Below are 144,179 nucleotides of genomic sequence, written 5' to 3' on the forward strand. Positions count from 1 at the left end.
TCTCTCTCTCCCTCCTTTTCACTCTATTTCACTCTGCCTCCCCGCTCTCTCTCGCTCTCTCTCCCATCTCTCACCTCCTCTTTCCCTCTCTTCCTTTCTTTCTCCCTCTCTCTCTGTTTCCCTCCCTCTCTCCCCCTTTCTCTCTCCCTCTCTCTCACACATTATCTCTCTCTCCCTATCTCCATCTCTCTCTTTCTTTCTCTCTCACTTGCTTTCTCTACCTCTTTCTCTCTCTCCCCCTCCCTCTCTCTCTTTCCTTCTTTCTCTCTCCCTTCTTCTCTCTCCCTCTTTCTCTCTCACTCTCCCTCTCTCACTTGCTTTCTCTCTCTCTCACCCCCTCCCTCTCTCTCACTTTCTTTCTCTCTCTCCCCCTCTCTCACTCTATTCAGCTCGCCCTCTCTCTCCTTTTTTTTCTCTCTCTCTCTCCCTCCCTCTCTCTCCCCCTCTCTCTCGCTCTTTCTCCCCCTCTCTCTCCCTCTCTCACTCTTTTTCTCTATCTCCCTCTTTCTCTCTCTCTCCACCTCACTCTCTCTTTATATATATTTCTATCCCCTCCCTCTTTCTCCTTCTGTCTCTCTCTATCCCTTTCCCTCTCTCTTTCTCTCGCTCTCTCTCTCCCTCTTTCTCACTCTAGTTCCCTCTCTCTCTCCCCATTTCCATCTCTCTTTCTCTTCCTCTCTCGCATTCTCTCTCTCCCCCTCTCTCTCTTCCTCTTTCTCTCTACCTCTCTCGCTCTTTTCTTTGTCTCACAATGGGAAAAGGTAGCATACTGAATACTCTCAATGGATTTCACAAATTGTGGTTAGAATTCTCTCAGAGAGGAGTAAGGAAACATGTATTAATATAATAGCATCACCAATGATCCTAGGGGGATTATTCCTCACGATTTTGAATGTATAACATGTCTTGCTCTGTCTTGTGGTACCTAGGAACAGACTCACAGGTGGAGCCTGGTCAGAGTCCATCATAAGACAATGCACCAAACTTGGAAACCAGACAGAGGGGAAATAAAAAGATACTGAATGGTACAGTCACAACAGGCTCTTTAACCAACGTCTCACACCCTACAATGGATGCCATACATACCCTACAGTGACTACTGACCCTTAAGACCACAGAAACATGTCCTAGATGCTTTGGAACACATAAAGATATTGGATATGAGAGAAGGTGAACACATTACTGTGCGCATTGAAGTACCAATATCACAACATGACACAGTCTGCAATACTGTGCCTGCCCTTCTGAATAGGCAATACTGTGCCTGCCTTAACCGGTCTGCTTGAGCATCTGGGCATCCAAATAGCTGAACCCGGAGCTCGATTATGTACATTACCTTGCAGTACTAATTTGAAATTAGTCTCAACCGATATGCTAGAGATACAGGAATGTACTATTAAAAAATAGTTTGTTCTATTGTTCTTTGAAACCACTCGCAGACCTTGGTTGCTTTTTGCTTTTTACCCTTCTCTTCCTCCCCCCGCCTTGGGTTTTCCTTAATTGTTTCTTAACTGTGTTACTTTATTCTCCCCTCCGAGTGTATGAATGTGATATGGTTGCTTGTGATATGCTTGAAATCTTGTATGAAAGATTGAGTGTTTGGTTAATGCCTAAATGTCCCAGTTGTTTGTCATATAAAGAAATGTTTGTATTATGTATTAAATGTTGAAATAAATTCTTTGTAAAATTTGAATAAAATGCTATTGAGTAGCAATCCCCATTCTTGAATTTGTTTTCTTGATTTGGATAGATATTTGTGTATTTGAATTATCTATATCAGTATTGGCATTGTTGTTTTGTTAGATAATTATCCGGCTCAGCCTTACTGATTAGAGCCAGCCCCCAGTTGTTTATTGCTTCTGAATAGGTGGCATGGATCACCTTTGTATCTTCTGCAGATAAATTACATGAAATACATGTTTGATCTTCAGGAGTAGAAGATCATATCTCTTGAATAGTAGTTAATGAGAAATTGTGGAGTAATGACACTAAAAAGGAGATATCAAGAGAATGATGTGATAGAAGTCTGATACTAAACTGTGGAAACATAACATGTATTCCTTCGAACAACCATGATACATGGAATCTGTGGCAGCAATGGGGGATTTGCATTTCTGCCTCATTGTGAAACATGGTTTACCTTCCAGGGCTTCACCTTCTGATGTTGGTGCCCACTAGTACTAACAGTTGCTGGTCTGGAATCAGAAAAGAGCATGTTATGTATTGAGTGTGCCAAGGCGTAGACAGCTGTGTACATGCTGTAGGAGATTCGAAAGTCTGAGACACCATACTTGGACGAGGTAAGACTTTTCAGGGTCTCATTCCCTGAACAAATTTGAAGATGAAGCATATAGCCACTGTTAAGAAGCTTCCATTTCTTTTTACCCATCAATCTGCAGTCAAAGATTTCCTGCCATAGGTCCGACAGATCTTCAATTTCTGAAAAACTGGAAAGTCTTAAACTGTGAAGAAAATCCAACAAACCAAATATTTCCCTTTTTTTAATTGAAAAAAATAGTGTCCCATTGAATATTCTCAATTCCATTCCATAACTAAAGTCTGCAAAAAAGGAGAAAGACACTGAAGCGATACACGTTTTGTGAGGGAATAATAACCACTCAGGGCGCATAAGATAATGTGTCAAGGATGTCCCTGTGCTGTAGACAATCATCACCTGGGCTGTGGTCTTCCCGAAGGCATACAAAATCCGGCTCAGTGCGATATGACCCATTTCAGTCATTTCAATGGGAAACATATATGAAAACTCAACAAAGCCTCCATGCTGGGTGATCGCCATCTTTAACCCTTGCACAGCTTTCACCCCATTTTCATCATCTGTGGCCAGGATCCCAACCCAGCTCCAGCCGAAATACTGTAACAACTGAGCGATTCCTTCATAATGGGAGAGCTCATTCGCGACAGTGCGATAAAAGGATGGAAATCTCACTTTGTCACTTAATGCAGGATCTAATGCTCCAAAACTGATCTGTAAGCAAGAGAAAATGGTGTGAAAAAGTAGTTTCAGTCAAACTTTTGGCATATTAAAATAAATCTACTTCCAAACTCGAAGGCCAGATTAAATTACATTATTATGTTCAGAGATTCACAGTCAGAGCAACAGGTAAAAACCAAGAAAGACCTGACTATCATGGCAATAGTGTATGTACAGCACTGGCCAATGGGGTGGGAGATTTTTATGTCGGTTTTTTAAAGTCAGCAGGCAAGGAACAGATGCCTCTTGGACCATTGATTCTACCAAATATTTACAACCACAGAGTATTATTTATCTGCAGGTGAAGTTTCTTAGTTTTCTTCATTTAGTACATTTGCATTGGCAGTACCACATATTAGAGCCCTTCTCATTGCAACCACTAAGTCTCATAGTGTGCATTTGGCAAAGTCGTTATTTTACTTGTTTTGGCTTTGATTTTGTTTTTTCCAGTTGTGACAAAATTATACAGTCTTAATGATGGTTTTTCTTAAGACAAAACAGTGTACTAATACATCTATACACATTACTACGGGAACAAAACATATAAAACATTGAATTCAATCATCTAATTCATTATCAATTAAACAGTCCTACTATAATCGTGAGGTATTGGGTCTCTAGAGTTACTAAGACCTCTATACAAACAAATTTGTGGGTCCAAAGTGGAGAGGTCAGGAAGAGCCTGTGGAAGATCAATGATATCTAAGCTGTCTCAAACCAGCTTATATGTCAGTCACTCTGATGTCTTCAACACTTCAAAAAGTGGAGCCCTTGGCCTCTGTGTGGGGGGTGCCAACGCGTTTCGACCTTCTTGTGGGGAGCAATAGGATTTTCAGAAGGTCTTCCTCAGGGCTGGGAGTTTCTATGTAGGACTCTGTGGTGAAGGGGGAGAAGGGCGTTTTAGTTTGGCAGTGAATAGGGAACATTAAAAATTACATGGTTAAGTCACATGGTCTTGAGTTAGTTACCAGGGTTACCCATACATTGGTGTGTGTCATCGGTTTATCTGGAACTCGATTCTTGTTCTTGGGTGTGTGAGACCTCTTTGTATATCAGTGGGCTTCTCTTCTTTTGCGTTGTTGGAGTTCTTCTAAAGTTATTAAGGGGGGAGGTCAGGTATGAAGGAATATTGAGTCGTTCATCATGGCTTTCATTTTTATGTGCAGTGTGGTGGTCAGTCTACACAATGGTGTTAGGTTCATGCGGGGAGAATTTTTCAAAAAGGGATGAGTACTTTTGGTGATTATTGTGATTTCCAGCATTCTTTGTAAGGATTTTTAAAGTCACAACAGTTGTGAAACAATATGAAATTGAGAGGCTTTGAAAGAAAAATAATGGTTTATTCATACAATTGTGTGTATTCCCTAGTAATACTGCTACCCTACCAATAAAATAAAGAAACTCGTTTTTAGGTTGAACGTAGAGCCTGCGCGCATGCTACGGGGCCTACTACGGCGAGACACCGATGCCAAGCTCACAAGATCCACCTCTTCCTCACCGTCTCACGCTGCGGGCCTTGCCTGCAGGCCCAGCACCCGCATACAGTCCCCGGCCTCACATAGTCGCGCCCGCCGGCCAGGCGGCGCGCCATGCGGCAGGGATATCTCAGAGGGGGCCGGAGCGGTTGGAATCGGCCAAACAGCGACCAAAAGGAGGATGCAGCTCTAGCGCTCCGCCTGCAATTTCAGCCGGCTACGGAGAACTGAGTCGGAGTATCGGCCTAGGGAAGGGGAGCTCAAACCGGAGCTCTACCCGTGTGCGTCTGCCGCCATTGCGTGCCTAGCCACGCCCCCTGGAAGGTGCCATCATAATCCCAATGGAAGAGCTGAGCCTGGCTCCGCCGTCATTAGGAAACTATGATGGGTTCCAATGCACTAACAGACGGTCCCTCCACCCGAGGCCTCTGCCCACCGCATCATAATGTGGCAGGCAGACTGCAATGTCAGATGTTGGTGGGTCTGACACTGACATGCCATCGGTGTCAGACCCACCAACATCGTATTCAGCCCCTTTTTCTCTATGTTTGAATATTTTGTGGCATATGTTGCGATTTCCCACATCTGATATAGGAATCTTGGAAGAGATAGCAAAATGGTCACTCCAGATCAATTCAATAGGATCATTTATAAACCTAACTTAGTAATTGTATCACCCACTCTGCTGCAGGTGCTGGTTTTAGGTCCATTAGTTTGAGATTAAAAATACCCATACCAGTTTCGAAATGATCAGCAACGTCTGCTCTTTACTCAAACCATAGATATATGTTGCTTGAGCTTACAGTTTTCTTTATATTCGTGTCCTTTTTTTAAAATGTTGTAATTAATCTTTATCGTAGAGTAAACCAGCATTACAGGGGAAATTTAATAGGGATAACAGCCAAAATTTTTTTATTTACTTTAAACTTAAGAACTATCGCTTCACAATTAATTTCCAGAAATTGAAGACACTAGTTCTTGAAAAATTGGGTTATAATGTTTTGAAAGCAATGCCCATGTCATATAAAGTATGTCAAGATTGTATTTTTCAAATAAATCCCCAATTGGGTGACAATATGGTTACACTGAGTAGATTCAATACTATTATCTTCAATTCTGGCTATGTCTAATGCATGATAATATGGGTTAGATTACTGTGGACTTTGGCATTAATGACAGCGCTTTATTACTTTAGGTATTACTTGTAATGTGAAAAGGGAAAGAAACATTGAAATTGAGTAAATTCTGTCAAATGTATTTACATTTATCTCCTCAGCTGAGTCTGACTCAAATGGGCTAGTATTTCAGGCCACTGGGCATGACCTAGCCTGGCTGTTAGCAGATGGGCACAGGGATGCTTGTCTTTGGCCCACTTCGGCCCACTGCACACACAGTCTGCCACGTGTACCTTATAGATAAAACCTATAGGGCTTGCCTAAATGACTGCTACACTAAAAATAGAGAAAAGTATGTGGTACTTCAAAGGAAAAGGTAATGAGCAGAATTTCAAACATTAAAATGACATATGTATTTAAAAACATTCCTTCAAAACTCCGCATAAAACATGCATAAGCATATTTATGTAGGTTTTGCATCAACCTTGTACTATGCAAGGGGGTGAAATGGTTACACAACACCCATAGCAGATTTATTAAGACACACAAGGCCACCATGGGTGTCCATGAGTGGCTTGATAAATTCAGAGTAATGCAACAGAGCACAAATCACTGTGTTGCTTTAATTTGAGGCAATGAGGCATTCCATGTGTGGAGTGTGGGTGTTCCCATGCATCACAGTTTGATTTTGGCATATTCCCAGATTTACCAATAGTGGTAGACTTGGGAAGGCGTCAAAAGCCTTTGCCTCCCCAGGTGAGGAGTAATGAGGAGAAAAATCTTTATTTCTCCTTGTTACTTCCTCTTTCTATGTGTACTGTATTCTGCACGAAAACAATCCTGCTTTTAACGAAGGCACCCTTGCACCATGGTGCAGGGGTACCTGCATTGGTGCTAGGCAGAACATTGTGAGCCAGCATAGGGAAAAGACAGGAATGCGCTGTATCTTGTGAGATACAGTGCATTCTTGCCCTTTTCCTATCAAGCAGGCAGCAAGGTAAATTGCTGTGCTATGTGATATCTTAATAAATATGCTCTTTGCAGTGCCCTTTCACCATACATGGGGATGCACAGGTGAAACAATTACTAAGTTAGATTTATAAAGCCATGCAAGGCTGCCTTGTGTGGCCCTGCATGGCTTGATAAAGCTAGAGTAACACAACAAAGTGCAAATCGCTGCCTTGCGTTACTCTGCCCAAGGGAGGCACTCCATTGGTGGAGCATGGATGTTCCCAGATATTCACCCATGGATTTTGATTCTTATCCAGATTTACCATTAATGGTAGACCTGGGAATGTGTCACAATGTTACCACTCCTCAGGTAAGGCGTAATGAGGAGAAGTATCTTTCTTTCTCATCGTCTTTTCCTCTTTCTGATTTCTGCAACACACAAAGAAAGAGGAAAATCACTCTAGGGATTGTTTTTGTTCAGTAAAGTGTCCTTTCATGCACATACAATATCCTACCTAATACAGAATGTAGATATGTCTATGCAGGCACCCTTGCATCATGGTGAAGGGAGCACTGCATGAACGTTTCATAAATATGGCCCTTAGATTGCTAGAAAGATCAGTAAAACCTATTAATCATTAAAATTCTCTAACTTTCAATAATAGCATTCAATTTCACCTTTGAATAAACATGGGCTGAAGCTTGAGGAATATTCTCTACTTTTCTACATTAATGTGTGAATTTAGATGAAAGATTCACTTGTTCCCTGGTCACTCCTTGATGAGCTTGTTGTTGATCCACTCCACTAAAAATTCTGGAAAAGTTTAAGGCAAGATAGAAAGGCCAGATGGAGTCCTTCTCAGTTTCAAGATGTGTGTGTGTGCATATCTGCGTATTTACGTGCATGCATGCGTGTGTGTGAGAGTTCTGCAGTGTCATACTCCAACATACTGGAGGGCTTGTCAAAGGACGTGAGTGTCTGAGACAGCATTAGTTCTTCTGCTCTTTGAATCTTCCATTTGTGTTTCCCAATTTATGCAACCTGCATCATTATTTAATGGAACTCATAGTAAAGTTTCCATATTTGGAGTACTCTGTGGAGGGCAGGAGAGGAGTGTAAAACTGAGTGATTTTAGGAGTACACCAGATAAAATAATGTATTTTAATCACATTTAATTGTTTAAAAATCTAAAGAAGTGCACATTTTTTTACATGGTTTACTTGATGCAAAAAAGCACTCAATATTCATCTAAAGGTTGGAATGCAATTATTATGCCTGACATTGTCTCCCTAATCATCTTTTAAATCTGAGATATCTATTCCTAACCTAATTTTGCTTTTGCAGGAATTTTATTTGCTGTCTATGGATTCTTTCACTTATCTTGATTTCTCTTATATAGGTCATCTTTCAGTTGGGTCTAAACTGGAATCTCTTTCCACCATATTAAAAGTTAGCCAGATGAATTGAATACTCTCCCATCCCCATCTCATTTTCATATCTACATCAAACTCTTACCATTTTCTTTAAAAAAACTCATCCATTAAAATACTCAAATACAGTAACCCTATTTGACACACCTCCACTCTGCAACTGGTTAAAAAAATGTAGACCATTCATTCTGGACCTAGGCAAAAAAGGTGAGGAAGGGATCGATGGCAACGAAGATGTTATGCTCGAAGAGGCAAAAACACATAGATGTGTATCATTGTTTGCTACAGTTGAAGGGCTTGAAGACATTTTCTGGACTCTACAATCAACAGTATAGATGAATATGAAATGCCTGAATTATCTTAATTGATAAACATTCTGCAAATATAACTTTCATAGTTCCATACCTGTGGATATTTATAAATACTTAAAAGTTGAGCCATATGGTATGATGTTACAGGAGTGAGGTCACCGATGACACCCAGCAAGTTTTCCTTCCCCTGACACCTGTAGTCTGGAACCAGTTCTGTGGTCTGTGACAATGCGTTCATAGTGGCCATCATAGCTTTCTGCACAGTTGAGCATGATGTATAGAGCCGGTAACCAAGAGTAAGGTTTGGCAAGAGTTCAGGATTGCTGTTGATCTCTTCTATGGCATAGATAACTGCCATGAAATTGGTAAAATAGGGTACATAAGCACTGAAAGTAAATAAGCTGAATTAATATTGTTAAAGTCACTGTTCGTTTAGATCAGCTATCATCCTTATGACTTTATCTTAGAAATTACCTAATGGTGACAGCTAGCAATGTTTAAGCATAAACGAGGAGGTAAACATTCAACAAATCAAGTCAATATGCCCAGTGTGGTATGAAGTAAGAAAAACAATCTGTATACACTTACTATAAAGATCTGATTAGCAGGACCACTTTTCCTAAGAGAACGTTGGGCCTCCACTCATACTATGTTCATGCTTTATCATTAGTCGTGGGCCTAACCCAAAGCACTTTGCTGGTATAGGGGACAGGATCCAAAAATGATAGAGCACTCATCTGGGAGGCGGGGGTTGTATTTTTACTATTACAGAGCCATTGTTGCAAATGGTAAGCTATAGCTATGTCTCGATGTTGCAACACTAAAAACAACAAGCATTGGCAATGCAATAGGTCTCACATTCACGGGAATTTGAGCAATTGGCATTGTAAATGACAATGCCTTTTATTTATGTTTTGGTTTTTAAAACATAAATAAAAGTCTTTGTCATTTATAATACTAATCGCTTAAACTGTCACAAATGCGAGACCTATTGCATTGCAATAAAGGGCCTTGTCGACCATTTGTTAGATTGCAAATATTAGAGGAAGAAACCGGCCTGCGACGTCTTCATAGTAGTGGTAAATAGTGTCGTGAAAAAGATGTGTAAGTGTTGTAAATTACACAGACACAAAGTGTGAAGTGAGAGTTACATATGTAACGAGCTATAAACACTAACAAAACGCTCCAACACCTTTCGCTCTGTGATGACACTGTCGTGGCTTAAGAGGAAGAATGGGAGGAAGGGACTATTTCCTGCCCTCTCTGTGATTTGCAGTGTGGCATTGCGTAATGTCATTGCTATCTTTGGCCTAATAAAAAACACTCCAGCTGTAGAAGGACCCTGGCTTCACCTCCTGGTGCAGGGTGGGCTGTGCTTTATGGCAGGCATGGAGGTAGTGAGGGATGGTTTTGGCTGCCGCTCCAGCCTCATACAGTGCCCCTGTTATTACTAGTGAGCGAGAGGTGCTGAGGTGGTGGTATTGGTTTTGGTGGTATTGGTATTGGTATTGGTGGTGGGGGTGGTATTGGTATTGCTGGTATTGGTGGTGCTGGTATTGGTGATATTGGTCATGGTAGTATTGGTGGTGATGGTGGTGGAATTAGTGGTGGTGGTATTGGTATTATTATTATTATTATTATTATTATGCGTTCTTATATAGCGCTCGATTACCCGTAGGCATCTCGGCGCTTGCCTTGGGAACCCATCCTGGCTTCCCCTAAGGTGAAAGCCAGGCATCCCGCCGCGGGGGGCCATAGTGGAGATTAAGCAGGCTAATGCCCAGAGCTGCAGAGTGTGAACCCATGATTTGAGTAGGCACCGAAACGAGAATTATCAAGTCCGTGGATATTTGGGCTCAAGACCCTGCCGCGTCGGGAATTGAACCCTGGTCCCGGGTCTGACCTCTGCTTCAGGGTCTGCCTCCTCTAACCAGTGAGCCACACTTCTCCACTGGTGGTATTGTTGATATTGGTGGTACTGTTAGTGGTGGTGGTATTTTTGGTGGTGGGGGTATTGGTGGCATTGGTGGTGATGGTGGTATTGGTGGATTGGTGGTGGTGGTATTTGTTTTGGTTGGTATTGGTAGAGGTGGTATTGGTGGTTATAATGGTGGTGGTATTATTGGTGGTATTGGTGGTGGTGATATTGGTGGTATTAGTGGTGGTATTGGTGGTGGTAGTGGTATTCTTGGTGGTAGTGGTATTGGTGGTGGTGGTGATATTGGTGGTGATATTGGTGGTGGTGCTGGTATTGGTGCTATTGGTGGTGGTGGTATTGGTATTGGTGGTGGTATTGTTGATATTGGTGGTACTGTTAGTGGTGGTGGTATTTTTGGTGGTGGGGGTATTGGTGGCATTGGTGGTGATGGTGGTATTGGTGGATTGGTGGTGGTGGTATTTGTTTGGGTTGGTATTGGTGGTGGTGGTATTGGTAGAGGTGGTATTGGTGGTGATATTGGTGGTGGTATTATTGGTGGTATTGGTGGTGGTATTGGTGGTGGTGATAGTGGTGGTATTAGTGGTGGTATTGGTGGTGGTAGTGGTATTGGTGGTGGTGGTGATATTGGTGGTGGTGCTGGTATTGGTGCTATTGGTGGTGGTGGTATTGGTGGTGGTATTGGTGGAGGTGGTATTGGTGCTGGTGGTGGTGGTGGTATTGGTGGTGTTATTGGTATTGGTGTTGGTATTGGTGGTAGTGATGGTATTGGTGGTGGAGGTGCTGGTATTGGGGGTGGTGGGTGGTGGTATTGGTGGTGGTGGTATTGGTGGTGGCATTGGTGGTGGTATTGGTGGTGGTGGAGGTATTAGTGGTGGTGGTATTGATGGTGGTGTTAATTAAACAGGCTTTTGAAAACAACCAATCATGTGGCTTTAGTACAGATGACATGTAACACATATGTGCTGTTGTCAGCTTCAACCCTGTACTGTCTATTACTCAACAAGCTTTTTGTCTTTCGTCGCTACCTCTGAATTTGCAGCATTTCATCATAAATGTAGAGTCCTTTTATTTCATCATCTATTTTTAAATTTATTTCTACACCGACTTTGACTAGTTTCTTTATTTCTGCATCTACTTCAACTAATCAGGTTATATTTATTTCTACACCTACTTTGAGTAGTTTCTCTATTTCTGCATCTACTTTGACTAGTCAGGTTACAGTGTCAAGGTACTGTAGAAATATATATGTGGGTGGGACACCCTTTTTATTATCTGGTTTGAATGCCTCCCTTTTCCCCATTGATGTATTCATCCTTGATACGCCTTGGTATAAAGATGCAGCAAAGGAGGGCAAGCCACTTTTTGGTACTGGACTATACCACACATAAATACATGAGTTTTCAAACCTGTCAGCTGTCCATTTCCATACCATTTTTTGTAGGTATCTGCCCATATTGCTTTGTCTGATTGTCATGTTTTGTATGATACGTTATAGACCCCTCAAAGCTGAGTATTAGACAACCTCAAACTAATTCTTCAAATTGCATTTCTTCCACATCATAAAAATGTTACCAATGAAATTCAAAGATTGCTCATGTATCAAGTTGAGATTTCTACCTTTAAGGACTAGACTAAATGTGCAATATGGGTAACATATCTATATTTCCCACTTCTATTCATTCTACCTATGAAATAAAATGAATGTTTTGCCGGTGTACATCTTGCATTACATGCTTATGTTAAGTTATTATGCTAAGAACATACATTTCGGACAGTTTGTATTTTTCATCTTCAAACACTTCTAGTTTCATCTAGTCCAATGGTGATGGGCATCGTATTTGGATAGGTCCAAAAGTAAACATTTAGAACTATTGAAGCTTGTATTTCTCTCCTTTGTAAGTAATGTCCATCATGCTCTGTGTAACCTTAATATTGATGACCTGGTTTTCAAAGTGTTTCACTAACGGGGCACAAATTCACCCTTTGCTCTAATTTCTATTTTTGGAGAAATCTTTGTGTACTGGTATGACAATAGACTCATGTTGATATCAGAATAACAATAGGCGATAGGAGAAACATTTCTGCATATCCTTTCTACTATTTTGATATTACCATTATGAGCTCTTCCCCCACAAATTTCATATCCTTAGCATTTTCAAAATGTACATTAATAGTTAGTAAACTGAGATGCAGAAGGTTTTACAGAAGGACTCCATTTGTCAATTGTCATCTATTGAATATGGATTACCTTAATATCGCTTTGCTTATCAGATTGGTAAGTCCTTCCTTCATCATGGAACCAAGCTTGTTAAAACTCATATTCTTCAAATGCTGTTCTAGTTCCATTTCACCTTCTACCGCATGGGGTGAGGTATAGATTTTGTGGATTTGTAACCAGATATGTATAAACAAAAAGGGAGGTAGGGAGAGGTAAGTAACACTCTTATTCCCCGGTTATATCCGATCAAACAACAAAAGAGTGTTGTATGGTTATATAGGACCATACGTAGGAGCAATAGGAGAGGGTAACCGGCCACAATTAGGTAGGTTAGGAAGGCCATCACTCATCACCTAGTGGTGACATGCTTCATCATTGGGCCCCACTAAAGAGGCAGAGTGCCTCTTTAGTGTGCTGCGATGCCAGAATTACTGCGGAGCAGGATTTGTGGGTTTTAGGGCGTGTAGTGAAGATAAATTAAATGGTGGTGAGGGGTATAAAAAGTTCTAAGTGTAACCAAAAAATGATTTATTATGTGGTCACTAGGAACATAGATTAAAATTATGTGTTGGGAAAATCGTCCACAATTAATTGTGTGGTTATTTCCAATAGATATCGTCAGTCAACATCTTTCTGCCTATAAAACGGTGTGAGGTTACCAGGCATTCTTCAGGACTTTAAAATGTGTACTAGACCCTGGTGGTATGGACGCGCTAAGGCCCACCCTTACCTAGGGACGTGAAAGTGAAAAATTGGTGTAAAAAAAGTGCAAAAAAGGAAGATAATTGGTGAATTTTATCTTCCTAAGTAACTCCTGGTTTAGGAGGCTTCTACACATTAGGTTTCTGTACTTATATGGTGTAACGAGGGGACACCATGGGTCACAGGAGGGGGTGGGAGCGTATTTGGCACACCGCCCTTGACGCTCGGCACCCACAGTGTACCTGCAAAAGCCCTCGGACCGGACCCCGACGATGTAACCAGATATACAAAGCCTTTTTGAGGTCACAAATGGCCCTATTCGGGATGTCTGCGACCACTAAAAATCTTTTTTTAATAGCTCTATTTGTGATTCAGTAACAAATTGGGTTTGCGATTCAATATTAGGTAGTAGCATGTTTAGGGCACCACTTCCTAATTTTAAATCGCAGTGGTATGTGTGAATGTTTTGCGACCGAAATGCAGTCACAAAACAATTGCATTTTACCACCTACTTTAAGTAGATTGTAACCCTTTCCCCATTAATTTTATCTCCAAAATCCAGGGCCTCTGGCAAGACTGACATAGACAGAGTACCAAGGGTGATGGGATAGATGGCAGCAAAGCCTGTTTCCCAAGTGGCACAGTCACCTATGACGGGAACCATCCCATGGGGTCAACACAGAGTCAATATTCTGTGTTTGTGGTCCTGTAAGGGGAAACACATCTTCAATTTTGGCCATAATAGAATGAACAATTACAGGATTTATGGTTGGCACTGCAGGAAACTGGGGTAACCCTGCCAGAAAGGCCCTTGTGGGACAACCAGCACGGTGCACGAAACAACCTGAGGTAAGCGTCTATTTAGTCTAAATAGACCAGTGTATAACTTTTGTAGCTCATTAGCATTGAGATTCTGTGCATTAGGGGATGGTGTATAGCCAGCTAATGCTGGTCATGTGGCGGCAAATTACTAAGAAGACCCATGCGTACAGGAGCAAGTACGTGTATTAGGGAGCCTTGGAACCAATTTTGTTGTCCCCAATGTGAAAAGAAACTTTCTAAGAGAAAATATGAGCTGTATGCTTGTGGTGGGTTAACATTAGTATTTTCATGAAATGAGCCTGTATTAGCATCCCCCGCTGAAAATTTGACCCAAGAATTAAAGACCTCTAAGCGTTAGCCATTGTGGGCTAAAGTCACTACCTGCAATATAATGCAAAGTTACATGAGCAAAGACTGCAGGTCTGCAATTGTCAACAACTGTATAGACTGTGGCTGCACCATTATTAAAACAGTATTGGAAACAAAGTGGAAAAACAAATGCGGGTAATCTTTTTAAATGTTCAAGCTTGAAAACCAACAAGAAACATTACGTGCTTCCTTAAATACTGTGGAGGATTAATCTCCAACACCACAGACGTTTATAGTTGTAGGTGTAAAGGTATGGGTATGCACAGTTACTACTCAGGAGACCCGCTGAATAAGTATCAGACTATCATTGGTGTATCTATGTTGCAGGGATTCTGCTTGGAAGGGACTGGGTCTCTCTACCATGTCAGTGCCTGCAGACCCAAATCTGACAAGCTCACAGTGCCTCTCCTGAATTTCCAAACCTTTACAGAGTTGCAAGTGATGTGGACATACCTAGAATATGAACCTCTAGTCCCCAATGGAGCTGTGGTAACAGATCATCACCTTTTGTTTCTCACTCATGGAAGTTCATAGTAAACAAAAGAAAGACACAAAGGAAGTTTACAATATATTTATTAAAACGGTCGTAGTATATTTGAAAGCAAGTGTGCAGCGATAAGTAAACATATACAACTGAGCAACGTCAGCAACATTACTAGCAGGCTGTGAACAATTAAACTGGACCAACCAACCATGGGAACGAATATATGATGTTATTAACCCTGGGCGAAGTTCGCGTAGTAGCGCTATGCATAGCTACGTGAAGTGCACTTCGCACTACGTGTAGCTACGCGAACTGCTTAGTGCACTGTGCAAAATGCTGTTTGCACTGATTGCTGAGTGCCGGATGCTTGTCCGCACTGTGCAATCAGTGCAAACCGCATCTTGCACAGTGCAAGCGGTCGTTTTCTGCCGTTCGAGTAGATTTCTACTCAAGCGGCAGCTTTCTCAACGCGGACTGGCAGTTTCTCATTGCGAGCGCTGGCAAGCATACGCGACCACTCGCAATCAGAAACATGACCTCCCCACGCTGAGAATCTCGCCGGGAAGTTTATTTTCCACGCTCGCGATCGGCAACTTGATGTTGCTGATCGCGAACGGGGAAAAAGTCTTGCCGTGATGTCATTTTGCTCGCTCGCAGTCGCCAACTTGACATTGAGGACTGCAAGCAAGCATAAAATGACCGCTACGCTATGCGTGTTTGCACTGTGCTACGTGCAATTCGTGTAGTGCGAAGTGGCGCAAACTTCGCAAACTACACAAGCGTAGCGTAGTTCTTTGCCCAGGGTTAGACGTTATCCCGCAGTCAATTACTCCGCATACCATCACTCCGCATTTTTACAACGTGGGTGCAATTACTCCGCGATATAATCTCCAAAATGGGGGAGATCGTCAAACCAATTACTGGCACCTAAGACCCCCCAAAAAATACACATTCACTAGTGTACTCCAGAGTAAGAAAACAAACGCTCACCAATTGTTTTCTTACTCTGGAATACACTAGTGAATGTGTATTTTTTTTGGGTCTTAGGTGCCAGTAATTGGTTTGTGGGCACTTGGCCTTATGCGTTTTGTCTTTAGGTGGCCAACCTTATTGTTGGGGTGCTGTCTTACTACAATCTAGGTAATGTACCCATCCCATTGACTGGGCTTTGGGGGCGCTGTCTTACTACAATCTAGGTAATGTACCCATCCCATTGACTGGGCTTTCTCAACGTATTTACTCCTTAGATATTGGTTGTTTGATTCTCTATATGGTTTCTCCCAGGTCCCCCCACCCCCTGTCCGTCCTGAGGAAGACCGGTAGCTGAGGTGTTGATCCTCCCTCCACAGCGCAAGGGTCAAACCGGCGACGATCGCCCGCATTTTGAAGCCTGCACCCCTGCTCCCCCTTAAAAACTATAAGCAAATCGTATGATTAAATGCGTGGGGCAGGCTCATACTAAGGGAATAGAACCTTAGCTCTTGTTTAAATCATTGGAATATCGTATATATTCATTTTCTCTCTTTCACTTGAGCACGCACTTTTGCACTTTCTACTGCATCTGGCAGCATTCCTCCAATCTCACGTTTTTTTAAATATATGTATATATAAATGTGAAATAAATTGCAAATCTATATTGCCCTATATAATTTTGTGTTCAAAATTATTTTTGGGTATCATTAATAAGACTAGATACGCATTTGACTTTTTGTATGTTTTTGCTTCCTTTGTATTTTTCAGGATCAAGTCCCGTGAAATAACTCAGATTTAAAATGAGTATTACATTTAAATGTGTTGAATGAATTGTGGTACTCCCGAAGCACAGGGATGCAACATATGTACATAAATATGTTGCAAGTCGATGCTTCCCTCTGCACTGCTGCTTAAACTGCAGCCATGCGGTGACACAGGCACCCTTGCACCATGGTGCAAGGATATCGTGTTGTGTGGAGTTTGTTTTTGGCCAGGAAGAAACACCTGCACAAAAACAATCAGTGAAGGCATTTTTCTTCTTCAATTTATGCTGTGCATTGTAGCATATATTGAAAGAAAAAAAAGGAGGAGAAAGGAAAACAATTCTCCTTATTGTGCCTTGCTACACCAATTGGAGGATGGTGTAGCATTCACGCACATGTCCAGATGTATGACTTTAGATAAATCTTAAGATTTGTCTTGTTCTATGAGTGTTCTGTGCAAACACGCACAGCAACACCTATAGAACGCCCTTTCAACGCAAAGTGGTGTGTGTGATAAGGTTGTATTTACATGGAGAAGAAAAGGTAAACAGAGTACCTTTTCCTCTCTTTGCAAATATGAAAGAGTGTATTGCGCTATAACTATGTTACAAAAAGTGACATATTGTTGGCACAGGTTGCTTCTAAATTTGCCCTGTAAGTGCTTAGGTATTAGCAGACTGTTACAATAAGAACATATTGCTAATTAATTGTATAATGGCATGAGAGTGACATGAGGTAAGCACAGAGTTATGTCTCCGAAAATGCTCAAACAAGAATGATTGAAATGATTGCAGTACTTAAATAGGTACAATGGGAAATATTATGAACCAATCAAATCTTTTTTTTTCAGGTCACACAATATCCTATGACAGGGAGATTCCAAACCTACATAGGTATAAACTGGGAGTATTGAAAACTGTATTAATACTTGCAGATCTGCTTGCATAGTATAAAAAGAAATTAATTCGTACTAGGGTTAATGGCTCGGCCCAATCCTTAACTATATGAGTAATATGTATAGTAATTTCAGTACTGCAAAGAGAGAACAAGATAAATGTATAAGTACTTAGGTTTTTGCAAAGTGATAGGACATGTTTATAGAGTGGTGACGGGAAAGGATGGGGCCTCATGTAACATGTACAAACACACTCTGTGACATGTTTTAAGTTAAGGAATTTAGTCTCTTTTAATCCTGAAAGTCCCTGGGTCCTACTAGCCCACCATGTCTCTCTAATGAACACCATACAGCTGCATTGCAGAGAGGTGGTCCGAAGTTATGTCCCATTTTTACACCTCTCTGCAATGCAACTCTCTGGCACTTTCTGCACATATCTGGTGGGTTAGTTGGCCCCCAGCGACACTCAGGAATCAAGGCAACTTTGTCCCGTAACTTAAAACGCCCACAGAGCATCTTTCCACACCTATCTACTCCGTCCATCCCCCCTTTCTTCAACAGTGTGCAAACACAGCCCATTGTGCATAAATATACTTAGTTAATCTTACCTTCACAATAAGAGAAATAAAAAATGCTACACATTTTTTTCAGTTGTTTTGTATAATTTAAATTTCTGAAAATGTCATATTTTAGAATTAGGATATGTGAAGAAAAAAAATTGTTATATTATATAATATATTTTTTTTACCACTCAGCATTATTTTAACATTTTATAAATTATTTTCTTTGCCTTTTTTGCTGTTCTCAGAATATAATGAATTTCACTAGAAACAGTGATTTCAATCGTACTCATCACATAACAGTGGGCAAAAAAAAACAATCAATAAGATTGTTTAAAAAAAAAGACTACATCTACCATATTTATCATGTACCCAACTATTTCTGAACATTCCACAAAAACAACATCCTCAATAACAAACCTTATAATACAAATCACACATATGTAAAATGCTTTCTTCTGAGAGAAATGTCTTACTTGAATATTAAAGAACTCAACTATTGATAGGATGAACAATTATTTTTAACTTTCATACACTGAAAATAATGTTCTTTAAAATTATATGCTGACAGAATGTGCAAGAAAAAGTCCTTAATTCAAATGTATACTTTTCCTCTAGGCCAAATAGTATTCTTGAAATCCTTTGTATTGAAATTGTCCAATAGTAATCGTATTAATACATCTTAATAAAATCCTCAGAGGCCAAATTATGGGGCATATTATCAAGGAGGTTTATCTCCGCTTTTTTGGCTTTAAAAGCCAAGAAAGCGGAGATAAAATGATCTCCCTATTACCTAGCGGTTGCTATTACCAGTTAGCGACAGCTAGTAGGAGATAGTGACAATCTTGGGCCCCGCTTTGCATGTCAGTGAAATTTATCACTAATGACATGCAAAGTGGGCGTGCCAAGATGTTAGCGACTGGAAACAGTCGCTAACATCGCTATCTCCTATTACCAACTTTTGGAGATATTCGCACTAAGCGCAAATATCTCCAAAAGCTAACACCTGAACAGTTCTTAGCCATGTTATCCAATGGTAGGTGGATAACATGGCTAAGAGTATTAGCTCGGTAATGCATGAATATCGCTGACTTTTTAGCGATATTCATGCATTTCGGCCGATTTTTATCGCTTAGAAGATAAACCTTGATAATAGCAAGGTTCCTAAGCGATAAAAATCGCCGCAGCTCGGCGATAAAAATGTTGTCGCTAAGCCAACATGGCGATAATTATCGCTAGTTGTTGGTAATATGCCCCTATGTTCCTAAAACTTTGGCTTTAAAAATGTTAGGTAGGAATTTGGTAATACTTTAGGCAAACGCTGTTTAAAAACCAATTGAGCATCATTACAATATGTCTATCCTTTATCACATTTTAAATAGGCAGTGTAGTGTCCAGATGTTGATAGAAAATAATTGCTACTGCTAAAAAAGCTCTTCCTGATATTGATACTCGAGTTGCTACAAAATGTTTATTTAAAGTTTCCAATTTTCTTCCATCAGCTGTACAACGTTGCATCATTAAAAATATATATTGTCCATTTCCTTCTATAAATAATGTTGATAACATTTCTGATTTGCATTGGCTACACTCCATGTTTTGATTTGGTGCTTTAACTAGTTTGTTGAAAGACACTGATTTACAGACTGGTAATGTCAAATATATAAATCTTTCAGTGTCTACATACATACAATTTTCACATTGATGTTCCCATTTTAACAAAGGCCAAAAAGATTTTCAATTTCTATGCCTTCATTTTCCAATACGGTAGGCATATTCATTAGAAATTCCTGAGCATCTTGTTGGATATTCTGCGTAAATTGTGTAGAACCAGAACATATATCCAGATTACGAATATCAGAAACACTTTGCATTTTACTTTTATCAGTTTTCAATTTTTCATAAGCAGAATGCAGCAAGGAACACACGGGCACATGCATTATTGTAGGATTTTGCACTTCCTAAATTGCGAAAATTAAGGAATCGCAATTTAGGAACTGCAAAATCCTATGCATCAAGAAATCCTAAAAGTTTTTAGGATTTCTTAATTTTCGGAAATTGCGATTCCTTAATTGCGAATGGCATTACATTGATTCCTATGGGCCTAGAGGCCCATAGGAATCAATGCCGTTTTGCATTTTTTTTGGGGGGAATTCACAATTTTTTGATGCATTGTAAGGGTGCAGGGGGGGTCCAAAGGACCCCCCTGCACCCCTGAAATGTATTTTAAAGTGCACGTTTCACACACACATGTCCTAAGGACATGTGTGTCTGTAACATGACATTTTACAAAATGCATTTTTGTGCTTTTTTGAAGATTTTCACAAATTAACACGAGGGTCAACCTCGTGTTAATTTGCCCTTCCTATTTCAAAATTCGCATTTTTTTTTAAATTGATGCATTGCATTTATGGAATCGCACAAATGCGATTCCTTAAATGCATTCGCATTTTTAGGAAATGCAAAAAAAAAACAAATTTTGAAAAATTGTTTGATGCATCCCAAAAACGTATTTAGGAAGCGCAAATGGCGGAATTTACCGATTCGCACCGTTTGCACTTCCTAAATTGGTTGATGCAGGTGCCCAACAATCTTTTTTAAAGATTCTCCATAATTTGCTGTTGCAAACTTACAAGAAAAAAACCCAACATTGACCACTACATTAGCATTTTTCCTTCTCTATACCTTCACTACAGATATTCTCATATATTCTTTTTCGACCTTCCACACGCTTTTCAAATACAGGATATTGACCTAAATTGGGAGCATACGCTCATCTTAACCTATTATACTCTTACACACAGTTCGCATCTGCAGTAACCTTTGTGTCATCAAAATCAATCAAAAACAAACCAGATAATGTTCTGGCTCGGGACAAAGCAACATATGCCATACCCTCTTTAACCACGGTACTTCCAATGTTCAACAGAGCACTGTCTACACTTAAACCTTGAGATTTATGAATAGTCACTGCATTTGCCAGTAAAAGTGGAAACTATTTTCTACGGACATATAAATCTTTAACAAGCAAAAAATTAACTGAACAACAACCAATTTGTTTTACTTCTTCAATCTGATCAAATTTAATGTTTAAAAATTCAATTCCATCTTTATTCTGATAATTAACAAAATCCACAACTTTGCCCATTGCTCCATTAACTAAACCTTTTTCTACATCCAAATGATGCCTTAAAATAACCCGACAGTTTATACATGCATATAGATTATTTTCTAAACCAGCAGTTTTATATATCGATTTTTCTAAAGAATCCAGTTTTGTTTTCAATTTTTCCGCCAAAATAATATTGATTCCTTCATGCTCTATTTTTTCAATGGCTTCCATTTTTATTATTTCTTCATTTTCCAGCTTCAAAAGTTGCTAATTGAATATAGAACACTTACGTAGTGTTGGCATTAAGCAGATTATGGATTTATTTTCTGCAATTTTCATATATATTTTCTCAGGAATTATATTTTCATTTGGAAACAAATTGAAAAGTAATCGACTCTGCAAAGCTTGTTTGCCATGTTCTGTCAGTACTCCAATTCTTATATCCTGAAGAATAGTTCCATAATCAACATCATTTGCCTGTCGCATATTTGTAATGAGTTATTTGTATTCAAAATATGACCAAATATTAACGTTTCCAACACTACCCAAAGACTTTCTGGTGTCTTCATGCGCAAGTCTTTTAAATACTGGTTGTCCTTTTATGAGAGTAAGTTGCAGTAGATCTCCAAAAACCATTACATGTTTTCCTCCAAATAAGACATCGTACTCTGTTTTAAAAATTAGCTGCATTCTTAAATGCACAAAAGCAAGCATTAAGTTTGAGACCATGCTTAACTCATCAATAATCAGAAGTTTCATTTTCGTTAGCTGTCTAGAAACTTCATAACAAGCTTCTGCAGACAGCTTGTGATATTCCAACTTGTTTTCATGCTCCACAGGTTGCATAAGTAGACGATGCAAAGTAATTCCTTTATTGTTGTGTGCTGCCAACCCAGTGGGAGCAGTTACAACACAAGACAAATGTGAGTCAGTTGTTTTCTGTAGATAACTGGTGATTACTTTAATTAAGAAACTTTTTCCTGTTCCAGCTTGTCCACTCACATACATTCGGATAGGTTGAAATGATGTGCATTTCATTCTTTCTTTTCATAAAGAAATCCATGGTCAATCTGTTGTCTCACTTGCTGATATATTTCTTCCTGTTCAATATTTAGTTGTTTTTCCAAGTTGGCTAAGTCCATAATATCTTCTTGAGCTTGATGCATTGCTGTTTCCATCTCATTCATGGCGATTGCTGCTTCATTTTCAGCAACTGGTTGTCCTAGTGGATCTTGACTCAGTGGAGCAGAACTTTGACTGTCTTGATAACTGTCTCTAGCAATCTCAGGTGCAGTAGTAGCTTCTTTATCAATTTCATCATTCAACATTTTCACATAATTTGCAAAAACAGTAGATTCTATAGTATATTTACAAGCATTGAAGGAATCTTCATAGCTATGAAAATCTCAAAGTAATTCCAATTCTGAACGCCACGGTTTGAACAGTTGCAAAAGTGCTAAATAGTAAACACACAACTCAGTTTCCTGTGATTAATTAAATTTCCTTTCACCAAACATCCTTCGGAACCAATCACTGCATATTTTCCATCATTGATGTTTTCTGTAGTATTCCGTTTAAAAATGTAGTTTTACAGCACTTCATAGAGACATGACTTCTATTTATATCTATAGATGATGACTTCTATTTGGATAATATGTGTCCAACATATTTGTTTTCACTTTCTGGATCTTTTCTGCTAAATATTCGATTTCTTGTACAGATTTAAGTATTAAGTATGTATTTTGATTCTTCGCTTCTTCTCAAATTGTAGGTATTTTTTGGAGACTTTCTTGTGATGGTATGTCGCATAGCTGACATAAAACTATTTACTCTTCATTTGGTTATTACAGGACGTGGAAATCCAAAACGACATTTGACATAAAACTATTTCTTACACTTGTACTTTCGTTGACAGTATTTTCCACATCGATGGCTTTGGAATCGTAAGACTTGTTGTCTTACGTTGTTCTCTTCTGTGCTTTTGGGTATAGCACATGTGCAAATTCTTCAATAAAAGACAAAACACTATCATCCGAATCTGTTCCGAACTTGGGGGCATCCTTGATCCACATCAGCAAATGTATATGAGGAGCACCTCTTGCTTGAAATCCACAACTTTTCCAAGAGGAGGATTTTTTTTATTGCAGATAAAAGACATCATAGCTTCAAATCTATGATTGAAATACCTGCATACATTAACAGGATCCAAGGAACACAATTCTCCAGGTGTCTTGTACTCAATATTTTTTATATTCGAATTTGCCTCTTGAAGAAATTCAAGTAAATCATCCCAAGCGTATTCAGCACAGCTTAGGGTAAGGAACCATGTAGGAGTTCCTAAGTTCCTTAGCATACATTTAAGTTCTCCATGACGACGGTACCAATACTCATTAGTGCCACGCTGACATGCCATCAGATTAATTAGCTGAGATTCTAAATGATCATCTCTCTGATGTACTTTATCCATAAATTAATTTGCAGAAACATTTTTCAGATGTACTCCTGTTTTCAATATGTGATTGACTGCATATGAAAGTCCAGACAGGTCACTGTCAAACAAAAGATGAAATGTATATGGGATACATTGTCGAAATCGTGGATCTTCTGCATACAATCTTGTTGTCCGATATTCAGATGCAGGAATCTGCACAAGTCGTTCATCATATCGTCTTCCTTTTCCTGTTGGGAACAACTGCGGAAAACAATGAGCTTCCAAGCTTTCTTCCCATACACTCATGGGACTTCCCTTAGCTTTTTTTCATTTGGAATAACTCAATAGTATACCCCATCACTTCTTTTGAATGAAGAGGATGTACACTGTAATGTTCATCGATTTCTTTACTTCTGGACATGTCCACTTTTCAATTTGTCCACTTGACGTTTCAGTATCTTCTGCTAAACGTATTTCTTCTTCTCCCACATACACATTTTTATAGTACTCATTGTTTTTTATCAGATACAATGTTGCCGTTTGCACTTTCCTAACATCCACTAATTCTTCCCAGATTTTCTTATTCAGAGGGGCCTATTCCGATGTCGGATGGACCTAAGTCCGTCCGACATCAGACAGGAGCTGTAACCGACCGACCTGCTGTCGTCGGTTACAGCTCTGCTAGTACGATGCGACCGAACAGGGTTCGGTTGTATTCGTATACCTTTCGGGTTGGAAAGCATGCTTGCAATGTAGAAAGCAGGGGTCAACGGGTGCCCCTAGGCTGCCATCCGGCAGCCTCACATCCATGGGGGGCCTGCTGAGGGACCAGAGAGACAGCTTCCAACTGCCTTTTTGTGTCAGACAGACCTGCACGAAAAGGCAGTGAAAATCTGCCATCGTACTCCTTCGTCGCACAAAGGCGACCGGGGGAGTACTGGAGGATTTCCGGACTGCGGACAGACTCTCTGAGCCTGTCGTCCACAATCCGTAAATCCGAGTCGAATTCCTTCCCGTCTGAAGTAATCCGGTTGGCACTGACCGATTCTGTCAGAAGGACTCCGAACATGGTTCGGAGCCCTTCGGGCCGAAATCGGAATCGGACCCAGAGTAGGAACGCCATTAACTAGAATAACTAGTGGTTCATTTTCTACACTCTCTACACCAATAGTTTGAATATTTTTCTTAACATCTAGAGGTAAATATACAACTGTTCCTTTTAGTCCTCTCTGTAAATCTGAAGAAGGCAATTTACCACTTTTAGGCTCCATACGAACAATAGCCTGAAATAGGTGCACACATTGAATGGGAATAGACTCATAGGTATTTAAATCTATTGGTTCTGGAGGAATAGTTATCAACTCTAGATTATTATGGACAGCTCTAGCAGGCATTTTATTCTCATCTAATTATTATAACAATATTTACAAATACGCTGATCAGAACCCAAATCAAAACAATTCTCTACCAACAAATAAGTTGCAAATTCCTTCCGCTTATCATTATTTTCTCTTTCACTTTTTAAATACAGATCAACAGTCCTAGTTTGATTTTTACAGTGAGTTCGCTGACAACAAATACAAGAATAATTTGGCCTTTCACCTGAAATCACCTCAAACTTTGTAATTTGTTCTTCAAATTTTTTTTGTACTACTATGTTTCATATTCTCTTCAACATTTTCTTCTATTAATTTATCAGTTTCTGCACTCTCTTGTTCAGGCCCAAAGTAATAAAACTCAATTTCATCACAAACCTCCTTCACATCTGATACTGATCCACGCAAAAGAGCACTGTTCAACTCATTTAACATTAGTGCTGGACTTTTTGTATAATAAAATCTTCTGACTTATTTCCGCGTTTGTGAATGATGCACTGCTAACATCCTGAAATGGTGAATAACACTTTGACATACTTTTCTGGAAAGACAAACCAGAGAATGACCTTGCAAACCAGTATTTTTTCTCACTCTGCAAGGGTCTAGTCCTTGCAATATCTTAATCTTTTGTTTAACACTTTTTTTACTATCTGCTTGAAAGAAATTGCGTAAAATATCAATAGATTCTTGTCGTACACTACAAATACTACTGCAATGCCAAGTGTACACTGGGGCTTTAGGACGTCTCCCTAGAACTTCATCAGCTAACACTTCTTCTGCATTTCTGGGAACCATCTTCTCTTTCTCATTTGGACAACCATTTCTAACCTTATAAGCTTGACCACTGGTATCAACTGCATGCAATAAATTATTGGTCTGAAAATAACTCTATTCATTAAAGAAAGGCTCTGTACTTGAACTGTGTTTCCATTCATCAAAAAAAAACACAAAAATTAGTTCTGTTAATAACGCTTTTCTTCTTACTTTTGGCCTTAATTAAATGGATTAGTTTATCTAGTGATCGAAATCTGTTTAAGACTAAAATTAATAGTTTCCTTTTCACTTCAAAAGCCTTTTGAACAACGGATTCAATATGCTTCTTCTTTTTATAAAATAGTGCTCTTTTTCTATATTTTTTCACATCTTTGAGCAAGTTAACAACCACTCTATTATAAAAAAACTTTTTTACGGATTTCTTTATACTGATTTTGCCTTCTTTTACCATACATCGAATATCTTGAATGTAATTTTTCTTTTTTCTCCTTTCCTGTTATTCATATTCTTTTTTCTGGTTGAACCATTCTCAGTAGTTTGCACATTCTGCACACTGTTTCTAGGCTTTAAAAGTTTTTTAATGAATTCCTTTGTTGTCCTACCAGAAGACTTCCTCTTTTTACCCGCATGATGTTGGTCATCCAATACTTGTTGTTGAATTTTCTTCAAATAATTGTCCTTTTGCTCTGCTTTCCTCTTTCTTGTCTTTTTTAGGCATGCTAACTTTATTTTAATGATGATAAACAATATCTGTAAAAAATAAACATAAATAAATGTATTTTAATACATTTATAAATTATACTATTCTATTACTATACAAACACATTCTATATAAAAACCATTTAACCACTTTCTTTTGTCATCACTAATTGAAATTGTAATTCATGGTGTATACATAACTGTATAGGAATGCAAGGGGAGTAACAGAGTGTTGGCAGCTGTGTATGGATACTGACTAGGAATTTGTAGGCCTGAAACCCAAGTGTGTAGGTGGTTAGATGACTATATGCATAGTGCATAGGAGTTTGAAGCAGTCCATGTGCTAAGGCCTGGCTTGCTGCATGAGTACTTCGATACTGACTGAATGATTAGAGTACTACAACGAGAGACACTGGGAGAATTTATAAATGGTTGTGTTTTACTGCAGTGAATAGATTAGTACATGGTACTGAATAGGTCACTATAGGATTGCAAGAGCAGTGACAGGGTGTTTGCTGGAGTGTATGGATACTGACTTGGGCATTGTAGGCCTGATACACAAGTGTGTAGGTGGTTAGAGGACTACATGCATAGTGCATAGGAGTTTCAAGCAGTCCATGTCCTAAGGCCTGGCTCGCTGCATGAGTACTTCGATACTGACTGAATGATTAGAGTACTACAAAGAGAGACACTGGGAGAATTTATAATTGGTTGTGTTTTACTGCAGTGAATAGATTAGTACATAGTGCTGAAAGGGTCACTAGAAGAGTGCAAGGGGAGTCACAGGGGCCCACATGCATCATTGTGACATTTTCCACTTCCTAATTTGCGAAAAATAAGGAATCGCAAATTAAGAAGTGCAAAATGCTATGCATCATTATTTTCGGTATTCATTTGTGATTCGGTAAAAATCGCAATTTTTACCGAATCCCAAATGAATACCGAATTCTTAAGTTAATTTTCGCAATTCCCATTGATTCCTATGGGCCAAAAGGCCCATAGGAGTCAATGGGAAGGCATTAGCAAATTGCGAGTGGCACTTTGAAAATTTCATGGGTGCAGGGGGGGGTCCAAAGGACCCCCCCCTGCACCCCTGAAATGTATTTTTCGCATCATGTTTCACACACACATGTCCTAAGGACATGTGTGTGTGAAACATGAATGTTGAAAAAAAAACATTTTCAGCATTTGAAACACTTTTTCCAAATTTACCGAGTGGTTCAACCACTCGGTAAATTTGGCACCCTAATTGCGAATTTACACTTTGAAAAGTAATGATGCATTGCTTTTAAGAAATCGCACATCTGCGACTTCTTAAAAGCACCCGCAATTTTAGAACTCGCAAAAATATTAAGAATTCTAAAATTGCTTGATGCATCCCAAAAAGCACTTTTGCATTCGCAAACGGCCGATTTTAAGGAATAGCACCGTTTGCGACTACAAAAATGCTTGATGCATGTGGGCCAGGGTGTTTGCAGCTGTGTATGGATAATGACTGGGGAATGGTAGGCCTGAAACACAAGTATGTAGGTGGTTAGAAGACTACATGCATTGTACATAATGGTTTGTAGCAGTCCATGTGCTGCATGAGTACTTGGATACTTACTGAATGATTAAAGTACTACATGGAGACATACAGTTACCAAATGCTTCTCTCACAATGGTTGCCCAAATGCACACAGACTCACAGTGTGATTCTAGACAAGCAAAACTATTCACTAGTCTGGAAGGGGTACGGTAACTGCATACATTCCACATATTTCAGTACTGCACTTTAGTGTGGAAGCCTGACTCATTTTGCAAATACATAAGCAATGACTGGTTTCTAATTCTACCAAAATGTGAGAACAGAATAGATTGTTAAGCAGTTATGTTTGTGCAAACATGTGAAGTACCCAAATGCTTTTCTCACAATGGTTCCCAAATGCACACAGACTCGCAGTGTGATTCTAGACAAGCAGCACTATCCCTTGGACTTTATCAAAACACATTTACTAGTCTGGATGAGGTAAAGTGACTGCACACATTCCACATATTTTAGTACTGCACTTTAGTGTGGAAGCCTGACTCATTTTACAAATACATAAGCAATGACTGGTTTCTAATTCTACCAAAACTTGAGAACAGGATAGGTTTTTAAGCAGTTATGTGTCTGCAACACATGAAGTACCCAAATGCTTCTCTGACAATGGTTCCCAAAGGCACACAGACTCACAGTGTGATTCTAGACAAGCAACACTATCCCTTGGACTTTACCAAAACACATTTACTAGTCTGGAAGAGATAAGGTGACTGCACACATTTCACATATTTTAGTACAGCACTTTAGTTTGGAAGCCTGACTCATGTTGCAAATATATAAGCAATGACTGGTTTCTACTTCTACCAAAACTTGAGAACAGGATAGGTTCTTAGGCAGTTATGTGTCTGCAAAGATATGAAGTACCCAACTGCTTCTGTCACAATGGTTCCCAAATGCACACAGACTCACAGCATGATTCTAGACAAGCAACACTATCCCTTGGACTTTACTAAAACACATTTCCTAGTCAGGAAGGGGTAAGGTGACTGCACACATTCCACATATTTCAGTACTGCACTTTAGTCTAAAAGTCTCACTAATTTTGCACTTGCATAAGCAATGACTGGCTGCTAATGCTACTAAAACTTGACAACATGACAGGTTTTAAAGCAGTTATCTGTTAGCAAACACATGAAGTTAAAAAATGCTTCCCTTACAATGGTTGCCCAAATGCAGATATACTCACAATGTGATTCTAGACAAGCAAGACTACTCCCTGCACTTTAGCAGGAGAAACACATTACTCTTATTAAAAACAAAGGCACCACATACAACTCCTCACAAATGAATAACTCACCTTTCAAATTGATTTGTAGATTAAGAAGTATGTCAGTCACACATCAGATTTTCTTATTCAGAATCTCTGTACGGCACTGCTCTTAGCAAAACCAAAAAATGGCAAACTTTCCCTCTCATTCTGCACACATATACATGTAAATATCAAATCTGATTGCTTCCCTCATTAATTCTAAAGCTAACACACATTTTTATTGGTTACACATTTCAACCCTTTCCAATTGACATAAATTTGAAGCCTACCCCCAATCTGCTTACTGCCTGTTACCATAGTAACAGTTCATGGAACACTCAACTGAGCACACAGTTCACAAGTTCAGCACACAATGTTCATAATCCAAACAGCAAGTGTGCTTGACTTTTTAAAATATAACCTTATCCTATGTAATGTTCCTTTCAAACAGTTTTTCTTAACTAATAAGAAACATGCTTTTAAAAAACAGAAACATGCACCCTACTTTTCAGTCTAGAATGTTCTCAAACAGCCAATCATGTATTTTCTTTTTTCAAAACTGCATCTTATCCACCATTTTCAAAAAATCTTAGTTCTCAAACTGCCATTTCACATACAGACACTGTCTGAGTGCAACAAGACCTCCTTTCAAGGTGCTTAGAGTGTGGATTGTGGGACACAGTCATATTTTCTGTAGCCAAAGGTATGCAGAAAACAGAGGCATTGACAAAGACCTAGCTTTGCCAACAGTATACATTAAATGGATTGGAAAAAGAGGGTTAAAGTGGCACCAATTGATGCCATTGGTTAAATCCTTTTTGCATCTCCAACACCCTGACCTCATGATTGTGCACTGTGTTGGCAATGACCTAGGCACTTTGATTGGGGTAGGTCTGGAAATGCTTATGAAGGACACCTTTGGAAAATGTATGTCACTTTTCCCCCAAACTGCCTTTGTCTATTCTAACATATGCCAAAGGCAGAAATGGAACTGGTCCAATCAATTTTGTCCACAGATTGAGAAAGCTAGAAAACATGTCAATGAAGCTGTTTCTGCTTTTCTCTGAGATTATAGGATGGGGTCCATTTACCACAACAATCTGTGTTTCAATATGAATGGCATCTATAGGAGAGATGGTGTTCATTTTACAGATGAGGGTAACAGAGTCTTCCTCATCAACTTTTGACTCTGCATAGGTACTTACTTATAGGTACCAAAATCTCTCAATAAACACAATGGCTCTTTTTAGAGCCACCCAACATCTAAACACATAAGCTTGATGTATATCTGAAAAATATTACTTTTTTTCCCCTTGGAGTCGTGCACCCAACGCGTCAGGAGTTGTGCACCCAACGTGTTAGGAATCATGCACCCAACATGTATTGCTATATGTTATGTTATGTTATGTTATGTTATATTTATTTTTATATAGCGCGCGGCTACTCAAAAAGAGTGTCCCGGCGCTTTAATATTGAGACCTACAGCAGAGTGTCCCGGCGCTTTAATAATGAGAACTACAGCAGAATAACACAACACAGTGATAAAAACAGAGTGGAAGGCAGAACAGAAAAGAAAAAGAAAAACAGCCTATAGGGCTATATAATATATATTACATATTTAAATAACTAACCAAACCACATTTACTGGATGTTGTCATCAGTGATGTAATTTGAGATGTCATCATTGATGTCATCGGTGATCTCACTGACCATGTCATAAATGATGTAATATGTGACATCATCACCAGTGGATTGCTGGCACAAGAGTTACAGTTAGTACAACCAACTATAACAGAGGAATTTCAATGGTTTTGTATGAGTGAAATGTCCAGCTAACTATAACACCCCTGAAACCTATGGTTTTGTCAGTGAATTTCTAAGGTTTTTTAAATGATAATTCCTAACTATAACATGTCGGAAACCTCTGATTTTTTTTAGTGAATTTCAAAGGTTTTTTAAATGATAATTCCTAACTATAACCTGCCTGAAACCTATGGATTTTTCAGTGAATTTCAAAGGTTTTTTAAATGACATTTCCTAATTATAATGTTCACCACTTCCCCATATTTTCAACAAGAAACCAAATCTACAATGCTACCTAAAAAAACAGGCAATAGTTCCACTTACCACTAACAAATTAAAATCAACATTTACCTAGTGTAAGTACGTTGACTATGTACTGCGTGAATTACATCCAACTCACACCCATATTTAAAGAGGAACATGTGATAGAGGTACTAATTATATACTTCCGACACCCAAAAAAATCACAATACCCAGCGCCACCACCACTACAACCATCCCTCCTGTCCCCTCTCCCTCTACGACCTCAGAGGCAGCGCAAAACAGGACAACGGACCTTCCCAAAATAATACATCCCCTCAACAGCACAGTAGCTCAATGTTCAGAGATGTGGCAACCAACTATGAATAAGGGAAGTAACTCGCACATCAACAATAATGTACACAATGCTAACACTACCGGTGATATGCTATACACAACTCACTATAGAAACTAAAAACTTTTCCGTGTGTAGATATACTATCAATACGTGTAGTGTACTGCATAGTGGACGCAACCATATTATCTCAGACACTGGGGAATATTTCTGTCATATCGCTGTGTTGTACCACCCCTTGAAGCAGAAGCGGAGTGGGCTGGTCCAACGTACGCAATGTCAGCATAAGACTATAAATAATTAGCCTACGCCTTGGGCGTGGTTCACTTCTGCAAAGAGAAGAGACTCCGCCACAGTGAAGGTCCTCACCCTGCCACGTGGCTGCTCGATATAGGCTCATTAGGAACTCAGTTCCACAGCACTGCGGACTTATGTCTGTATTGACTACTGCCTTCGAACTACACTGCGGACAGCAGGGTTCACAACTTGAATTGAGCTTTGGATCTACACTACGGACAGCATTGAAGTTAGCCTTGATTTATGTAAGGCAAAGACAATTGTACTCCATGTCCTCACACTTTGTTAAAATAAATGACAGAAATTCTTCGTTCATATCTGTGCTTACTACTGCCTTCAACCTACAGTGCGGTCAGTAGAGTTTACAACTTGATACCAGTTGGGCATAAGCACTACAGACAACATTGAATTCTGTCTCAATTCATTTAAGGAGCAGACAATTATACTATGTCCTCGGATTTTGTTCATCGGATCATCATCAGGACAAAGGAAGCATCCTGAAATATTGTTAATTTGTTTAGGAGGGGAGTGTGGGGACACTCGACCCAAGGTGAGTCTTCTTTCTTGTCAATTTGTAATGGACATTTGAGATTAAGGGAGTGATCCCACTTAAGAGTGCTGGCAACGATATGGGGAACAGTCCAACAATTCACTCCTGTTGCATTAGTTGTCGCTCTAATTAATGAAACTTGGATGCGCGACTGGTACCATTTGTGCGGGTCCGGCGTGAGTTAATCTCCGCAGTCCGCGGTCCTACTCAGTGGCGAGTGTCAATCCGCCGTGATTAATGGTCATCTTTTATATGTGGGACTATGGATGAATGTAGGATCAGTGATTTCCCATACATTCCATGTTGGCCACGGTATGGGACTTCACAGACATAATGACACAATTACGTGTAAGACCCGGGTGCCGGCAGCACTACAACAAGAACACCCAAATCAGTTGAGTTCTCATATAGCTCACGACAGAACCACGCCCATAGCTCCGGAGTCATCATTCACAGCCTCGCGCAGCACTGGCATATGTCAGGCCAGCCCACTCCGCTTACGCTTACAGGAAAACACAACAACGCTACATGGCTCAGATTTCCATTGTAGCGATTTCTTACTTCCAGGTTTAGTTGTCAAAACGGCACACACACACTCCCTCATGGCTGGTATACACCCACACCACACCCATCCAGCACATACGTCACTACACACGTGACCCTACCAATAAAAAAGACGGGGCGCACGTGCTCTATGCCATTTTAGAGTTGCTCCCATCCCAGGCGCTGAGATGGCCCTTCCTAGTGGTTCGGACGCCTCATGTAGGCCTGAACCATCGAGCAGTGGGGCCCACCACTTTGTGCATGGCCTCTTTGGTCACTGAGTTAGGGGTACCACAAGAACTGAGCGGGTGAGCAACCTGCGATTTTGATGGGAGCACGAGTATGTCTTTAACCATAGCGATATCAAGACTCAGCACCATATGTGAGACTTCTTGGTGGCACAGCGGAACTGCATGATGTAGAAGGTGCCCTGTCCATGAAAAGGTGAGCAGTGAGGCCTGGGTGCGCAGCAGAGGGAGTACATGGGTGCAGTAGACTGGATACGAAAAGGCGGGGCAGCGATTTAGGCGTACGCAGTCCTATATGCCGTATCTTATTGTATTTGTTTTTGTAGCAGGAAACTTTTTATAGTTGGTCAAATGTCCGTCGCTCGTGATGATTGAAACCACGTGTATCACTGCGCACCACTTGCTTTCACAATCGGATGGAAAACATTACTAGTTAACTAATTGTTCATAAATCGAAGCCTATTACACAAGTTGGAACTGTGGGAGGGAAGGTGTGTGAAAGGGCGATGTAATTCTACTCCACATTAAGATAGTGACAATTACCAATCATAACATCTTTCTTTTACTATCTTTTAGATGTACAACTTCAAGGTGCATTATGTCCCAGCACGTGGTGAAAGACACACCGGTGACAGAAAGGTGGGCTGTGAATATTTTTTCCAGTCACTCTCTCACTTGCTCTCTCCTTTGATAAAGAAATGATGCACAATGTTATCTTCCTTTTTATCTAACAGGTTGTGTTTGACAAATTGGGGTCCCCCTCAACACCTCCAAAGCGCAACGTTAGAGGATTCTGTGTTAATGCGTGGCCATCGTAACAACGTCTGAGAAGGCTGTTTCAACACGTGGTGCACCCTCTTTGAATCATGCCACAAGGTCAGCAAAGAAGCTTGTTTCCGAAGCAACCAGAAGTCACCTGTGTGCAGGGAGAGTGGGTACTGTGCAGCAGCTTGACTGCGTAGGAATGTACAATCACCTCCGGGCAGTGAGAGTGGATAGTTTACAACAGTCTGAGTGCGTAAGGAAAGGCACTCACTTCCGGACTCTGGGAGTCAATGGGGTGCAACAGTCTGGGTACGCAGTAATGAGAACTCACCGCTATGCAGTGAGAGTGCATGGGGTATAGTACTCTGGGAGAAAAAGAGCACACAGACACCACCTTGCAGTCAAAGTTGATGTAATACAGTATCCTGAATGTCCAAAGACATAATGCAGAAACATATTTGTGCAGTTGTATTTACTCTGCTATTACTAACTTTATACTATCTTTCAGATCACTAAACTTGAGGGTGCACTATGAACCGGCACGTGCTTGGACACAAAACGGAAGCAAAACGGGGAGTTACGAAGATTTTCTCCAGTATTAATACTACCTCTCCTGCTCCAACTATTACTTTCTCTCTCTCACACTTTTAATGTTGTTTTTTCTCTCTTTCTCTCTCTCCCTCTCTTTCACATTCTTTCTCTTTCTCTTTTCAAGTTATGGACACTGCTGTCCACTCTGCTGACAAATAAATCAAGGCTGAATTTAATACAGTCTGCAGTGTAGAACCAAAGCAAAAATCAAGTTGTGAGCTCAGTTCGCCACAGTGTTTACACAAGGTAAGCAGAGCGGCCTAGACAATGCCTTCAATTAAATGCGTTCAAAATAATTGATATTGTCCGGCATAATCACGTAATCTCTCACCTGATTCTGTCTCATCTCAGAATCATTTTAAAGACCTGTTGGTCCATACTGTAAATCTAACGCAGTAGGCACTTCCCTACAGACACCTCTTCAATGCGGGCCTATAAGAGAGGTGGAATGTATAAGGCACACTGCAGACGTGCAAATAACCAAATATTGCCAAGTATCACTTCAATTTGTGATCTTTGACCTCATTCAGTCACATCGATCACAAGACCTTTCTGGTGAATCGTGCGCTATACAAGAACCTATGGCTATGACTATGACTATGACTATTTTAAACACTTATTTTCATTTTTGTTTTGCAGGTTACCCACCCTCCTTCCATTGGAGTCCATCTCACATTTTGTTTATTATTTTGTTGTGTTAAAGTTATGTTTCTAGTTATTTATTATATTATTATTTTAAAGTTACGTTTCTAGTTATTTATTGTTGTTTTAATAAAAGTTTTAAAAAAGTATATACGTCTTCTTTTTCTGACATTTCACTATTATTTAGTGTGAGAATCATATGCTTAGAAAACATTAAACAATTAAAAATAGAAATTACGTTTATAACTAGAATTATAATACTGAGGCTAACTCTGTACCAGCTCTTTACCAGAGTCTGTAGCTGCCATTAACGGTTCCTATGGCACATTTTAAAAACTCCAGCACAGTAACTGTTTGGATTAGCAACATTGTGTGATGAACTTGTAACCTGTGTGCTCACTTAAGTGTTCCATGAACTGTTACTATGGTAACAGGCACTAAGCAGTTCGGGGTTAGGGTTGAAAGGTACTGGCTGCACAGATACCGTTATATTTACCCAGGATCCTCTACATGACAGAGAGGAAAGCAAACTAAGACAGAACACCAGTGTAGCAGATTTTTAAGCCCAATACGCCACTTTCACGTCACTTTTCCCATGTTAAAAGTGATGCAATAGTGGCGCAAGGGACTTGTAAATCTGCCCGTATGTACATTACGATACAAAAGGGGATGATGGATGGAGCGCTTGAGCAAATCAAACACTCACCCCCAGTCAACTAATAATGTAAATGTAAATGTGGGATACTTGTAAAGCGCACTGTTACTCTACCCGAGTGTCCTGGCGCTGTAGACCGCTGAGGAACCCGTCCTGGTTTTCCCTGTGAGATGCTCCCTTTCTGGGTATCTCCAGGGTGAAACCAGGCATCCCCGGCGTCTGTGGGGGGCTGTTGTAGAGATGAGGCAAGCCTAATGGCCAGAGTTACCGAGTGTGTTCCCTGGTTAGAGTAGGCACTGAGGCGAGAATTATCGAGTCCGTTGACCCTGGTCCAAGACCCTGCCGCGTCAGGAATTGAACCCTGGTCCCGGGCTGTTCTCTGCTTACAGGTCTGCCACCTCTAACCAGTGAGCCACACCTCTCCACAGGGTTTAATCCATCACCATTCTTTAGCTCACTCCGCCACCCCAGTTCAGACATGGCCATATGCAAATCAGTCTGACCCTGTGCCTCATGGGAACAGTCCAGCCCGAACTGCCAAAGCCATGTCTTCCCTGGACAAAGAAACAAGCACCCTGGGACCTGTTTCTGGCATTTCAGCCGTCATCAGCCAGGCTAGCTTGAATCCAGTGGCAAAGTGAGCAAGAGACTCACATCTGAGCATACCCTGCCAACTTAGGGCATACAAAGCGATACAAAAGGGGATGATGGACTGAGCACTTGAGCAAATCAAAAACTCACCCCAGTCAACTGATCTGGGTTTAATCCATCACCATTCTTTAGCTCACACTGCCACCCCAGTTCAGACATGGCCATATGCAAATCAGTCTGACCCTGTGCCTCATGGAAACATTCCAGCCCGAACTGCCAAAGCCATGTCTTCCCTGGACCGGAAACAAGCATCCTGGGACCGGTTTCAGGCATTTCAGCCGTCATCAGCCAGGCTAGCTTGAATCCAGTGGCGAAGTGAGCAAGGGACTCACGTCTGAGCATAACCTGCCAACTTAGGGCGAACAAAGCGATACAAAAGGGGATGATGGATGGAGCGCTTGAGCAAATCAAACACTCACCCCCAGTCAACTGATCTGGGTTTAATCCATCACCATTCTTTAGCTCACTCCGCCACCCCAGTTCAGACATGGCCATATGCAAATCAGTCTGACCCTGTGCCTCATGGGAACAGTCCAGCCCGAACTGCCAAAGCCATGTCTTCCCTGGACAGGAAACAAGCATCCTGGGACCGGTTTCTGGCATTCAGCCGTCATCAGCCAGGCTAGCTTGAATCCAGTGTCATAGTGAGCAAGGGACTCACGTCTGAGCATACCCTGCCAACTTAGGGCGAAAGAGGTACAAAACTCTTCGAATTCTTTATCGATCACAATTAGACAGTGCTTCTTCACGATTCACAATGCGCTTCAGTAAATACTTTGTGCCTATTTAAATGGGAGATGGGATTGTCGACATTACAAAACTTTTGGGCATATTTACAAGGACGACGTTAAAACTGTCACCACTTCAAAATCCTTTTTTATCTTACGGGTAGATTTTTTCAACATTGCTGTTTGCTATGCAAGAGTGAGAGCCGAGGCTCTCGCCCTGCCATAGCAAACTTGGGGGCATATTATCAAGGACAGCGCTAAAATGTTCTGATGTAAACCTCACCTTCTATTGGAATTCTCACAAATTCTCAAAATCCTATTATTAAGCCATTATGGCTGCTTTAACGACACTTTCCTAACCCTAAAGCGACGATAATTGTAACGCTATCCTTGTAAATATGCATTATCACGAGAAAAACAGCGATAATTTATGTTCACAAGTGAAAAGCTTGTTAACATAAAACTGTGGACTTAACATATTAATCCACCTCGCATATTAAACATGCTTAAGTCTACTTCAGAACAGATGTTAGGTTCCGACATAAACCGCAATTAGCAAGAGTTTTGCTATCGGTCCTCAAATCCAGGGCCGCCCCGTAAATACAACGCTGTTGTCATTCCTCCCTCTTCCTTTTTATATTCTCATAGAAACACCTACCTTGCCACTGAGAACACCTACATTGCAACTCATTAGAGATACGAGGCGAGCCCTTAGCAAACCGGTTGCTAACATGCATTAATGCATCTTAGCGTCACCTAGTAAATAGGTTGATATAATGTTCACTGCATTTTTGCCTTTTTAAAACAAATTGCGGCAAAATGGCAGTTGTTAACCCCTTCCATGCGGCCGCGATTCTGCACCTGGGCGGCCGAATCGCGAGTGTTCGGGTTTAAGACGGCCCCGAGCCGTCCTCAGCACACGAGCCCGGTAGTGCATGACGGCTGGGGGCCGTCATCAGCATGGAAGGGGTTAATATACCCTCAAGTTTGCTATGACACAGCAGGAAACTCGACTCCTGCCCTGCCATAGCAAACAGCAGTGTCCCGTGGGTAGGCAACCCAAGACACATCAGGAGCCGCTCGTGGGGGGAGGTGTTTCCCAAGGCCTTCAACTGCTCCAGAATGGAGATCACACGGACCCACTCCCAAAATATAAAAAGCCCAAGATGGTGGTACTCCCCGGGGCTTACACGGACCTTTGAGCTCCCTCACCCATTTATTTTGTAGGACCGAAGAATGGCAGTCTCTTTGCTACAGGGCCCCTCTGAACTACCATCAAATGTAATATTTTAGACCCCGGGTTTTGACCATCCCAGGTAGCTAATTTTTAAACAAGCACTGAAGCCCGCGCACATTTCTCAGTTTTTCAACAACAAAAAAATCATTTTTTGGGGGGCCCTAGCGGTCCTTGTGGGACCCCCCTGAGCAGGTCTAGAGGGTCAAAATATTTCTTACCTGCCCCCTTTATACATTTTGAACACTTGTTCCACTAATTTCTAGACCCTCGCTTCTACCGAGGCACAAAATGGCTGCCAACACTTCCTGGTTTCGAATGTTGACAACCACTTGACAGCCAATTAGCATTCAGCGCGTGATCGGGACGGTGCGCTTAGCGTGCGCGCAAGATACGCGCATCCACTGAGGCCATAGATATATATGTACTTTTACTTGTAATTTTCTCAGAAACTACTGAACGTATATACACCATTTAAGCAAAAGGCACGAGTCTGAAACAAGGACTACCTCTTTGCCAGATTTGGTATAATTCCGTTCAACCGTTCGGGCTGTAGCCGCAATGAACGGTTCCTATGGAAAATTGCATGGGGAAAACAAGTTTTGGGACCCCCCTTTTTTCTCAGCCCCCGCTTCACGAATCACCCCAAGACGTTCAGGATAGGAGCGGACCGGAGCGCCCCACCAGTTTTCAAAATGTTACGACGATTCATCAACCGGTACCAAAGTTATTTCAAATAGAATGTTGCGGATTTACTATGGAAAATAGGTCCTAACTATAACTACCTACTGGCGACCGACAGTAGGTAATATATATATTTATATATATATATATATATATATATATATATATATCTCACTCCTTTTCCATACGTTGTAGGCTTGCCTCCAGATGCGTACACGCACCCAGGTATGGAGCAAAAACGATTTTTTATTGCTCCTAACCAGTCGCCATTACGCGTTTCGGCTCGCTTCAGCCTTGATCACATGACAGTGGCAAGTTGTAACAGTGCAATATTTAAAGTGACAGGGCCCCATACAAACTTTATGACATGTTTTTTGTTCGAATAAAACTGGAAGACAGACTTAGAACTTTTTATTTCACATCATGCCTATGTTACAATTTTTAAACCATCTTAGTTATTGCATATTGTAAAATACACTTCAGTAAATGTCCTGATGATTTAAAAGAAAACCACAAGTTTATTTGTGTAAACAGTGGCTTCCTGTAAAATCGGTAAAATACCAAACATGGTCACACTTCACCCTATTAACGGGGGACATAGCAGCTAATAACATATAATATATATGTGTATATTATATATGCATATTTATGTATATATTTTGTTATATATATAATTTAAAAATATATCTTTTTATATATATATATATATATATATATATATATATATACACATACACATATATTATATTTTTTTAATTAACCCTTTACACCCTAAAAACTAAAACCACCCTGATCCCTTAAAATAGCCCTGCACCCCAAAATCCTAACCTACCCTTACCCCTAAAAAACCTCCTTTACCCTAATACCCCTTAAAATACACATGTGCCCCAAAACACAAATAAACCCTTAACCCTAAAAATACCCCTGCACCCCAAAGTCCCCCAATTAAAAAAAATTAAAAACCATTTCCTACCTACATCTAGCCCTTGGTCCCGTTTTCCTTTTAATTAAAATGTTATGGTATTCCTGTTTCGTGGTCTCAAGCCTAGGACATAACCTGTTGTATCACTTTTTTTATTTTAAAAAAATAATTAAATTGACATTCTTAATTGCCCTGACTATCATTCTACTGCTTTTTTGCTTCTTCGTGAATGCGATGGTTTTCATTATTTGTAGTACCTTTCCTTTTTTGTGATATTCTTTTCTTACTTTAACTTCACCAAATTTGCTTAAAATTATCAGACGGAATGTATGTTTGATGCTTGTAGCAGAAAAATGTGTAATATCAGGCACAAGAATGAACCCCTGTCCATGTATTTAGGGGTCTATATACAAGTTGGTTTGCATTACTTTTATACCACCCAACATAAAGCAGAGCGACACAAACCTTAAGTCCGATTTATGAAGCAATGCAAGGCCACTTTGCGTGACTCCATAAATCTGGAGTAAGGCAATGCAGCACAAATCCCTGTGTTGCCTTCCTCTGCCCTGAAAGGGATTCCATGGGTGTTGCATGGGTGTTCCCGAGCAACTCTCATGTTTTTTTACCCATTCCCAGATTTACCAGGACTGGTAAACCTAGGAATGTGCCGAAAAGATACACCTTCCCAGGAGAAGTGCAATTAGGAGAAATATATTTATTTCTCCTTGCCACCTCCTCTTTCTAAAGGGGAATACGCTTCTCAGGATTGTTTTTCTGCAGGACGTCTGCATGCAAACTGGCACCCTTGCACCAGGGTGCAAGGGTGCCTGCATTGGTGCTATGCTGCCAAAAGAGCACCTGTGAAGGGGAAACGGGACGAATGCCCATATTGCCTTGAGTGCGGTGCATTCCAGCCCTTTCCCTGTCACATAGAGCAGCACAGCAAGGTGACTTGTTGTGCTGCACTGCGTGGCGTTTTCATGAATAAGTCCCCATGTTTCATGAAGGCTTGAACCTATCTTTTTGCTTTTGATTGGTTTGCATTTGATTGTAGCCCATACCAGAGACATAATATCTATTGAGATGTCTAGTTTGGGCGATCATATCATATTAAAATATCCTGATTTAAAAATACCCTATTCTACAAATCCCTCCATTGCACTCACCAAAATGATAAACGCATTATTTCCCACCTCCTTTTTTCATTTTATTTCTAAAAGTATTTCTAATGGTGAACTGAATAATTCTGTTAAATTCCATTACAACTCCATTTGTCTCTCCAACTAATTCAAATAAGACCTGAAGATATTTCATATGTTGAAACCTCCTCCTGGAGTCACACAAAATATGAGGTTGTTTCTACTGTTAGTGTTTTTTCATCTGCGAGTTAAGTTCCATGGTGTGTAGTTTCTGAGCAGTGTGTACACAAAGAACTGTGTAGCCGTTCTATGCTCCTCCCTCTCCCAACCTCATTTGTCCTACTGTTCCTTGCTTTGTGCACAATCAAATGCTGACTACTTTACCTGTAATGGCAGATACTGAGCACTCTGGACATTTTACCCACAAAAAGCTCTGTGCATCATTGGAGACACTCATGTAAATGCTTCTATAAGAATGTTTTATTAGATACCTCAAATGAGAATGGCTTGCACATCTAAGGTCACAGTTGCAAGACAAATAAGTCCCTAATTGAAAAAGTGATGCACAGTATTATACGTCTCAGGAACAGCCACTCTATATTGATCATAATTACTTGCCAGGTTCCCCAGTAAATTAACAATTGCCACTGGGATACATTTGGGATAAATCTGGAAGCATTCCACTACTCTAAAGTTTTCTTTAATCATGAGTCCATCAATAATTTAAGCCTAAGCCACAAGCAACCCAGACCAAATGCCAAAATACCTATCTCCATTCCCACCAGCACCACATAGAAGAATGCATAACAAATCAACTAGACAGACATAAGGATGGAAACCCCATTGTGATCATGGAATCATCCTTTAAGTGTTTAGGAAATGCAATTTCCTGTGGCTCTCTAGCATATAATTTTCACTTGATAGTTTTTGTCTTCCACATGGTGAAATCTGCCCAGAGAGTATCTGTCTCAAATAGCCCTCTTTGCAGGGCAAACCTGTTAAATGGAGGAGACAATCAAAAGCCACCAAGGATACGTCCAAAGAGTGAGGGACAGACATTTTTTGTAGAACATTGAGGAATATCTCCTGAACACTGCAAAGTTACACATTGAACATCTCTGCATGTCAAGGGAGGAGGATACTATGGTAGATTTAGGAACAGAGGTGAAGGATAAACTGATTGACACCAAACACCATCAGGGAAGGGTTGATACAACGTACTAGTAGAAAAGACTACGGTCTAGGGGGCACGAAGCAGTATCACTCTCTGTGCTGCTCAACATGTTCACATCACAGTGCCTTCACCAGCCTTCACATTTGCCTCATTTATCTCTTACATGATCCAGAGAGTGACTGCTAGCAAGCAAGCAGTTGCTTCATGACCTCCTGGAACACAGCATTGTTCATATACACAGGATTGTAGATGAGGTCACTTTGTGAGGACTCAGGCTTGTGAGAGGAAAATCTCACGCTAATCCACTGAAGTTCCAGGTGAGAGTAAGCAGTAGGTTGAAGGATAACAGGGGGTTTAAATAGAGGCTTGAGTGTTGAGGGGTGCTCTTGGCTGGTTAAGGTGGTGGCCACTGGCCCCAAAAACAGAGGTACCTATTCCTAGGGCACAAGAAATGCAAGTTGTGTTGAAAACCAAGAAAAAATCAAGCGTGCATATGTTCACAATTTCACATGAATAAAAAAACTTGTTCAATGATAAATGTGACAAAGAATGACAATATATCTATGAATATAATATTTCTATATCAGGGTCCAATTAAAAAAGCAGCAGAGCACTGTGCATGATCAAAGAAATGCTTACATTAATAAAGTAAGGAGAGAGAGCTGAGCAGTGGACTGGTAATTCATTTTTATGCAACATTCTTTGAATAGGCGAGTCTTGAACTCTTTCTTAAATTTAAGCAGTGTTGGGTAGTCCTGATGGGTATAGGGATGCTGTTCCAGATATCAGGAGCATAGACAGAAAAGTTCTACTATCTTGTTTTTTCTTCTTTCCCTTCTTAGTCTATGGTGTCCTTTCTGCATGTGTGTTGAGATCCACCAGATATGGTGAGTTGTCTGCAAAATAGGCAGGGTGCTGATTGTGATAGCTTTGTAAATGATGCAGCTGATTTTGAAGACAGTGTGGGCTGAAGCCAATAGGTTTCCATAAGGATGGTAGTGATGTGATCATATTTTTTCTGACCTTGATTAAGATGTGCTGCAGCGGGTCTGGTGACCTTAAGGAGTGACAGTATTGAGTCTGGGAGGCCACGGAGCAGGGCATTAACACCATCCAAATGATATATGAGTATGGAGGCATGAACAACATTTCTGAAGTCACTTTAGAAGAGACCACTATTACCAGGCTGTTTTTGGGTTGTTAGTTGACTGGGGTGTGAGCTCTGGTTAAATAACAGCCACAGTCCCTTGTAGGGTGAACCACAAAAAGTCTATATATTAACGTGTGCTTAACCCTGGGTAACTTGCCACAAAAAGCAGTCATGCTTACTTTAGGGGCAATATGTAAAGTATTTATGCAGCACACAAACATTAATGAAGTGAAAACACAACACAAGAAACATTACAAACTAATGTATAGCAAGAGTGTAAATTGAAATAAGTAATTTGACTCCAAAATGACAACAATCCAATCAGTAGAACCGGAATTACTAATTCATAAAAAGTTTAGTAAAAATAGTGCCAAAAAGCACAAAGTGACAACTATTGATATCTAGTGGCTCTGGACCGGGTCAAAGTCACAAGTCAGGCTGACAGGGATGGAGCGCAGGTCAGCTACAGCCAACAGGTTAGGCCCGCTCAAGTTTTACCTTCTCAGGTTCAAGTCAAGAGCCCTAATCTCGAATGAGGGGGCCATGATCATTGCAGGAGGCTTCCAGCGTAGCACAAAGAGCAGGCCAGGTGTCATGGATGGGCATTGCTGGTGCTCTGCTTCGGTGGTGGATGGGATCGCTCCTTGCTTTATTGTGAAAAGGTCGCTGCCGTAGCTTCACTTTGAATCATGGTGAAGGGTGAGATCTTGGTGTGGATGGGTTGTGAAGAGCCCAAACTCTTGATTACAGCTCAGTGAGGAACATGAAGGATCCAGGAACTGAGTGGCACCTTTGGGGGTCAGGAACTCATTTCGGCTAGGTCCAGGGGCTGGTTTAGGACATTGGGGAGCCTTTTATGTCCCAGAGGCTCAGGTCAGGAGGCCATCAGGCTAGTCCTTGGAGTGCCCCTGGTAGCTAGGTTTAAGATGAGGTTGCAGGTTCAGTTCTTCTTCCCCAGGCAAGAGTGCAGCAATTCAGCAAGGCAGCATGAGGTCAGCAGTCTAGCAGAGTGGCAATCCTCACAGTAGCTCAGCAGTCCTTCTTCCTGGCAGAGTATCCACAGGTCCAGAAGTAAACTGAAGAGTTGGTGTCTGAGATTCTCTTTTTATACCCTGATGCCCGGGTTCTGGAAGGTGGGAGAAGCTTCTAGACAGGGCCTTTGAAGTGCATGGAATCTCCTGGCTCCCATGCCCTGGCTCCAAGCTGGCTGCAGTGGAAATGTTGGGTTGTTGGTCCTTTTGTACGAAAGCAGAGTATAGCCTTTTCAGTTGCAAGTGGGTCTATTCTCAGCTCTGTCCCCCATCCTGCCAGCAGATGCCTCATTCAGGCGCAACTAATCCCTCTAATTAGTGACTGTCTGGCAAGAAACTGTCAGTTACACCCAGTCATGTGACCAGGCCAAGCTACAGATATAAAAGGGCTAAGGAAAAAAAATCAACTTAAAATCGTAATACAAAAACAGATTGACCTTTAATTAGGGCTCTTTATTACAATTCCAAAACACAAAACATAATTTAGCTACTGGCTCCCAATTGGAAATTACAGCTTATTAAATATAATAGAAAGTAGAGAAAAACTGTTTTTCATAACCAGGACATGTAAATCTTCAAATCTTCAAAGTACATGTCTACCATTTTAATTACACAGCATCCTGCACTATGGGCTACCTGAAACCTACCCTAGGGTTTGACTTGTATGTCATATAAGGGGTGTTTAAGTCTTGCCAAAAAGGATTTAAATGCCAAGTTGACACTCAGGCACCAATGGCAGTCCTGTAACATAGTTTAGGGTGCTACTTAAGTGGGTTTAATTAAAGGACATGGGGACCCTAAAAGGTAACCAAGGGTCTAGGGTATCAGTTTTGAAGAAAAACAATGGTCCTTGTTAGAGAAAATCAGAACAAGCAATAATTATAAAACAAAATCGATTCTATATATTCTATCCAGCCGGATAGTGCAATTTAATCAGAATTATTAGATACTGTCAAGGGACAGGCGTAATACACAGTGGGATACAGTCCTGTATCCGAAAATCACAAAGATAAACAACAAGTGACAACAAGACAGTTTACATGAAAAACAAAAACAAAAACAGTCAGGCAAAACAGAGAAGGTTGCTTGTTCTCAATTGTACATGATAGGACAAGCATGATAAGTAACAACAACCGTAACACATATTAATAGAATTGTTTGTTTGCACGGTGTTTTAAAAGTCGACGGCGTTTCAATCTCATTCATAAAATCACTGGAATCATCATCAGGACAGTGATACTGTTGACCTGAAGAATCAAATACATATAACTAAAATAACCACATTGAAGTTTCGAAGGGAAAAGGGAAAAAAGAAAAAAATACAGAGTTGTTATGGACTACTTCCCAATTGGCAAAATGCTCGCAGAATTATTATAGCAAGAACTTGTTGAGGACATGGACAATTTGCATGCTAAATAGTTGTGATGATTGTGTGTGCTTTAAATTAATTTAAAAATGGGCCGAAAGTGGTTGTGGTTGAGCTTGGTCTAATTATAAGCTATGTGTGTGTGGAGAATAAGAAGAGCATACAGGAGGATGGTACTGGGCAGTGAAGACGACGTGCTGATATTCGCTTTTATAGTAAAGGGCTAAGTGAAAGATTTGAGGTGAAAAATGCAAGATAGAGGTAAAAATACCAGAGTGCAGCTGCGCTTAATAACAATTGTGTGTCTCTCGTAAACAAACAAGAAACCACATTCTATCATTATAGATGGAAATAATGACGATCGTGCTGAAGGGTTGTCAATAGAATGTTTTACCGGGCTGTGCAGGGATAATCATGCTGGAATAAGGCCACGGAGGTTTACCTTGAGGAGCCTTGGGTTTATTAAGGGTTACAGAGGCAGAAGGCAAAGACCGCATGGGTCTGAAATGAATTGTGCACTGCGGGGGGAAAAGATGATTAGGGGAGCGGATTACACAAGGATACTAAAAAGCTAGAGATGCCGTGAATGTATACCTCCGCGGTTTGTCCTGGTGAGGAGGCTGGGAACGCGGTGCTTCCTACAGGGAATAGAGCCAAGTTACAGCCAGTTGCTCGGACGCGATGCTCCCTGTGGGAGAAAACGGAGCTTCAGCCGGTTGCCAGGATGGCGTGTAGATAAGGGCAGTGGCTGATGGTGCGGGGCTTACCTTGAGGCAGGTCTGTGCCTGCGGTGCCGTGTGGCAGGGGGTCCAAGCGGATAGAAGGACGGATAGCAGGAGCGCGAAAGCTCGGTATGGAAACTCTGTGCTGCCCTGGTCGGGAGTGGTTCTATTTACGCGGGAGAGCGTGAAGGGGCTTAGAGACTAGAGTGCAGTGCTTGTGGCGGCCATCTTGGGTGTGGGTGCTCCAATGATATGAAACCAAACCTCGTGTGGCACAGTGAGTGAATAAAGGACATAGTGGGTGATTTGAAGACCCAATAAAAGGAACCAGGCAGGGGGGAATTAAGGCACCACTTCGTGACATACTGTTGAAAGGTTTTTACAATGAGGAAGACAACCTACTTTGTTGAAATTAAAGAATTACCTTATTACATTTTAGAAGCAGGAGAGCATTTAGTTCACAGCAGGGTGGTCCAATCCCTGGTCCTATTTAGACCATTTTTTATACTCTCAGTTCGCAAAATCCATTTGAGTTCCTCTTTATTCAGCAAAGTCCCAATGTCAGCACCTCTTGGAAGAGGTTTGATCTGAGTGATAATTGTCCATTTGATGTCCTTTTCGTTGTGTCCTGTGTTTGAGAAATGTTCAACTAATGGCGCATTTGGCATTTTGCAGCGGGTGCGGCTCCGGTGTTGGCAGATCCTGATGCGTGCTTTCTGGGTCGTTTGTCCTATGTAGATTTTTTTACAGGGACACATAAATTACATTACAAGAATTGCAATTGGTGAAACTTTTAGATGTGATCTTAACATTGTCAAAAGTAAATTATCTTCCTTCGATAGTGAACTCACATAAACTTTAATTCCCACATTTTGCGTGTCCTAGCATGGGGGTTAGTCCCCATAGTTCGGTTAGAGTAGCTGGTGGTTTAGGTGTAGGGAGGGCTTCCCTGACCAGGTGATCTTTTATTTTTCGGCTTTTGCGCAAAGCAAACAGTGGGCGGTCAATGTTCATGGTATCAGAATTAAGTATCGTCCAGTGTTTAAGATCAGATTTGCATTTGGCGTTGGATACAGGTGAAAAAGTGGTGACGCAAACCATTCGGGTTTAATCAGTCTTGGGATTGGCAGGTAAGAGCACTTCTCATGGACAATACCAAGCCCTTTTATGTGCATTATGCACCAGACGCCTGGGGTATCCACAGGCTCATAGTTTTAGTGAGAGTACAGATGCCTCACGAAAATAGTCTTCTTTGTGGTAACAATTCCTCCTGATGCGCAGAAATTGTGAGTAAGGAAGAGAGTCTCTCAATGCCCGAGGATGATTACTGTCATATCTGAGTAAAGTGTTTCTTTCTGCGGGCTTTCTGTATAAACTGGTAATCAGTTCGCCATTGAAGTGAGTGATAGATAGTGAGGAGACAGAAATGCTATGGAACATCTATTGTGCGTGGGGGTTAAAGTAAGGCCTTGACAGTTATGGATGAGCCAGTGCAGGAACTGGTTAAGACTGTTTTCAGTGGAATGTCAGATTAAAAAAAATTCGTCAATGTAGCTTTTCCACAGGGTGATACCTTCATGAAACGAATTATGTTGGGTAAGAATTCTTTTTTTTTCTTTTTTAAACATCTTTATTTACAATTTTTCAACCATTGGTTCCCACCTCTAACCCCCGCCCCGCCCCCTAGATCAGACAGTACAAGAACGAAAATACATTTCATGCAAAAATGCTATTTACAAAAACGGTAAACATATAAGACAGCATACGATTTAAATCTGTGTTACGGATTTTCCCTCTTCCTTTTACTCTTTATATATTTTCTCCCCATTCATTAATTTTGCTGCTGGCACCATTCTAGGAAGGGAGACCAGATCTTCAAACCAATTTTCCTATGCCTCCTACCCTTCCGTCTGTATATGGGATAGCCAGCTATTGGTTGTAGGAGGGGGCTACGGAGTCTAGCCATGCAGAGGCAATACATAGTCTGAACTCTGCCATTGCTATAAATATAAGTTTGTGGCCCACCTGGGTTTTATTGGGGTGAGCAGCTCCAAGTAGGAATATATCGCTAGTGAGGAATACCGGAGCTTTTACCACTGTTGTTAAGAATTTCTCATCTTCCTTTTTAAGGAGATTTAGACCTATACAGGTCGAGAAGATATGGACGGCGTCAGCACAATGCAAGCTACATCTAGGACGGTGTGTGCTCATTCTACTCATCCATTTAACCATTCTATCTGGTGTGTAATATAGTCCAAAACACGTTTTATAAAATTGCGCTTGAAATTTGGTGGACATGAGAATTGTGTGTGATAAAGAAAAGGTGTAGTTAAATTGAGCATCTGTAATCCCCACTTTCTCTTGCCATTTCAGTGATGCTTTAGTCATATCATCTGGAAGGTAATCTATTATTTGTGCATAGATCCCTCCAATCTTGTCTTTTTTTCCCCCTTTTCGTGAAGCAAGGTCTCTACTAGTGCATTGCTTCCGAGGACCCCCCTCCCAGATCCCCCCGCTTTATGTATCAGAAAATCTCTCATTTGCAAGTATTTAAAAAAATCTTGCCAGGCTAAACCAAATTAATTTTTTACCGCTTCGAAGGACAGGAACCCAGTAGGAGAAACAAGATAACCAATTTGAATAACCCCTGCCTCCAACCATCTATTCATGTAGTTATCCCTAAAGATTTCCGGAAGGCTTGGATTATTACTTAAGGGAGTGTAGAAGCACCATCTTCCTAGACCAATTAGTTTTTTAACCAATTTCCAAACTATAAAGCTGTTAAGGAGGGTTTTGAACTTTTCTTTCTTGTGGTAACTATCGGATTGATGCTTCCAAAGTTACCCTCTGTTTTCATACCCGGTGAGTAATTGAAAGATAGAAGGCATGCGGTGCCGTGTTTCCTCTGGTTCTCGAGTGTTCTGTAGCAATTCGCTGCTATATAGTAGCACTGTTTCCCAATAATATGTTTTCTGGTTTGGGAGGGAGAGTCCTCCTCTATCCTTAGGTAATGTAAGAAATTTCGCTGCCCGCCTGGTTGTGAATAGGCCCAAACAAAATTTTAAAAGATTTGTTCTAGAGTTTTAAGCCAAGCCGGTGAGAATTCTAAGCAAATTGTCCTAAACAAATATAAGATTTTAGGAAAGAAAATCATTTTAATAACATTAGATCTTCCAATAAGAGAAAGATGTAGGTTATCTAATCGTTGCAAATCCTTTTGCGTAATTGGTATCAGGGGTTTCAGATTTATATCAACCAGTTTGTCTAATTCTGCGGTAATATTAATTCCCAGATAGGTAGCTTGATCCATAACTCTGGGATCCCCCAGTGTGCATTTTTTGTTTAGGACAATCTGCATTTTCCCCTGGTTAAGGGCATACCCGGATACTAGACCAAACAGGCACGCCTCTTCCTCAATGGCTCTCATGGCATTTTTTGGTTCATTTGTTACAATTGCTATGTCATCTGCATAAGCCAATGCTTTTGTTACAAAATTTTGAGAGATTATGGGTTGAATTCTTCGATTCTAGCCTACGAATAAAAGGGCCAATATAAATGGCAAAAAGCAGCGGTGAACAAGGGCAACCTTGCCGGGTTCCCCGTGAGATGTTCAATTCCTTAGTTAGGTTACCGTTTACCATAACTGAAGCCCTAGGGTTCATATACAATGTTTGGGTTGCTTGAATAAAACCTTCCCGTATACCTAGCTTTGCCATAGTGGCCCAAAGGAAAGGCCAGGAGACCCTATCAAAAGCTTTCTCAGCATCAAGCAATACTAATGCCATAGGGTCTCCTGACACTTCCGTGGAGTCAAAAAGTGCTATCACGCGTTGAATATGATTAACGGTTGATCTACCGGGAATAAATCCGTGTTGACATGGTGTTACCACTTTGTGTATGATTGGTGCAAGTTTATTTGCCAGTATTTTAGAATACATTTTTGAGTCTGAGTTTATAAGTGTGATAGGACGGTAAGAGCCATGTTGTTCTGGAGGTTTCCCTTTTTTAGGGAAGATCACAATTTTTGCTCGGGCCCATGATTCAGTAGGTGTTCCTCCCTCGAAAATGTGAAGAATAAGATTAAATAGGGTATCTTTAATCTGATCACAAAAGACCAAATAGAATTCAGAAGGGATTCCATCTAGTCCCGTTGCTTTCCCCTTTGGAAGGTTTCTAATGGTAGATAAAAGATCATCTGGGGCCAGATGTAGGAGAGCAAATACCGGTCGGTAACGGCCGAATTCGGCCGTTACCGACCGGTATTTGGGTTTTCAGATGTAGGGGCCATTATTTTACAGAATCGATAAATTTACTGATTCGGTAAATTTACCGATTCTGTAAAATACCGAATTGGTAATTTTACCGTTTCGGTAAATCCAAATGTAGGTGACACTCCTGAGAGTGCCACAGGCCCTTAACAGTCGGTATTTTACCACACAATCCTATTGTGTGGTAAAATACCGAATCCAAGTGTGCATGCACATCTGTGCATGCACACTGTGCAATGTGACACACGGACATGCCCTTAGGGCATGTATGTGTGCCACATGTCGCACATGCCTTTACCAGGGGTGCTAGAGGGTGTCAAAGTGACACCCCCTGCACCCTTGCAGCATTCGGTATTTACCGAATCGGTAAATACCGATTCGGTATTGCCCATTGATTCCTATGGGCTTCAAGGCCCATAGGAATCAATGGGCAATACCGAATCGGTATTTACCGATTCGGTAAAACCGAATATTACCGATTCGTTAAATCTAAAATTAAATTTTCCTACATCTCCCACCTTCTAATTTACCGATTCATAAATACCGTATCGGTAAAATTCGGTATTTATGAATCGATAAATTAGAATAACCTACATCGGGCCCCTAATGTTGGGGCATGTTCTAAAGCATTTGCGTCTTCGACGTCAAATTTTCCAGGGGTGATGCTTTCCAGATATTCAGCAAGGTTTGCTAGACCGCCTTGAGTTTCTGAGTACAGAGCTTGATAAAAGTTCTGGAAAGCCTGTGATATCTGTGCTGGATCAATTAAGCGATTTCCCTAAGGACCGATAATTTCACGGATTATCTTGGAGTTGCCTGGTACGCAAAGCTAAATGGTGTCCTATTTGTTCGCTCACTTCATAGATTGCTTCTTTTTGGGAGTACATTTTTCTAACTGCCTTATCGGTAAAGAATCCTGTAATCTTTGCTTTCTCAGTTGCCACTTGGTTCTTCAACTTCTCTATATTACCAATCCTTCCTGGTGTATGTCCCATTGTCTCCCTCACCAGTCCCTCCTCTGCCTTCCTTAGACTATCTTGCATCCGATCCATTTTTAGTTTTGCCAATTTGTTGAACCTTATGGAGTATTGCAATGTCTCCCCACGTATCCCTGCTTTCATTGCATCCCATACCATTACCTCTGAGGCTGTCTCCAAGTTATCATTTAGGAAATTCGGGATCCATTCCTTCATATGATTGCAATACTCTTTATCAAGAAGTAAGGATTTTTCAAAAGTCCAAGCTGTTGGGGTGTCTCTCTCAGTGGCATATTTTAAAGTGCATATAAGGGGGTTGTGATCTGACAAGATTCGCGGACGTTTCTCTATTTTACATTTAGCTTTAATTAGGTTTGATGTAAAAAAGTAATCTAACCTTGTATAGGTTTGGTGTGGATTTGAGAAAAAAGTAATACCTGGATCGGAGGGGTTAGTTATCCGCCACCCATCCACGAGTCCATGTATATTACAGAGATCCTTTATTGAGTTAAATATTTTAGTTTTTCAGCCATTGTATTGCCGTACTTCATTCAGAGACCAATTGGCAGGGAGGTTGATATTAAAATCCCCGCACACCACCAGGGGTAAGGGCCAGTGCATGAGTTTGTTTTAAACTACCTCAACGGGTTCTGGGTCATCACTGTTGCTACCATAGATTGTACATAATGTCAATTTACTTCCACTTCCATATTGGCATTCTGTTATAGCCCAGCGGCCATATTTATCTGCCTTAGACCGATTAAAATTTAGCCCACTTCTTTTTGCAAGAATAGCCACTCCCCTAACTCTTGCCCCTTGAGTGGATGCGCAAATTAGTCTATACCCGTATTTTAAAATATGCAGTTGACCTCCTTCCACGTGTGTTTCTTGTAAGCAGACTATGTTTGCTCCCCAGGTTTGGCCCTGCTGCCACCATTTGTCTTTTTTTACTTTCGTTCAGATGGCAGATATTCATTGTTAGAATTTTTATCCTGCCCATTTTATCTTTTTATTTTTATTTAGGTTAAGTTTACCCTCCCTTTCTAGTATCTGTAGGCTGACAACATTCTCAAAGCTACTGCCCAAGTTTTGTTTACCAGCTACTATATAAGTCTGATGTATTCTGTCTGATCCCCTCCCCTTCCCCCTTCCCTTGCCCACCCTCTAAGCAACCCTAAGACTCCTCCCCTGACCCAACGCCCCCCATAACCACCCATTGAGGCTTTCTCGGTCTGGAGGACCCGGGTTTGGGTGTTAGTGTGATTGGTGCGCCTTGGCTCGCCCTGCGTCCCGAACCTTGTGTCCACCCAATAAGAGGAGGAGGGTGATCTTCTTAGGTAATAGTTTCTAAATACATTGTGAATAACCGTATATTATATCATATTCTGATACATTTTTCAGTCTTTTTCTTCCCCCTCCCCTTTTCTTCCAGACGTAACCCCATCTTTTTCCTGTCTTGTACTTCCGAAACTGTCCCTGGTGGTTTTTACAATAGTCAATATGTTTTTTTGTTGCTCTTAGTGATTGTCTTTTTTATGTTTTCCTGATTCTGAAATTACTTTTAAATATGCCTGTGCCTGTATTTCACTAGCAAAGCTTTGTGTTGCTCCATTGAAGATTATTTTTAGTCGAGCTGGGTTCTGTAGAAAGACTGTTGCTCTGATTTGCTCAAAGGGAGTAAATAGTTGTCTCATCCTCCACCTTCGTTCTACCGTGGCATGGGCATAGTCTGGTTGAGCAAAAAACATGAAGACTTTATGTTCCCTTTTACGAGTGGGTCGAGCTAGATCAAAGATAGCTTCACGCAAGTTTCCAAAATAAATCAGCATTGCCCTAGGATATTGTGGTGAGGTATGAGGTCGCTTCGGGAGGGTTAATGAGAAGCAATGGGCGCGTTGTACCTCTCTGTCCATTTCCCAAGATTGCAGTTCTGGAAATGAAGCTTTAAGGAGGGTGATCATGAAGCCCCTTGGGTCGTTTCCCTCTGTACCTTCGGGAATTCCAAGAAATCGTAGGTTATTGCGCCGAGCTCTATTTTCTTGGTCTTCGACCTTCAACATTAGATCTTTTATGATGCCCTCCTGTTCTTCTTCTTGAGTTTGAAGAGTAGCAACGTCATTCTCTGGTTTCTCCGTACGTAATTCCACCGAGGCCATTCGATCTGAGATTTCTAAGCAGGTGTTGACCACTTTTTTGATCCATCCTTGAAGTTTTTGGATGGCCACATGGTTCTTCCTGTTGTCCATTTTGACATCTTCATGAAAGTTCTTGATAGAGCTTAGTACATCACTTAGGGACGGCTCTGCTTGTTTCCCAGTGCAGCCGCCGTTGTCATGTTGCTTTTGACCGCTCCCTTTAATTTTTTCTAGAAGACATTGATTATGATCTGACTCTGTCGTGAGGTTTGTAGTTAGGTTCTTTCGAGTGTAGTCGACCTGTTCTGGGTTGCTCCCCTGATCGGTAGTGTCTTCATACATTAATTATTAAATTTTTTTTTTGTCTTTTTCTCCTTTTTTACCAGTTTTTTCCTTGGGGTGTTATCTTGCACTGGTTCGCTCGTTTTTATTACATTTAGATCTGGGGAGTCTGATGATTCAAGGCTTGATCGATCTAGTCTCTGCGCTTCGCTTGCCTCACTCGCCTCGCTTGAAATAGAAATTCCTGTTTCATATATTTCAGAGTCTGATTCATCAGAGGTTATTTGGGTTTGAAATTGTGGTCTTTCACCAAGAAGGAGAGCTTTTGTGGAGGTAGAAGAGGGGTTTGGTATTGACATTTGATTGCAGAACCTGTCTGTCTGCTCCACTGAACCTTGTGGTAGGTTCATGTCTGAAGTCATCTTTGAAATTATCGCTGTGGCTTCTGTTTTTGTGTTTTGATTGTATCCTAAGACCATGCCACGACCTGTCTCGGCTGCGCATGTTGGGTAAGAATTCTTGATGTTTCCAAATAGTCCATGAGCAGTATGGCTAAATTTGGTGCAAAAACGGCACCCATGGACGTACCCTTCACTTGCTGTACAAATTTGTTTTCAAAGAAGAAGAAATTCCTTGTGAGGCACAATTCCAGCAGATGTAATATGAAAATGGTGGGTATATTATGTGGATGGGGTCTTTCGTCAAGGGTATGCTCTATGATCAGCATTGCTTCTCGTTGTGATATATTAGTGTAGAGGGATTCTACGTCTAAGGTGCAGAGAATGTAGGTGCCAATGTTAAATGGATGGTGCTCAACCAAGTTTATCGTTTACATACTGTCTATGATGTAGCACTCGGTTTTGGAAACAAATTCCTATATGAAGTAATCCACATATTGGCACAATGGCTCTAAGATGGAGCCACAGCCGGACACTATGGGGCATCCTGGTGGTGTGGTTTCATTTTTGTGGATTTTAGATAGAGTGTAAATTACTGGAGTACATGGGGGTTTAATATTGAGAAACAAAAATTATTTTGGACTACGGAAACCTTGCGTTTTTCCCTCATTAGTGATTTGGAGGATCAATTTTTGAAGTTCAGTGGTTGGATTAGTGAGTAGCCTGCAATAATGGTCTGTGTTTGTGAGTTGGATTAGAGTGTCTTCTCTGTATGTCTCCCTTTCTTGTACAACTATGCCGCCGCCTTTATCGCAGACTTGATCACCAGGGATTCGTTATTTTTTGATGTATCAAAAGCTTTTTTCTCACCCAAAGAGATATTGTATGGAATAAACTCTCTGGTATTCTCAAGTGATGTTAAATCTTTGAGTACCATTTTTTTGAACGTGATGATTTCACTAGGGATCATGTTAGCACTTGGAAAAAAGGTGGAAAGAAGGCGAAGTGGTGTGTTATTGGTAGCCATGGGTGAGGGATTTTGTAAAAAGTATGCATGTAGTTGTATGCATCTAAAGAACCTTAATAGTTCAGTTTGTAGTTCAAGGAAGTTAGGTTTTATAGTGGGGACGAAGGACAGTCCCTTGCTTAATAAAGACAGTTCGAAGTCACCCAGGACATGTTTAGAGAGATTGAAGATGGGGATGGTTTTCAGCATTCTGGGTTCAATTACCATTGGTAAAATTTCTGCTGCGTTTGGAGTTCGCCTGGGGGATTGTACCATTGCCGTTTGCCGCGGCCTCAATTCGGGTTCTCGCCTCGGCCTCTGCCTATAAAAAGTCTGGTTCAATGGGCAGTTGGATGTGCTAGGGGTGTCCCCTTGGTCTGAACTGTCCGAAGATTCGGCGGGAGTATCAGAGAAGCCTACTAGTTTGTTATGCTTATTAAATCTGCCCCCAGTTTTCTAAATAAAGAGGAACTCAAATGGATTTTGCGAACTCAGAGTATCAAAATGGTCTAAATAGGACCGAGGATTGTACCACCCTGCTGTGAACTAAATGCTCTGCTGCTTCCAAAATGTAATAATCTAATTCTTTAATTTCCACAAAGTAGGTTGTCTGCCTCATTTTGAACACCTCTCAACAGTATGTCACGAAGAGGTGCCTTCATACCCCCCTGCATGGTTCCTTTTAGGGGGTCTTCAAACCACCCACTATGTCTTTTATTCACTCACTGTGCCACACGAGGTTTGGTTTCATATCATTGGAATACCCACACCATGGCCGCCACAAGCACTGCACTCTAGTCTCCAAGCCCCTTCGCGCTCTCCCGCGTTAATATAACCACTTCTGGCCAAGGCAGCACAGAGTCCCAATACCGAGCCATCACACTCCTGCTATCCGTCCTTCGATCCTCTTGGACCCCCTGCCTCACGGTACCGCAGGCACAGACCTGCCACAAGGTAAGCCCCGCGCCATCAGCCACTGCCCTTATCTACACACCATCCTAGCAACAGGCTGAAGCTCCGTTTTCTACCACAGGGACCATCACGTCCGAGCAACCAGCCGTAACTTGGCTCTATTCCCCGTAGGGACAACCGCGTTCCCGGCCTCCCCACCAGGACAAACCCCGGAGGTATACATTAATGGCATCTCCAGTTTTTTAGTATCCTGGTGTAATCCGCTCCCGTAATCACCTTTTTTCCCCCGCAGTGCACGATTAATTTCAGACCCATGCAGTCTCCGCCTTCTGCCTCCGTAACCCTTAATAATCCTAAGGCTCCTCAAGGTAAACCTCCGTGGCCTTATTCCAACATGATTATCCCCGCACAGCCTGGTAAAACTATTGACAACCCTTCAGCACGGCCGTCAATATATCCATCTATACTGATAGAATGCGGTTTCTTGTTTGTTTACGAGAGACACACAATTGTTATTAAGCGCAGCTGCACTCCCGCATTTTAACCGCTATCTTTCATTCTTCACCTCAAATCTTTCACTTACCCCTTTACTATAAAAGCAAATATCAGCACGTCGTCTTCACTGCCCAGTACCATCCTCCTGTATGCTCGTCTTATTTTCCACACACACATGGCTTATAATTAGACCAGGCTCAACCACAACCGCTTTTGGCCCGTTTTAAAATTAATTTAAAGAACACACAACCATCACAACTATTTAGCATGCAAATTGTCCATGTCCTCAACAAGTTCTTGCTATAATAATTCTGAGAGCATTTTGCCAATTAGGGAGTAGTCCATAACAACTCTGTATTTTCTTCTTTTTTCCCATTTCCCTTTGAAACTTCAATGTGGTTATTTTAGTTATATGTATTTGATTCTTCAGGCCGACAGTATCACTGTCCTGATGATGATCCCAGTGATTTTATGAATGGGATCGAAACGCCGTTGACTTTTAAAACACTGTGCACACAAACAATTCTATTAATATGTGTTACGGTTGTTGTTACTTATCATGCTTGTCCTATCATGTACAATTGAGAACAACCAACCTTCCCTGTTTTGCCTGACTGTTTTTGTTGTTTATGTAAACTGTCACCTTTTCACTTGTTGTTTATCTTTGTGATTTTCGGATAAAGGACTGTATCCCACTGTGTATTACGCCTGTCCCTTGACAGTATCTAATAATTCTGATTAAATTGCACTATCCGGCTGGATAGAATCTATAGAATCGATTTTGTTCTATAATTATTGCTTGTTCTGATTTTCTCTAACAGGGACAATTGTTTTCATCAAAACTTAAGTGGGTGGCACAATAAGTGCTGTGGGCCCACTAGTAAAATTTAATTTACAGGCTCTAGCTATATGCTATACCAGTTCACAATTGACTTACATGTACATTAAATATGCTAATTGGGTATAAGCCTATGTAACCATATTTGAGGAGTGAGCACAGCACTTTAGCATTGAGGAGCAGTGTTAAAGTGCACGCCAACAAAAACCCATTCAGTAAAATATGAAGGAAAAAAGACAAAAAGTTTGGGGTGACCTTGTAGAGAGGGACAGACCCAACGCAGGCTGTCTTAGTTTTTTTTGTTTGTTTGTTTGTTTTTAGCAATGTATTCCTTGAGGGTGAGGCTGGTGTCCAAGGTCAATCCAAGTGACTTGACATTAAGTGAAAGTTGGGATCCAAAGCCATCAACGTTCATATCATTGAGACAGGTCTGTCCTGTATCCTGTTTTTTATTCTTGGCAAAACGTAGTAATTCTATCTTGGCTGAGTTGAGCTTCAAGTAGGGGCTAGAGATATAGGTCTGGATGAAGTATAATCAATAATGAGACTTTCAGGTAGAGATGTATACCATCAGCACAATAGTGAAACCGGATGATTTTATCGGTGATTAGAGTACCACGTGGCTCCACGTAAAGATTGAATCTGGCAAGAATAATACGACTGTGTTTTAAGGAAAACAAGAGCCAAAGTGAATGAAGTGCAATGGCAGCAGCTTTAGGTCAGAAGAAACCTGAGCCTTGATGCAATTTGTGACTACACGAGAGGCTCCTCCCCAGAGAAATTGCTAGGTTAAAACCCTGATAACATTATGGAGAGAAGTGGTGGACAGGCAGCTTAGATGTATTCTTACCTGCATGCACAAGTTAGTAAAGAAAGGACAGACAGTTGGGGTACCTTTAACTGCCACAACAAAGACCCTAGACTCTATATGAGGGATCTTACAGGAGCCGAAACATGTTGGCAAATGACAAGTAGAGAGAATGCCAGAGACATAGGGAACCTATTAACATCCTTCTGTTTATTTTTAATCCAGCCAAAGAATAAAGGGAATACCTGGGTTTGCACTGAGGATGTTTTACATAACAATCTGGACTCCTTATAAGACCAGAACACATTTAATCTAATCTCCCTCCTTAATGAGGTTGAGATTGCCATGGTGGGGGAGACTGGCCAATGATGAACCATGCCAGTAAGAGTGGGTGAGGCAATTCCATTCCAAATCTTATTTTTGTCTCTTGTTTTCCTTAAGACACTGTCTTGTTATTCCAGATCATTGTAAGAATACAGGATTTGCTGTGCTTGTTGTGGTTTAGTGTTTTAATTTGGAGTATGTACGGCAAAAAGAGCGCGAGGTCTCTGGTTGTGTGAGTCATTGAATATGGTAGGAGACAGTATGAAACCCTGGGGCTCTATAGGTGATAGAGATCATTTGTGACCTGGAGGTGCCGTATGAACAATGTCACATAACACACATGATAAGTATTCTACATGTCACTTTTAACAGTGATTGAATGCTTCAAACCCAGCCCTTTTTGCCCAACTAAACAGTTATTACCTATGCATGATATGTAAATGGAGTTGTTACCTTAGATTGTGGAATGACAATTTAACACTGACATTCCCCGAGAGAGTAAAAAGGAATATACTCCTGACCTGAAGCGATTAATTGAAGATATGATTGTTGATTCTTGTAATTGTACATTGTTTGTAGAGTAAATGACAATGGCCATGTTATTTGTGCAAAAAAAAGATCAAAGGTGTAAAACACACTGCCTAAGATTCGTGTCTAACAGAATAAATTCTACCTTTGATTATTGTTGGGGTGCAGATTGAACAGAAGAACGTCACTCTTTCCAATTGATAGGGGCATAGGAAAAATGTGAGGCACCCTTTACATAAAAAGCAAAATGATACCGACACCAAGAGCAGAAATAGTAAACGTAAACATGAGCCATGATACTACAAAACCACAGTTAACATTTTACCTTTTGATATAATAAAACGTATTACCTTGCTGCTGCTCCAGGGCCTTTATAGAATATTGGCTATTCAGCTCTCTTGACAATCATGTATATTCGGGCGAGCTTATGATTCCCGAACATCAGCCATTTGGAAATTCAGTACGCAAAGGAGGAGCACAATTGAGGAGGATTGCGTGGTGGTCTTTCAATATCTCAGGAATGGCCAACTTCCTGTCCATGCCTGGTATATCTTGTTTGACAGAAGGATGAGAAGACATCCCCAACTAGGGAGTCCTCTGCCTTCGACACAGTGTTTTCTACTTATACAGGGAAAGAGGAGAATTCCTCTAAGTATTCAGTTTAAATAGGTACATATAGAAAACGAAGAAGAGCACATTTCTGAGGTTGTACAAGTCTCTTTAGTGGTGTACACATTGATATTTGAATTTAATTATTTAATAATAGATTTAAATGGATGCATGTGAATATGAATATGCATACATATAATCCTGCATATTTGCTATGTTTTTGTCCACTTAATAAATACACGATAGTACGATCTTGCTTGTAATTATTAAAGGGTGTGAATGAAGAACATTTGTATAAAATGCTGTCACTGCGTGAATAAGTGAGGGATGTGCTAGCACAGGAATATTATATAACATTTTTGGATGTGACCTTAAGGTAGTGTCACAGTAGTGTCTCAGGATGTTACATGTGGATGGGCCTATATTTGATTCATCAGTAACTCAACACTATCCAACCACAGCGATAAAGGAAACTAGCTGGTCAGATGGAATGTAAGCTCTGTCCATGGCAATGTTATGGAGCACACAACAGACTACAGTAATCTTGATCACTGTTTCTGCGGAGGTCAGGATCGCATCCCCTCTGTACGGTTAAGGCATGTGAAGCATGATTTGAGGATAGTCAAAGTGCCCTGGCTCATACATGTGTGATCTTTGATACCTATTTTTAGGCTGTGCAGTTAGACAAAGGAACAGGGTCAGGAAATGGGAAGAGATTTGCTATACAATGGCTACAGCTGCAACATAGACATTATGAAATGTGTTTACTTGGTTAAACAATCTGTCCATGCATGCTATTTGCATGTTAGTGTTCTATATGTCTGTTGTAATGGGGTGAGGATTTGAGTGACTATGTTTGTTATGCCATTCCCCAGATATGCATGCAATTTTTGTGTTAGTTAGGTACACCTATATAGTAGAAACATGTCAAAAAAATTCACAGGAACTGATGGGCATGAGCAGACTGTCTGAAAATAAAGCTGTCATGCGTACAGTCAGTGAGGCAGTCCCTGCAATCACACACAAAATTAAGGTTGACTGACTTTGCTGTTGCTCCTAGAGGTGGGTGACTGTAGAATTACATAGATGCAATCAATGACACATAATAACTGAAGTAGGAAATGGAATAACATTCTAATTCAATCTATTGTCATACTGCAACTGACTACGGGACAACTGTAAACTGTTGATGGATCTCAGTACCTGTCTCGAGTGCTATGATTGAATTTAATCATAGATGGGCTAGTTGCCCCCACTGACCAGCCGCTAGGCAATGAAGAACAGAGAATATTTTGGCATGTGCAGAGATGGCTGAAGAGCAGGATGTAGGTGAACTGAGCTCTTCTCCCAACCTGCTAGCATATAAAGGATCATGTATGAAGCATCTCTACTTACTTGAACCTCCCATCCCAAAGATTGAATAACTGCACTGTCAATCTTCACTCTCCTCTTAAGCAATTGTACCTCTAGATCAAGGGTCTCCAACCTGTAGCTCGTGAGCTACTGTAGCTCTCCAGCTTCCTTGGAGTAGCTTACCTGAAGTTGTTCACCTGTGTGCAGCCCAGTTTATTAAATTAGAAAGCTTTTGCTTGGTGGAATTAATATACAGAAAACAAAATTGAGATTATACAACAGTAATAATCTTAGTAGCACTCAATGTGTTTCATTGAATATAAGTAGCTCTCGGTACAGAAAAGGTTGGAGAGCCCTGCTCCAGATGAGAGGCAGAGCAACAAAGATATATACCAACATAATGAAAAAAATGCTATAGCTCGTTTCTTACCTTCTTATGATGTCAGTCTCAGTGTGATGGAATGATATAATGTAACAATTCACTTGCTGATAGATGTTGTGATGGTTTGATCATTCAACCCCGCAACCTGTCATAGCAGCATTGGTGTAATGAAACTTGAGGGGGGCCTCCTGCAAAGTATATGGAAGGGCCCTCCTCTGTACACAGATAGGAACTCTTAGGCCAGGGTACTGTGCTGAGGAGCACCCTGAAGCTTGGGACCCCATGCACTGAAGGGGCTGCGGGAGTCTTTTTACCCCACTGCGTACCAGTTGTGTTGTGTTGATTGTGAATGAAGTCTAGTTGCAATATGGGTTTTCTGCTGATTGAATTTATATTTATAACCGGTGCTATATTTTATTTTTAAAAAGACCGTTTAAAGGTATTAAATACAGTCTTTCACTTTATGTTTCTATTTTGTGGTTTTATTGATAATCCCAACCTTCACTGCTTGTAATGAGCATGTCTTCGAGTAAATGGATTGGCCTGCCATATGTGTACTTGCAGGAGTGTATTTAGGTCTTTTTGGTGAGTAGTACTACTGGAATAGACGTGAGTGTAACTCTCACTTGATTAGAATGTGACCCCCTTTTGCTCTTTTCATTTTCATTTGATTTCTCTCATTTTGTAGTTGACATTTGGCATTTCCAATCACTCTCCATTGCTCCTCCCATATTTACACTTAAAGCATGCGTGGAGTGTTCCGCAGTTGGGACAGATTATTTTGCAAATCAGAGATAGTAAAGCCCTACCTGGAGATGGCTGCCCAGGGAACAGCATGTGTGTATACATGAAGTGGTGTTACTGAGGTAGAGCGGTATGTGCTCAAACTGCTGTGGTGAATTAGCTCCCTAGTTTGGGGGCAGTCATGCCTATATTTGTGGATGATAGGATAGCACCTAGAAATTAGTGACTTTAATGCTTGTTTTGTTTGTGTAGGGTTTGTTACAGTACTACTAGGAACACTTCAGTGAAGGTACACGCTATATAATGTCAGCGAGGTGACAAAGCAACACCTTGCTTTTCTGTGAATGACTACATCAGTGAGTGATTAGAGATGGCTTTGTATTTCCAAGCACTATCAGTTAAAAGCAGACATAGGTATAATTAGGTGGAGTATATGAGTGGTAATTCTCTCCATGGGTCAGATGCATGTAAAGAGTATTTAGTGATACTCAAATACCGAATCTCTATTTGGTAATCACAAAATGCTATGTATGTAGGAATCACAAAATATTTCGCGATTCCTTAAAATTACCTAATAGCAATTCGGTAAACAGTGAATCGCTGTTAGGTAATATGACTCCTTTCATTCCTATGTGCCAACAGATCTATAGGTGCAAGTGGTTTTGGATTTGATACCTAATTGGTAATCACAAATTAGTGAATGCAAAGCCAAGGGTGCCCAAGGGCCTAAGGCCCCCCTCAAGCACTCCCCAAATTGCGTACATGTAAAGCGCACACATGCCCAATGGCATGTGTGTGCAACATGCCACTTTGAAAAATGCATTTTTGTGCATTTTTCAAAATTTGCAAATGGTTAGCATCTACTTCTAGCCGAATTTTGTGCTTTGCACTGTTTGCAAATGCAAAATGCTTTTATACATCTGGCCCTATATTTCTGATATGATGGCAAGCAGACACACCTGCTTCCTTTTCTTTCTCTCTGAGAACGAAAGTTCTGCACCACAATATCTAGCATATAATTTCTCTATGTTGAGTAATACTATCTTGTATTTTAACTATTCAACCTCCTTTTCAAACCCTTTAGCAATTAGCTGCTTTTGTTGTGGCACTGTTATATTTTGTGGTGAGATAATATCCAGAAAGGGACTTTTGGTCACAAAATTGCTTGAAAACTCCCTAATTCCATAAGAACAAAGTACCTGATTTAGAGCATGGTGAATTGGTTACTCTGTCACAAATGTAACAGATATCCCATCCATCTTATTACAAGTGCATTATAACCAATGGCCCTAGTAATAAGGTGGACAGGAGATCCTTCACGCTCGCAATCGCCAAACTATAAATCAGGGACAAGTTTTTTTAAACACAACAATAAAGCTGCAATACAATTGCATTTTAAGGCCAAGCAATATTGTCATTATCAAATCAGAGGAAGGAAACCTTCAGAAAAGAAGATCCTTTTCTCAACAATTTGCAACAATTCTGGGCATGATAGTTGATTTCAAGGCCTCCCCAACCCTGCAGGATCTTGTTTATCCTCAGTGGCAACTCAAGTATGTTTGAGATGGTTGATATTAACCCTGAGAAAAATTTATCTAGCTGGTATGTGTGCATTGTAGTGCTACTAATCTTTGTTTTTGACAGAAGGCCTTATCTACTAAAATTGTTTGACCGGGCTTTTTGCATCGAGGAAAGTGATAGCAAGAAGAAATAAGATTCACTCTAAGAGCACATATTTAATGTTTGAAACGTTTTAGATGTCGTCTAGGCATAGTATTCCATGCTGGAAGGGCACAGTGCAAAACCATGCTAGACAATAATGCACAAACCTTTGTGCTAAAGTGCAAAGGTGTGTGAATGGCACTCGTTAGATTGTTTGTGCTTGAACACCAGGAAACATTGTACCAAACTCATGTCTTACGAGACATGACTCTGTCTTACACTATTTTTAATTGATCACCCCTGAGGATTGAAAAGATAATCTCTCTTTGCTAATTATTTAAACGTGAATGAAAGTGATCAAAAATGTAAAGACTGATGTGAAAATAGAAATACTGTGCAATATTATCTTTGGTTAATGACAGAAACTAGATGTCATTTGTTTGCAAACTAGATGTTCATTTATTGATAACTTGATAAAGTGTGACTATTTGATGACTAACGCTGCTCCATATTTATGGATGGGCAAAATAGTTTAACTATAGTATAATAGTAAGTGGACATTGAATCCTTTTCAGACCCCTACGGTCAATCAGGGATTGCTGGTCTCAGATTGCATCCTTTTACCACCTGTGACCTGGGGCTTTATCTTACTGTGACAACCAAAATTGAGCACGAAGTGCTACCCTTCTGCAGTTGACTCTCCGAGTAAGGAAGTAGACCAGTCGCAGGCATCTTCGGGGACGTGGTGTGGGCTTGAGACTCAGAACTAATCCAATTGAAATCGAATTACTGGAGTGTTTATATATGAATGTTAAAAAGCTGGCCAAAACGTTCACTCATGTTTTATTTTCTCTTAGATTTATTGTTTATTAAATACACTTTGAATGTCACTCTTTGCATGTTATGTCACACTTTAATCACTTCTCTTTTCTAATGCGCCGTTGTATTACACCATTGATGAAATGAATATAAATGAAGTGTTTCTCATTTATGGATAGGGTATGTATTTATCAATGAATAATTCATTGATGAATTAAAAAGCGAATGTTTACCCATATGAAAACATTGCGGATTTGCATTGGATAGGGATTAAATGATTAGAGCTGTTGTCTGATTAACTATAAGAAGAGAAGAAATGTATAACGATTTAAGCAGAATTTGAAGATATCAGGTTGAGAACCCGAGAGAACCATTGTTGATATTACATTGTATTGCCCAGGTTCTGAGGGATACTGGGTCACCCCATGGTGATTTACGTAATGCCCATGAAAGTCTTGGCTTGGTTATTTAGTTAAACATGCAAATTGTCTAGAGTTTGTTGAAATACCTGACGTTTTTATTTCATACTTTGCTTTAGGTAGTCGATTGTTGGCTGCACACACGTCTGATAACTGGGGGCTAAGGGTCCCTCTATTTCAAGCAAACCAGAGAGACATGCTCTGTCAACTCTGCTCCAGCTTTACTGACATTAACTGCCTCCACCGCAGTCAGACACAAACACCTTTATATGCCTTTCGGCTGGGAGAGTTGGGATGTGGAAGCTGCATTTGTTCTGATTGTGGATTGGCCATAGATCTTCCTTAGCCCCAAGTACAAGCCTACCAGTAAAACAACACAAAGATCCACCCATTGTGACAGTACTGCCCAAGTAGGAGAAAGAGTTCTGATCATTCATAGCAGAAAGTCACTCATGGAACATTTGGAACTTGTGATAAAACCATCAACAACAATCTTCTCAGACGCCAAACATCTTTTGTGAGCAAATCTTCCATTTTTTTCATCGTGGACCTTGTTGTCCATATTACTCCATGTCTCAACTGACTCGTCACAGAAATGGTCCAAATGCCTCAACAAAGGCACAGTTGCAGGAAGTAAGTGATCTTATTTCATTGGATCAATGCAGGGCAACCATGGACATAAGGTCTCACCACATAATCCGGTGGTACAGATCTTTCATTGGGCTACAGTAGCAGCCCTTTAACACCCTCGCTGTGGGCGAAATTCTGCGCCTGTGCGGCACATTCCGATCGCGGGCGTGGTCATGACGGCTCCTGGCCGTCATCATCACACGCCCACCGTAACTGATGACGACCGGGAGCCGTCATCAGCACTGAAGAGGTTAAAGACAACTAAAACACTAATACCTAGGACTGTGGCATGCCAGATAGGTGAAAGATGGTGATCCTGATGTCTGTGATGCTACATTGGGGTCTAAACTAACAAAGCTGTGTGGTAGAAGGCGTATTTACTCCAGTCTCTGCCAGCCATAAGAAACAAGGACTCTGCCCTCACTTTAATGGAGAATGCCTGGTAGGGGATGACATATTATTTTCTATTTATCTGCTTTAGTGAGCAATTGCAGCTCTTGACGTTATATATATGTTTTTTATTGTGGTCAGGATTTTTCAGGCCCAGCATATGACAAAAGGCATGATGCGTGATAAGCATGATTGAATGTGGAACCTCACACCCCTCTTGATAATTGTTTTACACATTTTACAGAGTTAGAAGCCTTCTGCTCTAGAGTGACCATACAAGCTTCTGTGTCAGCTGCTAGGTTCTTTCTTGGGTAAAGTATTTCTTTAGGATTTCTATAGCCTCTCACAATCTCTATCAACTTCTGACATCACAGCTTTCTCCTCTTTGCACTGCAGAAGCTTATCAGTAAGAGCTCTCAGCTTGCCCTCTGGGGAATCACTGACATATAATTGATACATACAATATTGAAACAAACATAATCTGAAAATAAATATCAATAACAGAAATATTGGCATCCTACATGATTATTGAGAACACAGATATTGTCATTAATAATATAAATTTTCACTTACATCAAAAACACAAATATCGGAAACAGAAACATGGTCACCTTTCTATAAACAAATATGATGTGAAAAATATTACTTAAAGACCTGGCTCTTTACTGGCTAGAGTCTCTCATTCTCCTGTTCTGACCCTGTTGTTCTGTTCTTTATTGTTATGTGGTGTATGTTTCTTTTCTCTTTCTTGGTCTGGAGCATAAAGTGCCGGGACACTCCTTTGGAGTAGCCGCGCGCTATAGAAGACCTATAATAACATAACATATAATAACATAACTTCACACAATATCAACTACAATAATATTTCCAAAATAATGACATTATCATTAACAGATTTAAAAAAATCATTATTGCTTAAATCACATTTTTTAAATAAACCTAAAATATTTTATACCCATGTTACCATCACACATCAGCACATGAAGTGACATCACTGGATCTCCCATCCTCCACAAACTCAGGAAGTGACATCATCTAATTTGCCATCATCCATCTGGATAGGAAGTTACATAATGGTTTTCCAACCAAACCATTTTTTAAAGAAGAAGCCAAACAAGAGGCCTCCATTACCCAGCATGCACCAGTACCAAAAATGACATAACTGCACCCTAGAATCATCCCCCCTCCCAGAACCTGCTTAATGATGCTGCAACATGGACACCAGAAGACATGTGACCCAGGCCCGCTGTTGGTACGCTGAAGGCAAGCCTACCTGTCTAAGTCTGTGCCTGGACCGTGCCCAGCACTGGAAACCCTGGTCTGATCACTGTCTAGCGATGCTCTGCAGCACTTCTTAGGTCACTAGACCCCTGACGCCATTCCCCCACTGCTGCTGTGCCATACCTCAAAAAGAAGGAGCTTTCACCTCTACCCATTGTCAGTTCTCCAGCAGCCACCCCACCCACAACCCCACAAAAATGCTAAGGTTGCCCTCAACATATCCTCCCAACACACACCACATAAGAACCAACAATGCCCACATTACCATCCTATACCACGCACCTCAGCAAACCTGTACTTAGCAAAGTCGCAACCGAAAATGGAACTTTCCAAGCAGCAAAGCTCCCGACATCCTGGCTCAACCACTCATAGCTCCCAACATCACTACAGCAATCCCAGTGGTATAAAAGATCTCTCGACAGGACCGTTTTCACAAGCTAGGAGGACTCTCTGTCATCTACAAGGAATCCATAAAATGCACAACATCCACAGAGCAGGCCACCTCATTCAAGGAACACTTGCATTTCAAACTGCAAATCTCCGAAAAGTCCACCTGAATGGAACCCTTGCATACTGACCAGCCAGAATATGATCCACCTTTACCAATCTCTTCGCCGACTTTGTCACACTGCTCACTATTGACTCCAGAGACTATATACTTCTCTGTGGCCTTAACTTTTCACTGGAAGACCAAAATAAGCACTGTTCCACAGCACTTTCCAAAAGCTTGAGCAACATCGGACTCCACCAGCTCATCACAGAACCAACACATACGTAGGAACATGTTTGACTTGGCCGTTTTCGCAGGGTCATCCCTAAACTTTTTGCTGACTTGGTGTTGGGGGTTTTAGGACTCTGGGCACTTTAGCACTGGTTAGCAGTGCAGAGTGCGTGCACTCACTGCCCTCCATAGGCTAACATTGGGAACTCCCCCCTTATGGGATCACTCCTAAATAAAACAAAGTAAGTATGGCATGTTTGGTATGTGTGGAATGGAAATTATAAATGCTGCGCAATGGTGTGCGCAGATTTACTTTTACTATTTTAGGGATGCTACTTTTAGAAGTGGGCATTTCTGTGTGCTGTGTGCCTGCCTGCATGTCTGTTTCTAGAAGTGACCGGGGCTGATGAGGAGTGGGTGGCTCCAGGGAGGTAGGGTCAGGCTGAGAGGGAGGTCTGCAATTAGAGTAGTGGGCAGAGAGATCCCCTGTCCCTGACTAGGTCAGTGCCTGCCCTGTACAAATTTAGCTCCGCCCCTACTAACACCCCTCCCAGTGCCAGTTGGGACTGGAACTTCCAAGACACCTCCAGAAGCCCCTACCCCTAGACCCTTCCAGAAACTTCTACCTCCTTCTTGACGCAGGGAGGTGTATAAATACAGGGGCTGTGAGTCCATGTGGGTGTGCTTGTGCTGACGTGGAGGGGACACTCTACTAGGAGGAACCGCTGTGGGACACTGCGTGCTGGCCCCTGTGCACAACTTTGCCCCTCTACCTTCTACTGGACTGAGAAGGAGCTGCGCTGGAGCCAGGGCTGCTGCCCTCCAGGACTGTCACCTACACAGCATTGGACTGTCCCATAGGATTGCCACTCTGCTCGGGAAGAGCTGCCCTATTGACCTTTGCCTGCTGACCTTTGCCCAACCCTGCTTGCTTCCCTAGTACCTCGTGAAGCGCTACAACTTTATTCTGAAGGACCCCTGAGCTGTGAGGACCCTAGCGCCTTGTGAGTTGCTGGATTTGAATCACCCCAAGAGAAGAGGGGAGTGTGGACTCCGCAGCGCTGGACTGCCTGCCTGCTACGAGGGAATCCTGGCATGTGGGATTCCCCCCTCGCAACTCTTTCTGCATATTTAAGCTGCAGAAGCCCACACTGTGTTTCTATTTTTGCATTCCTCACAAGTGCCCACCCCGCTCTCTGAAATCCCCCGGAAGAATCACCGCCGCAACCCGAGGTTCCCTTGAGGGCCGCCACGCTGCCTGCGGCGACCCAGAAGTGTAAGGAGCAGCGCGGAAGCAAGGCAGGCGAGAAGAAGGAAGGCGGGGCTCCCGTGGGGCCGAGAGAGCCCCGTGGCTGCGAGGAAGCCAGGTGGGAGCCTACCCCGCACTGGCACATTGCCCCAGAACATTGGAGACTTCGCTCCCTAGGCGGGGGCTCCCTGTGAGCAGAGGGGAGCCCCACGTGTGTGAGGCGGCAAGGAAGAAGCCAGGTGGAAGTACGGGGCCACGCCCGGGAGGGGCTACCTCACTCCTCACCCGGGCCGCGATGTGAGGAGAGGCCTGGAGGCAGACTGTTGTGGTACGGGGCTCCCGAAAGTGTGGGAGAGCCCCGGGAGACTGGCCGCACACATGGAAGCTTCCCCATTGTGCTGGATACCGCAAGAGGTACAGGACTGCCGGTGAGTGGGGGCTCAAATACGTGCACGAGTGGTGGATGGTCAGCGGGAAACGGTGAGCAAGGCATAGGGATCTGTGGAGAAAGCTGCTGCTCCGCCTGCTGCAGAGAGACGCCACCAAGCTTTCACGTGTGGACTGGAGGAGTCGCAGCAAGCCCCGGTGAGTGGGGCTGTGCCTCTTTTCTTTTTAGTTTTTGGTTGTGCGGGGCTCACCTTGATCACTGCTGCCCCGCAGGAGCGGGCGCTGCAACATGGGAGACCTTTGTACTTTAGAACCCCAGAGAGGGAGGGCTCCAACTTAGTTCAGACTAGCCTGTGTACTTCACAGCTGTACCGCAGTTGCGGCAGCTGCAACAGTGGGGGTGCCTTTGAATTCAGAGTCCCGGAGGGGGCTCCAACCTGGGCAGTGCTTTTCGGTTTGCACAGCGGCGCCGCAGGAGCGGGCCGCTGTAACTCTTCTGGGCATTTTCTTTACCTTCAGAGTCCCAGGGAGGGGCTCCAACGTGACAGTACTGGATTTACTCCATCCACCTGCCCCGCCAGACAGTGGGCAGCTGCAACGCAGTGGGCAATTATTTTAGGTGTGTGCCCTCCAGATTATGTTGTATGCCCCTTGGGTGCACTATTGAATGCCTTTTTGCCAATAATGTTGCCTCATGCTATTTTCTAATGCTTATACTACTGATTGGTTACATAATGTGGTTCCTACCTACTGTTGACGCTATCTTTTGCATAGGGAGTTTTTGCTAAAAAGATGATGCATAATTTCATGCGGTGTTGTTCTAGGGTCATACCTGGTTCAGGTTTTGCATTGCTGATATTATGCCTAATTTGTGTCTGAGGCCTAATTAGAATACATGGTCTGTTTTGTATGCTTAACGCTTTTATGCAAATGAGTTGCCTCATTCTCATGATTTCTGCCCATATGATTAAGCCTCCTGTTTTTACGATGATGGTGATGCCTAATGAGATGCCCCATACTATCCCTAATATTTTCATGCCTAATGAATGGCCGCATAATGTGACTTATGCCTAGTGGGGGTTTGACTAATGCTAACATGATTTATCCCTCATGTTGATATGATGCTAAGTTTATGATCTTGCCGGTAGGTACTGGGGGTTCTATATTGATTACTTGTACTTTTGGGTTGGTTCTGGCAGATATCCGATTGACGCTGCCTTGTACATAATCCCCTGTAAAAAATGTCCTGGTGCCTGTAGGCACAGTGTATATGTCTGTGATTCTAATGTGTTTTTATAATACAAAGGCTATTTTTATATAACCTTGTGTGGAGTCTCTTTTGTAGTGTGCCTAGTGTGTTGCCGGTGTGTGTGGGTGTTGTGCAAATGCTTTACACGTTGCCTCTGGGATAGGCCTGACTGCTCGTGCCAAGCTACCAAGAGGGGAGAGCAGGGGTTATCCTCAGGGTGTACTTCCCTCGCCCTGACTAGACCGGGGGTTTTAGCCTGGCTCTGGCTCGTGCCCTAGCCTACCGGGAATCCCTGTTTCTAACAGGACACATACTGGACCCCATCTTCGTCACAAGTGACATCATCAAATATAACTCCACCACACAGCTCACATGGACCGACCATCCCATCATCCAATTATAAATCAACACGACTCACGCCAACCCCATACCAGGATCAGCACACCTATTCGCAGCTGGGGCGAAATCACAAAAACAGACTGGATCAGAGTCATCAGCACTGAACAGCCTAGCCCATTAGGCAACCTGGAAAAGTACATCATCAACTTCAACAACTGAATCAAGAACTGCCTGGACTCCCTTGCACCCATAAAAGCCAACAAGCTTAGTAGATCAAACAAGCAGGCTAGCTGGCATTCAGATGACCTCCAAGGCGGCAAACAACACTGTAAGCAGCTAGAAAGGGAATGGAGAGCCAACCACAACACCACCAACACAACTACCTACAAGGCTGCAGTCAGACACTATCATCAGCAAATTTGAGAAACCAAGAAAAATGCATTTGTGGGAAATATTGAAGGAAGCACCAACAATTGAAAGGAGATCTTCTCAGTACTCAAGGATTTCACCTCGGCCACTGTCACCAACATTCCTGCCTCCCAACAGCTCTGCCACACCCTATCAAACTTCTTTCACAGCAAAATCACAAACATTTACAGCAACTTCAGATACAACCCAACCCTAGATGACTCATTGCTACCCACCACCAACCAATACGGCAACCTGACTGAATGGACAACCCTCACCAGAAATGACACAGTGGCAATCATGCAGACAATTCACTCGGGGGTCCAATTGACCCAAGCCCCCACCACATCTACAACATGGGAACATCATCAAGAATCAGCACTACCACATCATCAACATCTCCATCATATCTGCTACTTTCCTTGATGAATGGGAACTTTCAGAATCAACGTTCTCTTCAAAAGCCCACAGTTGACTTGAATGAACTGAGCAACTTACGACCCATTTCTCTTTTTCCTTATCGAAAGCCATTGAGAATGCTATTAGCAAGCAACTCGCAACCCACCTTAAATTTCACTATCCTGACAACATACAAATCAAGATTCAGAAAGAACCATACCACCGAAACAGCACCCATCATGGCCACTGAAGACATTCGAAACATACTGGACTAAGGAGAAACAGAGGCCCCCATCCTGTTTGATCTTTCTGCGGCCTTCAACACTATCTCCCACAACACCCCCATCAGAAGACTCCAAGAGCTTGGCATACAAGGACCTGCTCTCAAATGGATTTGTTTCTTAAAAACCTAAAGGGCCAGGCTTCCACCCTTCACACCAGATACCAAAAAACTGATATGTGGTGTCCCACAGGGACCTTTCTTCAGACCCACTCTTTTTAACATATATATGACACCACTCGCCAACATTATCTGATCACAACACATCAGGGATCTTCCCTAATGCAAAAACACAATACAACCTCAGGTCTACATTGGCACAGAAATCATGTATTGGAATATAATTGTGATGGAAGTGAGGTCTCTCTTAATCTCTCATCAATAATAAGGGGGATAATCCCTTAAGGACGAAAACCCTCACTCACCATAGTTGACATGCTTCATCATATGGGTTCCTCCTCCCAGTAGGAAAACCTAGTCCTACGGAGGGCTACAACTTCCTCACTGTGAGGAAGGAGCTCAGGGATGTTTTCAAAGAGATGGTTACTATCCAGATTCAGATGCTAAAATCCCATATGTGAGTATTTTGGTATAGGGAGAGTGCAGCGAAACAAAGAAAAAAGGAAAACAATAGTAGTGAGTTTAAAACTGCCTATGTGGATGCAAAAAACGATTTTTATTGACGTGCTCTCACTGGCAGGATTATAAAAGCAGTGCAATGAGTAGTATGGATTTAAAACGACTCAGGGTTCAGGTCAACATGTTTCAGCCTTCAATCAATCAATCAATCATTTGAAAAGTGCACTACATACCCGCGAGGGTCTCAAGGTTCTGGGGTGGGGGGCGCTTTTGATCGAACAGCCAGGTCTTGAGTATCCTGCTGAAGGTCAGCAGGTCTTCGGTCTGTCGTAGGCTCAGTGGGAGGGTGTCTTGGCGGCGAGGTGGGAGTCGGATCTCCCACCAGTGGTTGTTCTTCGGATGCGCGGGACGGTGGTGAGTGAGAGGTCACCGGTCCGTAGATGCGGTTCGAGATGTAGAAGGAGAGTCGTCTGTTGAGGTATGCTGGGCCGGTCATGTGGAGTGCCATGTGTGCGTGGGTGAGGAGCTTGAAGGATATCCTCTTGCTGACAGGGAGCCAGTGAGGAGGATCAGTCGTGCCAAGGCGTTTGGGATGCGTTGTAATCGTTTGATGAACTTGGTCGGGGCTCCCGCATAGAGGGCGTTTCCGTAGTCGAGTCTGCTGCTGATGAGGGCCTGGGTGACTGTCTTTCTTGTATCTGTCGGGATCCATCTGTAGATCTTGTGGAGCATGCGGAGGGTGTTGAAGCAGAAGGAGGAGACGGCGTTGACTTGCTTGGTCATTGAGAGCGTTGAGTCGAGGATGATTCCCAGGTTGCGTGCGTGGTCGGTGGGTGTTGGCCACCAGGAGTCGTCCCAGGCTGAATGGTCAGAGCAGAGGGTGAGGACCTCCGTCTTGTCCGAGTTCAGCTTCAGACGGCTGGCATTCATCCAGTCGGCGATGGCCTTCATTCCTTCATGGAGGTTGGCTTGGTGATGGAGTCCTTGGTGAGGGAGAGGATCAGCTGAGTGTCGTCGGCGTAGGTGATTATGTTGACATCGTGCTGTCCGACTACGTGTGCGAGCGGGCCATGTAAATGTTGAACAGCGTCGGGCTAAGGGAGGATCCCTGGGGTACGCCGCAGATGATCTCGGAGGCTTTGGAACAGAATGGGGGGAGGAGGAAGCTCTGGGTTCTGCCGGAGAGGAAGGAGGTGGTCCAATCCAGAGCCTTGTCTCAAGTCCCTGCGGTGTGGAGAAGTGCGCGTAGAATGCGGTGGCAGACGGTGTTGAAGGCGGCAGAGAGGTCTAGGAGGATGAGTGCTGCCGTCTCGCCGTTGTCCAGCAGGGTCCTGATGTCCTCGGTGGCGGTGATGAGGGTTGTCTCAGTGCTGTGGTTGCTGCGGAATCCTGGCTGGGATAGGTTCAGGATTCTGTTTTCTTCGAGGTATTGGGTTAGCTGTCTGTTGACGGTTTTCTCGATGACCTTGGCCGGGAAGGGGAGCAGAGAGAGGAGCCGGAAGTTCTTGAGGTCACTTTGGTCTGCCTTAGTTTTTTAATAGGGTGTTGATCTTGGCATGTTTCCAGATCTCTGGGAAGGTCGCTGTCTCGAGGTCTCGAGGTCTCGAGGTCTCGAGGTCTCGAGGGAGAGATTGATGACGTTGCACAGGTGGGGTGCAATGGAGCTGCTTGCTCTGTTGAAGACGTGGTGCGGGAATGGGTCTGACAGAGAGCTGGAGCGGTTTGTGCGCATGGTCTTGATGGTGTCATCGATGCTCACACTGGCCCAGGCTAGCAGGGGGTCATGGTCTACGGTGTTTGGAGGGTCTGTTGTGTTGCTGTCTGTTGGGGCTCCCCAGGTCGTGGTACTGAGGCGTGGGTCTTTTACAAAAACAGGTCTTTAACAAAAACTTGGTCAACCTCACTATGGGCATCGAGGAGAAGTAAAACATTAAAACGAAGCACTCAATGAGGCAATTGGTATTACCAGGGTTGCGAGTTGATTAGACTGTCATAAATAATGCAGAAAGACAGAGGCACCGCGAGGAGCAGCCTATTGACTTCCCAATGGTTCTTAAACATCGATTAACAGTACCGCGACCTGGGGAACGTAGTTTGCTTGTTTTCTTACACACTAGAAATAAATGTAAAGTTCTTTTTTTGTCTTATAAAGTAAAAACAAATTTAAACCCCACTTTTTCTTCTTCATCAATTTGGTTCAGCACTGTATATTGTTAGGCACACACTCGAGCATTTATAATAAGGTCCACCTATACAAATGCTAGGTGTGACACTTAATTTTGTCCTCTACAGAGCGGGCCCCCTTCCCTGAGCTGTCGCCAGGTAGAGGTGAGGTGATTCATCCTACTTTTGAGGGTAAGTGCGACATGTTCAATATAACATTATTGGCTACTAATAATAGGAGATTTAGTAATAAGTTAGTAGCAGATGCACAACATAATGTGTGATGTTTTGTTTTGTCTCCCTTTCTTGTCGTCTCTAAATTTACAGATATTCCCAGTAATACCTGATATCAACGCACAGGATTACAGTTTATGTAGCAGCAGCATTAGTATAATCATCTTTGTTGGTCCTGAAGAAAGCCAATGATACAAAATATTGATCGATGGCTGAAACATGTCGACCTGAACCCTGAGTAGTTTTAAATCTATACTACTCATTTCACTGCTTTTTTAATCCTGCCAGTGAAAGCAAGTCAATAAAATAGTGTTTTTGCATCCACTAGGTAGTTTTAAACTCACTACTATTGTTTTCCTTTTTCCTTTGTTGCGGTGTACTCTCACTATACCAAAAAACTCACATATGAGATTTTAGCATCTCAATCTGGATAGTAAACATCTCTTTGAAAACATCCCTGAGCTCCTTCTTCACAGTGAGGAATTTGTAGCCCTCAGTATGACTAGGTTGTCCTACTGGGAGGAGGAACCCATATGATGAAGCATGTCACCTATGGTGAGTGAGGGTTTACGTCCTTAAGGGATTATCCCCCTTGTTATTTATGAGAGATTAAGAGAGACCTCACTTCCATCACACTTATATTCCAATACATTATTTATGTGCCAGTGTAGACCAGAGGTTGTATTGTGGTATTGATTATGATTAGGGGATATTCTCCTCGCTGGTCTTTAAAATAATTTCCCTTGGACCCTCCTCCACCTTGTTTGTTGTACATCTTTCCTAATGTCCCGTTCATTTACAACATACCCCCCTCGCCAACCCAACATCATCCAATCATAATCCATCACAGTCATCTCCCATCCTCTCCCTGATATAACACCAGAAACAACTTCACTAACAGCATGAACATGTTAGTAGACTGGATGCAAAGCAACTTCATGAAAATCAACTCCAAGAAGACAGAAGTTGGGGCTTCCATCTGGTGCTCTTTGGAGCTAAGTCCAACGCAGACAGACCATGAAAAAAATCTAGGGATCATCCGAGATGCCAAGCTCAACATGATGGCTCAAGTCAATGCAGTGTGCACCGCCTGCTTCCAGATCCTATGCATGCTGCGAAAGATCTTCAAATGGTTGCCTTAGATCACCAGATGGGCCATCATGCAAGCATTTATCACCAGCAGCGTGGACTATTGCAACACTCTATGCCCGAATCTTCATACAACTCCTTCACAGATTCCGGACCGTCCAGAATGCAGTTGCAAGACTCATAATCAACCTCCCATGCAGCTCCCACATCACATCACACCTCAGGATGCTTAACTGGTTCCCCGTTCACAAGAGCAGCCAATTCAAACTTCTCATGCACACATACAAAGCCCTATACACCACAGGACCAGAATACCTGAACAGCCACATACACTTCACCAACCCACCAGACCTCTATATTCTCCCTCACTCCCATTCACACACACTGTCCTCATCCACAAAACCAAACCTTAAGGTCTCTCATTCTACTACATCGCAACTAAGACATGGAATGACCTCCTTCAGCACATCAGAGGGAGCCTACTCCTCATTTCAAGGAGCTGAAGACCTGGCTCTTCATGTAAGTACCTTAGGACCCGACACTTATACTTGGGTGATTAATAATTCAACTTGGATTATGTCGGGCGGTTGCACCGCAGATTTTGATGTCCTCCGGTGGGTGCAGCAGTGGCGGTCCTACTGGAGGACTTCCAAACACATAAACAGGCCTTTGACAGCAACCTAAATACTAATACATATATAAATGAAGTTATATTCAAAACTATCAAACTATATATCATACATTATAAATAAAACCTAAATTAGCATTTACCATAGAAGGACATAACTGATCAAAAACATTCAAACTAAATTTAACCCTACAAATAAAATCAAAGTATAAACCATTTTTACCAATAAAATCAAATAATTAAATCATTAATATAAAAGGAAGACTCATTTAAAAAAACTAACTACTTCAAAATAGACAAACGATGCAGGTTGAGCAAACTCTTCTGTATTCTTCAGACCAGTAAAGAAGAAATATACATCTCAACAATTACCTAAGGAAGTAATTGAACCATTTATTTAAACTAAAACATACTTGTTAATAAATGTAAAAATGCTAAATACAAATAATTATTAAAACACTACTTGACTTCTATCTCTCTACATGTCCTTCCTAAAAGAAAACACTAAAACATAGAAAAGTGATAGAGTGGCAAAATAAATCACAAACCAGCAAATAGATATAACAAAGTGTGTTTGTATAAATTAGTAACAAATATAAACTCACCGATATAGGGAGTAAAAATAAACCTAACAACCTCATCCTCTACAAACTACCAACAAATTATCAAGTATACAAAAAAGTAATTGCTTAATTTTACATGTAAATATTAAACGTACAAACTTTAAAATATTGTGTATATTTATACTATTACACTATTTTCAGATACAATGACAGGGTGAGCCTAATATACAAAATCACAGAAAGGAAAATAGTTATAAAGTCATATAGCCTACACCTACAATCAAGAAAGTACATCAAAAGAAAATGTAAATTGGAAATATACCAAATATTATTCAAATGCATGCTATGGGGCAGTAACTACAAAAGATGACATAATCCATGCAAAAGACCACAATCACCCTCCAAAATGTGCCAAAAATATTGCAGGATATAGGAGAGGCAAGCACCAGCTCCCAGGATCTCAAAACCCAAATCTTAAAACGCAAAATTCTAAAAGATATTCTGCCTAAAGTTCCCATCTACCACCTATTCCCACTTTAAAGCATTTAATTGTGCATACTAAAAAAGCCACTAGCTTTCCTCCTCTTTCCCCTACAAGATGCCAAGGAATACCTAAACATTTAACAATGACACATAATCAGGAATCTTTTCCTTTTATATAACAACCTAAAAAATGGTAAACTATTCCTAATAGTCTCTACAACAGATAGCTAACTAAAAACTAAGCGATTATCAAACCTGAATGATGAATGGGACCTTCAAAATGCATCCCAAACCATTCATACACAATACATAGCGAATATCAAAACACAAATATCTCTTTTATGCATGCCCTATACATATGTCCTACTACTAAATAAACAAAGCAGCACTTACTATACACTTTTACACCACATTTAATTTAAACATATAACTACATTCCTAAAAAATAATCATAGACTTTTAGCAAGTCATTATTTAACCAATTTTTAAAATGTACCCCCTAGCAGGCTTACAAGCCTGTTACAATCATTTCAATTAAAGTCCATAGAGACACCACCAACAAAAGTGTAGAATATTCGACAAACAGCAAATCTGTCTTTGAAATAAATGAAAACGTGCATTAGCCTATTTCCCTGTCACAGAGGTATCTAACCACTACAGTTTGCTAATAGAAAGGCATTTCTACCAACACAATGAAGACAAACTAAGTCTCATAATGGATTTTTTTCAAAGACACTTGGTTTGGCGGCTGCATCGCCCAGGTTACATACTCCAATCCAAATCCAAAATACTGTGGTGGAATGTCTATGACAGTACCTTGCACAGGAAGCCAAAACAAACAACAGAGTGGAAGGTTGGAACAATGTCTTCAAATGTCTTCAAATCAACACTAGAGAGAACCAACCCTACACTCTATAAATGTACAGTATCATTGCCAAGAAGGGAATGCTCCCAGCAACTACAAATGGAGCAATATGTTAGCCAAATTTCACCTAAACTTGGCATATGAATCAAAAAACTATACAACATGCTACAATTTGAAATCAAATAACAAAAGAGCAGATTACTTAGAAATAATAGCCAAAAACATATTATAAAATAAATAGTAACGTCTCAAAGTCCTCCAAACTGTCACAAAATCTAAACAAACATGGCCACTCATTTTTAATATAAATAATAAATAATATTTTATTACGTCAATCTAAACATTAACTCCAATAATAATTAAGACTGAGATAATAAAATAATATACACAATATTAAAACAAAAACATAACCCTCACCAACTAAAAAAACACAACAAAATGTTCTCAATCTATCACATAGAATAAATACAACACATAAACCACAGAATTCGAAACAACAATCACATACTATTTACACAAACAATAAAAGATAACATTTCCCACCAAAAGAAACGAAATAAATAAGACTTACTGTTCTGTAGCTACAGATATCCCTGTAGTCAAAAATAATAAACCACCAAAGACAAGAACCTGTATCTAGTAACAATAAAAAAAGTGATAAAAAAAAGACATAGGGCCAGATGTATGAAGAGCAAAATTGCGCCTCTGAAATTGCGACTCCTTTGCGAGGCTCAATATGCCATGTATCACAGTGTGGAACACACTATTTGCGATTCCCAATGGGGTCGCAAATTGAGAGGCTCATGAATTTCAGTGAGCCTCTTGCAATTTGAGAATCGCAAACAGTGTGTTCCACAGTGCTGTACATAACATATTGAGCCTTGCAAATTGTGACTCAAAATGAGTGGCCTGCTGGGCTCAGCAGACCACCATGTCTGGAACTGCTTTTAAATAAAGCAGTTTTTCTTTTTTAAATGCAGCCCGTTTTCCTTAAAGGAAAACGGGATGCATTTAAAAAAGTAAAAAATTAAACGTTTTAGTTTCATTTTTCAAGGACAGGCAGTGGTCCCTGGGACCACTGCCTGCCCTTAAAAAATATTTTCCCCTTTATTTGCACATGGGAAGGGGTCCCTCGGGGACCCCTTCCCTGTTGCGACCCCATTACCACCCTCTTGTAGAGGGTGGTAATTTGCAAGTGTTTTGCGTACGCAATTGCGGTCACAAAACATTTGTAAATGGGGTTGCGCTCGCTATTAGAAAGGTAACGCCTCTTCTTAATAGAAACTCGCAATTCCAATGGGGTCGCAAATTGAGAGGCTCATGAATTTCAGTGAGCCTCTTGCAATTTGAGAATCGCAAAAAGTGTGTTCCACAGTGCTGTACATAACATATTGAGCCTTGCAATATAAATAATAAATAATATTTTATTACGTCAATCTAAACATTAACTCCAATAATAATTAAGACTGAGATAATAAAATAATATATACAATATTAAAACAAAAACATAACCCTCACCAACTAAAAAAACACAACAAAATGTTCTCAATCTATCACATAGAATAAATACAACACATAAACCACAGAATTCGAAACAACAATCACATACTATTTACACAAACAATAAAAGATAACATTTCCCACCAAAAGAAACGAAATAAATAAGACTTACTGTTCTGTAGCTACAGATATCCATGTAGTCAAAAATAATAAACCACCAAAGACAAGAACCTGTATCTAGTAACAATAAAAAAAGTGATAAAAAAAAGACATAGGGCCAGATGTATGAAGAGCAAAATTGCGCCTCTGAAATTGCGACTCCTTTGCGAGGCTCAATATGCCATGTATCACAGTGTGGAACACACTATTTGCGATTCCCAATGGGGTCGCAAATTGAGAGGCTCATGAATTTCAGTGAGCCTCTTGCAATTTGAGAATCGCAAACAGTGTGTTCCACAGTGCTGTACATAACATATTGAGCCTTGCAAATTGTGACTCAAAATGAGTGGCCTGCTGGGCTCAGCAGACCACCATGTCTGGAACTGCTTTTAAATAAAGCAGTTTTTCTTTTTTAAATGCAGCCCGTTTTCCTTAAAGGAAAACGGGATGCATTTAAAAAAGTAAAAAATTAAACGTTTTAGTTTCATTTTTCAAGGACAGGCAGTGGTCCCTGGGACCACTGCCTGCCCTTAGGCAGTGGTCCCTGGGACCACTGCCTGCCCTTAAAAAATATTTTCCCCTTTATTTGCACATGGGAAGGGGTCCCTCGGGGACCCCTTCCCTGTTGCGACCCCATTACCACCCTCTTGTAGAGGGTGGTAATTTGCAAGTGTTTTGCGTACGCAATTGCGGTCACAAAACATTTGTAAATGGGGTTGCGCTCGCTATTAGAAAGGTAACGCCTCTTCTTAATAGAAACTCGCAATTCCAAAATAGCGAGTCGCAATTTACTTTGGAATGGTACCCCTATTGGTTTTTGCATGTGCAAACAGGCATGCAAACCGGTTTGCAAATGCAAAAGCTGTCTTACATCTGCCTCATATTAAAGGAAACCCGAAAAAAGGAAATCATAGTGAAAAGATTTGGTTTATGATAAACCAAAAAGGATTTTTCTTGAGATAAAAAAGAAAAAACAGAAACTGCTGAGGCCCATTCAACATGTACATGGACAGAAACCCGTAAGGTAAAGAAGAAAACCCACCCACAAAACACATTACTTTCACAAAAACACATATACCTCACACTTAATCATCAAAATGTAAGTAGCATAACATAATTTAACATAACTAAATCAATGGATGATAACCCAAAACTACATGATAGTAATAACCACTATAAGGTAATACAGCTAAATATATCGAAAAACCTACAATCAACACTCTAACTACTAGACCTCCTTCCTTAAGCTCAAACCCCTTAAAAAAGAATTTACCAGGAAAGTAGACTAAAAAGACCATACATAGATTGCAATAATAGTAGTTAGTAGTACTACAAGCACTACAAGTACCAAAAGCGTAATTGGAGCAAGATCTCCCCAGATAGCCTTGCGGCACCTCTTTCAACTACTGTTCCTGTAGATGCCCCTGATCTGGACTCGAAGCTGGCCAACTTTAAAAGCTGGGTTATCTCTGCCATCGACTCCATCGCCCCTATCAGGCCCGCAAGCAGATTGTAGTGGCTCTTGTAGGATCAAGGCTTGATTACTGCAACTCTTTGTATCCGGAGACTAACAAAGGTCTTATTCATCAACTGCAAATAGTGCAGAACGCGGCAGCACGTTTTGTGCTGGCCCTTCCCCTAGCATCTTCTGCTACGACTGCCAGGAGAGACCTTCACTGGCTTCCTGTCCAGTATAGAGTCTCTTTTAAGATTCTATGTCTCACATACAGAGCGCTCAGAGCAGGTCCGGAGGACTCTCTTGGGTCTCTGCTTTCACATTATACCCCAACTAGATCCTTACGATCTGCCGGGCTGTCCCAACTGGTAGTGCCGCGTATACGGCTAGCCACATGGGGAGCAAGAGCCTTTTCTGTAGTGGCCCCTAAGCTTTGGAACTCTCTTCCAACTGAGGTTAAAGTACTTCCCTCAATTGATCTTTTTAAAAAGCCCTGAAGACCTGGTACTTTACCAAAGCTTATCAATGAGGGACTGTTCGTTGATCTGCTAGCTGTGTCATTTGTTTTAGGCGCCTTGACGCCCATTGGGCTAAGTATGCGCATGATAAGACTTACATCATTCATTCATTAAAACTTCTCGCTCTGCCCCTTCGGCACCTTGGTACTCAACCGAACTCCGTAAGTGTAAATCCGCCTGCAAACTCCTGGAGTGCCGATGGAGACATTCGTACTCCCCAGATAGCAAAACTAAATATAAAATAGCTCTTAAAAACTATCGAAAGAAGATACTCGACCATAAAAGGACCTACATGGAGGAGAAAATAAATAGAGCTCAAGGATCCACTAGGGAAATCTTTAATACAGTCAGAACGTTTACAAACCCTATGGCCCTTAAACTCCAATCCCCGGCATCACAATCCCTTTGCACCCGCCTTTCTGATTATTTCGAGGAAAAAATTGCCTCTATTTACGACTCCTTTCCTTGTAACAGCTGCCCGAACGGTAATGAAATACCTGTAGACCCTCCAGAATCAGCCCCTGTTTTCTCAGACTTTGAGGAGATCACCTTAGAACGATCTTTGGCAGAACTACAAAAATGTAGATCAGGGTCACCAACTGACACTTGGCCGGCCAAACAATACAAAGCACTGGCCCCTCTTCTTAACCCCATGCTCAACTGCATTTGGAATGACTCTCTTAAGACAGGTATAGTCCCAGAAGCATGGAAACATGCCCAATTAGTTCCCATCATTAAAAAAACTAATGCAGATCCAGAAGTACCAGCCAATTACAGGCCCATCTCCTTACTGCCTGCTCCAGCTAAAGTTCTTGAAAAGCTAGTGCACCAACAATTAGCAGGCTTCTTTGAAACCCATGGTCTTTTTCACAAATCACAACACGGGTTTAGATCAGGCCATAGCACCGAGGCAGCCCTCATAGAGATGGCTGACTCTGTGCGTTGGAAGTTGGACGGGGGCTCGAGAGCGGTGTTGGTGCTGCTTGATTTATCGGCAGCATTCAACACCGTCTCTTACCCCGTCCTACTCAACCGTCTCCGGGCTAAAGGCATCCAAGGCAAAGCCTTGGACTGGCTGTCCTAGTTACTATCCAATCGGACACAGGCGGTGTTTACCCCCCCTTACACCTCCGAAAGCCGGCCGTTAAAATGGGGAGTCCCACAGGGCTCCTCTTTGAGCCCCCTCCTGTTTAATGTTTACTTTTCCCCCCTGGCAGAGCTCATTGCTCAGTCAGGAATTAAGGCAACCTCTTACGCTGATGACATTCAGCTTTTATTTTCTTATGACACCACCACCCTTACCACTTTTGACCCACTAAAAGACTGCCTTCGCAACATCGCCCGCTGGATGGACAACAATTTCCTTCGTTTAAATGCTGGGAAAACTGAGGTCCTCTTTTTCCATCAATCCACTCCATTGGACTCAAACCTATGGTGGCGTCATGATTTGAGCACGCCCCCCTCGCCCAAGAAATCAGTAAAAAACCTGGGGGTTAGATGGGATTCCAGCCTCTCCTTCCAAAACCAAGTCCAGACGGTGACTGCTGCATGCCTCTCTAAAATCAGGATGATTAAAAAATGTATTAATTTTCTTCCGAGCAACACCTGGAAAATTATTGTCCAGGCATTAATAACTTCCCATTTGGATTATGCCAATAGCCTGTACCTTGGCCTTGCTTCGGGCCTCTGCCACCAGTTACAGACAGTCCAGAATGCCGCAGTCCGGCTGGTCTGCGGCATCTCCCTTCGGGAGCATATCTCTCCTTATCGACGAAAGCTTCACTGGCTGCCAGTTCAAAAAAGGGCAGAATTCAAAGCACTCACCCTGGCACATCGCGCAAACAAGGGAAAAGGCTCCGCATATCTTTCTTCCTGTCTCCGTCCCTACAGCAATGCGAGACACCTTCGGTCGAGCTCAAAAAACTTGCTGTGTACCCCAAGATTTAAAAAAGAACGCTCTGGTGGAAAAACCTTCCAGGTTTGTGCTTCCCATCAATGGATTAAACTGCCTAATTCCATCAGGCAGATTCAAGAGGAGTTGCCTTTTCGTAAGGCCTTGAAAACATTCCTATTCTGTTAAAATTACTTACGAGCGAGACCCAGCAAATACACATAAGCGCCGGGACACCCCGTTGGGGTATCTGTGCGCTATATAAGACACACTAAATAAATAAAATAAGCACTAAATGAAACCAAAAGTAGAAAATGTATAACATACAATATTATTTAAACATAATTCACATTTTTTATTTAATAATAAAAAACAATGAAAACATTTTTTACTTAAATAACTATATATAAATGTGTACTATTAAGTTGACATATATATGTTTATATATGTAAAAGTGTACATTACCTCGAAAGTAACGCAACGCAGTGCATAGTAATGTTTTGCGTTACTTATCGCCAAAGGGGCATTGAATGGGTGGTAAATAAGCATTCTCATACAACTAACCATGCCTTTTGATGCAAAACCCTACCTACAACCAACAGTAGACAGGGTTTAATGCCAAAAGTTAATGCCATTATTTCTCCTTTATGTTCTGTACTATGCATGCATGCTGCACTCTGCCGCACACATACAAACTAGGAAACATTTTAAAGTGAGTGTAGTATTTTGTACTGGAAGGTTATCCATCAGTACAAAACCTGTGGTAGACTCAGGCACACTCCCTTGCACTATGGCGCAAAGGTGTGAGCCTAGCACGCGGCAGTTAAACTCTACACCAGCGCTAGGGAGAGGTGAAGAGAGAGACATATCTTTGTAGATATTGCACTCTCCTGCTCTCCCTGCCATGCAGTACAGTGCAGCACTTTTGGCTGCTGCACTGTGTTCCGTGTTTTGAAAATTTGGGCCCTAGTTTTCTATTTGCATGTTTTTATGGAGTGCATGTTTTGATGCTAAATGTGTGACTCTTGGGCCTTGATTATATTTGGTGGTAAAAAACACCAACATGCAGATTAGTTAAATGCTTAGGAGCCAAACACGAGCTTGGTCAGTAAGTCTCTGAACTTAGGTCGGAGGCTTCCTGACCGAGATCGTCAGTTTCACTGCCAAACACCTAATTATAATTTAGGCGGTTGGAAGTGAAACCTTGCAATCATTCCAGCTAACTTTGGATGGACTCAAGGAGCCCGTCGGCCAGTCATAGACCGGCCTGTAATCCACGCTATCTGGATTACGATGCTCGGTTTCCAGCAGGCTTTCCATGCCAGTATTTTTGACATGGAAAGCCTGTTAGAAAGCAACTGTTTGCAGCCTCCGATTGGCACTTGTTGATCTTTGAACCATGAGGCAGGTGCCCTAAGGTGTCTGCCACATGGTGCAGGGTTGAACACAACCTCCCATTTCCATATATAAGCTTGTGCTACAGCCGGTTTATGGGCATAGCACATGCTCCCATAGGGAAATGTGAGTATGCAGTTGCATTGTAATTAGGTGGTCAAGACCGCCGACCGGTGGTCAGTCGGACCCGTATCCACGATGGTCATCGTAATAAGCCCCTTAGCCTGCAGGGCTTGATAAGTAGCATGTATTAAATAACACTAGCGATGGGTTTTAAAGGGTACTATTGAATCAATATTTACCTCATGTGGTAAATGGAGCACCTTATAAATAGAAGATTTTTAAACATGGGAAATATCTGGATTGTGCAGGCATTCATTTTGTGTGGACAACACCTTGAAACAAGACAAACATAATCCACTGTCATCCTCTGATATCACTCACACATAACACACAGACACCTTTCAAAGTCTTTAATCATGGGCCCAAGCTGGGAAAGGAAGTACATGTTTTTGGAACTGAACTGAAGGTCTTGGACAAGGAGGTCATCAACATCATGACCATCTAATGTTCCATCCTATGCTGAAGATGCCACCAAAAATTAAATAAAGAATATGCCAGTGTAAGGAGATAACATACAAAATCAATACTGTATCAAAAACAGGTTCCAAAACTTGAAAAGTTAGGTGCTTAAGCATATATTACCATGGCAAATGGTGGTAGGGGAAACATCCTTTACAACGAAACTTTTTCCACGCAGTACCTTTACAACGCAGGAATTACAACGTAAGTCGTTTCAACGACTTGCGCTGGAGGGCGCTGTAGGATAGGGAATAGTTTAATTTACTATCCAAAACCTTCTCTACTATCCACGGGGACTGGAGTTGGAATAGTAAATTAAACTATTCACTATCCAGCGCCCCCCAACGCAAGTCGTTGTAACGACTTGCATTGTAAAACCTGCGTTGTAAAGGCATGCGTGGAAAAAGCATGCATTGTAACGACATACATCCCCTGTCAGTCCTTCGTACCATCTCTACCTCAAGCCCTCTGTTGTCATCCTATGAAGGGAAAATACACCCGTTGATTAGGGTGTCTAGAGCTGTCTGAGCAGTATGTCCAATGTCGTGATCTGTATACTATGAACATGAGCTGCTTAGAAATACCTATGAGTATGCTGCATTTGTTTTCATTTTACATAGTGATGGGTGGGTTTAAGTACACAATGTATGTACACCACTGCCTTCGAATCATGTTTAATATTTAGTGTTGTAGTTTCTTACATACAGCTTGAAACAGAGGTTTACATTTCTCATATATACTTAGAACTCAAGGTGAGCAGAGACAGAAATCTGTAAGGGTGCACATATATTTGTTTTAATGCATGATTGCCCTTAAAAAGAGGTACAAAAATAGCTCTTACCAGGTGACTTATAATTTGTTTTTTGAGCAGTGACTATAAGGAATTGGGCTGTTAGTTGCCAAGGTTGTAAGTCTTTAACAAATAATATGTTAATACCTTCCACATTAGTGGTAACACAGTTCTCACTGTAGAACTTGAGCCTCTTAGAGTAGAAAAGCAGAGCAATTCAAGAGCCTTCTTAGGGGAGATGGTGTGGGCTAGTGCACCCAGCTCACTGGTACACAACAATAGATCTCAAGGAATCATTGTCATTATAAAAAATAATACTTTTGCTATGCACAAACTACTAAATACTGGAACTTTATGGTCCCATGGTACAATATCCATGTGTTTCGAGCCCCAGGAGATGGTGAAAATGGGGTCATAGATTGTATTGGTGAGGGGGGTACAAGCATGCCCTGCCCCAGGGTAATTAAATACAATGAGGATATGCCAACCCCGGGGGCTTGGGCTCCAACTGGTGATTTAGGATTTCCGAGCAATGCTCTATGCACTCGATTCTTGCCCAGTCCCCTTTGAGAAAAAAGCTTAGGGGGCATTTTTCTCCAGCTGTTTGAGCCTAAGGGCCAGCTCTGGTGGTTTTGTCAATTGAAAATGTTTTGTTTCACAGAATGTTTGCATGTCTATAACATTTATTTAACTTTTTTTTTTCAGTGACCAAGGGGGCAGGTTGAGCCCAAAGGGCATATGTACTGGGGGCCAAAAATGACCCCTCCGGAAAAGTCCGGCCAAAACATGGACAGCATGTTGTAGCAGCCATTTTAGAACTGTGGGATATGGTTCAAATTGGAATGCATTACAGCGAAAGCCTACTTCAGAGGGTCACAAAAAGGAGGACATATAAAAGGTTATTAGTCACAATGTAAATCATTCAGCATACACATTTTAGGATTTGAGGTGTATTCTAAAGTGATTTCAGACTGTGTAAAATGCTATTCCCCTGCTGAGATTTGATTAACCATGTCTGAGGGAAAACTGTTTTCTCCCATTATTTTCTCGTAGATGATATGGATATAGTTCCAGAAGCTAAAATGTGTATTTAAATTCACATTATCTTCCTTAGCTATGTGAGAATAAAGTCTGACATACTGAGTAAAACAGAAGCTGCAGCCGCTCAGTTGATTCCTCAGTGCTGTAGTGCAGTTTCCCACAATGTTCTAATAAACAACTTGAGTGTTAACATTCTTATTCGTGACAATAAAAGAGGAGCACTTAAAACCAGCTTGATTGAATTGAAGGTGCAAACTTTAAAATATTTCTTTTAGAAATTAAGAAAATGAAATTAGGACACATTTTCTACGAGCTCTCAAACACCTTCCTCATCCATATCAGTAGAGCATTCTGACAAGGAAACTGGAGCATATACTTTCAATACCATCAGCATCCGGTCAGTCAAATTCCTAATTATCAACTGCATCTTTACCACAGTGTTCTAAAGAGCAACTAGAATGCTGCATTCTGTATTTATGACAAATGTCTAGCCACCTGAATGACATCTTGATATCATTCAATCAATCAATCAAGGGGATTGTAAGCGCGCTACTCACCCATGAGTGTCTCAAGGCGCTGGGGTGGGGGAGGGTGAAGCAGCACTGTTCAGTCAAAAAACCAGGTCTTGAGCGTCTTCCTGAAGATGTTCAGGGAGGGGGGCGCATCTGATATTGAGCGGGAGCTCGTTCCAGGTCTTGGCTGCAATGTAGGGGAAGGTTCTCCCCCTGTTCTGGCTCTGCGGATATGCGGGGTTACAGCGAGGTGGGTGGATCGGAGGTTTCTCTTGGGTACGTGGAAGGAGATTCTCTCGTTGAGGTATCGGAGTCTGGTGTTGTGGAGGCATTTGTAGGTGTGTGTGAGTATCTTCAAAGTGACTCTCTTTTCAACGGGGAGCCAGTGTAAGTTCTTTAGGTGTTGGGTGGTTTGTTCGTGTCGAGGAATGACGAGGACGAGTCTGGCTGCGGTGTTCTGTATGGTCTGGAGCTTGCGGAACAGAGACTTGTTAATCCCGGTGTAGAGGGCATTCCCGTAGCCCGGTCTGCTGGTTGAGTGCGTGGGTGACGGACTTTATTGATTCGGGGGATCCACTTGAAGGTCTTTCGGGGGATTCAGTGTGTGTTGAAACAGCTGGAAGTGATGGCGTTGACCTGTCGGGACATGGAGAGGGAGGAGTCGAGTACGATGCCGAGGTTTCGTGGGTATAGGGGGCTGCCGAGGGCAGTAGGCCACCAGGTGTTGTCCCATGCCGAGGAGGAGGGTCCGAGGACAAGGACGTCTGTCTTCTCCCAGTTGAGGTTCAGGCAGTTTCTGCTCATCCAGGATGAAACGTCCTTCATTCTTTCCTGGAAATTGGGTCTGGTGGTGATTGGATCCTTGGTTAGGGAGAAGATGAGTTGGGTGTCGTTGGTGTAGGATACTATGCTGAGTCCATGGTGTCTGACGATGGCGGCGAGGGGGGCCATTTAGAAGTTGAAGAGCAAGGGGCTGTGTGATGATCCTTGGGGCACTCCACAGTTGATTTCCATGGGTTTGGAGAGGAAAGGTGGCAGTCTGATTCTTTGGGTTCTGCCAGTGAGGAATGAGCAGATCCTGTCGAGGTCAGTTCCTTGCATGCCAGCGTCATGGAGTCTGGCGGTGAGTGTGCGGTGGGAGATGGCTTGAACGCTGCAGAGAGGTCGAGTAGGATCATGGCCAGGTTGTGTCCTTGGTCAAGGAGGGTGCGGATGTCGTATATGGCAGCGAATAGAGTGGTTTCAGTGCTGTGGTTGCTGCGGATTCCGGATCGAGAGGGGTCGAGGATGGAGTTTTCTTCAATGAATTTGGTTAGTTGTGCATTGACGGTCTTCTCTTTGACTTTTGCTGTGAAGGGGAGAAGGGAGATGGGTTGGTAGTTCATGAAGTCGGTGGGGTATACTGCATTAAATTAGGAAATGAGTCTTCCAAGACAGTGCCTGAGAAAACACAGCCCAGATACCATTCCACTTTGCAACACCTACACCGGACTAAACAATCTGGTTACTATCCGCTAATGGCTAGTATCGGCTACCACGGACTCCAGACCAGCTCCAGGCAAGCGAGTGCCCTCTGACTCCCTGCAGTGTGGAGAAAGATGGGGCAGCTTTGACCATTGCTCCCATTAGCAACAGCAGTCTTGTCACCATCCACTTCATCAGCAAGTTAGCCTGTTCCCTTTGAAGCCTGCGACAAAATTGCAGACTGGAATCTGATCTGGAATCCGACTTGGAGAGCTGCACAGAGTAGAGGGAGCTGTGGGGACTGCAGAGGGCCAAAATGATCACCAGCTAAAAAAGAAAAAGAAATAAAAAAGAAATACGATCTGGCAGGATTAGAGGGTATCTGCCCAAAACAAAAAGCAAAAGAGGGTCACTGTCACCGAATGGCTGCATGGCTGAGCCCCAACCAAAAACTAGAGCAGGCAACATTTCTCCTGACATTAGCCGTGACTTAAGGAGTAATAAGCTGGAGGCAGAACCAATGCAGAGCTGTTACAAACGGACACAGCCCAAAATTTATACAAAATGTCAGTATCCTAAAAAACCCGGGGGACGCTCTTTTGTCAAGTTCAATTGCAGCACAATGCCTTAGAACCCCGCTCTCACCTCTTAAATCATTGGATGATGGGAATAGGAGGACTCAGACAACTGACCAACGTGCAAAACCCGGCACAAAAAGCGACCTGTGGTCAAATTACTTATTATCTCTTCCTCACTCAAAACTTAATACATTTACCTCAACATCAGATCTGGAAGGCGATGCTAACTCAATGCAAGGTCCCCAGGTCCCTGTTGTAGTGGAACTGACAAAAGCACAAACAAAAATACCCAGCACCGAGATACAACAAAAAAGCTGTCGAAGTATCTTAGACGAGCCGGAACAGATCACCTAGGACAGCAGGACGAGGGAGGCCATGAAGTGAAAACAAAGAACAATTGCACCACAGACGAGGATCTGTCTATATTAGAGCTAGGCATATCACCTATCGTCATCAATGAAGCCAAGACCAAAATGACCCCTCAACAAGACCCCCATCTGCTACTGTTTACAACATCTCCCAAAACGGAAACAGAATTAGGACAAGAACGTGGGATTTTAGAGGAGTTTTCCAACATTGACACAAGGGATTGGGAAAAACTATTGATAAATCCCACACAGCAAACACCTGTGAGGCACGTGTCAGACTCTCAAAATCACTCCAAGCCGCAGAACAAAGAGTTGAAATGGAACCATGAAAGGGAAGCCCTGTCACCGAGGTCTGATTTAGAAAATTCAACTAGACATCAGCAAAAATTGAACCCGGAAAATTCCTGGGCCAGCCTACTTAAAACAGTGCAACTTCTGGTTGAAGCCCTCCAGTACCAATCAGATCAAATGGACACACAGCTGACTCTATAAAACACATTGGCAGTGTTTGTGGTAGCTATTGATGAGAAACTCGCTTTTTTAGAGCTCCCATGGAAAACCTCAAGTCGGGGAGTCAAACTGCGGTGCGGGTGTGGCCCGATAGTTGACAAATTGGCTTCTCGCCCTTCAATACTTATGTGCACAAATCAAAGATTCATCACGGAATTCTAGTGACCCTAAGCTAAAGGGTATTTTCTCTACTGAGGATCAAACTGGAACAAGAACAAGTACATTAGATGCGGGAAAAGCCTTTTACTCTAAAACCACCACAGAGATGTAACATAAAAATTAACAGATGTAACAAGCCTCAGGCACTAGTATATGAACCCGCCAGGAAGGTAATGGAAGAGTCGGATGTCCCAGGAGCAACATCAAACGCCAAACAAGGAGAAAGGGTTGAAATCAAAAATTCATCTCTAAAAAGCTCCCTATCTCTTCAAGAGTTTCATTCAAACTTCTCTGCCTCACGTACCGTGCCTTAAAGGCAGGTCCGACTGATGCTTTGGGATCTTTGCTTACGAGGTATGTTCCAAACAGATGTTTGCGCTCATCTGAGCTAAATCAACTGGTGGTCCCACGCGCTAAGAAGGCTAGATGGGGGAGCAGGGCCTTTTCCATCCTTGCACCCCAGCTATGGAACATACTCCCCCTGGAGATCAAACCCTTTGATCTCCGTTGAAGACCTGGTATTTTATTAAAGCATACCAGTAAGTTCTTGTTTCTGACTGCCCCTGCTAGGTTGTTTTGAGTTAGGTGCCTTGACGCCCATTGGGCATAGCTGCGCGATATAAAAGCCTGTTCATTCATTCATTCAAAAGGAGGATTTTGCTCACTTCTTTGGATTGACATTACCCGAAACACCTGATCTTCCAAATCAACGATCTCCAGAGGAAAGGGGCACGCCTCATACAATGTTACCGCATGCTGAAGAAGGGCTGGCCTCTGACTCCAACCAACAACTCACCACCATAGACCATCAATGCAGACACCGTTGGATGCAGCTGAAGGAACCTGCTCCTCGATGTCCAGCAAATCACACAGGGGGGAAGGTGCACATCAAAGACAGCAATTCAGCTTGAAACCGGAAGTTACGTTCACACAAATGCACTCACCCAATCCAACATCAGTAGCATTCACCATCTAAGTCGACAAACACCACCAGATCGTCTTCCCTATCGCTTAGCTAGATCATCAACCAGTAAGGGGCCACAATTTTCCGATCATTACAGCTGCCAAATTTGGAGGAGACGAGTGTCCAGCAAACTGTACAGACCCACAACACGGCAATATAAGAATCAAGGCCGCCTCCTCGGAGGACAAGGACAACCTGCCTGGTGCTAGGTTGCCCTATTTATTTATTTATTTATTTATTAATGTAACATGTTTTATATAGCGCTAGCTGGACCAGGGGGTATCAGAGCGCTTTACAGGAGTCATTTGTTGCAATATGGTAAAAGAAAACAATGAGGTATTATTGAGAAATCAATACAAACGATAAAAAGCGTATAAAGTATTGAATAGTCTAAACGAAAACAAAGGCGGGAGTAGGGAATGGGGATGAGGGAGGAAGGGAGTGGGATAATTAGGGCATATAATACAGCAATACATAGATAAGATTAATTGAATTTAACAGGATAACAGTGAGGTAGAAATCGATACTAACAGGCAGGTCAAAACAGTTCTAGAATTAACATCGTCATAATATATGAGTTGAGAGGGATTATCAGCTAGTCCTGGGATATTTAGCTTGGCATGGGAGGGAAAACATGGGGATGAGGGGGGAAAGGGTGTTGAAAGGTGGTGGGCTAGGATTGAGGAATGGGTGAGTTTTCGATTATATCTGGTGAAACGGGGTGGGTCCTATAGGGAGGACATGAGGGAGTAGTTATCGGGAAGAAGGACGGTGAGAGAGGGAGGTAGAGTAATAGGAGACAGGGGTGGGATGAGCGACCAAGGGCGGATTTAAGGGCCCCAATATTTGTTCAGCAGGAGAACTTTGAGGTCTTTTTTGAAGCTGGCGTTATGTTATGTTATGTTAATGGCATTTGTAGTGCGCGCAGCTGCTCCAGCGAAGGAGCGTCCCGGTGCCCGACCAGGTAGCCACACAACATAACTGAAGAATAGATTTTTAAAATTGAGTTTTAAAAAGACTACGGAAACAAAAAAGTCTTAACAGCCCTCCGAAAAGAGAGCAGGTCAATAAGGGTCCGGATTTCAAAAGGAAGTGCGTTCCACAAGGCGGCTGCCCGCACCCTAAAGGAGCGCCCTCCAGCTCGACTACGTTTAAAGCGAGGAGCTGCTGCTAGTTCACGATCTGAAGAACGAAGGGAGCGGCCAGGAATATAAGGGCACACAAGGTTGTGCAATATCGGAGCAGAGGGGCCTTTTAGAATCTTAAAGGACATACAAAGTACCTTGAAGTGAATCCGCTGCCTAACCGGCAGCCAGTGGAGAGCCCGTAGGATGTGAGAGACAGAGCAAAACCTAGGAAGGCCTACGACTGCTCTGGCTGCTGCGTTTTGCACTCGCTGGAGACGAGTAAGCTCGGACTGATTTAACCCTATAAAAAGGGAGCTGGCATAGTCCAGCCGAGACAATACCGTCGCCTGAACCACAAGTTGACGTGTTGCGGCATCGAAAAATTTGAGTGCAGGTCTCAAATTACGCAAAATTCCAAAGCAGTAGGCCGCCATCTTTTTAGTGTGGCCGACGAAACTGAGTGTAGGATCCAACCACACCCCCAGATTTTTAACCTCCGAAACCGGAGTGGGGGTGGGGCCCAACTCAGGAGGCCACCTAGTATCGCCCCAGAGTTCCGTCTGTTTACCGAAGACCATCACCTCTGTTTTTTTGGCATTCAGTTGGAGACAGTTGGACGTCATCCAACTGGCCACCGCCCGAAGTCCGTCCCTGAATCTTGGGGCTTCCGCCTCGGAGTCCCCGCTGATCGTGACCGCTAGCTGAGTATCATCTGCGTATGACACCATGGTCATACCGCAGAGCTTCACAACCTCAGCCAGCGGCCTCACGTATAGATTGAACAACGTGGGGCTCAGCGAGGAGGGGTTGCAACGAAGATCTTTGGGGAGCGAGTTCCAGATGATCGGAGCACTCTCGGAAAATGAGCGGGATTGTGTGGTTTTCTTGTTTAAGAGAGGAGTTACAAGAGAGAGGGTATGTGAAGTTTATCAGTGAGGTACTGCATGGAGTGTTGATGAAGGGCTTTGTGCGTAATGCACGCTATCTTATATGAGGTTCTTCCTTCAATGGGCAGCCAATTGAGGGCTTTAAGGGCGGGAGAGATATGAACAAACCGTTTAAGGTTGCTAATGAGCCTAGCTGCAAGGTTAAGAACAGATTTGATAGGGGCAAGGTGGGCTTTTGGAGTTCCAGTGAGGATGGCGTTCCCAAAGTCGAATTTTGACAGAACCAGTCATTGGACGACTAATTTAAAGTTGTCAGCAGGGATGAAGGGTATTATTTTCTTTAAGTGATGGAGTGTGAGGGGCGCTAGAGGGCGCACAAGCGGAATGGCTGCTTAGTCTCGCAGCTCCCGCTCCTTGGGACATTATCCTGCTGATATCCTTTGCCACAGGGTCCACATCGGCTTAAATACATGGCGATTCGCAGCAGGGCACCTGTCCCTACCCTCGGTCCAAGTTTGGTGACGCTGGGAGACTTGGAGCCAGAGCGGTGCCTCATCGAAATATCGCCGACAACTGCCTTTACTGCCTTTGGTGCGGAGGAGTGCATGCGACCGGCTGTGCAGGACTACGCCAGGCCGGGGATGTCCACGAGGGGCTAGGCCTTCCCCGTCGGCGGCTGGCGGACCCCTGGACAGATCATCGCCGGCGGACCTGCGGCGAAGGTGAGAGGCGACCTGCCCGGTGGTGCGGAGACCCCCCACGCTGTCCTCGCTGTCCCCGTCGGTGGAACTGCTGCTGCCTCCGGTGTTGCGGGCTGCCGGGGGGCGAACGTTGCGCGGCCTGCCTGATCCCCAAGAGGCGCCGGGCCCGCTTGGTGAGGGGCGGCGCAGGCCTGTGTACTACCCGGCGGGGGAGCTGACTATCGGGCCTGTACCCTCGGGACTGCTGCCGATCCTGCATCGGGCATTAGCCGGCCCTGGCCACTTACTCTTCGCCTGACCTTGGGACACTGCCCCTCGCTACAGAGCAGTTGCACCTTCCATGTGGATAGGGCTGGGAACCTCCTGGCCCCCCATCCACTCACCTGGCATTACTCCGCTGCTTCCTAGCTGTGCTGTGCGGGGCGGAATTGCTGCGAGCACCCCAGGTCGACCGCCACACCTGCATGGCACACCCCCGCTGAGACTCGGCCGCCCTGCCTCTCACACTTGTCTGGACCGGCCGCGCCGCCACCCTCCACAGAAGTGATTACAGGCTGAGCCCCACCACCACCGCTGCTAGGGCTTTGCTACCCCTCTCCCGGCCGCCGGGCTGAGCGGAGCCTGCACGGACCCACCAGGACCCCCGTGCCTTCACCGCCTGGGTCCTTGCTGTACTCTTGCGACGCTGCCCTGCCTTGCCATCACTGGTGATAGCGCCCTAGATCGACGGCCCGTAGTGCTACTGCGCTTCACGCTCCTAGGGTATCGTGCCCCGGCGCCACCATGGTGCGCCCAGAGAACCGCCAGACCAAGCTCAGCTTTGATGCCGCGAGGAAAGGCGCGAAGTCGACGCAGCTGGACCCGGACCCTAGCACGTTGTCCCCGAAAGCCACCGTTTCCTCAGCTAAGGACGCTGACCTGTCCAGCCTGTTACAAGAGATGCGACAGGGCTTCGCCACTGTTGTAGAGAAAGTTGATGGTGTCACCGCACGGCTGGACGCACTGGTACACAAGGTGGATCGTCATAAGGAACGCATCACGGCTGCGGAGCAACGCATCTCTGACACCTCGGACGGGCCGCGTCTCACACTACTCAATTGTCCAGGATGGACAACCTCCTCCGGATCATAGCGGCGAAAAATGAAGATTTGGAAGCCCGTAGCCGCCGGAACAACATACGGATCACCAATGTGCCGGAATCCACAGATACGGGCAGAATGGAACTATACGTTGAGACACTGCTCAAGGGATCCATCGGCGAGGATGCTTTTTCACCTCAGTTCATCGTTGAGAGAGCGCACCACTCCTTGGCGCCTATGCCCAAGCCTGGCCTGCCACCGCGCCCCATCATTGCTCGGCTGCTGAATTACCGCGACCGGGACACTGCACTCCGAGCGGCCCGGACTCAAAGATCGCTGCAATATAATGGGGTAACCTTCTCCATCTACCCAGACTTCACGCCTATGGTGCAGGAGGAGCGGCGCAAGTTCTTACCGGTGAAGAAAAAGCTACGTGAGGCTCAGATCGTTTATGCGCTTTTATACCCAGCGAAGCTACGCATCACCCATCAGGGCAAGCAACGGTTCTTCACCAATCCACAGAAAGCAGAAGACTTTCTCAAATCGCTCCGGAGAGCGCGCAGGGAAGACCGGGATGCGGAGGAGGATCGCGACAGTGCAGACTTGTCCCCGGCACCACACGAAGACTGACTGCGGATATCCGCTACATTGCACACTCTGCCTGCAGCTTCTTGTGGTTTTCCCGAACATTGATGCACCGACACGAGACACCGAATGGACAGTGACCCTGCATGGACTCTTCATCCCTGTGGTAACGTAAACCAAGGACCACTTTCCTGGCCCTAGTCTCCACTGAGGGTGGCACAGATACGAGGCTGGGGTCTAGGAAGTGGCTGTACGTTCTCTATGTCTTACCCCCACTGGGAGATCCCCTTTGACTTGCTGGCGTTTCAGCTGTTCATGTTGCTTGAGTTGGGGAAGGGGGGAGGGGGGTGGGTTGCTGGGTGGGAGTGCTTGGCTGCTGGCATGATTGGGATGCTGGGGTGGGTGGCGGGGTGGGATGTTTCTTTTTTTTTCGAGGCAATCATCACTTGGACTGTATGCTTGAACTCTACCTTGGTGTGAGCACCGATGCTGGTGGTGCGGGGGTGGTTTATTCATGCTGCCTGGGTCGGCACTGTTATGGCTCTTGTTGTGTTATCCATGGCCACTCCAGCAGTTAACACACAATTAACTTGTTTATCCTGGAATATAAGAGGGTTGAATAATGCCAGAAAGTGTCGAGATGTCATTGCCTATCTTGATAGGCATCACGTGCAAGTTGCTATACTGCAGGAAACACATCTGTCACCACAGGGCGGGACATCATTCGCGAGTAGGTGGGCCGGAGAACATGTCTTCTCCTCCTATTCCACCTATTCGAGGGGAGTCGCTATCCTCATTGCCCGCAAGGTTCCTTTTCAGAAGTACGGAGACCTACTTGACGGGGAGGGCAGGTACGCGCTACTATGGGGCAGGATAGGCCGCGACACTTTCACATTTGTGACCATGTATGCGCCTAATGTCGACACACCAGCTTTTTTCACTACTCTCTGTTGCATCAAAACATGTAGTTTGGGGAGGGGACTTTAATCTGGCGATGCAACCACAGTTGGATAGAGCGGATGGGGTCTGCATCTACAAGCCCAGGGCACGGGAGGCGCTGGAAGGAATCGTTGAAGAGGGCAGACTGCTGGACGCCTGGCGGCACTTACACCCCCTGGGGCGGGAAGGCACACACTTTACCTCATATACCGGGACTTGGGCACGTTTAGACTATTTCCTCATCACAAAGGATGTTGCTGTGGAACTGGTGGGGGTTCGTCACCTGCCGCGGACATACTCTGATCACAGCCCTGTTTTGCTACACTGTCGTACACCAGGCTGGGACAGCCCTCGGCCGCAATGGAGACTTCGCCCTGATATCCTCCTTGATAATCTGTTTAACATTGAACTAGGGGAAGAGATAGCGGATTTCTTCACTAGGAATAAGGGATCAGTGGACTCTGTTGAGCATATATGGGAGGCTTTCAAGGTCACAATCAGGGGGTATTGTATATCCAAAGGCCATGGTGTGCTACGCGCTATCCTCGCATCCATTCACACATTGGGGGAAGAATTGCGGGATTTAGAACTAAGGATGGTGTCCAACCCCAGCCCCAACCTGCAAGCCACTTTTAGGGAAAAGCTATCAAGATATGAGGAGGAGGCTGCGCGAGAAGCAAAGTTTAGGGGTAAACATTGGCAAGCCCGCAAATATTGCGAAGGAGACAGGCCCGGGAAGGCACTTGCTGTGATTACACAAACACCACGAGCTCATAACACCATATTAGAACTCACCGACACCTCTGGCGCTGCTGTTCGAGACTCAGATGCGATCCTCGCTACATTCGTGGCACATTACCATACACTCTACACTTCCACGGTGGGGCCCGATGTATCCTATACTGACTACCTAAGCGACGTCGCACTGTGCTGGCTTAGCGACGGCGATAGGGAGTTCCTCGTGGCTCCGTTTGAGCTAGATGAGGTGCGAGAGGCCATTATGTCCCTCAAGAATGGCAAAGCCCCAGGACTCGATGGCATACCAGCCGAATTCTACAAAGCTTACATTGGCATTATGGCCCCGGTACTCAGCGAGGTCTTCTGGGAATCACTAAGGGATGGGGTACTCCCCTATTCCATGCGCGAAGTGGTGATCACATCCCTCCTTAAACCCGATAAAGACCCCAAATCCTGTAACTCTTACCATCCGCTCTCCCTCCTAAATTGCGACGTCAAGATACTCGCCAAGGTCTTGGCCACCCGGCTGTCGCTGTTAATGACTAGACCCGTACTGCCCGACCAATCCGGCTTTGTGGCAGGCCGGTCCACCTCCCACAACCTTCGCACGCTCTTCTCCCTGCTCCGCACGGTGCACCCTGACACACCCGTGGCGGCCATTTTCCTTGACGCAATCAAGGCCTTCGACTCTGTCGAATGGCCATACCTGTTCTCGGTGCTGGCTAGTATGGGATTTCCCAAATTATTTATATCCTGGGTCCACCTGCTGTATACTCGCCCTATGGCAAGAGTATTGATCAATGGTCATCTATCTCAGCCCATCGCACTGACCAGGGGTACGAGGCAGGAATGCCCTCTCTCCCCCCTATTGTTCACCATAGCTGTCGAGCCTCTTGCCTGTCGGCTGCGCCAATTACATCGCGGCGGCGCAGTACAATGCTTGCAGCACCAGATTGATGTGTCCCTCTACGCGGATGATATCACACTGTATGTCAAACATCCCGAAGTATATCTTAATCCGTTACTCAGGGAGTTTTTACTGTTTGGCGGGATGTCTGGTGTCCATATCAACTGGTCAAAATCGCAACTCTTCCCCCTGACTGATGCGGTGACTGATTTCCCCCACTTGAGTGGTGCCGATCTGATCTCCGTTATCTTGGGATATGCATTTCGCGAGACAGGGACGAGACGCTGCGGTCCAACTACGGGGTAGCGATAACCAAACTGATTGCTTCAGTGGATCGTTGGACCACCCTGCCGCTATCCATGGCTGGGAGAGCGTCGCTCATAAAAATGGTGGTGCTCCCCCGCTTCCTTTACATTTTTCTTAATATACCTTATTTCCCTGGCGCTAATTTTTTCCGAACCCTGCGGTCGGAGCTGCGACGGCTCTTTTGGGGTGGCAAGAATCCCCGACTTAAGTGGTCCACCATTACCCTCCCCTATGAAACGGGAGGTTTCGATGTTCCTGATTTCGAAGCCTACTATCAGTGTGCGCAAGCGCATTTCGCTTACCACTGGATGGCCCCTACTCCCTTTATGCCGCATGTAGCAGTGGAGGACTGGATCCTACATCCTCTCCCGCTCAATGGCTTGCTTCATTGTCCTGAATCTGACATTACTACACCACATACGTCGGTCTCCTGCACATTGGACGCATGGCGCCGCATCACCAAGGGCTTGGCTTGTAAACTTCTCTACTCACCCAAGTTACCGCTCACGCATCACCCTGATCTCACCCTTTTGGGGGAACTGGGCTTTCGCAACCTCTGTGCAAGGCTACGAGTTTCTAGCTGGGGTGATCTTTTCTCCAATGGCACCTTCAAGTCAGCAGACCTGTTCTTTGCTGAACATGACCGCACTCCCCTCGACCTCTTCTACTATGTGCGGCTGCGGGCGGGGATGAGAGACATACTGTCAAATGTTCCCAACGAACCCGACATCCTGCCACCGCTACACTTTTTATTGAGCTCGCAGGACGGGGCCCACCTGGTCTCCGGCCTTTATCATCAACTCAGGGGAGCTGCCCCGATACCAGAATCCAATGCGCGGCTGAGCTGGTCTACCGAACTCGCTATCGACATACCAGATGAGCAATGGCACCGCTGCTGCGCGCTCACCTCTCGCATCTCTGCCAGCAGCAGACTAAAGATCATTCATTATAAATACTTGCAGCGAGTGTATTACACGCCGGTGAAGAAGCGGCGTTTCGGCCTGGCGGACGACGACCGCTGTGAACGTTGCCATATCGCTGGTGCCGACTTTCTCCACTTGGCGTGGGCTTGCCCTCAGGTGGCGAACTACTGGCAACAAGTGTTGGATGCACTTGCTGAGATGGTTGAGGAGCCCGTGCCTTTTGATCCACTGGTGGCCCTACTTGGGGACTCAGTACGATTCCCCAGATCCTGCCGGAAATTCATTGACACTGCGCTTCTGCTGGCCAAGAGATGCGTGGCGTGCCGGTGGGGAAGGGGCAGAGCGCCCAAATTTAAGGATTGGCTAGGCGACTTAACTTACTGCCAAGAGCAACACGCGACATTTGCTGAACTGTTGCCCATTTCGTGTCACCCTGGCGACATTTGGGATCCACTGGTGCGGTATCTACTCACACGCTCGGATGATGTGAACCCGGCAGGCGATCAACCCATCATAGATTAGCGCACTGTTCCAATACTTGACCTGGCTGGGGATCCTCTTTCAGTGCGCATGCCTTCTCCTTGTACTGTCCCCTAGTTCCGACCACTGTACTCTCGCTGACCCCCCCAGACCCCATGCGCCGCCCGCACCATGGCTCTACTCCCTTGGATTACCGCTACTCCTTCTTACGTACACGCGGTCCATCTGTGCCCTACCTGCAATATGACACGACACCCACCGATGGCTGACTCTCTGGGGCTCCATACCTAACCTAGCTTCTGGCTTATAGAGGTCCTCTCACTGGGACGACTGTGACTTGCACACACTCACATGCACTCCTCCGCACACATAGTATGCCACACCTACTCACTGCTGCTTACCTCACCATGTAGCATGACTTGCCTCTTCGTTACTACATTGTTGGGTTGTTTTGTTAAGATGTTGTAAACCCCAAAAGAAAACGGAGAGGGAAGAACTTTCTTTTATCTCCAATGAAAAACTCTGTTCTGCTGCCGTTCATCCTATACTGTCGTACCACATCGGTGGCGCTGCCCTACTTCATATCTCCCATGTAATGCCGCCGGGCCTCCGGGATGCCGGCAACAAGGCTGTGTTCATTCCAGTTCCTATTTGCTGCCGGCCTCCGGGTTGTGGGCATGACAAGCTGTGTGACATGTTTTCAATTACGCAATAAAGCAGATTTGAACTCAAAAAAAAAAAAAAGTGATGGAGTGTGTAGAGAGGGCTTTAGGCTGAGTTTTTTATGTGGGGAATAGGAGAAAGCTTAAGGTCTATGTTAAAACCAAGTGATTTAACAGAGTTGGATATGGTGTGAGAGCAGTTGAGTGCAGTAAGGTCCGAGATCCAGGATAGAATGGAGAGCAAGTTGTTCTTAGGGGAGAAGAGAATGAGCTCTGTCTTTTTCGGGTTGAGTTTGAGGTGGTTGAGGTGGAACCAGGATTGAATTTTACTCAATGTATCATTGAGGTGAAGGACATCCGAGCAGGATTGAATTTTATCGTAAAGTTGGGTGTCACCAGCGTATAGGTGGCAATTGATTCCGCTTGTTAAAGGATGAGGGTGAGGGGTTCCAAAAAAATCCCTGGTGCCAAGTGGGCTTTCTGCCCCCCCCCCGGGGAGGCAGATTGGGGGCTACTGCCCCCATCTACCCCCCATGAGGGCAGAAAGGCTGTAATGGTGGTGGGTGGTTAGGGACATTGGCATGCTGTTTTGGGTAGCCCCCACCCTAATTAAAATTTGCCCCAAAACAATCCCTGCCATCTAGTAGGCTTTCTGCCCCACCCGAGGAGGGGGGCAAAAAGCCCACTAATCGCCAACGATTACGCTGGCTTTTTTTGTGCGTGGGGGTGATGGCTGCCCAGAATGGGCATACCAATGCCCCCACCCCCCAAAAAAATAACCACAGTGTTTCTGGCGCCCTTGGGGGCATAATGGGGAACCCCCCGCCGATACCACCTCTGGCAGCAAAAAGCCGACTAGGCATAGAGTTGTTTATAGCAATGTGCCTACCTGTGAATTTTGGGCCCTAGCGGCACATAGGGAAACCTAGCAAACCTGTACATTTTTGAAAACTAGACATCCAGGGGAATCCAGGATGGGGTGACTTGACTGGCTCTCACCAGGTACTGTTACCCAGAATACCTTGCAAAACTTAAAAATTTGTCAAAAAACACTTTCCTCACATTTCTGTGGTGGAAAATTCTGGAATCTGCGTGGGTTCACAAAATTCCACCCACCCCACGTTCCCCAAAGTCTTCAGAGGAAAAATGGTACCTCACTTGCGTGTGTAGGCCTAGTGCCCGCAACAGGCCCTGGTTTGGGGAGGGGCACGTGAGATTTTGGCCTCGGGCTCAGCTGCCTTCTTGGGAAAGTACCAAAACCAAACACTTTTGATAACTAGACACCTGGGGGAGTCCAATGAGGTATGGCTTGCGTGGATCCCCCAACGTTTCCTTACCCAGAATTCCCTGCAAACCTCAATTTTAGCTGAAAAAATGCACTTTTTCCACACATTTTTGGTTGGGAAAGTGTGGCATCACCGGGCTCACACAAATGTTCTACCACCCAGCTTTCCCCCAGGTCTCCCGATACAAATGGTGCCTCACTTGTGTGGGAGGCCCAGGTACCCGCGACAGGCAAGGGCCCAATACGTAGTGGCGTGACATAAAAATTGCCTACCTCAAAACCACCTGGTTTTGCAAGGGAGGTCACCTGGGTTTTTGGTCCCGTGCTCAGTGACCATCTATGGAAACTGACCAAATCCAAATATTTCTGCAAAGTAGACACCCAGGGGCTTCCAGGGAGGTATGGCTTGCGTGGATCCCCCAACGTTTCCTTACCCAGAATCCCCTGCAAACCTCAATTTCAGCTGAAAAGTCACTTTTTTCACACATTTTTGGGTGGGAAAGTGTGGCATCACCGGGCTCACACAAATTTCCTACCACCCAGCATTCCCCCAGGTCTCCCGATAAAAATGGTGCCTCACTTGTGTGGGAGGCGCAAGTATCCGCGATAGGCAAGGGCCCCAAACGTAGTGAGGCTACATCAAAATTGCCTATCTCAAAACCGCCTGCTTTTGCAAGGGGGGTCACCTGGGTTTTTGGCCCCGTGCTAGGCACTTTGCAAAAAAAGGGTCATTTTTTACTGCGAAATGACCACGTTGCGTTTTGTGCCGTTTCCTGTCGCAGGCACTAGGCCGACCCACAAAAGTAAGGTACCATTTTTCTCTGAAGACTTTGTGGAACGTGGGGATTCCAGAACTTTCCACCACAGAAATGTGGGGAAAATTTGTTTTTGGGATAATTTTGTAGGTTTGCAAGGGTTTCTGGATAACAGAACCTGGTGGGAGGCAGTCAAGTGACCCCATCCTACATTCCCCTGAGTGTCTAGTTTTTGAAAATGTATAAGTTTGCTAGGTTTCCCTAGGTACCGGAAGAGCTAGGGTTCCAAAACTACAGCTAGGTACTTTGCAAAAAAAGGGTAATTTTTCACTGCGAAATTGAGGTGTGACCACATTGCATTTTGTGCCGTTTCCTGTCGCAGGCACTAGGCCGACCCACACAAGTGAGGTACTATTTTTCTCGTAAGACTTTGGGAAACGCGGGGTAGAAGGAAATTTGTGGATACATGCAGATTCCAGAACTTTCCACCACAGAAATGTGGGGAAAATGTTTTTTTTGGGACAATTTTTTAGGTTTGGAAGGGTTTCTGGGTAACAGAGCCTAGTGGGAGACAGTTAAGTCACCCCATCCTGCATTTCCCTGGGTGTCTAGTTTTCAAAAAGTTATAGGTTTGCTAGGTTTCCCTTAGGTGCCGGCAGAGCTAGGGTTAAAAAAATACAGCTAGGCACTTTGCAAAAAAAAGGGTCATTTTTCACTACAAAATTGAGGTGTGACCATGTTGCGTTTTGCGCCGTTTCTTGTCGCAGGCACTAGGCCGACCCACACAAGTGAGGTACTATTTTTCTCGTAAGACTTTGGGAAACGCGGGGTAGAAGGAAATTTGTGGATTCACGCATATTCCAGAACTTTCCACCACAGAAATATGGGGAAAGTGTGTTTTTTTTTACAATTTTTTAGGTTTGCAAGGGATTCTGGATAACAGAACCTGGTGGGAGGCAGTCAAGTCACCCCATCCTGGATTTCCCTGGGTGTCTAGTTTTTAAAAATATATAGGTGTGCTTGATTTCCCTAGGTGCCGGCAGAGCTAGGGTTCAAAAAGTACAGCTAGGCACTTTGCAAAAAAGGGGTCATTTTTCACTGCGAAATTGAGGTGTGACAACGTTGCGTTTTGCGCCGTTCCCTTTCGCAGGCACTAGGCCAGCCCACACAAGTGAGGTACCATTTTTCTCAGAACACTTTGGGAAACGCGGGGTGGAAGGGAATTTGTGGATCCCCGTAGATTCCAGTACGTTCCACCACAGAAATGTAGGGAAAATGTGTTTATTGACAATTTTTTAGGTGTGCAAGGGATCTGGGTAACAGAACCGGGTGGGAGGCAGTCAAGTCACCCCATCCTGGATTCCCCTGGGTGTCTACTTTTTAAATATTTATAGGTTTGCTAGGTTTCCCAATGTGTCAAAACAAGAAGAGAGGCAGGGAGAGTAGTGGGACACTCTTATACCCCAGTATGAATCAAATAAACAAGACAAGAGTGTTCCAAGGTAGTAACGAACCACCGGTTTTGGAGCAAATAAACGACTTCACTTAAGGCGTTAAGGAAAGCCCTCACTCACTCATGACATGCTTCATCATCGGGCCCCACAAAAGAGACCTAGCGTCTCTTTCGTGTGCTTTAACGCCAGATCTACTGCGGAGCGGGTTGGTGGGTTGTGGCAGTGTTGTGCAAAGAAAATTAAGTGGGTGGTGAGAGGTTAAAAAGAAGTAAGTAGTGTATCAAAATTAACTTTATTATTATGATCACTAAGGACTTAAAGATAAAAATGATGTGTAGGAAATTCGTCCACATTTAATTAAGTGGTAATTTCCTAAGTCAGTCAGTCAGTGGTGAGTGAGGGCTTTCCTTAACGCCTTAAGTGAAGTCGTTTATTTGCTCAAAAACCGGTGGTTCGTTACTACCTTGGAACACTCTTGTCTTGTTTATAGGTTTCCCAATGTGCCGGCAGAGCTAGGGTATAAAAACTACAGCTAGGCACTTTGCCAAAAAAAGGTAATTTTTCACTGCGAGATTGAGGTGTGACCACATTGTGTTTTGCGCCATTTCCTGTCGCGGGCACTAGGCCGAACCACACAAGTGATATACCATTTTTCTTGTAAGACTTTGGGGAAAGCGGGTTGGGCAGAAATGTGTGGATACACGCATATTCCAGAACTTTCCACCACAGAAATTTGGGAAAGATGTGTTTTGTTGGACAATTGTTTAGGTTTGCAGGGGTTTCTGGGTAACAGAACCTGGTGGGAGGCAGTCAAGCCACCCCATCCTGGATTTCCCTGGGGGTCTAGTTGTCACAAATGTATAGGTTAGCGAGGTTTCCCTAGGTGCTGGGAGAGCTAGGGTTAAAAAACTACAGCTAGGTACTTTGCAAAAGGGTCATTTTTCACTGCGAAATTGAGGTGTAAGCGCGTTGCATTTAGCGCCATTTCCTGTCGCATGCAATAGGCCGAACAAACAAGCGAGGGATCATTTTCCTCAGAAGACTTTGGGGTACGCGGGGTGGAAGGAAATTTGTGGATACATGCAGATTCCAGAACTTTCCACCACAGAAATGTGGGGAAAATATGTTTTTTGGGACAATCTTTTAGGTTTGCAAGGGTTTCTGGGTAACAGAGCCTGGTGGGAGGCAGTCAAGCCAATCCATCCTGGATTTCCCTGGGTGTCTAGTTGTCACAAATGTATAGGTTAGCTAGGTTTCCCTAGGTGCCGGGAGAGCTAGGGTTAAAAAACTACAGCTAGGCACTTTGCAAAAAAAGGTTCCTTTTTCACTGCGAAATTGAGGTGTGAGCGCGTTGCATTTAGCGCCGTTTCCTGTCGAAGGCAATAGGCCGAACAAACAAGTGAGGGACCATTTTCCTCTGAAGACTTTGGGGAACGCGGGGTGGAAGGAAATTTGTGGATACATGCAGATTCAAGAACTATCCACCACAGAAATGTGGGGAAAATATGCTTTTTTGGGCGATTTTTTAGGTTTGCAAGGGTTTCTGGGTAACAGAACCTTGTGGGAAGCAGTTAAGTCACCCCATCCTGGATCAAAAAAGGGGTCATTTTTCACTGCGAAATTGAGGTGTGACAACGCTGCGTTTTGTGCCGTTCCCTGTCGCAGGCACTAGGCCGACCCACACAAGTGAGGTACCATTTTTCTCAGAACAGTTTGGGAAACGCAGGGAGGAAGGAAATTTGTGGATCCCCGTAGCTTCCAGTACTTTACACCACACAAATGTAGGGAAAATGTGGTTTTTTGACACTTTTTTAGGTTTGCAAGGGATTCTGGGTAATAGAACCGGGTGGGAGGCAGTCAAGTCACCCCATCCTGGATTCCCCTGGGTGTCTACTTTTCAAACATTTATAGGTTTGCTAGGTTTCCCAATGTGCCAGCAGGGCTAGGGTACAAAAACTACAGCTAGGCACTTTGCCAAAAAAAGGTAATTTTTCACTGAGAGATTGAGGTGTGACCACGTTGTGTTTTGCACCTTTTCCTGTCGCGGGCACTAGGCCGATCCACACAAGTGATGTACCATTTTTCATGCAAGACTTTGGGGAACGCGGGGTGGGTAGAAATGTGTGGATCCATGCAGATTCCAACACTTTCCACCACAGAAATGTGGGAAAAATGTGACTTTTTTGACAATATTTTAAGTTTGCAAGGGATTCTGGGTAACAGAACCTGGTGGCAGCCAGTCAAGTGACCCCATCCTGGGTTCCCCTGGGCGTCTAGTTTTCAAAAATGTATAGGTTTGCTAGGTTTCCCTAGGTGCCAGCAGAGCTAGTTTTCAAAAAAGACAACTACACACTCCGCAAAAAAAGGGTAAATTTTCATTGTGAAAATGTGGTGTGTTCACGTTGGGTTTTGAGCCCTTTCCGGTTGTGGACACTATGCCTACCCACACAAGTGAGGTACCATTTTTATCGGGAGTCTTAGGGTAATTTAAATGTGTAAAGCAACTGTTATTACCTATTGAGTTTTGATGCATTTCTGCCTTCCAAATGAAATACATTGTGTAAAAAAGAAGTCATTTTGAAAAATGACCAATAATTCTCATGCTAGTATGAGTGTTCCCGATTTTGAAAATTTGCAAATATGTACTGTTTCTAAACTCTACAATTTGTACCCATTTCAGAAATACATAGGTGTCTTTCATAACGTTTTTTCCATGTATACATTTTCACACAATAATTGCTATATACCCGGTACATAATGAAAAGCCATTGCATATGCTACTCAGTTTTTGACTCTGGGTCTGTCTGGTTCTTGGTGAACCTACAAGTCTTATATATCCCCACAACCAAGAAGGTCCAGCGGATGTATTTTTATATTGCTTTCAATGTTACAGGTGAAAACGTTGACACAAATGGCTATTTTTTTCAACAAATTTTCAACTTTTCCAATATTTAACTGTTAGTTTCTATAAAGAAACCTTAATGTATCTACACAAATGACCCCTTTCTGAATTCGGAATTTTGTCTACTTTTTAAAATTGTGTAGTTTTCCAGGATCCATTATTGCTTTCATACTCATTTTTACCATTTACTGGAAGGAGGTTGAAAGCACTAAAAATATAAAAAATAGGCTATGTCCCAGAAAAATGCCAAAACTGTGAAAAAAATGTTGGTTTTCTGACAAAAGACTGTCATTTCCTAAAATCTGGGAAAATGGTGATTTCAGCCCCACAAAGCCTTTTTTGATAACATTTGCAGGAAAATCCCAGATGCTTGCATTTGTAGCCCGTTTTTCCAATTTTTCTGAAAACAAACAAAATGTTGCTGTATTTTGGCTAATTTCTGGGACCCCTCCAAGGGAATCCACAAACCCTGGGTACCTTTAGAATTCCCATGATGTTGGAAGAAAAGGACGCACATTTGGCGTGGATACCTTATGTAGTCAACAAATTACGGGGGGGGGAAAGGCCTAGCACGAAGGGGTTAAGGTCTTGGACAAGGATGGATGGGAGAGGATCATTAGTGTGGGAAGATGGTTTTAGTCTGGAAATGACGTTTAGGACATCAAGTTCAGTGACCGGGTGGAAGTCGTGCCAAGAAGCATTATTTTTTAGTTCCAGTATGATGGTGTCGGGTTCAAGAATCGGGACGAAAAGAGATTTGATTTGATTTGATTAGCAGATTTATAGAGCTCACGAATGCCCGTGGGCGTCTTGGCACTAATAATAACTGAATAATGCTCACAGAGGGAGAAGAGAGGTATATCGGGACATAGAGGGTTAGTTGGATTGCATTATTTCAAAAAGTGTACACTTACTGCATTATTTCAAAAGGAGCCAGGTCTTTAACCCCTTCCATGCGCATGACGAGCTGAGCTCATCATGAGTTGCGCCGCTCGCATGCTCATGGCGAGCTCAGCTCGTCATGTAACGCGGCTTTTCGCAAAAAGCCGCACAGCGCAAAAATAGCGGCCGCACGCATGCGGTTAAAGACTTTTGGAAAGATAGCAATGATGAGCTATTTTTTATTGCTACTGGAATCTGATTCCAGATCTTTGCCGTATGCAAAACAAAACTTCTCTCCCCCATCTAAATTGATTAAATCTGGGGGTTTTAAGTAACAAGGCATGACTGGACCTGAGGGTCCTTGGTGGGTCATATAGTCTAAGGTTTTGTTTCAGAAAATGGGGGCCTGAACCCTGCAAAGCCTTATAAGCCAGGCATGCTGACTTAAATTGATTTCTCTTTTCCATTGTTAACCAATGGAGACTGTTCAATCTATGATCCACCGGCTCAAATCTAGGTATGTCCAGGACAAGCCTGGCTGCCGCATTCTGGAGGCGTTGAAGCTTTGATAGTAAATGTTTTTGAAGCCCTGCATACAGAGCGTTTCCGTAGTCCAATTTAGTAAGAGCAAGCATTGTTATTAGAGTTTTTCTGGTGCCTTAAGGGACAAATGGCAACAGCTTTCTTATCAATTTGAGAGTGTACCACACTGATGAGGAGAGCTTGTTGATCTGGAACTTGAAGTTTAATTTGGAGTCAAACACAAACCCCAGGTTGCGTACGCTATCCACTGGTGATGGACAGCACCCCAAACTATCAGGCCACCAATCTGGTGACCAGTTGCTGTGTTCGGCCCCTAACAACAGAACCTCTGACTTATCGCCATTTCATTTTAGGCAATTTGCCTGCATCCAGTAACTAACCTGGCCCATGCAAAGCCTAAACCTCTCTGCTGTTTCGCCTGTGTTATTCAAGATGGACACTACAATTTGAGTGTCGTCAGCATAGGATATTGGGATAAATCCCCAGTTCCTAATAATATTTGCCAAAGGGGCCACATATATGTTAACCTTATCGCTGCGGCGGCTTTTCCCGCTGTGTGCGGCATTTTTTAAATTACCGCGTTACATGACGAGCTCAGCTCGTCATCCGCGTACGGCAGGTAACGCTGATGACGAGCTGAGCTCGTCATCAGCATGGAAGGGGTTAAAAAGAGTAGTGCTTAATGACGAGCCCTGAGGTACCCCCCACGGGGTTCTAAAAAGTTTTGATGAAAATTCCCCTAACTGGACCGTGAAGGATCTTTCTCCCAAAAAGGAGGCCATTAGTGATACTGCCGATGGATGTAAGCCTATATCTTGTAGGCGGGTCAGGAGTATGCCGTGATTAACGGTGTCGAAGGCTGCCGACAGATCATACAATATCAAGGCAGCCTTCCCCCCTCCATCCAGCACACTCCTGACCTCTTCTGCCGTCATAATCAGAGCAGTTTCTGTTCCGTGTTCCTCCCGGAACCCAAATTGTGAGACATCAAGTGCCTGAGAAGCCCTGATAAACCTGGAAAGTTGTGTATTCAGATGTTTTTCCAAAATTTTAGCCTTGATATTGGTCTATAATTGGCAGGGGCTGATGAGTCGAGGTTGGGTTTCTTCAGCAGTGGCCGTACCGAGGCAGTTTTCCATGCCTTCGGGAAACAGTTTGCCTGTATTATTTTGGCCAGAAGTAGTTGGAGTTGAATGCTAAATAGCTCCGAAAACAAATGCAGGACCCTGGGTGGACATGGGTCCATTGGACCCCCTGACTTGGTTGTCAGTATGAGTTGGCATATCTGCTCTGTGGATGGGGCAGAAAACTGAAAGCCTTCCATCCTCCTTTCTAGGTTCTTCTTTGGACTAAGATGTGCATCTCCTAATGGCAGGCAATTACTATTGAGGGGTTTAATCGATTCATAAATAAGTTTAACTTTGTCGATGAAGAACTGCCCCAGTTCATCGCATAGGTCTAAGCTTCCTTCTATGTTTTTGGGTGTTGGCTCTGTTAGTTTTTTAACCGTAGCAAAGAGTACTCTACTAGAATGTTTCACCTCCTCTATGTTTTTTTACAAAATAGACCACCTTTTTTTCTACTATAAGTTTTTTATACGTTGACAGTGATCTACAGTAGATTGCTTTCTTCTTAATATCATAATTGAGCCTCCATGTCCTTTCGGCCCGTCTACATTTTTGTTTTTGTATTCTTAGTTTCTCTGAGAACCAAGGCTCGGAAATGTTTTTCCTCTTGGCATTTTTCTTTTTTATAGAAGAGGGAGAGATAAGGAGTCAAGAGGGGGAGTAGAGGGTGAAGGAGAATCAGAGGGAATGTCTAATGAGGGTAGTGGGTTAAGGAGGGGAGTTAGGGCAAAGGATTGATCTATTTTGGAGATTTTTTCAACACAGTAGTTGGCAATTTCCTCACATCTCTCAGTGGAGGCGATCAACTTGAGGGAGGAGGCAGAGAAAGTTTGGTTTTTCACAATGCTGAAGAGTTCTCTAGGTCTGTTTTTGACCCGATCGAGTTGTGAGCAGAAGAATGATGTCTTGGCATTGAGGATGTGTTTTTTATAGTTGGATCTAGCAGATCTGAGGCGAGAGAGGTTAAGGGGGGAGGGGTTTTGTCTCCAAATACGTTCAGTAGATCTGAGTGTGCGATGCTCATTGTTGAGATCTGGATTGAACCAGGATTTGGAGGAGATTTTCCGTCGTTTTAGTTTGGTCGGGGCAATTTGGTCAAAGACCTCAACAAGGGATTTGTTAAAGTGTTCGGTTAGGTCATTGGCATTTTGAGAGAGAGGGAAGAGTTGAAGTTGAGCTTTGACTTTGGCCTCAAGTTCGCCTGGGGGATTAAGGTGAACATTCCTGGTCAGTTTCATTTGATTGGTGGTTTTGGGTGGAGGAGGTCGAACCGCATTAAAGATCGTGAAGAGAATGAGGTGGTGGTCAGACCAAACAATGGGAACTATGGAGGAGAGGGAGGCCAGCCTATTGTTAGTAATGGTAGCATCAAGAGTGACTCCTTTGGAGTGAGTGGGGGAGTGGCATAGTTTTTTAGGTAATTGATGACCAGTAGGTCAGTGCGGCGGTTGATCATAGGGTCATCCTTTTTGTTCCAATGGAGGTTAAAATCCCAGAGGAAGAGGTTTTTAGAGTTCAAATGTGAGGATTGGGTGAGAAGGTCGGACAATTCTTCTACAAAAGGAAGAGGATCCCCGGGAGGATGATAGATGTTGTGTGATCTTATTAGAGGAGTGCCCTGCATTTTAAGTTCTGCTCCGAAATATTCAAAAGTAGACAGGTCGTGGAAGCGCACAGGGGAGAGTTGGAGTTCATTTTTATAGAGGCAGGTAAAGTTGGGATTCTGTTAATCCCAAGGATCACGGGGATAGGAGCTTTTGGTATGACAGGGTCAATGTTTAAAGAGCATGGGGTGTGAGGATTACAAGAGTCCAGGAGTTTAGAGGTGATGGGGAGGTTCGAGGCATGAAAGGTACTGAGTGTATTGTTACCGAGGGGGGGAGTATCCTGTAGTTGGGTGACAGAAGAGTTGTTTTGATCAGTGCACAGAGAACTAGCAGGATTGGGGCGGTTGAGTGAGGAGAGGAGATTGACATCTTTTCTAAGAGAGGTGAATTAAAATTATAGGTTTGTGTGGATTGAGTTCTATGTATGCTCATGGAACATCAACGGGCTAAATAACCAGTTGGCAGACCAGATCTACATAAACTATCAAAGGTCATTTCACAACATTGCCTCACAGGAGACATGGTTGACTGACCCACCACACTTGCAAGGATATTTACGTCTTTTTTTCACCAGCACTTAAAAAAGACAAGATATGGACATCTGCTGGGAGGCCTGGCAATTTATGTGGATAATAGATGTACAACCTCAGCTCATACATCTGGTTTGATAACATCGGAATCCATAGCCACAAAAATCTCCACGTCATTTTGGCCATCAGGGAGTAGGTACAAGGACATCACAGTGATAAACACTTATATACACCCCAAAACAATTGGCTAATTTTGTAGAGCTCTGTATGAGTGGGATCAATACTCAAGAACACAATACTAACAGGGGATTTTAATTTACATCTACTTGGCTCATCACTAGCGGAGGAAGTAACTATACAGAACCAGTTATGGAACATTCCAAAACAGTGCAACAATTCATTAGAATTACCCACAAAAACTGGCCAGCGCCTAATAGAGCAACTTGAACATCTATACCTCAGAGCTGTGAATGGCAGAAGCACAGGCGACACTCCCCCGGCATTCACTCATCACTCACTAACCAAAAACTCAACACTGGAATATACGTTTTTGTCTCTAACCCTTTTTAACAAAATCTTTTCATTCAGTATGGGTGACAAAGCCGACAGTAATCACCAGCTTCAGGAGCTCACACTTCGCAAAAATACGCCAAAACTCATGCGACGTAAGGGCCAGCCAGGCATGACCACCACAATCAATTATAGGAAAATAAAATTTGTGCAAGTGACGCAAGATAACTTTCAGCAAGCAGCAACTCTTTTATCCGAATCTCGTAAAGGTGGCAATGAGAATGAGAAATGGACAAACTAAACAAATGCCTTGGCAAAATCATTTGCTGTCCTGATTTAATCAAGGACACAGCAAAGCTGCAACGGCAATTCCAACTTTACCAGGATTCAAAAGAGTAAGATAATAAAAAATACTATTAATTATACGTTAAGGCAGTTACGGCGGTCTCCAACTAACACCTCAAAACTAGCAGTATCACAACAGCAGAAGGATCACTGACATAATATAGAATGACAAAATATAGACTTACCAAAATATAGTTGCCAAAATATAGAATGCAAAAATATCGAATTCCTATCTACAAACAGGTAAGTACAAAAATATCGAATCCAAAATATAGTCTGTAAAAAATATAGTCAGTCAAAATATCGATTTCTTTTAAATGTCTTAAAAGTAATTTAAAATTAGTGAAATAATAAATATAATTAACTAAAACATACTTAAAAATACTCAAATAACCTTAAAATTAAGATATAATTAATTTAAGTTATTAATAAAAAATTTACAATATTTTACCGTAGGATAGCAGGAGGGTAAAATGTAATATTACCACTCCAGTGAGTGCAACAGTAGAGAAAGCGTTGGATAGCGTAGGGGTAAAAAATACTATTCCCACTCCAGTGAGTGCAACAGTAGGGAAAGCGTTGGATAGCGCAGGGGTAAAAAATACTATTCCCACTCCAGAGAGTGCAACAGTAGGGAAAGTGTTGGATAGCGTAGGGGTAAAAATTACTATTCCCACTCCAGAGAGTGCAACAGTAGGGAAAGCGTTGGATAGCATAAGGGTAAAAATTACTATTCCCACTCCAGAGAGTGCAACAGTAGAGAAAGCGTTGGATAGCGGGAGGGTAAGAATTACTATTCCAACTCCAGAGAGTGCAACAGTAGGGAAAGCGTTGGATAGCGTAGGGGTAAAAATTACTATTCCCACTCCAGAGAGTGCAACAGTAGGGAAAGTGTTGGATATTGGAAGGGTAAAAATTACTATTCCCACTCCAGTGAGTGCAACAGTAGGGAAAACGTTGGATAGCGCAGGGGTAAAAAATACTATTCCCACTCCAGAGAGTGCAACAGTAGGAAAAGCGTTGGATAGCGTAGGGGTAAAAATTACTATTCCCACTCCAGAGAGTGCAACAGTAGTGAAAGCGTTGGATAGCGTAAGGGTAAAAATTACTATTCCCACTCCAGAGAGTGCAACAGTAGGGAAAGCGTTGGATAGCGTAGGGGTAAAAAATTAGTATTCCCACTCCAGAGAGTGCAACAGTAGGGAACATGTTGGATAGCGGGAGGGTGAAAATTACTATTCCCACTCCAGAGAGTTTAACAGTAGGGAAAGTAATGATTTAATATATTATTAAAAATAAATTAAATATCAATACCAATAAAACATTAATTGAAATTAATAACCAATTTAATATTATGTAATAATTAATTAGGAATGCAAATACATATTAGTTATGAACATTAATAACCTATTCATAATTATTTAACAACTAATTATTTTTCAATAACAAAAACTAATTAATAATAAAAAATGAATACCAATTAATAATTAACAGTAAATTAATTATCAATACACAAGTAATGTAATTACAATTACATTACTTCCCACCCTATTCCCCTATAAACCCACATCCCACTACAGAAAATACATTAATGCAATTATCCTAATGATCAAATATTTAATTAATACACAATAATTACCAATTAATAAAACTTAATTGCCAATTAATAGCAATTAATTACCAATTAAAAATTATTTACCAATAAATTTAAAATCAATACCAATAAATAAATAAAAATATTTACTTAATTACAATTAAATTACTTCCCACCCTATTCCCCTATAAACCCACAACCCGCTACAGAAAATAAATTTAGAAAATTAACATAATTAACAATAAATCAATTAATAAGAATTAATTGCCAATTAATAAAAATAATTCACAATTGGAAATTAACAATAAAATCAAAATGACTACTAATAAATAAATAAAAATATTTAATTAATTACAATTAAATTACTTCCCACCCTATTCCCCTATAAACCCACAACCCGCTACAGAACTAAAAAGCTAAATTTAATTAAAAATTTATAATAATTGCTAAAAATTAATATTTAATTTAATATAATTAAATTACTTCCCACCCTATTCCCCTATAAACCCACAGCCCGCTACAGAATTAAATTACGCAAAAATTAAATACCATAAAATTAATTACTTAAAATAAATTAAACATACATTACAAAAATGAATATACACTTTTCACACATATACTAACATACAAAACACTTTAAAAAAATGTATATTATTACATATTCGATATATTTAATGCCTATTTTGTATACTTCGATATTTTGACTTCTATATTTTGAAAATCGATATTACTTACCTTCAATTCGATATTTTTAACCACTATATTGTGTCCATTCGATATTTTGTCCATTCTATATTTTTACTTCGATATTATGTCCATTCTATATTTTGGAATCGATATTATGACTGTTTACCCTTCAAATATATCTGAGGAGGATTAGTCTACCTACCTTGGAAATCACTTTCACTAAGAAAATATCTTATCACATAACGGGACCAGTTCAGAGACAGTAGAGTGGTGTACCACTATGAAGCATTAACCCAATGAGGATACTTTATTAGTACAAGAAAGGAACCAAGGAGAAATAATGGGATTCATAACTTCAAATGATCACCTCAAAACAATTAATAGCTCTATTAAGAAGGGAAGGTCAAGAAGGGGCGCCGGGCCCAAATGGAATACCACCTGTGCTTTATAAACAAGATGCGGATTATTGGGCAAAAGCACTTAGTCCACTGTTCTTGGAAGTAAGGGAGACAGGCCTACTTCCCTTGTCCATGGCGGCTTTCGATAATTTCACCCATGTTTATGTCGGGCGATAAGACTCTGCCCAGGAACTATCATTTAGTTGCCCTTTTGGATAATGAGGCCAAATTCTTTGCAGGTACTCTGCTGGATGAATTGCAAACTTGGGCAGAAGACAACTCAATTATACCCTTAAACCAAACGAGCTTCTCCAAATCTGTTGGAACAGTAACAAACATAAACACCATGGCTCTGTTAATAGATAAGGCAGAGACTACAAAAATGCCACTATACTTTTGCTTTATCGATTACCTGGCCGCTTTTGACCACGTAAACCGCAACAGACTTTGGTCAAAATTGGCCGGCTGGGGCATACCAGAGGCTCTACTAACTCTGCTAATCAATCTGCATACTGGGACCTGGATCCAAGTAAAGTTGGGGGACGGATCAGTTTTATCAAGAAAGATATCAACAAAAAAAGGTCTTCAGCAAGGCTGCGTGCTGGCCCCGACCCTATTTAACCTATTTCTTACAGACCTTATCCCGCTACTAAATGCCAGCAATTCGCACTCTCCAAAAGCCGGGAATCTAGTTTTACCATGTCTACTTTATGCTGATGACTTAGTTATGATCATCCAAACGAAGGTGGGTCTACAGAATCTTTTTAACACTACATTTAATTACTTTGAGGCAAATATTCTGAGCATTAACTTGGAGAAAACGAAAACTATGACAATCCAAGAAAACACCTGTCTGGTTTTGGGGCAGGACCCGTGTAGACTCAGTAAAAGAATATAAATATCTGGGGGTGATCATCGATAAAGGCAGGCATTTTGCTGCCCACAGGGTTTCAATCAAAAAGAACAGCCCTAGCAATTCCGCTGAGAAGCCTTCACTCTAAACTGAGCGGCCCCTCACTTTCCCCATTGGTCGAAGTAATACATGCAAAACTCCTTCCTACAATAACCTATGGGAGCGGGGCGCAGAGGGGAAGGGACTCCAAGATCTTTTATTGTGTGGTAGGAAAAGTGTATAGAATAATCTTTGTTTTACCAACAAGAGTCTCTCCAGCACAGATTAGGCTTGAGTTTGGTGTTCAAAAACAGACCCTTGCAAGACCAGGTGCGACAAAGTCAAAACCAGGAACCAGAATATCAAAACCAGGAACTCTTTATTGGTATTTGTCGTCAGAACTACAACAGAAAAAAACATAACCAGCGACAAAATGCCTACTTGCAAGCCTGACCACCCTGGGTCTCAACGAGCTTTGGGAAACACCTATAAGCCACTGCCTTCTCAAAAAAATACCAAAGAAAACAGTAAAGAGTCAATCCTGGATCGAAGACCAGGCAGCCCTATCTAGAAGATCGCACAGCTGGATGATCCTTAGCTCCTATACCTCTCTAGCTGCTCAAAAATATCTAGCGCTAGGGTTTGCCAAATCCATTAAAATACAATTCCTAAAGTACCGATTTGGCTTGCTACCATGCTTAAAGCACTATTCATACTGGCTAAAAAATCAATCCAATTCCATCTGTCGCCTGTGCCGTGCAGCGTGTGAAGATATGCTGCACCTGCTCTGTACGTGCAAAGAACTAACACAGGAACGGAAACAACATTTAAAGCCACTATTTAACCAGAGAGGCATCCGCACACAGAGGCAGGCCATGTTGGGGTGCTTTGCACCAGAGAGACACGCAGCTGAACTGGCGCCTGGTAAAATATCTGAGACAAGTAGAGAAGAGAATGCCACAAACTCAAGATGCTGACCCCCGGCCGCTAACTTTGGACAGAACAACATTGTAGTCATAAAAAACAGTGTTGGATGCTGCTAAACAAATATTTTGCACTGATTTTTATTAAATTGTTTTATACCATTTTTTAAAAATGTTTAACTTATAAATGAAATGCTATGAGGTGCTTTGTAGCATTGGTTTCAAGTAACTATGCTAAATAAAATACTTTGATACCATTCAAATTCATCAAGATTGTATCACAATGATAGAAGTTTGCTAAACACTTCAGTAACTTGTGCTATACATGACCTAGTAATCAACAGCATAAAACACATAAATAAAGCAACTAGTGTAAAAGCTCATTCTCACTAATGAAAATCTCAGAAAATGCGCCCTCATTTTGGTTTTATTAGAGTACTAACCATAATTTCTAATAAAAAAGAGACTCTGTATTTCGTACATTTCTAGTGGAAAGATTTGGGTTTTACCATTTTGATTCTATCAAGATGATTTCAGGTGTGCTACACTTTTGTCATAAATACAGATTGTTAGAGCTCTAGTTGTTTAATGGAACACTGTGGGAGGAAGGATGCATGGGCACGGACATTGATAACGGAGGTCAGGGACGATGCAATGGTGCAGAGGCATTAAAAAGACCACGCTGAGCAGGCCGCAGGGGCAGTGGGAGCACAATGACCCATGCAGGGAGCGTGGGAAGGGCAGTGGAAGAAAATAGCCACCACATACATACCATACACAATCACTGACTCCACAAAATGATGATCAATGCATGGCCATCACAGAAGGTATGAAGACAAATTTACCACCATATAAACACATACCGCTATATGTATCAAGCTATTTAGCATTCGCAAAGGCCGAAATTCTGCGAATTTCGGCCTTTGCGAATGCTAAATAGACAAATGGAATGTATCAAACTAGTTTGATGCAAAATAAGGAATAGCAAAATTTGCTAATCCTTATTTTGCGATTGCACTTAAGGAATTGCAAATTTTGCGATTCCTTAAATGCAATGTATCAAACAAATAAAATGCAAAAAATGCCATTAAGGATTAGCAAATTACCACCAACTTCTAGTTGGTGGTAATTTGCGAATTCTTATCAAAAATCTTTTTTGATAATAACCAAAGGTGCCATATGACGCCCATACATGCCCTTAGGGCATGTATGTGCGCCATATGCCCCCAAATGTCTTTTTCAGGGGTGCAGCAGGGTGTTCTTGAGACACCCCTGCACCCTTGGAAACATCCCTAATTTGCGATCAGCAAATTGCTAATTGCAAATTGCACTTTCATTCCTATGGGCCTCCTGGCCCATGGAAATGAAGGGGTAATTTGCGATTGACAATTTGCTAATCTCAAATTAAGGAATGCTAAGGAATCGCTATTGGAAAGCGATTTTGTACATACATACCGTTTTGCATTTCCTAAATAGCGATTCCTTAAAATTCGCTATTTAGGAAATGCAAAATGGTTTGTTGATACATATAGCGGATAGTCCTTATATAATAGCCACAGACACATGGCTAGCAGAGCTGGAAGCAAAAATAGCAAAGAATAAATGGTCACCTATAAAAAACACAACTGCTCTGTATACAACATGGCCACTGCTCCATGGCCAGCAATGAAGGAACAAAGAACATTGTTGCATATTCCTGCTTAAAGCACCCTGTACCCAGAAATAAGTGTTGTAGCATTGCAGCCAAAAGCTTGCACAGACTTACCCGAAATAGGTGGTGGGGGCACACATGGAACTACCCTTTACCCACCACCAGTAAATCAACAATATCAGAAAAGAAAAATACATTAGATAAGAATATCCTCAAACAAAAAATCACCCCTACACATCATCAAATACCCCTTTAAAAGACGTTTACAAGTAGAGAAAAAGTAAAACACAATATCAACTTTGTCACACATATTCAAATTAAAAAAACATGGTGACAGGCATTGGGGCAGCGGGTAAGTGAGAACATGTCTGGCTGCATGAGGGTGTTCTCCAAGACCCACTGTGACCCTTGTCACCAAAAAGATTTTCCATGGAGCTTGTGTTACAATTTTCCCCCATATAGGATCTTCATTCTGCGACATGGGGTAATGTCATTATCTGCATAATTAAACATACATTTTCTTATGTCCAGAGTAATTAAAATTTCACCAATGTCTACTCTGTACTCTTCTTGTTTGTAATGTTGCATACTTTATTGATAACATGAATTAAATGTCTCTGTTGTGAGACCTGAAAATGGATACATTGTTTTCCATGCACCTTTATTAAACCATGTGTGCTGTCAGCAGTATATGTCAATAAACGAGAAACTCTACAAGAAATGCTCAAATCATAATTGTTTTGCATCAAGAATATATCAGGTTATACAATTGATATCAATTTCAATACATATCTTTAGATTGACATATGTTTTACAGTTGTGTTTAGGATAACTATCAAACATTTATCATAAAGTAAACAGAATTGGTAATAATAATCCTATCTCTTGAAGGAATATCTTCCAGGGTGGTAAGAAAACCACAGAGGCCTGCTGTTTTAGAGGTCACATAACCATGGGCCATTGAAGTAATGGCAAATGAGTTTGTATTTTTTGGGCCTGGGAATTTCAAAGATAAGATGAAAAGGGAAACATTCATTGGTAATGCACTAGGTGATGCAGAGGTCCTTTGTGTTGGGTGTGGTAGACGGGGTTCGAGCTTCTGGGGACTTACCCAAAGAACTTGGGCTGTGCTGGAAGCGTCTGGCTCACTGGCTTTTTGTTTTCTTGTGCTTGGGCCTAATTGCCCTTCTCTCGGTAGGGGCTCGTTGGCTCCAACTATTGTCAGGTTGGAATAGCCTAATGCAGGTGGAACTGGCATGAGTACCTCCATTCCTACATATGGTGGGGAAGTTGCTGACGGTTATTCCACTAACGGCATTGTAGGGCTTTTTCAGCCTCTTCGAATATTGCCCAAAGTTCTAATGATGCCTTATGAGCCAGTCAATAAATGTATCTGTTAAAGAGAGCAACCATCAGCATAAGATACTTGAACCTGTGCAAGACTTTGCTAATCCTGCCCATCTTCAGTGTTCACTTAGGTTATCCAAATGGCCAGACAGCTTCCATGTTTACCTCTGTCTCCACTAGTATTTTTGGTACCTGGCATGAGGTAAGAGTTAATCGCATGTCGATCAAGGACCTGGTTAGAATGGCCCGGCAGGCGCACAGTGACCCAAAATGTATGGTGCTGAGTGGTTGGTAGAGCTATGATGCAGTTACCTATATATAAGCTCATTAACCAGTGAAGTTTGTGAACACAAGATCACAAGTACTCCTATGCAGGGTAACCTTTATTTGGTACATCAAGAAGAAATATATAAGTGTCCCTTCATAACTGCTACTAAAACTGCATCTTTTTATCACATTTATTTAAAAACGCAGGGCTTATTTACAAGGAACTTGTGCCTCATTTGCGCCATTTTTTGGGGTGCACTGGTGGCCCTGTCATTGCTCTATATTTATAAGGTGACATATCCAGGCGATAACAACATAATCACCAAGATGATCAAGGCAGGTCTCATGCGGGGAGTCGTCTGCAGTGAAGTAAGTGAGAGACCTTTTTTTGGCCCGATAATGTCCGCTGGCATTCTACTAGATATCACGTTGCCAAACTGCTTCCCTCTCCTCCATTCCAGTTTTCTCCGACGAGAAGATAACCCCGCCACCGTTACCATGAAGTGAGGCCGAAAGTGCTTCCACGTAATTCTAAGTTTACATTTTTAATTTTTCCTTTCCTTTTGTCTCTCGTTCTTTTAGCCAAACCTTTCTAACTTGGGGGTTGCACAATTGTCAAAAAGGGCTCGTTTTTAATTTTAACGAGCCGTATTTTCAAATGCACACTACTAACAAAGATATGCCTTTAGCGAAATGCGGGGGCACCTTCTGTCTACGCACTGTGGCATGTGAAGGGACATATGAGGGGATTTGCCGAGTAGGCTCCCAGAGTATTCAGTATTTGGAAACAACAAATACCTGAATAACCAAGTGTTCTGCGTATTGCAGCAGAGGACTTTTGTTTTCAACAATGATTGACAATAAGGGGATTGTACACGGCATTCGGCTAATATTCTATCGTAATAAATTCCTGTCTGATCAAGGATACATGCATATATGAACTTTGTCTGTGTTTGTATGTCTTCTTGTTTTCTTACAGGTTCGGACACCTGGAAATACCAGGGAAGTCTTGTGAGTTTTTAAAAAAATTTCACACAGATCACTGTGGTCAGGGTACGCCTTAGCGCGTGTACACCACCCAGTGGCATTTTTTTTGCACTACTGATTCTGGTCCTGATGAAAGCTCAGCCTAGTTGGCTACATCGAGCAGAAACATGTCGACCTTCTAAACACTAATTGGATACCATTGGCTCAAATTAAAAGCCAAATGTTATTGTCCATTACCGGTTTTAATAAGTGCTTACTTTGCCTAGATTAAAATATTTTTGGCAAAAGTTTGCCCTTTTTAAACATCACTTTTTGTCACCAATTCACTTCTCTGACACACAAATAACCAGCTCCACTACAATTGCAGGTGTTGCAGCACACCGGGTTGGCATTCGGCCCACCCGGTGGAACCCGATGATGAAGCATGTCACTCACTAGGTGGGTGAGTGAGGGTTTTCTTTAAAAAACTTTTTGTTTTTTTGCACTTTGGTACACACCCCACAGTTTCTTTCTTTTTCTTTTTTCTTGGTATAGACACTGACTCCCTCGTGTTTCACAAGAAAATAGTAGCCACTCCTTTGTTGTTATACATACTCTGAACTGGGCTAGAGGAGTGCCTCGCAACCCTATCTCTTCTGTTGTTTATAAGTTAAAAATCTCGACCAGATCTTGACCTCCCCTTCTATTACTGCAATGGGATTTCACTGGGCCGATTGCTCCAGAAGATCTCATTACGTAGATATAATCCTCAATCTGTTCCACTTGGTTCACTGCATATAACGCAGAAATATATTTAATCCAGTGCTCTTCCCTAAGTGGGATAGGGATAGATCTCTCTCTGTTGCTGAACCCTCAGCAATAATTTTTCTCATGTCATTACTCACAATATCCTCTTTTAGGTCAAACTACTTGCGGTCACACTCTTAATTTATTAGGCCAGTTTTAAATCTCCCTCTTCTCTATTTTAAAATTGCAATTCATTTTCCTCTTTCAGCATAGTAGGTGATAAATTGACTTCTAATTGTTCTATGTCTTTCCCTATTTATTTAGAGGAGTTCCTTGGAAAGAATAACCCCATGTACATAATCTTGTCTCACCACAGAGTAGGATTTGAGTTTCTTTAAAAGCCAGAGAAGTCTACAAGTTCACTAAATCCCTTAAAAAAGTATCCAATCCATCATGGAGTCGCCTTTAAACCACATGCAAATTACATTACCACACAGGCTAAAAAGTTAGGTAAATTAAGCTGTGAATGGCATGCACACACTAAAACAAATGCTTTACCCTGGCCAGAATGGGGAGCTTTCGACACCAATATAATCAAACACTTGAGGTGGCACATTCGAACCAAATACTTAGGACAGAAAATGACAAATGAGAGGCCCTTTTAGAACTCTGGGCCAGCTTTGAGGTGGCCTGACCTACAGTTCTGTTCCCAAATCAGCAAGCATCACCCACCATAGACTGGCACGGAGGTGCTCGCTCTGACGCCATAAATCCCAGCTCTTCCTGCAGTAGATTATACCAACGTTCCAGTCGAGGGAGCTGGAGGGCCCACCACCGGGCAGCCAGCCACCAAATATAGAATTGGAATGTTGCCAGATCAGCAAACCTCAGTGCTTCCAGCCGCTCCCCAGCTCAGTGCAAGAATCCCCCAAAGCTTGATCCCCCATTTGCCTTGTTTAACCTACATAACATACACTATATGAGCGGCCAGGAAGCTCATAGCGAGTCTAAGCAATAACACAACTAGCAACAACGAGGAAGAGGACACTAGTCCCACAGGACCCGAAAGTGAGGGTGAGGATGCAGGAATATTCACGTCAAAGACCAACACAACACCCAAAGACTCAAACCCATTACTGTCTACCCAAGGTTGTCCTGGGAAGGATCCTGTGGTCACGATTGTGATAAACGAGATACCTTGATACTTTCTGCTAGACACGGGGGTGGCGAGGTCATGCCTACTTGATGGGGCAGTCCACTGCAACCATACAAGGGGTCTCAGGCACAGTGACAGGGATCCCCTTCACAGAACCTTTGTGCTGGAGATAGGAGGTAAGAAGGATGAGGTAACAGTTGTTCTTTTCATCTTCCCTGACTAATGTCTTGAGACAGGACCCCATGGCCAAACTGAAAATATCAAACTAGTTTGCTGAGAACTGGGCTATAGCCTACTTCTCTTCTGGAGTTCCTCTCTCAGGGCAGCAAACAGCAATACGCTCCCACACCACATGGACATCAGCCAGGGTGGCCCCGTCGAGTCAGACCCGTTCACGGAGACGGTCCTGGAGTATACAGGAAATCTCCTCGAACTATGCAAATAACCTTGGCAGTTGGCCTGCTGCACACACCATCTCTTAGTGGAAACCACCATCATAGTACACAAAGAGCAAGAGAACTGGGATGTTGACTTGCACATGCCCACTAGGTCCCATGAGGTTAGGTGGGGAGCCATCCAAAGGTGCATAGTAGCAATGGTGGTGACAAACAGACCGCACATACCCCTGGGACTGCTAAACTCAGCCTCTGTTGCTACTATAGAACCTCCAAGGATGAGGAAGTGGCACAGACAAGGTTGCCCAGCAGTATGCGGTGTGTCTCTCACACCTGAAGTCCCCTCCCTGCTGCCGAATACGGTGCCCAATTGAGTGACCATTGGAGGGACCTCGGCACACACAGCAAATGATACACATCCCCAAAGAAGTGCCCCCACTAGCCACAGGGGAAAATACCAGAGCCGGAGGGGGGCAGGCCACTGCAAACACCCTTAGCAATGGCCTACTAGGAATGACCAAGACTAGGAGCAAGCCCGAAAAAACTCCACTAAGCCCAGCCGCCACAAACTGACTAAAACCACCCACAAGCAGACCGCATTGGCTGTTAGCATGCAGATGACACCAGTTTTGAAAGAGACTTCACCGCAGAACCCCAGAGGGTTCCGGCCCGGTTATGGTGGCAGAGGTCAAGAAGGCTGGCAGCAGCCAGACCCTAGAGAATGTTTCCAGTACCTCAGAATGGGCCACATGACTGACCTGTGCAGCCTAAAAGTTTATAATGAGCAAAGATCAATAGGCCTGGGCCAGGTCCCGGAAAAACCTTATCAGCAAAACCAAGCCTAAATCAACCCGAGAGCATAGCACATTCAGCAACAAGGAAATCGTTCAGCAAACACACTACCACAACAAGGACTGGGTGATTGGCCGAACACATGGCAACAGCTGGAGGCAGGGAACTCAGCCCAGCAAGGACTGGGGCCAAAGGGAGGGGTGCCTGTCCAGAGAGGCAATACCTTTAAACAATCACCCAACCCAAATGCACAGAAATCATTTTAAACACGCAAATACGACTCATCCACTTGATACACATTTCAGAAAACTCATGCCAACAGTGAAGACTAGTGACACAACAATTGGAAGAAAAACTCAAGCCTTTGCTTGCACTGGAGGACTTCGGGCTGCCATGAAGTCACTTGACAAACTATGGGGTCGATTAGGATGGCGGACGGACAAAGTCCGTCTGCCATTCTGTTGTAGGAAGGGACCGTCCGCCACAGGGGCGGAGGTCCCGTGTGTCGAATTAGGATGCACCCGCCACAGTGGCAGGTGCATCTCGCATTTTTAACATTGCGGCAGGCGGTGCTGAAAGCACCGCCCGCCGCAATGCTGAAAATGCATGTTGTGCGTTTCAAAGCACAACATGACAGGCACCGCGCGGTGCCTGCCATGTTGTACTTTGAAACGCAGGGGGATACCATAGGTACCCCCCATGTGCACCCCCACCCTCCTTTCACCCTGGGGGCCGGGCCCCCAAAGCAAAGACCGTATGCCTTTCCACGGCAGCAATGCCGCCTTGGAAAGGCATATGACCGCTGATGTAAGCACCTTTTCCCCCAGCCATCCAAATGTGGCGGGGGCTCTTTTCTGTGAGGATGGCAGACGGATTGCCCACCGGCGGGGTCAATCCGTCCGCCATCCTAATCGACCCCTAAGTTAGGAATCCGCAGTAATTCAGAACACAGCATGCAACTACATGCAGTGATCACATGCTCTTCATGCTGACCATCTGAACAGGTACCCACTGGCCTCACATTGTATCCACACAAGGCCTAAATCTACCTTCACTTCTTATCAAATGACCAGATCTATGGCCCAGTGACTAGGCCCAGATTTCTATTTCTAACGGAATGTACAAATGAATTTATAACCCTTCATGTACTGTATAAAGTGAAAGAAGAAACCAACGCGCTTTTAGACAGTCTTCAGACCCCAACTGCTGCCTGCTTTCCCGACTGCGGCATTTAATTAAAACAGCTATTCCTGTTTTGTCAAATGGCTATTGTCTTTTATTTTTTCAAGGTAAATTCTCATTTGAGCAACAACCCCTTCCAGAAGGACTTTATCGTGATTATCTGGTGCCTTACCCTAGCCATGATACAGCAATTATAAACCCCTCGATCCCTGAAGGGTGGGTTCCAGAGACCTTGAAATTGGCCCTTTTGACCCCCTCTTGCAAAAATAACCTTCCTTGATTCCGAGGTGATATCCAATTATCAGCCCATCTCTCAAATGCCTTTTCTTGGTTAGTTACTTGAAAGACCAGTTTTTCCAAATCTCACAAATGTTGTCTCTACCAATAGCCTCCTCCATCCCACCCAGATTGCTTTTCATTCAGGCCATAGAACAGAAACTCTGTTCTTTCTGTACGGGATGCTCATAGACTGGAAGCTGTTGCAGATGTGCTTACTGTTCTGACTCTCTTAGATCTCACAGCAGCCTTTTACACTATTGAGCACAGTGCCCTTCTTGGAAAGCTTGTTGAAAGTGGAATTTCTGGAGTAGCTCTATGCAGGCTTGAAGATTTTTTTGCCAATAGGTCCTTTGATGTTTCACCAACACCCCTTGCTTCTTTGGCTGGGTCCTGCTGCTGAAGCATGCCTCAGGGTTCACTCACTGTTCCTTGGTTTTTAACCTTTATTTGGTGCCCTTGGTATGATTTATCAAATGTATTGGACCTATTTTCTATATGTATGCAGATAATTCCCATATAATTCTTAGGTTTGAAGATTACACTAGTTTAGAAGCAAAGAACATGCAAATTTCCAATCTTGGATGAATGCCAATTTTCTAAAATGGAATGGCCCAAAAGCTGAAATTGTCTCTTCACAAAATTATCTGTCCCTTCCCCTAAAAACGTCTGACCCACTTGCTTTAAGCTATTTGATGCCAGTGTACCATTAACTGCCCAGATGTCAGCTGTTGTCAAACCCTGCATGTTCCAGCTGCACTGACTGAGAAGTATCCTGTACCTCCTTACAGAAGGTTGTAAATCTGCCTTTTATACCATCACAATTGAACAAAGGTAATGCAATCAATCATGAGCTGCCTGCTAGTCTCAACTATAAATTACAATTGGTCTAAAAGGAAACTGCTAGATTAGCAAATGGCCTCCAGCATTGTTCTCACACCTCTTCAGTGTTGTTACGACTACATTGGTTGCAGGACAGGGAAAGGATCTTTTTCAAGTCTCTCTGTCAGGTCAATAAAAACATCGACACACCTTTTAGGTTTAGCCAATGCCTTCTCACTCGCAAAGGTCTGCTTCCCACTACAGCCTTCCAGTGTCTAAATCCTGCTGCCAGTCAGTTTGTGGATGTTAGAAATTGGGTTACCGGTTGGCAGAGGTATGCACCTTGTCCAAGCAGGAACCATGATCCTAGTCTGGATAAGTCAGATACACATAATAAGTCAGGATTCTCCAAAGCCAGTCCAGATTTTTAAAATAACTACATTTATCTAAAAGTGAATATTCTAAAAATTTGGCAGGTATCCCGCCGTCTAGGGCTGACTTTGGAGAACCCTGCCATATATTAACCTGTGCTCACCTTTTGGTAGCTTGGCACAGAGCAGTCAGGCTCAACTTAAGAGGCAAAGTGTAAAGTATTTGTGCAATACAAAAAATGGTAAAACAGTGAAAACACCATAAGAAGACTCCACAGCAGTTTAGAAAAGTAAAGTATGACTTTATAAATAAAACAAGACTAAATGGCAAAACATCCAATAAGTAGAAGTCAATATGTGAATTTGTCTTGCCAGACTGGGACAAATTCAAGACTTCAGGCTGCCCGCGATGGAGCGCAGGATGAATACAGGACCCACGAAGGGCAACCTGAGCAAAAGTGCCTTGAACCTTAGTTGCAAAAACAAGATGCGGGTGCAGCTGAGTGATGCGTCGGTGTGACTCTCGCAGTCAAGCAGATGGGTTGATTTTCTCCATGCAAAAATGGCGGCACGCTGGTTTCCAGAGAGGAAGTGCCAGTTCTAAGGTGTGTTGATTCAGTAGGCGATGCACTGGGTTTCTCCATGCTAATGAAGGGATGCGTCATGGTCCTTCAGGAGTGGTGGCAATGTGGTGGTTTCGATTTGGCAGGTCCGGTGAATCTGCTAAGGCCCCAAGTGTGACGTGCCAAATCTTTTACTGCACCAGAGGCGATGCGCCGGTTCTGCTCGTTGTAGCAGAAGATGCATTGTTTCCAATGGAGCAGGCACCTGGGTTCATTTTCAATGAAGCAGGCACAGGAGCAGGGTTAAATACTTGCAGCCCTTGTATGGTCAGAGCAAAGCCTATTCAGGCTCCACTACCCTGCACACCTTCAGGAAAAGCCTAAAGACCTGGATTTTTGGCTAACTCGGACCTGCACCCCCTCCCAGCTCCACTAGACCCTCACGGGTGAGTAGCATGCTTTAAAATTTCCTGATTGATTGACTGATGTATTGATTGATTGATTGATTCAGGTGTAAAGCTGAGACTTTGACCAGCTCCACCCTCCTTCCCTCCCTCCCAGGAAAATGCATTCATTCACACACAGCCTTCCTTTCTGTGGGACTATATAGAGAAAATACACAAAGTGATCTGTCACCCAGCCTGTGATCACAGACATGCAGCAGACACTAAAGAGCTAAAAGCAAAACAACATCCAACTTTCTAAAAGTGGCTTTTTCAGAACGTTAACTAAAAAAACAATTTCGCTGCTTTAGAGGATTCTTTCGTAAACATTCCCATAGTTACTAAGCATGACAATGCTACCATTTTGCAATTAGGAATTACAGTCAGATATAGCCCACCTCACACGTGCCTACATGGCCCTCCCTTCCCTTCTCACCCGGCACAGCCTTGAAAAGGCACTCATGGACCTCAATACCTTTGTTACCTCCAAAGTCGAATATGCACTCCAGCGAATATCTATTCCACTGGACAAATTCCCTCCTCAGGTAAATGAGGGTCCTGGATAACAGGGGCCTAGATCGCATGGTAGTGGACAACCTGGACCCACTTATGGAGCACAGGTGGTTGGACTTTGCCAAGTGGTCCTCTCTGAAGCTCTCCCTCTATGGCCAGATGCAAGTGGTGAAAATGGTCACCCTCCCCCGGTTCACTGAGTATTGGGTATATGCTTCCCCAACTAATGCTCCTCTCGACCCCCTGGCAGATAGGCAAGGACATAAAGGCCTTCCTCTGGGGTCCTATGAGGCCTCACCTGGTGATCCAGAAGCTTATCACCTATAGATCTGCAGGGGGGCTAGCCCTGCCATCTGTGGATCATTACTGCCTGGCCCTATACCTAGCACAACTGGAATACATGCAACTCCGAGTCCAAGACCTCCCGTTATGGGGCGTGATTGAACGAAGACTCAAGGAGAGCTCATTGGTACTGCACAGCCTCTATCCTCCTGGCCCTTTTGCTGCCGAGTCCTGGAACCCCATGCTGAAAGCCATGTTCGCCTCCTTAATGTGGGCCCACAAGCACCTCTCGGTGGACTCACACCCCCATGACAAAGCTCCCCGTTTGAATAATACAGGTATATGCATAGATGGGACATGATTGATTGGGGTTCATGGTGAGCGGCCGGGATCCTAACCCTTACACACCTACTCTCCAACTGTGAACTCAAGCCCTTTGAGTCACTACAGGACTAATTTGGCCTGCTGTTTACTCAGCAATGGCACTACATACACCTGCACCACTGCCTGCTGAGTTAGATGGGTCCCCAACCCTGAAACATCCCTACTCTCTGGTGCTCTCTCACCCTAACACCAAGGGTCAATTTAAAGGTGTGGTGTTGAGGTTTCACAACTTCCTGATCCACCAAATATACTCCCACTGCAATTGGCCAGCCTCAGGATAAGTTGGAAGTCTCGCCTGCAGGTGGAGTATGAAAAAGAGGACAGTGCTGTGCTTCTGGAAGGCCTGGACTGGAGAGTCCGGGAAACACAGATGAAGCTCAGTCCTTTTAAGATCCTTGAGGGCTGGCATTGGACTGCAGCATGGCTTAAGGCTGTGGGGTTGCTCTCTCACTCTTCCTGATTATGATGTGCACTTGTGCCCTGTTATATCATCCATATCTTACTGGACTGTCCCACCATATGTCCCTTCTGATCGTCAGTGTGTTCTATGCTCCAGGAATCTATGGATGTGCCCTAGCCACTCCAGACCTCCCTGGCAGACCTCCCTTCGCTGACCCTCCATGCCCAGCACTTCCTTGTTACCTACCTCATGACAGCCAAGATCTGTGTCCTTCGACATTGGTCTTTCCCACAACTGCTGTTGCATGAGGAATGACTCACTGTGATGTACATTGTCCTATGAAAAGATCATTTACAATTTAATGGACAAAGCAGACCTTTTTCTTCTGACACGGTCCCCTTTTCTATAGGGCTGAGTTGCCCTGACTGCTGATTCCTCCTCACCGCCATCCCAGCACGTCTTTGCATCCTCCCCGTTTCACCATAAGCTGCACCCATGTTCCACCTAACTAGCGCACCTTCCCGCTCTATGACCCCACCCACTTTGTTGTTCCACCCTCCCTCCCCTCTTTTCTACTTGGTCCTCTTCTCTTTTCCTCTTTTTATCACCCCCACAGCATGTCCTCTATTCCCCTCCCTTTCACATATATTAGTATTGTTTGGTATATGTGCATGTACCGCAATCAGCATCTATATCTCACTAATGGGCCATGTTGGACTTGCATCACTGTATTCATTGTTACTTCTCAGAAGTTTATTCATGCATAAAAATAATTGCTACAAAAAAAGATTATTTTATGTCCACATCATGGGTACATAGGCGGGTATTGCGACTTATATAGCGCACGTATCACCCGAAGGCATCAAGGCGCTTGCTTAGGGAACCCGTCCTGGTATTCCCCGGCAGGGTATCCACAAGGTGAAAGCCAGGCATCCCGCCGCGAGGGTAGTCCGAAGAGTATCGGAAAACAATGAGGAAAACAGTCCCAGCAACTGATGACAATCCCTATGCTGTTCAGAAGTCAGAGTAGTGGAGAAGTTCACACCTTCCACTGGCCCATCCATCTCCTTACAGACTAACAGATCATGAGAGGTTCACTATCCTCTTTCTCTCTTCCATCAATCACCAGCAGCGTTGTGACTTCAGACCTCTCAAAGTGTGGTTTGAGGCAGCTGATATGGAGAACCCTCTGGGGCTGCCAAGGGGCCTTGAAATTTACCAGGTAATTGACCTCACCTTTCCTCTCAACTATCTCAGAAGGCTCAGTGCAATGGTCTTGGAGCACCCTTGGCTCCAAGGGTTCCATCACCCACACTTTTTGCCCAGGTTTTAATTCCACAGGGATAGCTCTTTGGACATACCAATTCTTCATCACTTCCTGGCTGGCCTCTAAGTTGTCAGAAGCTTGCTTCTACAACTTGGCCATCTAGCTACTCAAGGCCTGCATGTAGCTAACTACATCCTGGGTAGGTTTCCTGGGAGCTTTCTCCCATCTTTGTTTCGCCAGACTCAGAGGTCCCCTTGAAGGAAGACCATTCAGAAGTTCAAAGGGCCTAAATCCAACCTCTTCTGTGGTACGTTTCTGTAAGCAAAGTGGAGGAATGGCAAAAGGGATATCCCACTTACACCTCAGGGCCTCAGGTAGGCTGTTAATCATGCCTTTGAGAGTTGTGGTGAACCTTTCAACAAGCCGATTGGTTTGTGGATGGTAGAGATTGGAGAACGTATACGTCACGCCGCATTCCTTTCAAATTGACTGCATATAAGCATGAAGGTAGATCCCTGTCAGACATCACTTCCTTGGGGACACCCACTCTGGTAAAAAATCCCCATTAGGCTCTTAGCCACTGCAAGTGCCGTTGCGGTCCTCAGAATTATAGCCTCTGTGTACCTAGTGACATGATCCACCAGCACTAGGATAAACTTGCAGCCAAAGGCTGTCTGGGGATCCATAGGACCTCCAATGTTGATGCCCACCATCTCTCTCTGACCATGTCTTGGCCCAGATGTCCTGCCAGGGGTATTTCATGACTCTGCTCCAGTAGGAAGGCCCGGTAGCATTGGGTGACCACCAGGCTCCTTCTTGCCACATGCACAGGTGCCTTAGGCATTCTGTGCCTAACAGAACTCCCTAATGGGTCCTCCTTCTACTTGCCGTCGCGCAAGTTCAGGCAGATCACCAAGGGAGACAATGTCCTCTCCATTAGGATCTGGGGTGTCCTCCTCTGGTGCCCCCTCTACCTCAGCTGGGAGAAATTTTGGGGCCGGTTTCGCAAGCACCCTACCCTTCCTTCTTGGCAGCTATCTCGATCATTCCTCAAGGGTCCATACATTCTTGACTCCCATCCTGGAAAGCCATGGGCCTGGTGGTACCACAAATTGACACAGGCAACCGTAACATCTCCAGGTGAGCCCTGAGCTCCACTTCCTTCCAGGTAGTGTGCTCAAGGTCATTTCATAACAGACAACCCACAGGCACGGCAGGGTTAACAGCAACTTTACGAAGACCTGAGACCTCCCACCAATCAAATAGAACAAGGGCCACTGGATAGTGAGCCTCCCTATTCTCAGCCACCATCACCTGATGGAATGCATTGGGTATGACTTGTTCTGGAGCGCCAGCTGACTCCTTAGCATAGTCATACTGGCTTTGGTGTCCCTCAGAGCCTCAAAAGCTTGCCCATTGATAGTAGCTCATTGCATATATTTTGCAGTATTTAATGGCACCTGGATTTTAGGAGCTGTCATAATGTCACCCGGGGACACCAGGGTAACCTCTCTGAGTTCCCCCCCCCCCACTTGTTGGGACAAACTCCTCCATAAGCACAATACTTGCCACTCCTGGTGTCTTTCCTCCAGTGGGAGGTGGAATTTTTGGGGGAACTTGGGGTCCCCATTCTAGTGCCCATACTCAAAACACTCATAGCAATTGGGAGATTTTGTCTGCCTCTTGTCAGGGAAGATCTTTTTCTGGTGGGCAAATTGGGAATGGGAAACTTTTCCCTGTATACCATGTTAGAGGCCTGAAGAGAAGTCCTTCTTTTTTATCTATCCCTCTTTCTACCTTTGGGAACCCTGAGCACCCTTTTGGGACTCCCCTTAGACACCTTCTTGGACACACTGGTGCTGATCCACCTCAGCAAGTTTCCTATGGTCAGTCAACTTGCTAAAGTTATAACTCTGGAATACAAATATCAAGCATGTTCTCCTTCAAAATTAAGCTTAACAGCCCGCATAATCATCAACCGTTCTGCCCCTCACCCAGCCCTCAGTGCCTTGCTGACATAATCAAGGAAATCCACCCATATTTGTGATGAGATCTTGTGGCAGCCCCTGAACCCCAACCTATACCTCTGAGGGGTCAGACCAAACTTGCTGACTAAAATTGCTTATATGGCAGTGTAGTTTGTTTGCTCCTCTACCTCAATTTTAAAGAGTTTGTCCCTCCCCACCGTTAGGATATACCTCCACAAACTACCACCCCAGGACTCCTCAGGTAACTGGTGCACCCTGAGAGCCACTTCCTAGGCTGCGAACCATTTATCTATGTCATCCCTTACTACATAACTGGGCACCAAGTCTTTTGGCAAGCGGACCGTGACTTCACCAGTGGACACAGAGGGTAGGCTGCCACCATTACTGTAGGACTCTACCTGTAGTGCTCTTATGTTCAGCTCTCTCATGCTGAGCTTATGTGGCATCTTTCTCTCCTCCATGGCCAGCTTTTTCTCCTCTACAGCTTGTTCTTTCTCCAATTTCAACTTTGTAAACTCTAGCTTCACTCCCTCCGGTCCTTTTGCTCCTCTGGGAGAGGTTCCTTGAAGAAACACTGCTGCCTGCTCTAGGGTCTGCTCCAAATATTTTCCAGCCTCTGACCCTTCCTCCTCATCATCTGTGTTAATCTGGTGGGCTGTTGTCCATGCTCCTAATGCTTTTTGAAGCTCTGCCTTCTTGGCACTTCCCTTAATAAACAGCCTCTCCTCCTGGCAGAACCCCTTGAGTTGGGCCACTGTGTAGGTCTCCAGATTGGGCAGAAGCCAGATAAGGCCACAGATATTGGAGACAAAATGAGAATTGGGTAAAAAGAATTTTGGAAAAACTTAAAGATGTCAATTGGGGAGATTTGATAAAGGTTCAAATTGGTCTAGATATTGAGCAGTAGTGTACACCAAGACACAGTATGGCACTGCACAAACACAAGTCCTGTCATTACCTCTGATCACCAGTGTTAGAAATTTAGTTTCTGATTGGCAGAGGTATGCACCCTGTCCAAGCAGGAACCACAATCCTAGTCAGAGTAATTCAGATACACACCGGCTTAATTTAAGAGGCAAAGTTGTAAAGTATTCTACTGCAATACAGTAACAGTGAAGCCACCACAAAAAGACTACACACCCTTTTAGAAGAAAAAGCACGATATTATAAATAAACAAGAACAAAATGACAACAATCAATAAGTAGAAGTGGAGATGTGAATATTAAAAGAATAAATGCAAAAATAGTACTTAGAAGCAAATAGGGCCTAAAGAGATAATTGGTCGCGCTGGACCTGGTTAAAGTCGAGAGTTCAGGCCACCAGCAATAGAGCGCAGACTTGCTATTGGACTCACGCAGGACCCCCAGAGCAAAAGCACCGTATTTCTGAGATGCGGTGTAACAGAGTGATGGTCTGTGTCAGTTCCAGAGTCGAGGACATGTGTTGATTTTCTCCACGCAAGGATGGCGACATGCTGGTTTCTGAAGATGAAGCACTAGTTCTGAGGTTGCCATAGCCGATGTGCAGGGTTTCTCCATGCTAATGAATGGATGTGTTAATTGTCCTTCAGCATGGCATCTAAGCAATGGTTTCCATGCGGCAATACCAGTGACGCTGCTTGGGCCCCTAGTGCTATGCGTCAAATCTGTTCCTGCACCAGCGGCAATGCGTTGGTTCTGCTCGTGGCAGCAGAAGATGCGCAGCTTCCATAGGAGCAAGCATCTGGGTTGACTTCCAATAAACCAGACAAGGTTAAAGACTTTGATGTCCCTGAGTCTTTGGCTTCAGGAGACACTCTGGGCTGGTCAGAGGGAGCAGGCAGGCATCATAGAGCACAGCAAGGCAGCAGTCTTCCAACAGAGCAGCAGTTCAGCAAACAGCAATCCTTAGCACAGCAGTCCTTCTTTTTGTCAAAGAGGCTTCAGGTCCATGAATGCACTGAGTTGGTAGGGTCAGAGGTCCAGTATGTATACCCAGTTGTGTCATTGAAGTGGGGGTGAGTTCAAAGAATGGCCTTTGAAGTACACAGAGGTCTCTTTATCCTGTCCTGGCTCCAGACTCACCACAGGGGGTATGCAGCCCTATGTGTATGGTCAGCGCACAAAAGCCTATTCAGGTGTAAGTGTGAGGTTGTGAGCAGGTCATCTCTCCATTCCTCCCAGGAAGGTGCATTAAGTCACATGCAGCCTTCCTTTGTGTGGGACTATCTAGAGGAAATACACAGAATAAACTGTCACCTAGCTCAGTCAGTAATCAGAGACAAAGAGCAGACACTAAAGTGTGAAATGCAGGAGAACATCCAACTTTCTAAAAGTGACATTTTCAGAATGGTAACTACAAATCCAATTTTGCTGTTAAAGAGGAATTTGTCATTACCATTACCATAGGTACTAAACATGACATCTACACCATTTCTTAATTAGGAATTACAGCTTCTTAAGTGTAATAAGGAATTCCCAATGTTAACCTCTGGGAGGGGTAGGCCTCTCAGAAGTCAAAAAGGAGTTTGGGAGTTTTTCACTAACGGGAAATGCAAAACTTAAAAGTGCATGTCCTTCCTTTTATTTGCATACCACGCTGCCCTATGGGTTACCTAGGGCCTACAATAGGTGTGACATATGTAATAAATGGGGAGTTCAAGGCTAAGCAAGGGGTTTTAAGTGCCAAGTTCAAATGGACACACTGGCTCTGCAGTGGCAGTGGCAGGCCTGAGACAAGTTTAAAGTGCTACTTGTGTGAGCTGCACAATCAGTGCTACAGGTCCACTAATAGCATTTAATTTACAGGCCTTGGGCTCGTGTAGTGCACTGCACTAGGGACTTACAGGTAAATTAAATGTGCCAATTGTGGGCACATGCAGTGCAGTGTACTAGGGACTTACAGTTAAACTAATTGCGCCAATTGTGGATACATCAAACAAACTATATTTAACCGCATGCGCGCTAGCGGGTTTTCACGCTGCGCGCTGGATTTTTAAAAATCCCGTGTTACGTGACAAAGCCAGCTCGTCATGCGCGTAGCGCAGGTAACGTCATCCGCGCCGAAGGGGTTAAAAAGAGAAGCACATCCGCTTTAGCACTGGTTGACAGTGGTAAAGTGCTCAGAGTCCTAAGGACACAAAAAGAATCAGCAAAATGAGGAGGTAAGTAAGCAAAAAGTCTGGGGGAAGACCTCTTTAAGCCCTTGAGCGCGCGTGGAATTCCCCCGCAGTGCGGGCGAATTCCACTCATGCGCGATTCGGGTGGCCCCCCGGCCGTCTGACGCACACGTCCACCGTGACGTTGAATGGCCGGGGGCCGTCAGACGCATGGAAAGGGTTAAGGATGCCAGGTCTAACAGTGGAAACATGTGTTTTTGTAGCAGATGAAACGTACTTTTGTTAGCCATGGTAGCCATGATCCAACCTTGTCGAGCTTTCAGAAGTTACTTAAGACCTGGCTGTTTACCTTGGCATTGGCATTTGGCAGTAAAGTTCTCTTCTTTGATTCTTCAACTTGGTTTTAGCATCAAAGTACCCCAGTTGGGTTGAATGTTTTGCTCTGAATAAAATATTTAAATACAAAATAAATGGGTGTTTATCATTTGGCAAACTCGGCATAACCAACAAGTCAACAACGCCACTACATTCTGCTTCCCTACCCTCAAGATACTAAGGAAGATCTTCAAACTGATCCCAAACAACACTAGTCACCAGCAAGTTAGACTAGGGGAACACCCTTTATGCTGGGATCACCAAACAATCCACGGAAAACTACAAACCATCCAGAACTTGGCAGCCTGGCTTGTCTCCAGCCTCCCAATCGTAGCACACATCACTCCACACCTACGGAGCTTCACTGGCTCCTGATACAGAAACGTGCTCATTTCAAATGCCTCACACACACATTCAAGGCACTACACAACTTATGTCCTGCCTACCTGAATAGTCACTTCTCCTTTCACTAACCACCCAGCTCTGTAGATCCCTAATCACACACATTCCATGCATACACAAAACCAGATCAGGAGTACTGGTGCTCTTTTATATCACTCCTGAGGCATGGAATGGCTTCCCACTTCACATCAGGCCATCTCCTCTCGAATTCTGCTAGAAGCTGAAGACCTAGCTTTTCAACATTTCAGCATTCCATAGGCAAGTTCAGTCACACACACCTGCTTGGTGCAAGAATACCCATGCAGGTGATAGTAGGCTTTACAAATCCATATAACATACCATAACAGAATCAATTAATTTTGGTCTGAAATATGTAGTATGTAACCAACCGCTATTGGCACACCGAGAGATTCAAAATGGGGGCTGTCATCTATTACCAGTGGTAGGTGGGTAGAGGAGTGAGACAGGAGTACCCTTTGTCACAGTATCTCTTTTCATTGGCCATGAAACCCTTGGCCAGTCAGCTACACCAAAAAGCAAATGAAAGATTTCAAGGTTGCAGGGGTGTGTCATAACATCTCACTTTAAGCAAATGATGTACTATGGTATATCAGGAATATAAGTGCACATCTTGCCCCAATAATGTCGATGATGAATCATTTTGGTACTTCCTCTAATGTGAAATTTCACATGAAAGGTTGATGTGGGGGCATCGCTATGAATACGTTTTACTACACCAGAGATGACATTGACCGGGAATTCAAAACAAGCACTGAACACGTCAAGAGATTCAGGGAAATTCTGGGGTACACTGCCAGTGGTAGTAATTAGTAGGGTGACCATGTTAAATATAGATATGCTGTCTCGCTTACTATACTTCTTCATAAACATACCACTGGTTAATCTGCAATCCTACTTTAAACACATAGGAGCATTACCAGTGGATTTAATGTGGGTGAAGGCATACAGAGTGCCTCTGAAGTAAGTCAATTGTGTCTGCCTGAAGGAGATCTATTAGCACCTGACTTTGAACCGCATTACATTGCAGCCCAAATACAGTGTGTGACTGATTGGGTTCTCTGAAGGCAACAGAAATGCTTGATTTTAACAAAAAGATATTCAGCCTTTGACTATTGCAGAGGTTATGAGGAGAGACATAAAGAAATGCACTAAAGACTCTTCTGCAGACAATGCAATAATGATGGAAGTGTTGTTTGAAGACACAAATACTAAGTGCACCACAGCTCTGATTGTGATGCCTCTCTAGGATTCATCCAACACTGACATTTGGAGGCAGGGCTATCTGGGCTGGGCTGGGCTTGCAGGGGTGGATGATTGGTGTAAAGTGTACACTTTTTTGGAGGGAGAGAAGTAACTTTTTAGTCTACAGCAGCATAATAAAAGCAGTTAGCCCCTTCAATGCTTCTGTCGGCCAACGGCCGTCACGAGCACTACCTCCGTAGTGCTGTGCACGTCTGTTGGTCGACGCGGCCCCGCCCACTTGATCAAACCTCGGCGGAATTTGCGCCACGGTTAAGCGGTTATGGACACATAGAGCTCACAATCAAATCCATGACACTTAATGCACTGAGAATAATACTAACACATGGATTGAGACATAGAGTAGTAGCAATACTATATCGCTCACTGCTTCATAGTACTCCGTAGAAACTTGCTGATGTGAAGGCCAAGAGGGAGGCAAATGTGAGTGGAATCCACAAAGATTGGGTCAGACACACTAACTATATGGCAAAGGTGTCCCATAATGCCTGATTCGGGAAACAACCTTTACAACGCAACTTTTACAACGCACTACCATTACAACGAAACTTTTACAACGCAACATCCATTACAACGCATGCATTTAGAATGCAACCATTACAACGCATGACACTACAACGCACACCACTACAACGCATGTCATTACAACTCAGTCATTACAACGCATACCATTACAACGCATAACATTACCATCCAACACTTACCCTACTGTTGCACCCCCTGGAGTTAGAATAGCAATGTTTACCCCTACACTATCCAACACTTACCCTACTGTTGCACCCCCTGGAGTTAGAATAGTAATTTTTACCTCTACACTATCCAACACTTACCCTACTGTTGCACCCCCTGGAGTTAGAATAGTAACTTTACCCCTACACGATCCAATACTTACTAAACATGCAATGTAATGTAGGGCGTTGAAATGGTATGCGTTGTAAAGATAGTATGTGTTGTAATGGAATGCGTTGTAAATGTAGTTTTTAAAATTACGTTGTAATGGCATGCGTTGTAATGGAATGCGTTGTAATGGATGTTGCGTTGTAAAAAATGCGTTGTAAAGGTATGCGTTGTAAAAGTGTGCGTTGTAATGTCATACATCCGCCTGATTAAAATGAAAAAGATTTAATTCTTTTCATCAAAACCATCTCACCTCAAGGAAGCTCAGTAAGATATGGAGTTTAAAGCTAAATGTTCCAGATGTAAAGGTTTTGAGGCCGGGTTTTATCTTATTCGTTGGGCTGCCCAAATCTAACAGCCTACTGGGAATATGAGACTAAAACAATAGCTTAAGAGGAGGGCAGAAGCATAGACTGTACTCTGATAGGGTACATGCTGGGCCTGGTGCCCCATCCAAAAGAAGGAAGTATGAATGCAGGTGTGCAGACTTGCCCCTGTCTTGGAGACCAGAGACAGCACTTGACAACTCAATTGCAGGAGGAAGACAAAGAAATTATTCTAGGCAGAATGTACAAATGTGAGAAACACAGTTATTCACCTACAGGGACCAGAAGACCAGAACGTTTGGTAATAGAGAAACCAATATTGGTGGAAATGGAAAAGCTTCCTGATTATAGGCCATCCTTATTGATAGACCCTCAGGAAAACATGACACACTGACATGGCAAGTGATTAACAATTACACCTAGACTATATAAGGGACAGAGGAGAATCAAGGGATGGAACACACAGCGGGAAACATCCTTTACAATGCAACTTTTACAACGCACTACCATTACGACGCAACTTTTACAACGCAAGTCATTACAACGAATCGCGCTGGAGGACACTCTAGGATAGGGAATTGTTTAATTACTATCCAACACCTTCCCTACTATCCATGGGGACTGGAGTTGGAATAGTAAATTAAACTATTCACTATCCAGCGCCCCCCAACGCAAGTCGTTGTAAGGCCTTGCGTTGTAAAACCTGCGTCGTAATGGCATGCGTTGTAAAAGCATGCGTTGTAACGTCATACATCCACACACCGCTGTCTCAAAGGGGAGAAACACTCTAAGTGTAGTAGACTTACCACCTGCGACAGACCCAGTTTACTTGGGGCCCAAATCAATACATTGCAATATTGGGTAACTGGGACCTCCTACTATCAACAGGCAAGAGCAGAACCCTTACAGAGTGTATTTGTATTGCTTATTGAGGTATGTATCTTTCATCCGCTCTAATGAAAGCATAGAATGGACCATGTGTAGAGTACATTTTAAAACATTTTATTTTTATTTTATGTTTGGAATTTTATATTGCGCTTACAAGACCCAAAGGGGTATCAGAGCGCTTTACATCATACATGTAAAGAAACATAAACATTAGAATACAGTGAGTAGCATCAGAGTGCTGGAAGTCCTATGGATTGAGGCCATTCACCAGATGCATGAAGATGATGCTTGAGGAGAAATATAATCAGAAAGCTATTCCATTTCCACCAATATTGGTTTCTCTATGGGGTCAGAATTTTTAAGTACTAAGAATACCATGTTAGTGTTTATAACCATTATTCTCACAACTGGTTCCCTGCATACTCACCACACTTGCACATTACCATTATTATTCATTTTTGTTTATATTTGTTTTTTTATGATATGGCTATGCTAATGATGAGAACCTGAGCCCACTGGTGAGAACCAACCAGTGGACTCCCATGATGTTACTTCCGTGAGGCACCCCTTACATTTGTACACATTTTTCGTAGTCTTTGCACTTTATTGGCACCTATTTGTGTAATTTGGGATTTATTTTTCACACCACACACTGGGTTGCACTGATAGGGAACATTTTTATAAATAGAACAGGGACCTAAATGGAAGACAGTGTATGATTACCTTCCCATGCAGCACACAAAGTTGTGGCAGCCATAGATATACACAAGGTCCAATTGTATCTGTTCAAGCGTTGGTCAGGCCGCTACTGTGTTTTGGTGGTCTTTTCACAAACAGACCACCAACCCGATTTCAAACCTCTCTCTTTTGGAATCCCTCTTGGCTTCTCTCGGAGTCTTGCACTGTTTTCTATATATTATCCTGTTAGTTTTGTTCATACAACCCTTTTGTTGCACTCTGACGACCTATGTAGATGATTTCTAAATAATTGTTTTCTTCCCCAATGATCTGGAGTCTGTCCAAGAGACGGTATACTAGAAGCTGCCTCATGGATGACCTGAACTAAAATTCAAAACTGACAAAACTGAGGGCCTCAACTCTATATTACCTTCTAGAATACAGTCTTCTCTTTGGTGGCTGTGGAGCCGTGCCTTTTACCCAGTCTAGTTGACTCAGCAAATATCTTGGATTCATTTTCAATCATCTTATCTCTCTTTTTACACAGGTTTGAGGCTGTTTCATAAATACAGCGCATTTTCCTTGTCTGCGCTGGGAGTATGTTAAAAGGTTGCGCCCAGCGCAAACAAGAAAAATGTGCTGCATTAGGATGAATGCGCTGCCCCTAGGGCAGCCATGAACTGGCGCTACCCCGGGGGCAGCGCATTCATGTGAGAAATGGAGCAACTTCTTTGAAGCAGCTTCTTGTTTCTCTGTGCAGGCTGCAACTCGCCTGCACTTTTAAGGGGGATTAGAGATCCACTTGCAGGCGGTTTCAGTGAGTGTCCACATTCCCCCCTCTAGGGGGTTGCCATCAGGCGGCGTACTGACAGTGCGCCTCCTGACAGCTTCTGTGGAAACTAACTGGGGGGCACTACCAACCAGAATATAAGATCCTTAATTATTGCCCGGCGGTGTCGCCTCTTGAACCCACAAAGAAGTTAAACTATTGAAGAGGCAGGCGCTGGAGACTGGAAGGCAGGAAACAAGGTTTTTATTCGCTCCGGAGGAGAACACAACGACACGGACAGAAGGTATCGTTCTGAGGTGCTCTAACTGTATTCCTGAGGCCTGGCCTCTTATACACACATTTATGACTTTATTGTAGATTACACATAC

The sequence above is a fragment of the Lissotriton helveticus genome, chromosome 2_1, assembly GCF_964261635.1.
Source record: "Lissotriton helveticus chromosome 2_1, aLisHel1.1, whole genome shotgun sequence".
In the NCBI taxonomy this organism is placed as follows: domain Eukaryota; kingdom Metazoa; phylum Chordata; class Amphibia; order Caudata; family Salamandridae; genus Lissotriton; species Lissotriton helveticus.